This window comes from Pantherophis guttatus, chromosome 1 (assembly GCF_059756535.1).
Source record: "Pantherophis guttatus breed Tessera chromosome 1, ASM5975653v1, whole genome shotgun sequence".
Taxonomy (NCBI): domain Eukaryota; kingdom Metazoa; phylum Chordata; class Lepidosauria; order Squamata; family Colubridae; genus Pantherophis; species Pantherophis guttatus.
Genome location: NC_142063.1, coordinates 307,568,380 through 307,690,866, shown reverse-complemented (window position 1 = coordinate 307,690,866; position 122,487 = coordinate 307,568,380). Strand labels below are relative to the sequence as shown.

The 122,487-nt window shown below is 37.4% G+C and overlaps 4 protein-coding genes and 1 long non-coding RNA gene across 5 annotated transcripts; 1 reads left to right on the top strand and 4 right to left on the bottom strand.

The window, feature by feature from the left end:
- Positions 1-2,195: 2,195 nt before the first annotated feature.
- Positions 2,196-31,489, bottom strand: NPHP1 (nephrocystin 1). Its single transcript, XM_034427518.3, has 20 exons — positions 29,937-31,489; positions 28,269-28,342; positions 27,130-27,190; positions 25,946-26,082; positions 25,042-25,270; positions 24,378-24,479; positions 23,445-23,539; positions 22,960-23,002; positions 22,044-22,128; positions 21,425-21,519; positions 19,629-19,757; positions 18,194-18,268; positions 16,096-16,203; positions 14,929-15,011; positions 10,429-10,505; positions 9,806-9,905; positions 8,463-8,575; positions 5,740-5,813; positions 4,490-4,534; positions 2,196-2,697 (listed from the first exon to the last, which is right to left on the bottom strand). Exons 1-20 carry the CDS (start codon positions 30,300-30,302, stop codon positions 2,419-2,421), a joined length of 2,370 nt encoding a protein of 789 aa, XP_034283409.2. The 5' UTR covers positions 30,303-31,489; the 3' UTR covers positions 2,196-2,418.
- Positions 31,490-32,557: 1,068 nt separating this feature from the next.
- MTLN (mitoregulin) lies at positions 32,558-32,746 on the bottom strand. Its single transcript, XM_060692551.2, has one exon. It carries the CDS (start codon positions 32,744-32,746, stop codon positions 32,558-32,560), a length of 189 nt encoding a protein of 62 aa, XP_060548534.1.
- Positions 32,747-37,363: 4,617 nt separating this feature from the next.
- LOC117671572 (two pore calcium channel protein 1-like) lies at positions 37,364-68,549 on the top strand. Its single transcript, XM_034427520.3, has 19 exons — positions 37,364-41,049; positions 47,542-47,624; positions 49,069-49,183; positions 49,671-49,799; positions 51,619-51,735; positions 53,425-53,543; positions 53,706-53,807; positions 54,609-54,735; positions 55,387-55,588; positions 57,444-57,588; positions 57,769-57,954; positions 58,641-58,705; positions 59,574-59,661; positions 60,082-60,151; positions 61,369-61,588; positions 62,146-62,236; positions 63,929-64,042; positions 66,282-66,406; positions 67,440-68,549. Exons 1-19 carry the CDS (start codon positions 40,909-40,911, stop codon positions 67,583-67,585), a joined length of 2,385 nt encoding a protein of 794 aa, XP_034283411.2. The 5' UTR covers positions 37,364-40,908; the 3' UTR covers positions 67,586-68,549.
- A 1,128-nt stretch (positions 68,550-69,677) lies between these two features.
- On the bottom strand, positions 69,678-108,359 carry BUB1 (BUB1 mitotic checkpoint serine/threonine kinase). The gene is made up of 23 exons (XM_087883267.1): positions 108,190-108,359; positions 101,381-101,440; positions 101,153-101,297; positions 100,105-100,301; positions 97,407-97,450; positions 95,121-95,203; positions 93,558-93,610; positions 92,726-92,922; positions 90,458-90,615; positions 88,277-88,686; positions 87,146-87,198; positions 86,132-86,254; positions 83,469-83,564; positions 81,704-81,785; positions 80,436-80,526; positions 76,559-76,739; positions 74,992-75,129; positions 73,864-73,979; positions 73,165-73,326; positions 72,440-72,594; positions 72,165-72,342; positions 71,687-71,793; positions 69,678-70,309 (listed from the first exon to the last, which is right to left on the bottom strand). Exons 1-23 carry the CDS (start codon positions 108,237-108,239, stop codon positions 70,114-70,116), a joined length of 3,075 nt encoding a protein of 1,024 aa, XP_087739393.1. The 5' UTR covers positions 108,240-108,359; the 3' UTR covers positions 69,678-70,113.
- Positions 108,360-114,476: 6,117 nt separating this feature from the next.
- On the bottom strand, positions 114,477-117,116 carry LOC117671576 (uncharacterized). Its single transcript, XR_004592944.3, has 3 exons — positions 117,072-117,116; positions 115,589-115,655; positions 114,477-114,523 (listed from the first exon to the last, which is right to left on the bottom strand). It is a non-coding gene; the product is annotated as an uncharacterized LOC117671576 (long non-coding RNA).
- Between the last annotated feature and the right edge of the window lie 5,371 nt (positions 117,117-122,487).

Genomic DNA, 122,487 nt, shown 5'->3' with positions numbered 1-122,487 from the left:
GCGGCTTACAATGCATTAAGCAATAGCCTTCATACTTTTATATATTTATACAAAGTCATCTTATTGCCCCCACAATCTGGGTCCTCATTTCACCTACCTTTGAAAGGATGGAAGGCTGAGTCAACCTTGAGCCTGGTGAGATTTGAACTTGCAGTAATTGCAAGCAGCAGATGTTAATAACAGTGCTTTAGTCCACTGTACTACAGGCTCTTTGTACTACTTTGTTGTAACTGTTTACAAGCCTCTGAATTTCCGTATACAAAGATACACCCAGAATGGATGTTTTGCATTAGCACATTAGAAATTATGCTTCTCTTCAATAAATATATACAGACACACCCATACAGAGAAAAAATATGTTCATTTTCTACATGTTCCTGGTCTGAGAGGAAGACATATACACAGTAAAGTGCTTAGCCTAAAGTATGTTTGATTATACACATATTTTAACTTTGTAGTTTGAGGCAAGGAATGTAAGCCTATTAATTTAACAGCAACCTATTTTCTAACTATTTTAAGCGCAGCACCAACATGTTTGGTTGAACTGATTCCATTGTCTTGCTGTTAATTGATTGGGAACACATCCAAAAATATGAGTACTTCTAGCTAGCCTTGTTGAACCAGTTTCTTCTCTACAGCTATATTTCTGCTTCGAGATCATAATGCAAATTAAGAAAGGCAATTATCATTTAATTTTGTGAGATCTGTACCTGGAGTTCAGGGCAAAATCCAAGGGTGAGTTTCTGAAAGAAGTAGTTTATATAGGTAGATAATGAAAATGAAGCCATTTCCCCTCTCTCCTTCAAACCAAGGGTCCCCAACCCCTGGGCCACGGCCCACTACCAGGCAGCATCCTATTCAGAACTGGACTCCACAAGTGGCAGACACTTACACTTGCAGCATCACTTGCATAAATGGAGCTGGGCATGCTCACGCCTGCCCCTGCACAGTTCCATTCCTCTCTTCCACCATCCCACCCCCTGCCCGGCTGCCCAGCCAGAAAGATTGGGGACTGCTGCTCTAAACCTTCAAGATGTGCTTCAAGATGTATTCCATTGGGTCTTTCAAATTCTGACACAGCTTTCAAAAATGCTTGCAAGCCTTCAAGCAAAAACAAGAAGAAAGCCCTATGCACACTGAACTTCCATTTGTGAAAAGTTGAATTCCACACCATGTGGGAGACTTTGTGAGGTGGCCCACACTGCAAACTAGTCTCATTCCATTCTCAAAAGGCTACACCAGTATCTTTGCTTATCATTCTGGAGAATATTGCCTGGCAACAATAAAAAAACAAAAGATGTTGATAAGCCCCACTGAAGTACTAACTTAGCAACATAAATCTCAATCAAGTCTACTTCCATCCTACCAAGCAAAAAGCAATGGGAATATAGGTAGTTCTCATTTACCAGCCACAATTGGGATGGCAAATTGGTCATTAAACAAAGCAGCCACTATATGATCTTACTTCAGTTTTCCTTTGCTTTACATATATATGAAGGTCAAAAATACAAGAATTGGCCACAAAGTTACTTTTTCATCACTACTGTAATGGTCACTATATGAGGCAGTCGTTAAGTTAGAACTTTCTGTGTAAATTGTGGAACTGTAGATCCCAAAGATACAAATCCCAAGAGAACTTTCGGTCACATGTTGGCAAAAATGGAACAAATTACCTTTGGCTCATTATTCAGGATATCAGCACAATATGGATCTGACAAAGCTTTGAATCTGGCATGCATACCTAAATAATTCAAACTTTAGGATAAACTGACATTTCTTTTACAATAGAGACATTCCTACCTATTCTTAACATTCCACAACAGTGATATTAATAAATGCCACACTCTTGCATTTTTCAGACTTTGCCAGTGATTAAACATAATGTTCAATTAAATCCATTTACTAATCATCATAAACATTTATGTTATAGACATGTTCAGTTCATATATGTTCAAAGCAATGTCTGTTCAATTCAGTTCTGATATTTATTTCAATTATCAGATATCAGATTCAATTTTGATATTTATTTAAAGTGATTCTTAAGATTTACTATAATTTCTGACATTACTCATTTGTCTCACATTCAATGTTAGTTAGTTGTTTAGATACCAACATTCATCAAATGAAATTTGCTTAATGTAAAGAAATAAAAAGGAAACAGGAAAATGACTCCATGAAAAAAGATAAAAACACGATTAATCTTTAGGATGCATTTACTTTCGTCATAAATATACAAATCAATAACCAACATGATAGTTATTTTTTTTAAAAAAGTTTATCAATACATTGCATTTATGAATTTGGTATAAAAGTTTTAATCAAATGATAAAAATACAACATTTTGGAACTCATTATCAGTTCTATTTAATTAGTTTGTGTTGGCTTGGCAATTGGTAGATGAATAGCCACAAATGTCTTTCATATTAGAGGACTATTTTTTCTAGCCTCTCCTAAAAAGTCATATGCAGTTTCCATGACATCGAAAGCTTTGTGAGGGCTTTCCAACGATAGTAGAGAAGATAGACTGCCCCCTCTTTCTCGGTTTTTCTTCAGGAATTCAGCTATTATTCGCCAGCGAGTGCCTTCAGATTCTTCTTCTGCCCACTTGTATTCTGGGAGTGACACAGACTGAAGAAGTGGATAGACGGTGTCATGGTACACCAGGATAAACACTGATTTCAGAAATTCACCGTCTCTCTAATTAGGAGGAAGAGGAAGCAGAATATTTAAAATGTACTGTTCCCCAATGGCACCCTAAAACTTTATCTTTTTTGCATTAAAATCATCATTCTTTATCTGATGATACTACATTAGAAATTACCCATTTTTATATTATATATTACATAAATGTTTGAAAACTCAATGAAAAACAGGCCTTGTACTTTTTTCAAGTTTACACCTATAAAAACTGGCTAGTGCTGACAAATGACAAAGGAAAGATAAATTATCCTTAATGACCCAGTTTTTGAAATGTGAATAGGAATGAATTAATTTACTAAATGTAGTAAATTAAATTACAATAAGACAAGAATAACCTTTTTCTCCTCCTTCATTTTTACTGACATTACAACAACTTCAACTATTCAACTCACTTCAACCATTCAACTCACCAAGATAATAGAATATTGTGAATTAAACTAATTACACAAAAGCACACATAGAAATTATTTGATGTTGATATTGTTCTTATAATTGTTCAGCATAGAAACACTTTAACATTGCTGATGTTATAAACAATATGTTCTGTGTCAGGTTATTGGATCAATAAATACTAAATATTAAATTTACTTGGAACATTATACTTAGAATTGATACATTCTACTGTTCGATATTATTCAACTCTTAATTGCTAAAATGAATGCAAATAGTCCTTAACTTATGACAACAACTGGGACCAGAATTTTAGTCACTAAGAGATGCGGTTGTTAAGCGAGTCAGAATGTGACCAAACCTGAGTTTAAAACTATTTTTACTGCAGTCATTAAAGAAATCACACAGTTGTTAAGCAAAGTTGGCCTTCCCAATGGATGATGTTTGTTGTAAACTAGCAGGGAAGATCACAAATTGCAATCATGGGGCCACAGGATGTTGCAATTGGTCATAAATGCAAGCTAGTTGCCAAGTGCCTGAATTGCGATCTCATACTGCAGAGATTGTGCAACAGTCATAACTTCAGGGATAGGTCCTAGATCACTTTCACACTTTTTAAGTAACTTTGAGAAGTGTTTAAATAAATGGTCAAGGACTTTCTGAAATTATTTTTCTAGAAAATGCTAGAAATGTACCCAAGTCTGGATCTCTTTTTATGTTATTGCTGTGTTGTAAAACTGAACAATATGGAAAATACAATTGTAAGGAACAAATTAAAAGATAAAGTCATAATTCAATTGTAACCTGAGATGTTATTATATTTCACTAAACCGTATGTCCCTTTAAAATACACAGAATTAGTATTGTATATGCAAATAGTTAAAAGAAATTTATATGCTTTTTATATGCAAAAGACCTTTGACTTACTCTTCGGAAAAAGGCCTAATTAAATTGTGGAAGTTTGCTTTGAAGCCCAGATTAGCTTCTTACATAAAAAGTAAACCTGATGCAGAATTTAATTCTAATTGGAAATGATTCTTGGATCTGAAATGTGGGTTTTCTATAGAAAACCCACATTTTATTATTCTGATTTATAACTTTCAGTGTTGATCTAATGTACTGTTACTGTTTATAATTTTGTCAGTGATTAATATTGTGCTAACTAAACATGTTCAATTCAAAGTCCAACAGGAATAATAAACCATATTTTATTTCCTGTCTTTCACATACTCAATATTTTTCTTACTTATATTCTTTCTGCTTCAATTTTCTCAAAACATTAAATCAAATTTCAAATTCAAAAAATTGAAAAACTAAACCCTAACCCTAACCCAAAGAGACATAGGATCACAATTTCATTATATCTTTAAAGTATTGGCTTCCTATTGAAAAAGCTTACCTTTTCTGATCTCTTCAGGGTACTTTCTTTCTCTGCCCAGGAACTCTAAAAATAATAAATTTCAAAATTTTATAAACAGTTTTTATTTATTTATTTATTTATTTTTATGTCGCCGTTCTCCGGAGACTCAGGGCGGCTTACAATGTGTTAAGCAATAGCCTTCATACTTTTGTATATTTTATACAAAGTCAGCTTATTGCCCCCACAAACCGGGTCCTCAGTTGTCAAATTTTCAGTGTTTGTATATCAATACAGAGGAATTAAAAGGACTGTGGATATGTAATTCTTTGTGGTTTGTTGTTTTTTGCATTACACCAACAGAAAGTTGGGGGTTATCACAGGAGTTTCAAATCCTGAAAGAAACATGCTATTCCAAAACCTTCTGAAAAGCTCAAAGAAAGAAAAGGCCCTACTTTCTGATTTACTATAACAGATATGAGGTGAGTATAGTTCCTCAAATTATTATTCAAAACTGTTTTTTGAATTCTAATCCACTGATATTTTCCTTTTTTTAAAAAAAGAGAGATCTATAGTTCTTATCAACAAAATTCCATCAATGAGAAATATCTGTTACATACTTCTGTTATATCAAAGTAGAAAGTGATTTCTACCAGTCCTTCTATCTCTCCTGAAAAACTGCATTACAGAACTCTTCAAAAAAAAATTTAAAAATCAATTTCTATTTTAGTGGTAATCTTCGTAGACTGCATTTCTTTTCATCAATAAGTGTACCATTTTGAATGTAACTGAATCACTGAGAATTGGACAGCATATAAATAAATTATTAAATTATTGTTTTCGCATCTAGGATACTCTTTCCAATATTGGAGCGCTATCAAAATACACCCTCTATTCTATTCTTACTCCAGCTAGGCAGATGCATTTTTCCAGATTTTTCTCACTGGAAACAATATTTATATTCATATTCAATTTATATCATTGAGAAGTTATCAGAAATCATTCCTGCTATAATGAAATACTCAAAATTTAAAAATTTCAGAGCTTTCATTTGAACAAGCCATACCCTATTGTTGAATTCCAGCCCCTCTTAAGCCAACCTTTCTAAATTCTTCAGGCATTTTCCTTCAACTTCTATATACTTTACTTCTATAATATTTCTTGAAATTTAATACCATAGGAGTTGTGTCTTAGAAGAACTGTTGATAGAAATATGTAAAGGAACTGAAACCTGTCATGTTGAACGATACATTTAATCTGAATTCTATTTTCAGATTTAGCATTTTACCCACCCTAAGTGCATCCATAATATCAGGTTGTTCCATGAGTTTAGGAAAAGTTGCCAAAATTGGATTGCTGATCAAATCTGCAAGGGGAACCAAAACATATAACATATTCATATGGCTGTTTCAGTGACATTTTACTGCATATATGACAGAAGAAATTTAAAGAAAACTATAAGCATTATCCTTATACAAGCAGTCCTTGCAAACCCAGCACAGGCTATATGTGCACTGAGGAAGACCAGGGAGGGCCTGGGAGGGTCAGCAGAGACTACATACAGGTGGAAAGATATGCTGTAAGGGGGAACGACTTACCAGAGCAACTTGTAACCTTCCCTGCTTAGCTTCCCCATTGACTTTGCTTGTGGGAAGGTTATAATCATTTGTAGCTCCCTGCAATTATATAATGGACATACAAACATCTGCATCGTGATCACATGACCACAAGAGTGCTATGAGAGCTTGAACTTCAGGACCAATTGTATGTCCATTTTTTTCAGTGCCACCATAATTTTGAACAGTTGCTGAACAAATGGACATAAGCCAAAGGCTACTAGTATGTCACTAAGTGGGCTGCCTAATTCTATTGAATGAATGAATTTCATTTGAATAATCTTATTTATAGTTCTTGATTAATAGGAAAACCATTATCCTTTAGCATCTGCACTTTTTCAAATAATTCTTAATTTAAAAAATATATCCAAGCATTTGTAGCCTATATTTTATTAACACAGTTACTTATAAAATTACTGATATTTTTTAAAAAGCTGCATAACACTGAGTATGTTGGGAAATATTATCTAAAAAATTAATAACAGATGGATGGAAATTAGATAGGATTGACCCATAACTGAAGACATATTATATACAAGACACATGAGATCAAAAAGAGAAAGTCACCCCTCCTAATATAAAAAACAAAACAGCAAATATTGACAATTCTTACTAGGCTAAGCAGGTAAATTGAATGAGTGATTTCTATTCATAAGCTGCAGTCACTGGCTGTAATTTGTTGGTGCTGTGGCACAGGTGTCAAACTCACATAACATTGCTGTTACGTGATGTTTCGTGATGTTTTTCCCCTTCACAGAGCTGGGGTGGGTGTGGCCTGAGCGTGACGTATCCAGCCCGCAGGCCACCAGTTTGACACCCCTGTTCTAGAGTAACTTTATGCAACTTTAGGTGACATAAAAAAGTGCATTTTGAAGTTAAAATCAGAAATTTTATTCTAAGCAAAAACAATAAAACATGGGATTAAATCTCAACCTATTCATGGATTTAATTAATTTTCCAGAATTAGCTGTAAAATGCAATATTGGTCATAGTTTTTCTTCCTCACAAGGTGTTAATGCATCCCATCCTCCCATTAAACCCACAGCTGTTAAACTTGATTGCGTCATGTGACATTACGTGACGTATCACGACATTTTTTGCCTTTGCGGAACCAGGGTGGGTGTGGCCTGTCTGTGATGCATCCAGACCATGGGCCAACAGTTTGACTCCCCTGCATTAAGCAAAAGAACCCATCCCATCATTCAAATGCTGACCCTATGTAAAGAATTGGTGGTACATTATAGTTGACTTTATTGCAATATATCTAAGTTTGTTCACCAAAATAACAGCAGCTGGTAAAATAAGAACAATACTGACATATGTAATATTTCATACTTGTAGTTCTGTGAAAAGAAAAGATGATGAAAGAGTTGCTACAGAATTAAAAGAAACTCTCAACTTGCAAAAACAAATCCCTCCCCTGCCAAAAATGGCACCTTGCATAATAAATGCTGAATCCGTGGGCAAGAAAGACAAGTTATACAGTTTAGAAGAAGGGCAGGTATTATTTTTTTTGGTCTCAGTATTTCTAACTACACTTACCTTAATACGGCCATTTTTAAAAAATAAATTCAAGAAAAATAAATTCATTTCATTTTACATTATCATTATCATACCAAAAATGGATTTCAAACAGAAAAAAAAAAGAAGGAAAAGATATTTCTGGACAGAACACCGTAATTATTGGGTGGTCCTCATCCAGACTGTAAGATGCATATTTGGTCCAGGCACCGACTTGAAATACATGTTTGGGTTCAGCACAGACTCAAAACAATCATGTTCTAGAAAAAAAATGTGCTCTGGGATGGGAGACTCTGGGAAAAATGCAACATCATCCATAGCAGCTACAAGGAACAAAGATGCTAAGAAGAGTGAGATGGGATGGAGGAGCCAACCAGGTATGTTGTGCTTGAATTTTAGCAGAGTGGCAAGGCATTGGGCAGATCAAGCAGGTGAGTTGCTGCACAGGTCATGCAGAGGAAAAAGTGGAAATGAGACACAACACCCACACATGACACCACCATCACCCCGGCATTTTTCAAAGGAAACCCAGAACAATTTAAAAGTTCTGGGCTTCAGTTCAGCCAGAGGCCAAGACCCACTTCAAGCAATCCAGCCACAATCTGTATTATGCATAGAACCAAACATAGTATTCAACAAACACAATATATTTGGTAAATTCCTAGCTGAGGTACTGTTACAGTCACAACTGTATAACATTACAGTTACAACATTAAAAAATAAAGGACCCTAACCAACTGAAAGCAAAAGAAACATGTTTTATGAGACTGCATGAAATATCACTGGGACATCTTTTTAACATGGAAGCAACTCCAATCCAAGCCCGAGTACTGAAAGTATTTGCTGTATTTTCTGCTCTTCAAAGCTGCAACTCTTACCTGCATGTTGCACATTTGGTCTGTCTTTCAAGAGTACATCGCCAAGGATCTGACGATAAAACAATATAAGATGCATATAGCACATGCTGCCAATTAATACTTCTGGTAATAGGCTGGTTTAAAAAATGAAAAGAAAATGCAACATTCATTTCAGGTATAATCTCAAGTGACTTTTGGGCATATCATAATATAAATATTTTTTTCTGACTAGATCTGAATTATTGCTATGGCAATCATTTAGTAATTTTGGCATTAAACATAAAAACAACAAATTCAACTTTTAAAAAGTCCTTTTAATTTATAGACAATTCCAAAGCAGTTCTATTAATCAAGATCTAACTATAATATAATACTTTTTTCTAAACTACCTTTTGAAAAATATAAGCATTCTGCTCCCAATAAGGTAGGTAACATTAACATTTCTTTCAAGATGTTTAATTTCTTGTGCATGAGAAAAGCTGTCATCAAACCTCATCAGACTAATATTGTTTATTAAAAGAAATTAGATTTCTATATTTTATTTTGTTTGACATATTTAGGGACCAATCATCTCCCTCAGAGCGACACATGTCATCTAACCTAAGAAGGGCATTTTGTTCTTGTGCATATTTGCTTAGAACTGTAAATATGAAAATCTATTTACTAAGGACACTTTTTATTAAAATGTTTTAATTATTCAATTAAATTGATTAATTAAACACTGTCGCTTTTTCTGTATTATACTAATTTGGCCTAATTTTATCATGGTAGCTTCCTCTATTTTTTCTTCTGGTTCACAATTTGAGATACTTCATTCTTTTTCCACTATTGTTTGATGGCACCATTTATTAGGGCTGTACACACTTTGGAAGAAATTTGGAAGAAGTATTTAATACTTAGTGAAAACATAACCCTTTTCTGTTATTCCTTAAAGGAACATAAATAGCTGATATTGCTTTAAGATATCCCCACTACTAAAAGTTAGTACAACTATTAAAACAACAGCACCATTTTTCAGAGTTAGCAGAAGCTAGGAAAAAAACAGGCTACTTTAAGAAACAGAGAGTGATACTACACTCATGAATCACTATTGAATATTTTAATTGTTTAATTTGCACATTTTAATTGCTTTTGTACATTTAGTAACTTTGAGACAGTTGACATTTGATGACAAGACATTTAGTATTTTATATGTAATAGAGACAATTACATTCACTGTAGAGCTTTATTTCAAGTTATGAGACTTTCAACATGATCTGAAAAAAATCCCAAAACTGATTTTGAAGGTGTGATATTGTAGGCAAAACATAGGTATCCATTTGCACAGTAAAAGGTGAGACACAAAATAACTAGTGCTCACTTACTTCAGTATGCCTTTCGATCTTGTGCTAATAGACCTCAGTTTAACTAGAAGTTGTGGCTGCTTCCTCAGTGTTATCATATGTTGAAAAACATTGCTGCTGGCTTTAGTAAAAGAAATAATACATACAGTCAAACATACTGACCCATAAATAGGTTCTTTTCCCTGTTTTCAGCAATTTCTCAACCTAGTAACATATTTTATTCTGATTTCATTATCTTCAGGCCTGTATTGTTTTTTTAAATTATTCTAGTCACCTGTTTCAGCTCCTTTTATATCTATAGATAGAATACCCTCACAAACATATCATAATGCTATTCTCTTTCAAGAAATAACTTTAAATCATTTTTTTCTTTGTGGTTTTTGCTACTTGACATAACTTTGCATTTTCATCTACTCTTTACAAGTGGTTCTATTTATTTCAATAATAATTTTCTTTTTTTATCACCAATATTTCTTGCTGTTAATGTACAGCATTACATTATGTACAACTGGCAGAGAGTTTTGTACATGCTTACTGCCACATTTAATATTTCCAAAGCTAACAATAAAACACAATAGGATTTCTGACTGTGTAAACTGAGACCTTTCATTTGCTTTTTTATTTTGTTATAAAATAAATTATACCTCTCCTTGAAATTGATGGGTCCACTTCTACCCTTTTTTCGTATGGAGTCCCACCATTCAAAAACAGCTCATATGTTCTGCAAAACATTTAAATAAAGATACATAATACAGGGAAATATTAAGTAATACTTCTGTAACTTACATTTCTTCTGAATTAGCATAGGATTGAAATTACAGGGGGGAAATGATGGTTTTTTTTCTTGCACTAGTAAGACTTAATGAATTATGTTGGCATATACTTGAAGATTCCATAAACACAATTACCCTAATTATAGCAAAGACTTTTAATTTTTAAAATCTCTTTTATGTATCCATATAATATTCTCTTCCAGATACGTTGTATCACACACAAAATTAAACTATCGTATCCTTCCCTTGGCAGACCAGAGCTTCCTTGGGACAATGAGAGAAAAAGGAGATTCCTAAAATCTAGGTAGTGCTCTCACTCACAATAGCTATCTGAACTTGATTTTCAGAAATCTCCCATGCCTCTGTATCCCACTGTCTTCTCTGTTTAGGAAAGGCTCTACCCAAGTGTAATATTTCATTTTTAAAGCCTGTCACAGTCACATTGAACTCAAAAAGGTGGATTTAAGCCACTTTTTCATTTCCAAAGTAATTTTTACACTGACGTTTCTACTTGGCATGCAATACCTGCACAGTTCTCTAAATCATGCCCTGAATCACCAGTTGAATCTTGAAAGGTATCTCTGATATCATATATATACCCTAGGTGCATTTATGAGTGACATTTAAGGCAAAGCTCTTTTGAACTAAATTATTTCTGTTTTTTTAATTCTATTCTAGTCTATTTATTTATGTGCTATTTGAACAGAAATAACTAATCTTATTATCTTCTTTTTTATAAAACATCCGTGGGTTAAAAAAAACTAGGTTTGAAAATATCAGGTTGGTTGTGACAAAGGAAACCTTATAGACCTATGTACTGCTGCATAGTGCTTTTACAGCATTCTCTGAGCTGTTTACAGAGACAGCATATTACACCTAACAATCTGGGTCCTCATTTTATCAACCTTGGAAGGAGGGAAGGCTGAGTCAACCTTGAGCCAGTCAGGTTCAAACTCTTGGCAGTGGACAGAGTTAGCCTGCAATACTGCATTCTAATCACTGCACCACCATGGCTCAGTGGTGTATAAAACTATACATCAACACTTATACAGCAGTGCTTTTCTAGGAAGCACATGATCTAGAGCAAGAAAAATTCATTGATGTCATAGGTATTGGGCATCCACAGGCAGAATCCTGGACTTGTTTTGGGCTAAGACACAAGTGTCAAACTCACGGCATCACGTTGCCATCACATGATGTATTGTGACATTTTTCCCCTTCGGGAGCTGGGGTGGGCATAGCCTGTGCCTGAACATCTGGTCTGCGGGCCGCCAGTTTGACACCCCTAGGCTAGGACTTCAGTTCTTTGTCAAGGGACCACATGGCAAACATTACTTTTAGACTCTAAATGAAAATGACCATCTCATTTTCCTAGAAACTATCAATATGGCATACCACAAATATTATATTTATCTGCATACTGTTCTTTCTCCCAGAGAAGCCCATACTAACTAAATATATATAAATAAAATAATCTAAAATGTTTGATTGTAATATAGGCTTTTTTCACACCAAAATACATAATCAAAATATATAACTTCTATTGTGTGCTACCTGGAAGCAAGATCATAGAACACAGAATTTCTTTTCCCAGCAATGGGAAAATGTAATCCCTGTAGCATAGGAATGTAACTTAGAGATGTCTAAACTGAAGAATGTAATAAAAATTAACAACAATGTTTACAGACTTCAAGGCAGACCTCCATTATTAGAACAATTGATAGGACAGATTGTTCCTGTATATCAAAAAACATTGCGTAATACAAAGGAAAGTTTTATTTATGACTGCAGGCAATAATATTAAAAATTAGGTATAAAACAATAATACAGGAAACTCTAAAAATAAGGAAATTATTATGTATTTCCATTGGCATGTTTTCAAACTGTATTATTTTAACATCTTTCAAGCAAGATTAGCAAGCTTAACACCCTTAGAAACTATTAAAGGGCTGCATGCCTATCACATGACATTAAAACCAGACCATGCAACACTTGTTTAGCACAAGCCTTAGAAAGAATGTCTTTTGCTGCAATAGCCAAGCCTAGCTCAGAGATCTCTGGTATGGCAATTTCCCTGGACTGAGTTCATGGAATGCAGAAACCATCATCATATTTGGGTGGGAAAAGGAAATAATGAAGAAGAATTAGTCAGTTTTGGGGTGTGTGAATGTGTGCTATAATTATATTGAATGTAAAAGAATACTAGATCAATTTGAGTAAAGCTGGTTTAATGAGGTTTGTCAGAAGAAAACATAGGACTGCATTCTGATGTATCAGTCATCTTCATATCTCTTGACAAAGGAAAATTGTATATATAAAGCATCATTAAGTGAGTGACAAAGAGGAGCAAATAGAACTTGGTTAAGAGCTCAGTGGAAAAAGTCAAAGATGATGATGGAGATGGAGGGAACTGGTCTCAAGCTGCAGAGGGATATGAACAGGGGCAATACTACAAAGAAACTATACAGGAGACAGAAAAGGTAAAATGGGGGGGGGGATTGGAGGAACATAACACAAAGCACCAAGCTGCCAAGTAGAACTTTTCTGTGGACCTTCAGAACAGAAGTCAGAGACTTCCCATTGCTGATGATTCTAGAACTCTGGGTGAACAGCAGCTGCTATAAGCAGCAATGTCTAAAGAAAATTACTAAGATCTGCCAGAAATGGATTCCTGTTCTGCAGTGAACAAGAGGAAGTGACAGATGGCAACACAATGGATTGAACCACTTATCTGTTGTCCTGATTTCGTATCAAGACAGAGTGCACTAGAGCTATGCCAACAAAAAATCTGAATGATGTCTTTCTGGACTAGATTATAGATGTTTCAACCAGAAGACACAGTAATAATGGGAAACTTCAACTATCTAGTATAGAGAAGTACGGAAATAGCCTTGAAGAGTATGAAAGGAAACAGGAACTTAGACCAGGAAAACAGGAAAACATGAGAAAAAAACTCAAGATTACCCAACTTTACTTTTTTTTTTGGTATAAGAGGGGGAAAAGGAGAAATGCTGTCAGGTGTGAAGAATCTTTTATTATAACTCATACCAATAGAATTCTATTATTTCTTGTGGCAAATGTTTCCTGATTTGGTTTATCATAAAAGGCTAATGCAGTGGTGGGTTGACCCCGGTTTGGATTGGTTCTATAGAACTGGTAGTAAAACTGGCGGGAGGCTCCGCCCACTGACCCTGACATCATCAGAAGCGATCTGCGCATGCGCAGAAGCAAGGTGTGCGAGTGAAGAGAGTGTGCGCACGTGATCCCGTTGCGAACTGGTAGTAAAAGTAAGTAGAACCCACTCCTGGGCTAATGCCTACGTATTTGCTGAAAAATCATCTCAACGAAAATTCCTCTGTCATCTTGTTCACTTCATTTCCCAAAAGACTGAAACAGAAATAAGGGAACTAGCTGTCCTAGATCTGTTTTTAATGTACAGGGATCAGCTGGCTAAGAGATAAAAGCACTGTGGGCCACAGGGGTAGCAGTCTGCAAGACAGCCAAAAGGCAGAAATGCTGTGGGGGACTGATAGGCAGGTAGCAGGAGTTAAAGCACACACTGTCATAAATGTGGATAGACTTTCAAGCACCCAAATTTCGATCACATGAACATGGAACAAAGCAACAGCCATTACTCCCGGTCATAATAAATGATCATACCTGCCATTTGTTCAGCACCATTATAATATTGAATGATCACTGAACAAATGGTCATTAAACAAGGATTATCTGCACCTCTAATTGAAAGTTCTGTTTAAGTTTTACTAAACCTTTCCCTTATCCTGCCCCTTTTAGTCAGGTTCAAACCTTAGCAAAATCTACCTGCTTTCTTTAACAAGAAATATATAGTGGAAATCTAATTTCAAGTAACAACCCATCCAAAATGAAGTGAGTATACAGTTATCAAGCCTGCCATAATGTCTGTAGCATGATGGCCAGAGACCTTCAGATCAATATGTACTTTGTACACCCAAGATTTTTGCTGCTCATAAATAGCATTTGTTGCATTGATCTCTTTAAAGGAAAAATGCATACCTGCAAATATTTCAGAGTCTAATAGCAGGAAACAATTGAGGATTTTCTTCATTCTTGGGCAAAAGTCTCCCTGTATATAATATTAGTTAGGAGATTCCAGGACACATAAATAAAGCACAATTCAGTTCCTCACTAAGCCTATGAGCAATAAACGTGTGATTTATACCTGTAACATTTGCAGTTCTGAATACTGGAATTTCTGGGTTAACTGATGCAAAAAAAAAAAAAATCACATCTGGCACAGGACTACAAAAAGGAAATCCAACAACATTTATCAACTGAACTGTCTTCTTATTATGGCTCCACCTTTTTCCACTCGTCACAAAGAAAACTTACTTGGAAGGAATTGGAAATCCACTTGAATCAAAAAGTTTTAGAAATGCCCAGCCACAACTTAATTCTCCTCTCTCACCTGTTGACTAGAAAAGAATGATAATGAAGTTAGAAGGTAACTTGATTAGGCACAATTCAATCTTAAATCGGCAGCACTTGCCCTATATTTATTTGCTGATGGCTACAACCACCACCCCATTTAGCAGCCCTTAAAGTGTTTCCAGATTACCCCACTAAAAATAGCAATGCAATTTCCTGATCTTTTTGCCCCCAAAAGATATAAAATATGCCCACCCTGAATATTAGATTCACAATCTCCCTAAATAGAAAGTTTGTAGAAATCAATGACAGGCTTTATTTTCTCTCATCATACATACCAATGCCAGCTTGTTATTCAATACAGTTAACCATGCAAACAAATCATGACTAAAGAGAAAAACTACTCAGGAGACTACTGGCTATTACTGTTAAGAAGGCAATCAAGCCTACATATTCAGACAGACTATTCATTCATCACATTGTGCCACAAAGTGGTTTGTTTGGTTTTTGCATAGTGAGTTTTGTGAAGCAAACCAGTACGGAATGTAGACTGTGATGCTTAAAACAAACCTATTTGTAACCTCACTGCAATCCCAAGTGACTAGTCATTCTAGAAATAACAAAGTATCAGGTAGTTTCACAAAACATTATGAACAATATTTGATATTTCATGATCAACAAGAACAAAGGAGGTAATGAGGGTATCTTGATGGTCATTATCATTGCTTAATTTTTGTTTACATAGCAGCTAGACCAGATGTCAGGGCGTTGATTAATCCCATGTTTGGCTGTGGGACAAATCACCCTGGTTAATTAGAGGATGGATCAAGGCTTATTCCATGTTGCATCATTTTTATTTATTCTGTTAAAAGCACTAATGTCTAATATGTTTAGCCTCAAGACAAAGCACCTAAGAAACAAACTGGTTGACCATTCCATGAAAAAAATGACAAAGAACACATATTAAAATGTATCAGCTCCAAAAGAAGTGGATTTTTAAAAATACTGAAATCTACTCGTTTCATTCCTATGGATTATCATGCCAAACACTTTTCTTGCTAATCCTTTCGCTTCTCCACCCAACATAGTCTGCTAATAGTTTCATACACTGAGTCATCTCCATGGACTTACATTGTGGTAAGTGATTCCAAGTTCAAACAATAGTCCAATATCTGGAGATGGATTATTGGATCTAATGAAACAATCACCATCAAGAATACATGGTAAAATGCCACTGACCTACAAGCAAACAAAACAAAATGATCTTTTTTCTTTTAAATATTTTAAAATTTTTGTATAAATCTGTCTTGTAAACATTTCAAGAAGTTAATGATCAAATTAAATCCTGGCTTTACTCATTTTTTGACATATTGTAATGTAGGTATTAGTGCTAATTGCCCAGCTCAGGGATAAGCTTTCGGCAGCCCATCCTCAAATGTCTATTTTGTAGCTCCCCTTCAGAATTGTGCTGCCAATATTAAAGTAAACCTCTCATTTTGGGAGGACTGTTGTTTTTAACAAAATAAGGTTTAAAATATGCAAGCTATTTAATATATCTGAGTAAAAAAGGCATGTAGCCGTATGCCAAGAAACGGTAAAATATTTTCGCCTGAAAATATTTGACCAAAATGCTTGCAAGGTTATCATCATTACATTCTCTCCAGCTTTTTTGAAGGGACACTCAACCCCTCAGAACAGATTTTTAGAAGGTACAAAGAATATCAAAAGAAAGGAGAAATAACTCAAAACCAGTTCCTCACATCCTCTGTCAGAAGCATCACCTTATAAGAATTCTGGATATAATCTCTCAGAAAAGATGGCCAAGGTCACAGGTTATCTATTGGCTTTGGGAAAACTAAGATATAATGGCAATACAAGGGGAAATTTCTAAAGTCAAAATTCTAAAGTTTTAAAAGTCCTCTTTTGAGCCTCTTAATAAGCATCCCTGCTAATACTAAAATAAGGTCAAATCTCTGTATGGAGGGGCACTTCTGCCACATGAATTATATTTTATTTTAATTTATTCGTGCTTTCGTGACCTTATATGATAACCATAATGCCATTGGAAACAAGTCTTGACTTATATTTAAAACACAACAGCTTGTCAGTCCAACATTTGACCTTGATTGATCATAATAGAGTTTGGTTAATGTCGAAACAATGAGACCTTCACAATGATATTCAGTGTAACCTAAGTACAACCAATCTTGTTCAGAGCAGATTTTTGCTTATTTGTTTTGTTTTGTTCTTAGTTTGTCATAAAGAAAGCCAGTTTGTTTTAAGGTATCAGGCTAGAAACTGGAATAGAGTTCTACCCCAGATTTAGGTAAGAAACTTTGGGTAAGAAACTTTGGGTCAGTCACTTTTTCAGGCCTAGGAAGAAGGCAATGGCAAACATTTTCCAAAAACGTTGCCAATAAAACTGCATGGCATTAACTGCACAGTTGCCCACAGTCAAAACTACTGTAATCTGAAGATGCACAAAAACAGTCTCCCAAAGATGGGCCCCATCAAGCTGTCACAGAATCCTAGGGTTCCATTGTTAAATAACCCTGTTTAAGTATATAATATTTGGTGAAACATAAATGGTTTTTAAAAAATGTTTAAGACAATAAATCAATAAATAAATGTTTAATGATCTGTTCTACTAAGGGCTGTATTGGAGAACCACATTTCTTTTAAAAAAACATTCATTTGAGAAAGGGGAACTCCCTGAGCTGTTTTTCTTAATCAAACCACCCTCCCTTTGATATTGCGCCTGCTCCTCCTTTCCAGTGGTAAATATGGAATAAGAAGACATTTAACCAAGAAAATATTTCAGTTTCCAGTACTGTGAACTCGGACCTATGTTGTTTATTTTTCAAGAATAAAACATTAGAAAAACCAACCATTGTTATCTCAAATCTTATATAATTATATCTCGGATATTAAGGTTTGAATAATATAAGCTATGATATAATTAAATGCCATATATTAATCTATATTATAATAGGCTCAGTCATCTTGGATATTGAAATAAAGTTGTGATTTTTTTATGATTTAGCTTTCCATCTTCTGAATCAGAAATAAAACCTAATCAATATTTTTATAAAGATTTGTGAGGGATTATCATCCGAGAGTAATATGAACATTTATAAAATACAGACTACAATACTACATTATTTGCTTATTCCTCTGAGCAGGTAAAATACACCTTACCACATTCATCTATAGTATACTGCATACTTACCCTTGGAGAAAAGGTCCATGTTTTGGGGTTTTTTGGTTGCCATGTAACTCTTACAGTATGAATGTTGCTCAAAATCTAGAATAAGATAAAGCAAGGGGCAGAACCACTGAATTAATAGTGCATCTAAAAACAATGAAGTGATAAAATCAAGAGAAGAACTGATGGCAAAGGGATATAGCTGTCCCTTATTTAAAGTTATTAGAAAGATTTAAAGTAGACCAGAGTTTTGTACTCAAATGATGAACGTGTAATTGCTAAAATGTATACACTTTCATTGAAATTTGAAAGAGAAGAACAAGTGAAAAAATGTATGATAAAGTAGGCTTAAAATTTTAACTGAATGGATCGATAGGAAAGTATGTGATCAAAAGGACTAAAATTTACATTATGTTACAATTTTAAAGAGAACTTTTACAAAATGATGTACCTTGGTATATGTCAACGGAGAAACTGTCTACAATTTATAAATTTATATTGGAAATGTGAAAAAGAAAGGACATCATGTTTATGTTTGTGGACGTGTAAAAAAGCCAGAAAATTTTGGATTCATACACTAATTTAAAGGATTTTAAAGATTAATATAGAAATTTAATAAAATAAAATAATAAATAAACTGAAATCAAGGCTTTAATTTGGGATTGATAAACAAACAACTGGAAAAAAGTATGGAACTTTGTTTTTCTATTTGATAAGAGCAGCAAGATTATTGTACACATGAGGATGGAAAAGACTCGGCATTAACCACAATGGAGAAATAGTTGAAGTTAATGGAACTTGCCAAGATGGCTAAATTGACTTCTTTGATCAGAGAAAAGACATCTGTGTTTATTGCTGACTAGAAACCCCTTACAAACTTTTTGCATAAAACAGAAAAAAAATAATTTATGATTTATAGTTTTGATGATTAGCCAGGACAGATTATAGAAAGAAGAGAGCTATGTTATAATCATAGAGTAAGAAGTAAATTTATAATTGTATTTATAACTGATGTAAAGAAGTTTGGAAACTACTTAGGATATCCTTTTTCTTTATTTTTATTTTTTTTTACTTTTTTACACTTTTAGTTTGCTGCTTTATTTCTTTTTCTTACTTTATATAGTTTTTAATCTTCCTTTTTTTAAAATCTGTAATAAAAATAAAAATAATGAAGTGGTAGTAAAGAAGACACTCCAATTATTTTTAGTATTCGTTTAGAGTATCAGCTTGCTCTATCAGTTCAGTGAATTAGAAGTATGGATCCTATTTAACATAATGTGGTGAAAGATCCTTTCAATGATTTTTGTAGTCAGGTGAATCGCTTGATGGATACTTAACTGTATAAAGAATGTCAAATCAGTCACTCAAAACTCTAATAGAAGGAAAGACTTAAATCTACTCAATGTAACATTCTAACAGCAGCGTGTATGGGGAAAACTGGTAAACATGTTGAACTTACTTGGTTGCCATCAAAAAGGCAAAGTCGGATATGTCTACTGAGGACCTGTATACTAATGCCAGGAAAAGGAATGCCTTTGCAGTTCCATAAAGTCATAACTAGTGATATCCGAGTCGGCCTTGGCTGAATCTGAAACAGATAAAATAGAACCAAACATTTAAAATAATTGGAAAAATAGAAGTGTTGACTAATTGTATTATTGTGTTTAAAAGATGTACATATAATCTTATAGAATATTCTTATAGAGCCACTCCTTGCTTACCAATTCTATTAGCTCTAATTGTAAATATAATAGTAATTTTATTAATGCAGTTAGCACTTAGGGAACTGGAGCTCAGGAAGAAATTGCTTGTTTAAGGAATCTCTTTGCCCATCTGGTTGCCACTTCTAAAAGACTGAACCACTTTTTCCTTTTGACAAAAAAGACAGATGCAAAATTGGAATTAAGCGGGGCAGCCTTCTCTCTGTTGCCAATCATCATCTTATCATCCTTTCCAACCAGCAGACTATTTCTTTGACTGCCTCCCTCCCTCCTTCCTTCCTTCCTTCCTTCCTTCCTTCCTTTCTTCCTTCCTTCCTTCCTTCCTTCCTTCCTTCCTTCCTTCAATTTCTATAACTGCCCACCTCAGTAAATGACTCTGGGCAGTTTACAATTCAAAGTTTACATACCAAAGAATCCATTTTGTTATTTTTTCATTCATTTCAAGTATTCTTAGTCTTCCTGACCCCATCCTTGGATTCAAATTATTTTTTGATATTGGTTTTGTTACATGCCCTTTTTTATTTTTCTAAACTCATTCTCTGTGTTTATCAGAGCGCTCTTTATGCAAGCAGATTGGTTCATCGGCTATCTCCCATGTTTCTTTCTATCTGATATTGTTTGTATTTGGGCCTTCATTATCTCATTTCAACACTTCCTGAACTGGTTTCCCCTTCAGGATTTTCATGCATGGAACCCTTCATATTTATTCTCTTACTGGAAATTAGCTTTCCTGAATTCTAGAATGCTAATCTGACTACCTTCAGTTCTCCCTGTCTACAGTACGATTAATCATAAGATCACATGGTCACTTTCTCCCAAGTTCCTATAACTTCCACTTCCTCAAGCTTTTCATTCACATTAATAAGTATTAAATCCAATATAACTAATCCCTTAGTTTCTTTTTCCACCCTTTGTATGTCATTTCAAGTCACTTGAAAGAATCTTGGATTTCCTATTTGCCAGAGAGTTGGATTTCCAATTGATGTTAGGTAATTGAAACACATTACCACAGTTGTATGTTTCATAGATGCATTACGGCCATCTGATCTGTGATGATTTCATCTATATCTTTGGCTAATTGGGTGATCTATAGTACACATTTACAACAGTGTCAATGTTTCTTTTTCCTTAATATTCACCCAGACATTTATGGCAGGGTATTCATTCTTGGTATCACAAATTTCCCTACAGATTATTTTTATTTATGCCATCACCTATCCCCCTTTCCATGGGTCTGATTTTTTTAAACAAATTATATCCTTCCGATACTACATTCAAATTATGAGTTCCATTCCACCAGGTTTCCAAAACATCAACATCATATTTCCCTGCTTGTACTAGAACTCCCTCTTTGTTTTCACTCCCTTTATATTCATGTAAAAGCATCTTGAATCCTTTAGTACTGTCTTACAATTTTATTATACACCTCATGACATTCTTCCCAGGCTTTTGCACAGTTACTCCCAATTTCTTCATCATCCGTTATCCTGAAGACACTAGCCTTTATGTGCCTTTTTTAAGAACAAGTACTTACACTGCCTTTTTCAGGGCTCCATACCAGATCTTGGAAAGAAAGGTTGGAAGGTGTAAGCACGGGTTGAAGGAATGAAGATGCCTGAAACTGATTTCCTACAAAAAAATAGATTTACACATTTAAATTTCCCTTCACCTTTTATGCTTACTGGATACATAGTCTTTGATACTTAAAATTTCCAAATCTGAAGCTATGCTTTTTTTAATTTATGAACTAAATAAACATGGCTTGAATCACAGATAATAGTATTTTTATCAATGAAGCTGAGGTCTAGAACCAAATTATGAGCAGAAACTATCTCAATTACTTAACACATTTAGGTAAATGACATATTTTCAAATGTTTTTATTTCATTCATAGTTTATATTGTAAAATATACACTTTAAAAAACCTTATTTTAATAGGAAGGTAGCATTTAAAATTCTTTAACACAGTTTCTATCACTATTATTCTCCAAAATCTAAAAGAAAATACGGTAATAAATCAATTCAAATAGCATTAAAATCAACAATCTGTGATGCCATTTTGTAATGTCACCGTATTATACAATATTTAATGTTGTCCTTAGAAGCGTCACATCTGATTTAGATTTAGTGGAATAATTTTGTAGAAAATCTACCTTCATCCAAGAGCTGTGCAAGTGTTGAAGGCCGAAATCCAGCAGGCACTGCTCCCATAGTTGTCAGGGCATCTAAGGTATTATTCTGTTCATTTAGACAGAGATATTTTATTGATTAAGGAAAGCCCGTCTGAGTCAGTAGAAAAGGAAAGTTAGCAAAAAAGAACTGTATTTTTCGGACTATAAGACACTCCAAAGTATAAGACGCACCTAGCTTTTGGGGAGGAAAACAAGGGGAAAAAATCTGCCTCTGCCTCCCAGCAATTTACCTCCTTGCAGCAAACAGCAAACAGCCTGGTCAGCTTCATCACAGCCTGATTTAGCACAAGCGGCTGATTGGCGGTTGGATCGGCCTCCCGGAATACTGCCTATCAGCTGTTCCAGGCTGCGGGGATCACCACCACCCATCGCTGCTGCCGCCTATCACTGCCTCTGCACGCCTCATTTTTGGCCTCCACATGTCCCATTTTCGGCCTCTGCACACACCATTTTCGGCCTCCGCATGTCCTGTTTTTGGCCTGTTCCAGGTGGTGGGGATCGCTGCCACTGCCTATCCCCACCTCCTCAAATGAGGTGTTTGTTATCCTCTTCTCATTCCCTTTCCCAAGTAATTAAGGAAGTTGTCCCATTTCATTTTTTTAAACATTTAATGAAATATCTGCTGCTGAAAGTTTCAGCAATACTGTTCCAAAGTCATGTTAGAAATTAAGGTGGCAATTGACTCTGAGTAAATGAAGAAAAGATTGTGCTATGAATATTTATTTCAGTGTAAATATTTTCAGCTTGCTCACTGTGCATTCAACAGTAGGAATAAAAACAGATATTTGCTTTTCAATCAAAATCTTTTGACAAAACAAAGGTGATGCTTCAAATCATTACTGACATATAAATGTAACTCTGCAAAATGCAAACTTACCTCTGTGAGGGCCTTTTTGACAGCACTCCAGTGAGAGTCTGTTCTGCAGACAGTACAAACATAAGAAAAAAGTACAATCATATGTTTATGGGAAATATATAGACAAGCAAATTAGCATTCAAATCAGTCTGCTTTATGGGCCCAATTCAAAAGGCTCAATATGGTATCAAAGCCTTAACAGCTTGGACTCAGAGCCCTTGAAGGAGGACCTAATCATATACAGGTTTATTCCACACATTTAGATCTTCAGTAAGACTCTTTATGTAAGTCCCACCATGAATACATTTAAAATCAAGAACTAATTCTTTTTTTAATGGTAGGTCCCATATTATAGGCAACTTTAGGAATAAGATTGAAGCTATGTTTTTGGATGGTTTTGTTTAGTTTCTTACACATTGCATATAAAATTATTTACAAACTGAGTAAGTTGTCATAATTATATCAACTGATGATGCTGTATGTCTGCATTAAAGTTTGCAGTCTACCTTTTCAGGATATCGACTCCACCTGCTGTTTCATCTGCCACCTCAATGTCCTCATCTGTTTCCTCTTCACTTGGCTCTTCTTCCTTGTCTTTTGCCTGTCACAAGAAGTACGCTGATCAGCCAAACTGCATCCTTATTTTTGTAATTAAAGGGATATTCTGACAACATGAGGCAGAGCAATAGCCTCACGAGCCTTATATTCTTCATTGAAAATAATACTCCATCATGAATAGCAGAAGTTTCTAATGGACAAAGTGGGAAGAAGTACTTTTCACAAGTTCCCCACATGTCTAAAGCCCATCACACTACTTTCCAAACTGTTTAGAGAGTTTAGATTTATCTCTGATAAATCAAGAATAGATAACTGGTTGCTGCCTGACAACCTAACTAAAGAAGTTTTTCATCTTCATCATCACTATTTCCTTTTGTATCTAAAGAAGTAAATGAATCACTTGCCCACTCAAAAATTAACATCTAGATGGCAGTACCCTATTATCACTTGTAAAAATCTGCATCTCTCTATTACTGTGTGGTGATAATGGTTGATTTAGAACTGATAAGATGGTGTTTATTTATTTAACCTAGCCTAAGGTTCTTAGAACAGTGCTCAGGCTATAAATATTTGTATAAATAACTACTATAGGTGAACAATCCATGCAATTTTCAGAAAATGTTTGTAAAAGGACTGGTTGCAGAGATACTAGCACTGTCTTTCTTCCATATAGGCATGTACAATCAAACAGGTAAGACTCAAATATAGGCTAGTTTTATTTCTATATAAAAATATAGGCTTTACTGCAGGCTATGGAAAAATATTTCACTTTTACTTTTATACAGTGCAATGCTATCAGTCTGCCATCTTACAAAAGAGCACAGGTATCAACAATAATTAGAACAGTTAAAACTGAGCAGAAAGGGAAAAAGCATACCAACCGTAAGATAGGTTTTAGGCACAAGGCCTTTCTCCCCTTTTGAATTTTTAGCCAACCACCAACCATCAGGCTTTTTCTCAATAATAAGAAGAACTTCTTCTTTCTTCAATAATGAAAACAGAGAAAGTAAAAGTGGGTAAGTATATTAACACTGAAAATGTTTGATTAGTCCAATACAGTGCACAGAATAGATGGTGTATGTTTTAATGTTTGTTTAGCATCAAATGTGATCATTATTCTTATTTTACCAACTGTACAAAATGTTACTGAAGATGCCAGACGGAGGCATAAAAAGAAAGTCAAATGGTTTTGCAGATATTGTAAACAAACAGAAAATCAAAAAGTTAATTTGAAATCTAAAAATGTTCCATTCAGCTTGATACAAATTATTTTTTTTAAAAAATGAACATTTCAAATGAACATTGGTAGATTTATATCACTGTACTTATATAAACCTGTTGTTCCACTTGGCCCCTCTGCTACAATCTAAAACATACTTTAGATAATGCCTACAACTCAGGTCAAAGTTATATAGGTAAAGATGGGTTGGTCTCAATTCTCATGCCACCTTAAATGGTATGCGGCACAGATAACAACAAAGAAGACAGGCAGTAGAGGCAAACAAGTGGAACTAGTAAACTCAAGAAATATTAGATTTTACTTGCTTTAAATGTCAAATCCCCTTCTTGCTGTGCAGCAAAATCACCAAGAGCGATGAATTCTGTATTAAATGAACCGTCTAGTTTACTTTCATCATCATCCTCATCATCCTCATCATTCTCGCTATCTTGCTCTTCTTCATCATCATCATCATTTTGGGTACTTTCTCCTTCCTCATTTTCTGTCTCTTCATTTTTCTGCTGTTCCTCTGGGCTGCCATTCTTTTTTAAATTCCTAACAACAAAGAAATAAAAACAAGAAATAACTGATGTTTTGAAAATCACTTATTTTAATCAGTCCTTGGTTTGACTAATATGTAGCTTGAATTGGCAGTAAACATATATAGGAAATAAACAATGCTTCTCATTTTTTAGAAAAAAACAGGCTATACTTTAAATGTCCTAAGTAAAACTGATTTATTGAACATAATTTTATCTTATTCTTCTTAAAAATACTGAATGCATTATGAAGATCATGAAAAATATAGTTTAAAAATATAACATTTAAACAAGAAATTTAAATGTAATATTCTTAAAGTATATACATCAAAAATAATACAACATTTAGAAAATAAACTAAATGAAGCGAGCAATCCAAAAGAAAATAGGCATATCTTTTCCCTATTCCTGAAAACTATAACATCTGGCATTAACTGAGGTTAGGCAGCTTCCACAAAAGGGAAGCAGATATCAAAAAGAAATGCACAATGCATTTAAATTTCTATATTGTCATATATCTTAATTTTATGTTATAGGAAAGAAGATATCTATATTTGAAATGCATGCTGCATTTGCTTCCAGTCTTGGTAAGAAACATTTATACTGGTTCTGAAACATGTCTATGCTTAAATTTAAGCAAACTTGTGATAGTTCGCTATAACAAAAAATTAAATCTCTTAAATTTACCTACATGCTAGAGTCTTTGACTACATTGTTCTGATTAAGGACTGTAGCAAGTTTTTCCAGTTGCTGAGAAAGCTCAAACAATTGTTTTTCTTCTTCTTCTTTTCTCTGATTATAATTTCCTACTGGTGCAGGCTCATCTGACTGTGAGATAAAAACACAAACACATCAGAATTTTGAGAAAATCCATATGTATTAATATTTACCAAGTTTTATCATCTTAGTTTATATTTATATCTTGTCATTTCTCTGGAAGCTCAAAGTAATATATACATGAAATTTTCCCTTTATTTTAGTCTCAGAGCACCAATCCAATGAGATAGAAGGATCAAAAACATCCATGTGAGTGCCATGGTCAAGAGGGGAATTAAATTTGAGTTTTTCCAGTGTTAACCTCTGCATGATACTGGCTTCCAAGTCACAGATGTGCTGACATGTAATTAGTTATTACATGTAAACATTCACATGGTTGTTTATGCTGAAAAAGAACACATTTGTTCTTGTGTAGATTATTAGTATTATTTCTATTTTAAAAACAGATTTAATTTAGAATAACAGAAATTCAGAAAGCTATATATACTGGAACATGGAAAAAAATAGCTTCTAATTTCGTTATTACTTTAACAAACAATATCTTGGAATCTTCCCTCTCTTATATTTGGATATGTATTTTGCCTCTTTGGAAAAGATAAGGTATTCAATGCTGTGATATCTACAAAGATCAAAATCATGAAAGTCATGGTATTCCCTGTAATACTTTATAGAAGCAAAAGCTGAACATTGAAGGATGGTAGGACGTTTTGAATTTTGGTGCTGAAGAAAACACCTAGAATTCTGTGGACAGCCAAAAAAATCAAACAATTAGATAATTGAACAAATCAACTCAGAGTTCTCACTTGAGGCACAAATGACCAGGCTCAAATTAACCTACTTTGTACACATTATGTGAAGATCTATCTCACTACAAAAGGCTCTAATGCTGAAAAAGATGAAATTAAATAGAAGATGACCAGCAGCAAGATGGATTCATCCATCTAGATTCAGTTACAGTGGCACTGAGTGCATCATTGGGAGACTTAAAGAACAGGTTAGAGATAGATTGCCATGAAGAAAGTATATGTGTGGTTAGCAGGAGTCAAAAATCATTTGTTGTACATAATCAACCAATCAACTATAGCCCTAAATATTTACTTTCTTTAAGTTCTGAAGAGTTAAGGTATTTTCATCCACAGATTTCTTCAGTTCCAAACATCTATAAACAGAAAAAAAAAATCCATATTTTATATGCTGTCTACCAACCATCAAATATGCTGATCCTAAAATATTACAAATAATATTGTGCTTAAATTTAATAAACAACTTAATATACTAAGGTGAGCAGGTATGTTAATAGCATATTGCCACAATCACATTTTTTTTGTATACACATACCCCTGGAGAAGGAATAATATTGATATTAAAGTTTGTTACATTTGTCTGGTTGAAGAATAATTAAATGCTTCAGTTGCTCATTCTCCTATAGGATCTCCTGCAGGTGAACAACAAAAATCTACTTAACCAAAGTACAGTAACCAAAGGTGAAGCAAAGCCACTAGATACATTCTGGGTGCTATCATTTTTGCAAAGAATACTTTTTGGTTTTCATCTTATATAGAAAAAAATCATTCTTAAATAAAAAATATACCTCTGGAAACATGTACTGTAGATAAATACTAACAAGTATAGAGGGGAGAGGGCATTTGCTTTACGGTTTTTATCATTCTGAAATATAAGCCACCTGAATTCTTCGGAGTAACTAGCATACAAATTCATGAACAAATAATCCTGACTATTCTGTAAATTGGCCTTGAATCTACTTTCATAGTGAAAGCAATATAAAATATTTTAAAAATTAATGATAAAATATAGTAGTTAAAGTGAACCAACTCACCGCAGGAGGAATGGCACATACTGAATGCTAACATTCAAATATAATACATTTGAATGTGAAAAATCATGATATTAAACACTGCACGTTAATCCACTGATACTCCATTGAAGAACAGTTCCAAATATTTATATTAATGAACAATTCAATATACAATTAGTTTTTATTTGATTTGATTGTGTGCTGTAATGAGACTAGACAAATAACATTGCAGGACCTCTCATCTTTGAAGTAAAATACATGTAGAAATGAGTCTTATTTTTTATAAATTTTCTTTTAAATAAAGAAGTTTAAGTCTCAACTATTTTTAACTCACCTGTTTAATTTCTTTACATTTTAAGTGCCATATAAAATGTTACATTTGCTTCTATCAGAAGATTACTGTAGTTAAAATGTACATTACCTCTCACTAAGGCTTTTCCTTTTTTCAGAATCCAGAGCCTTCACTGTTTTGCTTTCTTGAAGCAAAGTTTCCACCTGAAATATTTTATAATTAAGACATGATTTGTTGAATAAAAGCAGTTGCACAGCCTTATATATTTAAGACTTGTACCTATATTGTATTTAGGATAAAAATCAATACTCCAAAACAAGTTTCCCATATTCTCTAATATTCACACATATACACACATCATCTGCCCAATATTAATAATATTCACCAGTCCAATTACACTCTTAACTTCCCCTTTATTACAAACAAGTAACTTCAGAGTAGGGAAATTCACTAAATAGAAATCATACATACTTATCTAAATCCCATTAAATTCTGTGCACATGTAAATTTTACTATAGTGCCCTCTGCTGGACCTTGCTACTTTAATCAGTCTGAATCACTTGGTCTAATTTATGTGAGATTCAACTGTTGCACTAAGTTAAAGTTAACTAGGATGTCTATATATGTGTAAGAAATACAATATAGAAAAATGCTTATTCTGATATATCATACATATATATTCATCTCATTGTTTCCATTCAGAAAAGGAGTATAAAATATAAAGTACAGCTCAGAGTTGCCTTGAACTGCAAAATGGACAAGATATAAATTTAACAAATAATAAAATAATAAACAAAAGTAATAAAATGCCAAATCTAATGCCCATCAGTTATACCTTTCAATCCTTGTAAACCATCAAGCCTATTTTGCTAAACAAGTCTCATTTTCTTAATCCTTTCAAAACATTGGAACCTTTACTTGCTGTATTCACTAGGTTTCATTTTGTAAATACAAATGAAGTACTGTATATTTTTAAAGTAAAAGATAAACACAATCCTATTAGCTTCTTTTTACAAAAATCCATTCCTGGCCACAGACTACCAACTACTTTTCTGTCAGCATTTTCATATCTTAACATTTCTCCATTCTTCTATATTTCATGAACATTGTACTAAGACTTGTAGATTAATCTACTCGCTCTAGTTTTCTGGCATACATATATAAAGTATAGAGCCCCTTTTTGAGGGAGATGGGCGGTTTAGAAATATGAAGTATGTGTGTTATCATTTACTCAATTTTCCCTACTGAACACAAATTCAATATAAAATTTATTTCACCTATCAGGTTAGCTTTCTCACTGTTGCTGAGAGTTTTGTTGAGAATGTCATTGGGAGAATTGGTTGTCTTTAACAACTTTTTTTTACCAAATAACTCTTACTAAAATGCTTATTTGCAGAGTAGGATTACAACCTAATGGTTCAATCAAGACCATAATATTCTGGATTCTTACTCACTGGGGCGTGCATATACATTCCCCCCCCCCCGCCACTTTAAGATACACACGTGTATCTTCTACATACTTAAACCATAAACTTCAGACTAGTTTTGTAGGGATTTACATATTCAACAATGAAAACGGAGGCATAACATTTGGGGAGCCACGTCAGGTTTGCACTGAAATAAACCCATACATGAGCTTCACAAACTGAGGTTTTGGGGGGATTTTTTTCAACCAACCGCCATCCTCTAGTACTGGGTCACAACCGTAGTGGGATGCATTGGAAATTTTTCTTTTGCAATCCCAGCTGGCTCTCTCCCACTCTCTCCGAGGAAGATAACGGCAAAAGACACTTTTACCTGTTCCCGCAGTTCTCGGCCTCGACGCAACGCGCTCTGCAGAGGGGCCCTTCGGCTCCGACGGCCGGTCATTTGTATAGACATTGCTGAGGTTGCTTTGCGCAGAGGGGCCACGACGGTCGCTAAGGAGACCAACGCTGCGGCGCTTAACGAAAACGTCATCAATCGGCGTTCCAAAGATTCCAAGCACGATTTAGGAGAGAATCGCGCTAACTGCGCTAGGGGTCTCCGCAGGTAGCCAAGCCGAAGGAGAGGGATGTTCCCGAATAAAGGGAACGTCTGGGGGTGGGGGGGCTCCCAATTTGGCTCTGCTGTAGTAGCAAAAGGAACAGGCGATAAAATACCATTGTTGATTATGTTTCTCATAATTTGATGGTTTTAAGAATTCTTACAGCCCCATCCAATTAGAAGCCAAGAATACGAGAAATACGAATATGAGTTTACGGTCGGTTTTGTTAAATATATGCCTGGTAGTTCACATCCTCCAATTTTATTCTCTAAATCTCCTTCTAGAATCTATTCTAGAGTGAACTTGAACCCGATTCTCTGGAATTCTAGCCCAGTACTTACTCCAAACCCATGTCTTCTACTCTATGAGACGCTCACTTGGGCAGGATAAACAGCAATTACATATCCAATAAATGTATACCCCAGCTTTTTCTTGAATGCTCAAGGTGCCTAACAATAAATTGAAACTGAAGTTTTAACTATTATAAACTTGATAAAATAAACAATATCATTGTTTCATTGAAACAACCATTGTTTCAACAAACATCCCAGAACGAAGGTTCACCAAATCGAATATATGAAGAGTTAGGTTATCTTTTTGCCACCAGATTGAATGAGTACTGTACAGTAAGCATCTATCAGGTTGGATTTTTACCTTACTTATTAAAAAAATACTGGTAATAAGAAAAATTTCAGTATGAGTCCATTGGTACATGGACTCTAATGGCTGTACTAGAAAATCAGTCTGTAAGAATTTATAGTGAAGGATTCATCATGTACTGCATCTCAACCCCCATACATAAATACCATTTCTAGTCCTTTGTTTGTTTATATAGTTGATTAGGCAGATTTCATATATCATACCAAAATAAATAATTCAGATTTAAAATCACATTCAATATAGGTTTTAGTTTACACATTGCTCTAGGCTTAAATATGATTTATAAATAAGTTAAATGTAGCTTGACATAATACAGTAAGACCACAGAAAACAAACTACATTATGGTTCAGCGTGTGAATCAGGCCAGTAAATTTAGGATTAACCTTTAATGTTTATAAGTGGTAATTCACATATTAAGATATAAAATTATGTTTGTCTTCAATTTCACAGCCAAAATAAAGAACTTAAAAAAAAACTAACACAGAATATATTGCATTGCACTTATTTATTTTCTAATTAAACTTTGTTAGGAAGATCCAATTCATAAAACATCCTTAAGTTATTAGTTGTCCAAGTAGGGAATGTTAAGCTGTTCATACAGACAAGTTTCAAGAGACAGATGACTTCTTTCTGCAGATGCTAAACTTTTTTGTAAATATCAGTCCCATGAAATGAGATGGCAATTTCATAGATATCTTCAAACCATGTTTATGCAGTAGGATTTTTAAAAGAAGTCCATTAATATACATCAAATATGGAAACTTGATTGTAGTTCTTTTTGAGGCATTTATATTCAGCTGTTGACAGGTGAAAAAAAATGAAAATCAGTTCCATATAACTTTTAAAGTTTTCTCAAAATGTAAAATATAAAACAAAAAAGAATACAAGTTAAAATATATAGCAAAGGATGTAATTTTAGTAGTTGGGAACAGCATTAAGAAAACCAGGCACAATTCCATCCACTGAGAAGTTTGTTGATTTTGGTACAACTGTCAATTGAAACATTGCGGAAACCCTGACAAAATGTCTATATATACAGTATTTAGAGAAACAAATCCCTGAATTTAAAAATCAGCATATTTTCAATAAAAAACTAACAAAAAATAAGTTTTGTTTAATTAAAAATAGGCCTGCAATATGTTCAGCTGCTCTGAAAGAAACTGTATGACTGTAACCCAGTAAACAAGGTTGAAACTTGTAACCCCAAAATAATTTCAACCACTTGTGAAAAAAACCATGAATTTCCAGACTGTTGTTAAACTTTTGCAAAATGAGTAGTTTGAGGTAACTATTCTCTCTTCCCAAAGCTCTCCCAGAACAAGTAGCATCCAATAAGCAAAAATTATACAGAAACAGGTCTTCTCTGCCTAAATTAATAATAGCCAATAATGGCTCTGCGACTAGTATTAAAACACAAAAACCCATCAAGGAAAAGGATACAAATTGAAACATTAATTAAGGCTTTGTACCTTTATTTAGATACAAAGAATCATAAAAGTTATTTGGTTATTTTTTTAAAAAAGCAAAGTAAAACAGCAAAAATTAAGCGTGTTGGCTATTTGGCCTATTTCTCTTGATAACCAGCTTTGAAACGCAGGGATCACACCGCTTGAACTTTTCATCGCCCCGGCCTAGGGCAAATGAGCATTTTGGCCTAAAAGAGCGCTGCCAGTCACCGTGACCCTCTCCCGGTCACTATTCTTGGGCTATTGCGGCGGCTTCCTCACCGCTTCACGCGAGTTCCAACTTATTCTGCGTGGCTGCTAGCTGGTCCTGCAGCCGCCGCTTCCGCCACTTGAGGTAATACCTCCGCGCTCTGTTCGCCTGCCATCCCACCACCACTCCCGAAGCGAAGGCTAGTAACACCGCTAGCTTGACCGAGCGATCCGACAAGGGCTCCGAGCTCAGCGCCATTGTCATTCGCCTTCAATCTGATATGGCGCCCACTAGAGGACAGTCTGCTTTTATCTCCTCCTGGCGCCGAATGAAAAAAAAGGAGTTAAGAATGTTCTCGGCGCAGCAACTAGCGACTATTAGGCTGCAGTTATCCTATCGAAATCCATGAGGTTTCCCTTTGAGTAAGCAAAACTACTGCATACGGCAACACGTCGCTTTAGATCGGTGTTTTTCAAACTTGGCAATTTAAAGATGTGTGGACTTCAACTCCCAGAGTTCTCCAGTTAGCATGCTGGTTAACGAATTCTGGGAGTTGAAGTCCACACATCCTTAATCTTGTTAAATTTGAAAAGCACCAAGTTAAATATAGCATGATCTTTCAGCATATTGTAGCTTGAAATGTGAAATCAAATAGTGATTTATAAACCACAATTTGATAAAGGATAGGCATTGCTCTTTGGTGCCAACTATAAGTTCTCTGTCTCATCCCTCGTAATTTTTTTTCAAAATAAGTATTACATTATATTAGAAATTAGCCGCTTGTAAAACAAAGTACCAGCCTCCAGCCTATTTATTTATAAAAATACTTTCAAATTCAAACCTATAATAAAAATTCCTCTGTGATGATAGAAAAAAACCTGGAGGCTAGTTGGGGCATTTGGGACTGACTGTGGCAGCTATCTTGTGAATAAACAAATCACAATATATTATATTGCAATTATATTATGAATAAGCCCCTATATACTTTCAAAGCCCCAAATATATCCATAGTTCAAAACAGTTACTGCCTGACTCATTATTTTATGTGAATCCAGTATTTGGGATTCGTCAACAAACCAGAGTTTATTCATCATAGCTTAGCAATGCCTCAAAAAAGGAATTTGAAGATTGATTAAATGGGCCAATTAAGTTTGTTGGAATTTATATCTGAGAAAACATGTAGAAGTTGCATCACTTTGTAGTAAGAATGTATTGGTATAAAAATTGAGGTCAACTTTTCTTGATTTCATGAACATGTTTTTGCAATTTATTTGCAACAATATAGAACTCTTTGCTTTCTTCTGGAATATCTTTTAAACTTTCCAGTGTAACCTATGACTCTATTTTTCTCTGATACTTCCACCACCAAATATTAACCCAAACCTACCCTACTAACAAGATCAACCTGGTGCTGTTATCTTTTAAACTATGAACCTGATCCTGTTTGAGTTGTGTTTAACATAACTGCAGTGAGTGTAAACTATAAAAAAAAATGAATTTTTTTTCTAAAGCAGATCTGAAAAGTATTGAAACTGTTTCAGCCAGATGCAACGTACTTTCAGTGAAAAAACTCTCCAAAAGCATAAGACTTTACTGAAAACTTTTTCATATACTTGTAATCTTCTAGAACAGGGTTATCAAACTCACAGTGTCACAGCGGTGTCATGTGACAGATTGTGACTTTTTCCCCCTTCCACGCCAGCACGTGACACATCCAGCCTGCAGGCTGCAAGTTTGACACCCCTGTTCTAGAAGATGAAGTTTTGTTAATTAGAGATTGGAATTGCTTCTACAGTCAGAGCTGTTTTATACTGCGGACATGTGCACCCTTTTTCTATAAATTGTTATGACTACCAACTTTCCTCAGACTGATAACAGGCAGATGTTTTGGGTCAGTATAACATTCCTAGATAGACCCAAGTTGGCTAGATCATTCAAACTGGCTATGCTCACTATGACTAGATATTTCTTTTGCCCTAAATCTTATTTGCAGTATTATAGATAAATCTAATCCTATACAATTTACTTTAATTTGATAGAAATCCTGAATACACAAATAGACTAAGTCCAGATTTTGAGTCCTCATTGAGCTTAGAGACTAGGCAAACATATTTTGCCTAATGTGTTGTGCAAATCCAATCCATATGGCTAGTTTATGGTTTAATGTGACATGCAAACTCAGAAAATTAGATTTATAATTTATTATGGCTAAATAGGCCCTGTAGCCACAGCTGATCAATTTTTCTAAAAGTTTTGGAGTGCTGAGATACTTGGCCTCATCTTGCAATAATATTGTTTTTCTCTCTACCACAATAGATATAACTTAGCTACATGCATTTTAAAAGTAATTATTATTCATTTTTAGCTTTCAACCCTATAATTCATAGATCAGTTAAATAAGATCAGGAACAATCTACAGTAATCGGAGAGGGGGGGGTCTACTGTTTTTAAATATAACTAAGTAAACAGTTTCATACTATTCCTATGTTCCTACTATATTATATATATTATATATATACTATATTCCTACTCTCCTATGTTCTGACCTCATGTGGATAAAATGCTTCCTCAGCATTCCCAAAGTACTCCATGGAGAATTAACATTAACATACTTTTCAAGTCAAACTTCCTTTTTTGAGAAAGCCAAGTCCCACCAATGGCAAAGAAATAAAACAAGATGGGGAACAGCAGCCAAGCACTAACTACAACCTCCAAAAACTGCTAACTCTGCAGCTATCTTGTCTAGCTATGTCTTTGAGAACACCCAACCACCTATACATGTAAGGAAGCTATAAATGTATATGGGGTTTTTTTTTTTAAAAAAAAAAAGCAAGACAAACATTGCTGTTCTGAAATAATTTCCTGGGATAACCATGTAGATCTCACATTTAAGAAAACTACATATGTGAGGTTAACAAAAGCAAATTCTAATATTTCTGCCCCTGTATACATAACACCAATTTTGCTCACTTGCTGTTAGAGATGGCATAGACATTAATAGGAAAATATTAAATAACAAGTTCCAGAAAATATAAAGGTAAATTCAGTGGTGAAATCCAATTTTTTTTACTACTGGTTTTGTGGGCATGGTTTGGTGGGCGTGGCAAGGGAAGGATACTGCAAAATCTCCATTCCCATCTCACTCCAGGGGAAGGACATTGCAAAATCTCCATTCCCACCCCACTCTGGGGCCAGCCAGAGGTGGTATTTGCTGATTCTCCAAACTACTCAAAATTTCCGCTACTGGTTCTCCGAACTGCTCAAAATTTCCGCTACCAGTTCTCCAGAATCTGTCAGAACCTGCTGGATTTCATCCCTGAGTAAATTCATAGCAGTTTGAGGGAATCTTGAAACCTAAAGATCAGTAGTAAAAACGATTACTTCTCATAATGATGGAATTGTACAGTACTTGCTTATTCTTTGGCATATGAGTAGGTTACTTTGCATTAGATGTCTTTCACGTGCCTTGTTTGCTGGTGTGGCACCACATTTGATCAAATGTTATTGTTTGCAAACAAAATAAATACTGGTTGTTTTTCCTTCTTGTGTCTGGTTAATTGGAGGTGTTGGACAATGAACATTTGGAAATTGTTATTTCTGTGACACTGCACATTAAAATATACCTAGTTGCTTAGTTTAAGATATTTGAAGAAAAGACTGCCTACCTTCTCTTCCCCAAGGTCCTACGCTTGCTCTCTAATGCATGTTCAGTGCAAAGCTGAAACATGTTAACCATATTAATGTAGCTCTACATGCATGGATTTGAACTGCATACAATCTAAGTACCAGAATGAATGAGGAATTGAGAGGCTGAGAGAGGACAGAGTGGCTATTTTTTCTAATAAATGCAAGCATGAGTTTACAAAAATTTGGAGACCAAGTTAGTGCCAGATATTCCTGGCAAAATAATGTCCTTCAGGTAACAAAGAAGTAGAAGCAATTGACCACAAAAAGACTGTCTATATCAGGGTTGTGCATGGGGGGAAGGAGGGATCAAAAAAGTAAAGATGACAGCCTCATCCCCATCATCAAAGCCACACCCCTTTTCCTTTTAAAATAAGGGCAGGAGTTCAGTCAAGAAACACTGATTGCCCTCTTGGTTTTTTTAAACTCCCTGCCAGATATTGCTGCCTTACAGAATTATCTTTGCTTTTCATACTTGTACACAGACATGTAGGACAGAGTGTGTCTCAATTATCTCTTCACATACACAACATAATACACATTCAGGCCTTTTGTTCTGATGCTATCCATGCTTTTCACAGTACTGAATACTATTTTCATTCTTGTGTGTAGATAAAAAGATGTACCTTTTTAAACATGGTGTTTTTCATCTCTACTTTTCATCTCTCTGCCTATCACTTCTTCAAAGAGAATATATTGGTAAATTGCTCTAAGTCTTTGCTGCAGCCTTGGAAAGAGAAATCAGGGTCAGTCCCATCAGCTCTACTGAGAAGGCAGCTCTTTTACCAGAGGAATAGACTAAAGGAGAACCAGCAGCAAAGTGTTCAGCAACTTTTGACTCCTCTTCTTCTTTAAAGTATTCCCATCTGATTATCACAAGGAAATTGTACAAAGCCTTAGCTACTGAGTTTGTTTTATCTCTTGTTGTTTCCAATCCTTTCTCCTTTTCTGTCACATCATTTAGATTAATTATATCAAATGACATAAAAGCAAAGACAGCCTTATTACAGGATTTTGCAAGCCTTTTAAAGAACTTTTTTAATCTGAAGACTGAATTAAAGGTAAAATAACTCATAACATTTTCGCTGAAGCTACCTAGAGTCACTTTTCAGTGTAAAATGGGCAGCATATAAATTTAATAAATAAGTTCTTCCTGATAGCTAGTTCCTAGTAGATGATATTCTCTCTTAATTTTTTTTTGAAAATAACAAAATTGTTTGTTTTCTGACAATTGCCTTTCAATACATACTATTTGTAAGTCGATGCAAGAATATTTTCCTTTAAGTGGTAGGATGCTCAAACTAGGAGATAAATTATTCATATTTGAATAATTAACATTCATTTTTAAAAGATCTCACACTGAGCCTCTGGGCAATGGTACGCACAATTATGTACAGTATTACAGGATACACAAACTGAGAATGTTGCTATAATGCAGCATCTAGCTTGTTAAAAACAAATACATGCATATATTCCCAGTAGCTAGTCGTCATCCCTTTATCCTGCAACCAACTTCTGTAGTTGCTCTCAGGCAATCTTTTATGCCATTAATGGCTCCATATTAAGTAGAAATTCAATAGGTAATGCTAAATCCCTTTCACATCTATGGAAAGAAAAATTGCAAACTCTGCATTTCAATCATGATTGGTTCTTGGATACAAGGGAAATGAAGCAATTTGAAAAGAAATACAGAAAGGCTGCCGTCATTGATTAGCATAATTCATGCTAAATACTACAGTTCCTCTTTCTAGCCCTTTTAAAATAGAAGACATCTGAAATGTAATGTGTGGCCTTTTGCCAAGTATGCCTGTGCTGTATATCCATCTCTTTAAAACACAATATAACTTATTTGTTCTTGGTTTAACTCTAATGCAAAAACACTCATGATGGTTTGTAACTATTTATGGCTGCTTACTACCATGTAAACATAGATTACATTAGTTTATTCAAACAATTCTTTTAAATCCTGGTTTAATGCAATAAGCAAAACAAACAGACTAAATAGCTAAAGTGGGGGATATTGCCTGCAAAATTTGTCTGTTGCTTTTCCAAAGTACAGTGGGGCAAAAAAGTATTTAGTCAGCCACCAATTGTGCAAGTTCTCCCACTTAAAAAGATGAGAGAGGCCTGTAATTGACATCATAGGTAGACCTCAACTATGAGAGACAAAATGAGAAAACAAATCCAACAATCACATTGTCTGATTTGGAAAGAATTTATTTGCAAATTATGGTGGAAAATAAGTATTTGGTCAATATCAAAAATTCATCTCAATACTTTGTTATATATCCTTTGTTGGCAATGACAGAGGTCAGACGTTTTCTGTAAGTCTTCATAAGGTTGGCACACACTGTTGCTGATATGTTGGCCCATTCCTCCATGCAGATCTCTTCTAGAGCAGTGATGTTTTGGGGCTGTCACTGGACAACACGGACTTTCAACTCCTCCCAAAGGTTTTTTATGGGGTTGAGATCCGGAGACTGGCTAGACCACTCCAGGACCTTGAAATGCTTCTTACGAAGCCACTCCTTCATTGCCCGGGCGGTGTGTTTGGGATCATTGTCATGCTGAAAGACCCAGCCACGTTTCATCTTCAATGCCCTTGCTGATGGAAGGAGGTTTGCACTCAAAATCTCACGATACATGGCCCCATTCATTCTTTCCTGTATACAGATCAGTCGTCCTGGTCCCTTTGCAGAGAAACAGCCCCAAAGCATGATGTTGCCACCCCCATGCTTCACAGTAGGTATGGTGTTCTTTGGATGCAACTCAGCATTCTCTCCTCCAAACACGACGAGTTGTGTTTCTACCAAACAGTTCTACTTTGGTTTCATCTGACCATATGACATTCTCCCAATCCTCTTCTGGATCATCCAAATGCTCTCTAGCAAACTTCAGATGGGCCCGGACATGTACTGGCTTAAGCAGGGGGACACGTCTGGCACTGCAGGATCTGAGTCCCTGGCGACGTAGTGTGTTACTGATGGTAGCCTTTGTTATGTTGGTCCCAGCGCTCTGCAAGTCATTCACTAGGTCCCCCCCGTGTGGTTCTGGGATTTTTGCTCACCGTCCTTGTGATCATTTTGACCCCATGGGGTGAGATCTTGCGTGGAGCCCTAGATCTAGGGAGATTATCAGTGGTCTTGTATGTCTTCCATTTTCTAATTATTGCTCCCACAGTTGATTTCTTCACACCAAGCTGCTTGCCTATTGCAGATTCAGTCTTCCCAGCCTGGTGCAGGTCTACAATTTTGTTTCTGGTGTCCTTCAACAGCTCTTTGGTCTTCACCATAGTGGAGTTTGGAGTGTGACTGTTTGAGGTTGTGGACAGGTGTCTTTTATACTGATAACAAGTTCAAACAGGTGCCATTAATACAGGTAATGAGTGGAGGACAGAGGAGCCTCTTAAAGAAGAAGTTACAGGTCTGTGAAAGCCAGAAATCTTGCTTGTTTGTAGGTGACCAAATACTTATTTTCCACCATAATTTGCAAATAAATTCTTTCCAAATCAGACAATGTGATTGTCTGGATTTGTTTTCTCATTTTGTCTCTCATAGTTGATGTCTACCTATGATGTCAATTACAGGCCTCTCTCATCTTTTTAAGTGGGAGAACTTGCACAATTGGTGGCTGACTAAATACTTTTTTGCCCCACTGTATGTCACCTAGGCAAACCACTAACTATCCAGCAGAAGCCACAACATTATCACACAAATGACACAAATTTGTGTGATGACATAACAACAAGTCACTATCTCTACTGAGAGTATTGATGCTGCTCCCACTTTTGAGATCAGAATGCTGATGAATGGATCTCTTGAGCTGATCCAACAGAACTATCCTGCAAAGGAGTTTTACTGTAATGCCATAAAAATAAAAAGCAAGAGCAAAAAGCAAAACTTGACACTTTTTTTCATTTGCATGAAGAACTTCATCCTTTCATATTCTAGGAATGATCTTTAATTTATTTTTAAATTATTTATTTTAATAAGATCTTCTGATCTTAAATAAATTGAGCTTAATATTGGAAACACTGACTGGAAATTAGGAGAATTGATATCCATATAACTGAAAGGCTGCAGCTTGTGGAAAGCTGTCCACTGTTACACATTGAAACCTACAACCACAATTTTTTTTAAAAAAAATGTACATAAAAATCTGTTCAATTGCCTACAGAGATTTGGCACTTCTTTTTTTTTCACTTCCCTTTATCAAATTCCCTTACAGTCCACACTCCCCAAAAGCCGTTCTATGTGATCCGCTCTATTATCTCAACCTCATGATACAATTTCTGGTCCCCTCAGAGACCTTTTAACGATTTTGGTGAAAGGCACATTGGCTTCAGGAGCAGGGGCGCTCCAGTGTGGTTTATAAGACACGAAGTCTGGAATCAGTGGACCCCACTGGCGTTTTTTCAGAGTAGTTGACTACTCGGCAACTTTTATTCTGGAGAAAAGTCACCCACACTCAATGACAGCCATGATACGACGAAAAACTATCTTAATCGGCGCGCGCCAAGGCTCCAGTCGCCTGATACAACGAGTATCTGGTTTGGAGCAGAAACGTTCGCCTTAGGGCTGACTGACACGAGCGTCCGCGAGTTGCACGGAGTACAACACCCCCTCAGCCGCGCTCTCCTTTACCCCCCCATCCCGTTCCCCATCCACAAGCGGCGAGCTGTTTCCGCCGTCCCGAGTCACGTGCGCCCGGGGATTAAAGCGCCTCGGCCAGGCTACTCCGCGATGGAGCCTTCGGGTCGAAGTCGATCAGGGATCCCTCCAACTCAGGCGACGGCGCTGCCGTCCGCTGCCTTGCCGTCGGGGAGGCCGGGCGCGGCCCCGCCTAAAGCAGCCATGGGCGACTCCGCGAAGGAGGAGGAGGAGGTAGCCCCCGTCACGGGGTGGTCGGCCGGGGAGGGGCGCATCTTTGAGGGGCTGCAGCTTCCGCGTTGCTCGGGTACCCCGACTTTAGGCCGAAGGCTCCTGTCGCCCCTTCCTTCCCCACCGCAGGGGTTGTGCTATTTCCCCCTCTCTAAATGCCTTGTAAACTACTTTCCCTCTACTACACGTTAATAGCGTCCCTTTTGCGCGGAGAAACAAACGGGAGGTTGCGTAGCGCAGTTACTTTGGCATCCCCCGGGCGCCTTTGAAGAGGACTCGCACTTGGGATGGGGCTTGCTTGCCGGTTGCCGCCCATCCTCCGTTTCAGATGTCAGGCGAGCAAAACTATCTTTTGTTCGTCGGTGGTGCCTCGAAAAGTTTGTCCTTACGGGCGAATAAACCGAGTGCGTGTGTGTGTGTGTGTGAATGGGAGACGGCATCTGTTTTGGATTGGCGGGCTCCGTTGTTGCTCTGTGTCTCTATACTACTTTTCTGCAACCGCGCTAGAGTTCAACAAGCTGAAGGAGACATTTGCTACGCATTCCTTGGCTCGTTTTGCCTCAAGTTAGAGACACTGCCGGAGCCTTTGGTTGGGTGGGGCGAATATTGTAAAAGAAACGCTGAAAGCGAGGGTCCTGGCCAAGCGGCCTCTTATTTTGTACCGTCCGGTTGTTTTGTCTTTGAGCCCATCTATCTCAGCCAGTTTAGGAATGATGGGAACTGAGGTCTGGCATAGGTAAAGAAAGCTAAATGCCTTAGAACAGTGGTAGGCAAACTTGGCTCTTTCACACCCTGTGGACTTCAACTCCCAGAATTCCTAAGACAGCTTGGCTGTTTTAGGAATTCTGGGAGTTGAAGTCCACAGGGTGTGAAAGAGCCAAGTTTGCCTACCGCTGCCTTAGAAGAGGGAGTGTGAAAAAGCTTGTGCCTTTTCTCACACTCCCCTGTTCTAAAGCATTGTAACAGACCCTGCCCCATCATAGGCTTCCAGGGATGTGTGGGATCCAATCTGGATCAGTTACCAGAACCAGAGGTTTAATCTTCTGAGCTTTCGGACTCATGCTGGAGCGCATCCTCAGGGAACTTCTCTCTCACCAGAATGTGTCTACCAAAATGTATGTGTCCCAGGATGTGTGAGACACATTCTGGAAGAGAGAAATTCCCTGAGGGCTCCAGCATGAGTCCAAAAACTCAGAAGACTAAACTTCTGGTCCCAGTGACCTATCCCGGTTTGATCCTGCAACATTATCCTGGGACACATATATTCGCCTTCATTCCAGGGGTATGTACTGTGGATTGAAGATGGACAAAGAGGAAGGACATCTCTGATCAATTCAAAAACACCCATAGCCTTATGTATTTTGACTGGTTGAAATGAGTTGCTGGCTTTTTCCTCCCCTGTAAGCCAACATAGCTACTATTGATTTTATTTTTTTTTACTTAAAAATACTTGAAATGTCTTTTGTTATTTTGCTGGTTGTTGCAAATGTCCTAATTGAAAGCAGAAGCTGCCCTAAAGGCCAAGAATGCCTTCTCCATCACAGGAATCTTCATTCTGTAATAAACTGGATTTTGTCAAAAGCTTCTTCGGAAATTTGATTTGTTCACATCACAGAAAATAACTTTCTTTTCCAGATTCCCTTTTTTTTAAAGTGTGTGATCTTACTTTTCCAAGCCATAAAATGGCAAATAGGCATTCGACTACACTTAATCACAGGAACAGCTGGATCTCAATCTGCACATGGCCTTTGCTGATGAGACTGGTGTGATTCTTTTGTCCTAGGCATTTGCTTGAGCAAGTGAATGGGATGCACTATTTCATGTTGCAGATGGGATGCTATGATCTGTCATTCACACAGTATTGTAAGCTTTATCCTCTATCTCAAGTTCTCAGATAATTCTTTGTGATAGCCCTTTAGGTATCTCCAGAATGTTATATACCCTCTGGTTGCCCTATCTCAAAACTAACCACGCAGAGTTTTTCTATATCACCTTTCAGGACTTGGTTTTTCAGTCCGTTGCACATTCTCATTGCCTTTCTCTGAACCTTGTGTTTTTATGTCGTTTTAAAGAGTGGAATTCAGATGCAATTCTTAAAGTCTGATTCAACCAACTCATATAAAATTCTGTAATTGGAAACTATACTTTTCTTGATAGAGCCAAAACCCAATTGCATTTGGCTTTTTTCCACATTGTTATACAGGCCATTTGAAGCTCCATACATATGGATATTTACATCACTTTTCAAGACTGTTTAATCAATTGTAACTAGGGGGTATAACTCTTAAGAAAGCGAAGTATACTAGAAACTTTTTTTTAGGTTTTTTGTGGGGATGCTTCTAAGTCTGTGTTGATTTCTAGTGACTGCCTGAACAAGTTCTTGCAGTTTTCTTGGCAAGATTTTTCAGAAGTGATTTTCTATTACCTCTTTCCAAGGGCTGGGAGAGAATGACTGGCCACTGCCTTTTGTGCCTAAGACAGAAATAGAACTCATGGTCTTCAGGTTTCTACCCTGATGCCTTAACTCCCATACAAAACTGACCCTAATAAGAACATAGAATGGACAAATAAATTAGTTTGTTGCTGGCTCACTACTGTCTTGCCTGGTTAGGCAGGGGCCAAAGGTTGGAGCACGTGTTTTGGTCCTGTGGGAGCATGTGTTGTTCCAGTGGATAAAAGCCCACATATACATGGGCATCATTGTGACACCTACCTAGTGAATTACTGGAAATTCGCAAACAAGGCAATATTAGTTCATATGGACAAATGGACTTGATAAGATAATTGCATGGGGTAGTATTTCTGGTTTTTTCCAAATTAAATAGTAACTATTGTAAAGGAGAGGGAGGAAAGACGATGGTGCATGGACAGTATTAATTGTGTCTCCTTGCTTGTGACTATAGTGAAAGTTAACCACCCAAATACTAATGCCTGCAGTTTTCTCAATCTGTAGTACTTCCAAAGGAACAATTGAAATGGTTTGTATTCTGGTAGCTTCAACAAATGAGTTGTTTTAAAAAGTAACTAAAAGGATAATATACATTATATATTATGGTACAATACGTTTCCACAATATAGTAAAGTCTGAAATCTGATCAGGGTGTAAAAAATACATGATGCAACAGTTTCATAGAAACTAAATTAATCTGATCAAGAAATGAATAGAAGACATCCAATTCTGAGTTCCATCACTGATGAAGGATAGCCTTTAAATATAATTTGTTCTTGGCAATGAGGGTGTAAATGAAAAAGGCCAATAAAGCAAAAGTATGAGCAAAAACAAGGAGAGAACCAACCTAGAAACAAAGAGAAATCTCTGGACAGTTAGAAAAAGTAATCAGTGGAATGACTTGCCTCCAGAAGTTGTAGATGCGCCAACACTGTAAGTTTTTAAGAAGAGATTGGACAACCATTTGTCTGAAACAGAGGGTTCCTGCTTGAGCAGAGGATTAGACTATAAGACTTCCCAAGGTCCCTTCCAACTGTGTTATTTTGTTACACAAAATATTTTGTTACTTTGTTTCTTATTTTAACAGGTTTTTGCCAGTGTTTAAATCAGACATACAATTTGAGATTGCTTTGGAGATTAAGACATGAGTTTTATCAATAGTTCTGAGTTTCACAGGTATTCCAGGCACTAGACTGCTGGTGAAACATGCACAGGTACACACTGCTCCCTGTCATCAACTTGAGAAACAGCATAAAATTTTGCTTGTCTTGTTCTTAAGGTGGTACCTGGGTAGCTTCAGGTACACATCCAAATGTGAGAATAATGTCTGAGCTGAAGGTCAGGACAAAAGTTGGGGGAGAATTCAATCTGATGAATTAAACTGCAGGCCTTTGACATTTTACATGACAACCAAAATAGAGTAGAATGAGTGGGTAGGAGTTTTCCAGCTCAGCTCTAAAAGAAAGGTTTTAAAAAATAATAATTTCTGCAATAATAGCTGCCTTTGTAATCTAAAGAAGCCTAATGGGGCACTCATTTGAATTCTTCTTCCCAGTTCTTATTTCTGGACATCTGAAATGGGGCTTTGTTGCAATGGCATTGGAATCTTTCTCTGAGGCTGTAGCTATAGCGGGGTTGACCTCTACAGTATTGCATGCTCATAGAAAGATGCTACATCATTCTGCAGTGACTAGCTCTCATCTTGAAGGGAATCCATATGCTTCCATTAAGGTTGGCAAGTGACTAATGAATGTGATTAGTTAATGAACAAGGTACCTTTATTCCTCTTAAGATGTGTATTCCTCTGGTAAAAAAAAAAAATCAGGGTTGTTACACCCACAGTAGGCAAGAATGTTATCTATGGCTTCTGTTCCACACTTTCTTCACTGCATTCAAGAGAGAACTCTTCAGAAACTAGCAAGTGAAGCTGTAATAGCAATAGCACTTAGATTTATATACTGCTTCATAGTGCTTTACAGAGTCAGCATACTGCCCCCCTGGGTCCTCGTTTTACTGACCTTGGAAGGATGGAAGGCTGAATCAACTTTCAGCCAGTCAAGATCAAACTCCTGACAGGGAGCAGAGTCAGCATGCAGTACTGCATTCTAACCACTGCACCACCACGGCTCTATAATGAACTGGATGTTGGTAGATTCTGATTCCCAGCATTCTTACATTGGTTCATGCTGAGTGAAGCAACAGAGTTAAACTTCAGCTAAATTTGGAGGGCCACAAATTCTCCACTCTTCTCTGGGAGTTGCTGCTTCAAGGAGTTTCTGAGTATGACTATGAGACTGAGTTGAGGCAGCAGCTGGACAAAACCCAATTTCTGGTTTAAAGTCCCCAGGTTGCTGGGTTAAACTAAAACCAGGTGACTAAGATGCTAAGCTTGTTGATCAAAAAGTCAGCAGTTCAGTGATTCGAATCCCTAGTGCCACATAACGGCGTGAGCTCCCGTTATTTGTCCCAGCTTCTGCCAACCTAGCAGTTTGAAAGCACATAAAAAATAGGGAAGGTGGGTGGGGAGGTAACAGCGTTCCATGCATCTTTGGTGTTTAGTCATGCCGGCCACATGACCACGGAGACGTCTTCAGACAGCACTGGCTCATCGGCTTTGAAATGGAAATGAGCACCGCCATATATATATATATATTTGAGAAGACATATGTATGTATGTATGTATGTATGTATGTATGTATGTATGTACTTTTCTCCAACCGGGTATTTCCCTACGTAACCAAGTTTACAGCCATAGCTCAGTGAAATCACATCCACTATATCCTAGGCTTCTTCAGACAGCAAGCAAGCATTTTGCTGCCTATTGGGAAACTAATATAGATCTATTTGGGACTGATTGGTCCTCATCAGTTAGCCACACCCTTACCATATATTCTCTCCCCGTAGAGGCTAAGTATTTGCTTTTATATATATATATATATATATATATATATATATATATATATATATATATATATATATATATATATATATATATATATATAAATAATTGAAAAAGAAACACATAAAATAAATTATGCTATGTTCCATCCTCTTCTTCGTACTCTCATTCTAAATAGGATGACCCCTCTGAACAGTCAGAACTTTTGTGCCAGACTTTTTTCCCCCAAGACCTCTACTTAAGTAATTAAAAAAGTTAACGATTACATTTTAATAACTAAACCATGCAGATAAAGCAATCTCTACTATTTTGTCTTGCATAGTCTTGCTGATATATGGGTCTGTAAATCATCCATCAGTAAATGTTTTGCTGCGAGCCCTCTAAATTAGGACAGGATGTCAGTCTTAAAAGTTCAGACTGATTTCCAAGAGACATCACAAGGTACTCTAAACCCTGTGTATTTTTATGCTGTAAACTTTAGAAGAGATAGTTAAAGCTAGTTTATCGTGCAGTCCTGTGAATGTTGATTTACGAGTCTGATCTGTTGAATTTAATGAAATTCACTACTCGTGGTGTGGACACAACTACCCTGTTTCCCCCAAAATAAGACATCCCCTGATAATAAACCCAATCGGGCTTTTGAGGATGGGCCAAGCGCTTATTTCAGGATTCAAAAAAATATAAAACAGGCTCTTATTTTGAGGGAAACACAGTAATGTTACATATTCAGCAACAGTTTCTTATAGAAAATAAACACTGCCATCGCTCGTACATACTCACCACATTCATTTTATTTTCACATTTATTGTGAATAAATGCTGCCATCACTGATTGATATCATTAACTATATATAGCAAGGCTGGGGCTGAAATGTGCTATGCTGTAATCATACTGCTTTCTAGTAACAAAAGAATGAAATGCTATTGTAGGATAGAGGTGAGGAACTGACAGCTTTACAGAAATTGCTGAACTACAACTTGCATTTCATCGAATAGCCAATGCTAAGCAATGCTTGGAGTGGAGTTTAGCAAGTTCTGAAGGGGCAAAAAATGCACAGAAGATTGTTAAGAAGCTAATCTACCTATTGAGTGCAGCAGTTAAAATTTACCCATATTGAATAAACCTTATTTCTTTGTTTTATCAATAGAGCCTTCTCTTGGCGGCAGCATATGTCTACGATGCCCAATATAATAGGAACATCCCATTTGAGACTTCACCAAAGGCAATCAGGTAAAGCCAGGGTTACAACAATTCTGAAGTGCAGTGTAAAGAGATATGTTATTAAGCATAAGCATTCTAAGACTCAGTCATCACTAAAGATTTTTTTTCAAGCTATGCAGCCAAAGGTTTGGCTCTCCAATAAACAATAAGCATAACTTTTGGTGCTTTAATTGTCTCCAGTTTCCTTCACATATGGATCCAAATGTAGTTAAAAGTAGTTGCTACTCTTTTAAAATAAAGTTGAAATAATAATTATTGAAACTACTTGCTGGCTTTTTTCTGAGTCTGTGTGTTAATATACAATATAGTTTGATTGAGTAATGTGAAGGTCTAAGACTCTGAGATTTTGAAGTCTTTAAGAAATACCAGAAATGAAGTGTGCCCCATGTACTTCTTAGCATAGCTAAGTCACTGTTAAGGGGCTAAGTGCACCCCTCTTTGTAAGTCTAGAGGGATGAATAACCCTTTAGCGGAGCTGCTGCAGCTTTAGATCTTCTCCACAGGGATACTTGCTTAGTGTCTATTTTGTTGTGTGTTGCCAGAGCAAGTTCTCCATACCTTGTCCTATGTTTTAGTGCAAGTTTAGATCTGGTGGGTTTAAGCTACAGTGCAGAAGATATTAATGGATAATTTGGTTCTATTATTTTCATTTTTTTCACCAAGCATTTGCAGAGATCTTAAGCTAAGGCTGGTGCCATATTCTTCTGAAGATACTCTATAATTTGCTGCTATGTGCAGCAAATTATAGAGAAGTCAGAGAAGACTTCCTCCATCCAGACCTTTCCAAACTTTTAAATGTAAAATTTGATTCTGTCTTATCATGGCTTGAGGTATTGTTTTATTCCTTAGTATCAGAATAGTAAATGACAGAATTAAGGTCTTTTATTTGACTTAAGTCAGAAATAGCATATTTCTTAAAAGTATCTTAAGAGCCGCGGTAGTACAGTGGTTAGAATGCACTACTGCAGGTTACTTCTGCTGCCTGCCGGCTGCCTGCAATTTGGCAGTTCAAATCTCACCAGGCTCAAGGTTTACTCAGCCTTCCATCCTTCCTAGGTGGGTAAAATGAGGACCCAGATTGTTGGTGACAATATGCTGACTGTGTAAACCACTTAGAGAGGGCTGTAAAACACTGTAAAGTGGTATATAAGTCTAAGTGCTATTGCTATTATGCAATATGCAATCTTGGCTTTTCTAGTAGTTCTTTTCCCAAGTTCTAAAGGACATGTTTTCATTGACCTAGAAACAACTTCAGAGTAATATCAAGGACTCACTTTTATGAAATGTTGAGAGCAATGTCTCATATTTTGTTGAAAAACAAGTTCATAGTCTTTGCAATATCTACAATTATAGTTTTTTTAAATTGTTAGAACAAGCTAAGGGTTCTTATTTGAACCTACTTGCTTTTTTAAAACCAATGTTCCAATCATTCCCGTATGTTTTCTTTACTCAGGCTTTATTATCTCTATAACCATTGGGCCATGCAAGCAGGTACTTATTTCTTCATTTTTGTAGTCCTGACACTTGCACTATTTGAAGAGCCAGCTGTATACCTACTTCCTTTCTTGGTAAGTATGTGATTAAATATATAACAGGCAACTCTTGGAAGTTAGAAGCTGTAACAGTGTGTGTAGAGATAGAGATAACCCATATTTACGCATTCAAAAGACACGATAACAAATTTAGGAAGCAAACAAAAAATTAGAGTGCCTTCCCTCTAGCAGCCAATATTCAGATACTGTAAGTAGAGATCAGCAGTAGACAAATAAACAGGCAAAAAATAATACTGTAATCAAGGAACCAAAGAGGAAACCACACTCCCACCAAAACTGGCAGGGCAAGCTATCCTGTACAAACACACACTGATGATGTTACCAAGTTGGGTAATGATACATCTGCAAACAAACAACCAAGCTCAAAGAGCATCAGGGGAATTTCAGAGAAGTGTGTGTGTTAAAGCAATCTTAAACCTGGTCATTATGACAAGCAGTTTTCCTCCTTTGACTTGGATTTAGTATTTTTATTTCTGAATTTATCTATTCTTCTTTTCAATAGATTACATCAGTGATTGAAGTCTTGTGCCTTTTTGTCTTCTTTGGAAGACTCATCCATTTTGCACATGTTACACCTCGTAATACATTCTGGAAAGACACAAAGAACATCTGCATCATGATAACAGTCTTGGTGGGTTTTAACTTGTACAGCATTTGCCTTCTGCAAATAGTGGCTTGTCACAGTTTCAGATGAAATCGTTTTTTGAAATCAATAGAAACTAAAGTACTATGTTGGGATTGGAAAGCCTAGAAATGCTATAAAATGAACAAATCATGTTACTGACATAATTTGTTTTAAAGATGCCTAAGTTTGGATCCACCAGTTGACACTGAAAGATCTATATAACACTATATAGTGGTTCTGTCCTTACATGCTGATGCTGCTGCAGTTCAGTTTTGGATGGGTGAAGTCCCCTGTTGATCCATAGTTGTAATTGCTATGAGATTAAAATGAAAGAAGAAACACACATGGTGTTTCTTCTCTCATTTTAATGTGCTGTTTTGAGCTCCTTGAAAAAAAAATGGGATATAAATCTATTCATAACACAGTAGTAGAAAATGGATGAAGATTCATGCTATTCTACGATATTTTGCATCACCATGGTGGGCAGCACATTTTGGTTTGAGATTTTGGGAAGTTAACACATATGAGCTTATCTTGTGTACAATGACACAGATCATGCTGTTGAATTTTGATAGTGCAATTGTAGCAAAGGGATCTGTTGTGACCTGCCTAGAATTTGGTTTTAAGATGGGTGGCCATATAAATGTTCTAAATAAATAAATAAAAATAGATCTAGGACCTGCCTGTAGCAGCTGGGTTGTCTACCACATATTTCGATTGCATTGGCATGTTGCCTATACTAAAGGCATGCTGGAGTCTCTGGTATTATTTATTCATATATTTGTGAATTGATCCATATCAGTTCCAAACAGCGCCTATGGAGGCTTACTGATTGATACTAACTAGACCAACTAGGCAACTGATACTTAAAATTGTTGGATAACAACCATAAAAGAGCTCTTTTACCACAGTTTTTGATACAACGATTGCACACCAGATCTTGTTTGCTTAAACAGCCCCAACTCAGCACGTATAACTACTGTGTATATAGTATATATGTATAGTATTATATTAGCATATTAGGCATGGTAACTACTGTGCTTTGGGATAAGAAAGAATTGTGTTAGTCTAACACAATTAGACTAACAATTAGTTGTACTTGCAAATGTTACATTTCAAAAGAAGTTTCTGTTAATGGCAATGAAAGGAACAAGGATAATTTCAATAGTGAATTGAAGCTGGAATGACCTTGGTTGTATAATCTTTATTCAAAAGTGCTTATCACTTTTCATTGTCTGGAACTCAAATTTCTCTAAAATATCTAGGCTGGATTCATGCATTTTCAAGGAGACTGCTTTATAAGGATTCAAGTAACCCCTCGTGTTTTGTTGTACTGTCCTCTGTATACAAAGCTTTGTTTTAAACGATTGCCTTGGTACAACAATGGTGAAAGGTTTTTAATTTAGTCATGTAGAGAATCATTGGTGCACCCTGCTCATTCTGGATTCGAATCTGCAAGTAAACTAATTTACAGTCCTTATTCTCATTCTATTTCCCCACATTTCTGAAACAGAAGACATGAATAATGACAGTAGAGCTTTTGAGTCTCAATACCCAGCAACTAAACATTGACTCCTTTGTCCTATACTCTGCTCTCTTTGTGGATGCTAGCACAAATCTCTGGTGTATAAGACCCAAATTTACCATTTTATGAGGTCAAATTCTTGACTCTTGCATACCAATATCTTGTGTGTAAAATCTAAATGCACAAGCATAACTTTATTTTCAGCTTATTGGAAAAGGGACTCCTACCTGTTATTAAGTGTTTATTTAAACTTAATTGCTTAAATGTAAATCACTTTTCCCTCTTCCTTTCAAATTGTAGATGACATTGATTGACTTAATTATCTATGGCATTCTTAGAACCTTGAACATTCATGGTGTTCGGTGGTCCAGGCCATTGAGACCCATCTTTTTAATAAACTTTGCAGAGAGCCGTCAGGTAAGAAACTAGAGTGGGTAATTTCCATGTTTGACAGTCTATAATACAGTTATTATTTAACTATACAGTTAGTCGATAATGTTGATGTGGTTGCTATTATGTGTGTGAGCTATAGAGGATATTTTCATCTTCTTTTTGAAATTGTTTTTTTTTCTTCCTCTTTCTCTCTTCTGTGCAAATTGGCAGGCTTAACCTGGCCTACCTTTGGCAAAGCTGAGGCATGAAATAAGGTATTGTTGAGCCCCTGAAAGCCAGGGAACATGATGGGCTGACCTGTGAGGGTTTTGAGAATTCTGCATGTGGTGGTGGGAGCAGCTAATTTGAAGAGGTCTAGAGCACTATTGAGGCGATAGCTACAGAAAGTGCAGGTCCTATTCCCTATGCATCATTCTGTGGTTGTTATTTTTTTTATTTAAAACATAGTTTTTTTTTTTAAATGTACTTTCCCCAGGAAGGACAAGTGGGGGAAAAATTGCATGTCAGCTGTACCTGGCATATAATGGAACAGGAAGTATGGCTTCTCTGTGTTGTTGGTTCCTTTTGTATTTGAAGCTGCTCTGAGCATGAAGCTTAGTTGTTGAAGCACCTGAAATGTGATGCCCAAAATGCCCATCTCCATGGCAACATCATCCTCTCTGGTTTAAAACTGAAGCCTGCCTTAAAAAGCTGCATCCATATTTTCAGTTGACATATGATCAAGCTAGATTTCACAAAATAATCCTGCCTCCTGGTGCCTGTGCAAATGCCTATAGCAGAGAAATCTGTGTGTTTTTAATTGCTGCATGCATGAAGGCTCTCCTCTACAGGCAGAATAATTGTAAGAGAGCAATTTTTGTAGAAAATTTGAAAACTGAATAAGCTTAATTGTTACCTATTACAGAACACTGAAGAGGGTTCTAGTCGTTTGCTGTTTCCCAAAAACAGCATGCATGTGTACAATCAGGATCAAATTAATTAAGCTGCGGGTAATAACCATTACAACAGCTTTGAGTTTCAAGTATGTAAACAAGACATGGATCCAGAATTGCTGTGTCCTCTGCCAGGAGGTAGGGTGGAGATTTGACTTGTACTGAAGGAAGCTTCTCAGTGGTGAAATTCAATTTTTTTTACTACTGGTTCTGTGGGTATGGCTTGGTGGGCATGGTGTGGCTTGGTGGGCGTGGCTTGGGCATGGCAGAGGAAGGATACTGCAAAATCTCTATTCCCACCCCACTCCAGGGGAAGGATACTGCAAAATCTCCATTCCCACCCCACTCGGGGGCCAGCCAGAGGTGGTATTTGCCGGTTCTCCGAACTACTCAAAATTTCCGCTACCGGTTCTCCAGAACCTGTCAGAACCTGCTGGATTTCACCCCTGAAGCTTCTGTTTGTATAGATGGGAGCCTCCTTTGCATTCATGGAGTATGTGACCCACTAAACTAGTCTCGAAGGTTGATTGATTTTTGTGATATGAGTCTAGTAATCCTTTAAGGAAAAAAAAAACATTTCCAAGGATATAGAGAATGGTACTTCATCTCATTCGTTTCCTGGAATATAGAACCTCTGAAATATCTGAAAAATCTCAAGAGATTTTTAGAGATTGGTTCCAAGATTGTTCCCCCCTGATCTGTTACTTGCAGCTGGAACTAATTGTATAGGGAAAGGTAATCATTACAAGTAATAGAAGAACATGGATGCTCTTTTTGGCAGATCCGGCGAGCCTTTCGAAGCATCCGGAACACACTGCCTGAGATCACTTATGTTTTTCTACTGTTCATGTTCAGTGTCCTGATGTTTTCTCTCATGGCTCTGAAGCTGTTTGGAGACAGGTATGGGGGCTCAGGTTAGCATCACTGCCATTGTTTTTGGGCAGGGGTGAGTGGGTGGGAAGTATTGTCTTATAATAAATAACACTCAAGCAGTTTGTTTTAATTTCTCCTGTTTGATTGTGATCCCTCATTTTTTAAATGCATGACTGTTTTTGTTTGAAGGAATTTGAAGACCTTGGAAGGCTTGCCCTATTTTACAAATTATCTTGAAGTTGTATTTGATATGTACGTGCTGGTGACCACCGCAAATAGCCCAGACATCATGTAGGTAATTCTCTTCAGACCAGAAGTAGTTGTTAAGTTGAGATGACATGATGTGCAGGAATTCATTGTCCTTCCCCTGCCATTTTCACAGTGGAACAGTCTAAGATAACCAGTCCTAATCTGAATCCTCATTTTATATTGGAGGATGGGGAAACGAGATAAGTATGTAATAAATGTGAATTGCTGTTTCCAGGCTCCCTGCATTTCATTTGTGAATTAGGCATACAAAGATTTTAGAAGGGGTGGCCATTGGGAAGAAGTAGTAGTTACCTAGGCAACTTTTGGAATGTATTGTAGATATTTATCTCTTGTGGAGAGCAGATATATGACTATTGCTTCAATTTTGTGCAACAATTATGATTATAGGTAGAACTCTATTCAGATCAGAACCATGCATCAAAAACCATAGATACATAAAATTGTTCATCACAGACAACAATGTCTCAGCTATATTTATCAACTACAGATACACAAAATTGTGGATAATGAAATTGTGGAAAAAGACACCCATCTGTATAGAGCTATGTGAATGGGTTGGGTTCAAACATGGTTTACCTCTTATTTTAAATCAGCCAAAATTGCCTGGGTTCATTTATCCCAGTAAGCAATGAATTACAATGGCTAGATGTCATGATATAAAATGAAATAAATCCCATTAAAAAGCCTGAGAATAGGTGATTCTGTTATGGGAAAAGTGTTTTCGACATTCTCATCCATTACCAAATATCTGCTTTTTTCTCTGGAAATCACTAGGACCTTCTCTTTAGTATATTTAATGCAAATTTTCTTTCTTCCTTATAGGATGCCGGCTTATGACTTCAGCTGGTGGTACAGTTTATTTTTCATAATATATGTAATAATCAACACCTACATTTTCATGTCAGTCTTTTTAGCAGTTGTGTACAACAACTACAGGAAACACTTAAAGGTAAACTCTGCATTTGGGTAGCCCTTGCCCTTAACCCTGCTTACTGAGCTCACACTTGAACCTGTCCAGTTTATACCCCTGAAATGTGATTTGGGGGTGGGGCAGGGGAATAAGACACAAAATAGGTATATTAAGGCTGTGATAAATTTAATGCCTCAATTTTAGCCTCCCAAAACTCCACAAAAAGGAACTGAACGTTGTCCCCCTCCACTGCAATTGCTGTACCACAACTATGGACCTTTAAAGCCATTTTTGAGAGCATTATTCCAGCCACAAAAATGTTGTCCACTTCACCTTAGCTGTGGACTTAGAGTGTTGACCTATTTCAGGGCTTTCCCTAATTTAAAAGTAAATGGTATTTTTTACAAATCTTTGGTGTTCCAAGTCTGTTGATATTTCCCTCTTATGTATGGGCGATGTTGTTTAGGAACTGGAGTGAATATTCACAGCTTGCGTATCTGAAATAGAGATAGTTAGTTGCCTTCCATTAGGGACAGACAGAAAACTGTCTTTGTTACAGAGACTTTGAGAGAAGGGGATATAGTGGATTCCCTATAGAATATTGTCCCTGAGTCTCAAAACTGCTTTCTGAGCTTCCCTATAAGCTCATATGATAACTTTTCTTCTTTAACAGTTATTCGTGTTTTTCAGAATGAGATCCGCAAGCTTGCTTACATGAAACGTCACAAAATGATAGAAGCCTTCAACCTCCTAAAGGTCAAAGTAAGAGATGAATTTGTTATCCAGCAAGATCAGTGGAAAAGTCTGGTAAAAATGGTGGCACCTCATATCAGTGCATCCCATCGTGAACTCCTTTTAAGGATATCCGATGAAGAACAGAAAGGTTACGTGGGTGAGTATCAGTTAAAGATGCTTTGGATATATTGATTGCTTCAAATTCTGATGCAAGCTGATCAAATATGCCCCTTGAGTCCATGTGACACTAAAGATTATGGAGCAGGCAAAAGGGATATCAGCATTATTATATGGTCTTCACCTGCCTTGATGATTTTTTTTTTAAAAAAAGGAAGAACCAGTTGTAGATTGCTTTTAATATAAGTCTTTAATTCTACTGAAACAAAGCCCTACTTAACCCATATATTTAAGGGGGGAAAAGACTATCCATACTTGGACAGAACCTTAGTCATCATATGTTTATGATTTGATGAGAATAAATGTAGTCAAGATGTGACTACATCTTGCATCCTAAATTCTCTCTTGCACACTTGTGTCAGAAAATGATTGAATGTATAGATTAAGTCTGATCTACCTATTCTAAGATCACCTTTCCCTGTTGAGTTGTTTCCCACAAAAGAAAAATGGATGATAAGTTGAGAGTCTGTTACAAAGTAAACTAGTGAAAAGTTTACATTATGACACTATCTTCTGCTTTAAAAGTTAAAAATAGAAATAACTAATACAGGTAGTCCTCAGTTTATGATCACAATTGAGCCCAAAATTGATGATAAGTGAGAAACTTGTTAAGTGAGTTTTGCCCCATTTTACGACTTTTCTTCTCACATTTGTTAAGCGAATCACTGAAGTTGTTAAATTAGTAACATGATTGTTAAGTGAATTTGGCTTCCCCCATTGCCTTTGCTTGTCAGAAGGTCACAAAAGGTGGTCACATGACCCCGGGACACTGTAACGGTCATAAATATGAACCAGCTGTCAAGCATCCAAATGTAAATCACATGACCATAGGGATGCTGCAATGGACATAAGTGTGAAAAATGGTCATAAGTCATTTTTTTCAGTGTTGTTCTAACTTCGAATGGTCACTAAGTGAACTGTTGTAAGTCAAGGACTACGTGTACACATTTTTAATACAGATGAGGATTATCTTCACAGAATCTGGTGATTCATTCCATGCACAGTCTGCAAAATACATAACAACAACAACAACAACTTTATTGTCATTGTATGTGTATACACAGTATACCCATACAACGAAATTCACTTAACACCCAAAGACCAGGTCCAACACACATAACAATCCCCAAACACACTCCCACCCACCACAATTCCCCACCCTTAAACTACCCAAGCATCCACACAACAGACCAAGTAATACTGTCCAACAGCTCACTGATGGTGGCCCTTTAGTTCATTGTTGAGTGCAATTATAGCTCTGTGATAAAAACTATTCAGAAAACGTGTGGTCTGAGTTTTAATTGTTCTGTATCTTCTGCCAGAAGGCAACAGTCCAAAAAGATTGTAAGCAGGATGGGAAGAGTCTCTGAGAATGTTATGCAACTTCCTCAAACAGTGAGATTCGAAGATGTCGTCCAGGGCTGGTAGCTGGAGCCTGATGATATTCTGGGCAGTTTTAATGATTAAACTGATTATGAAATGATTAAACTATTGCAAACTATTATTGCCCCTTATAAACATGGCATGCATGCTCATCAGTGTCTCTGTCAAGCTATGATGATGTCAAACTGTGATATCATGGCGCAAATACCACAGGGGTGTATTGGTGCTGTGATATGAGATGCAAATGTGTAGGTTGTGGGGTTGCATGATGATATCATCACACACCGGTTGTCCTTTTCCCTTTGATCCACCTGTGAATGCATATCCTACCATATATAAGCAATGAGCAAAAATTGTTGCTATTCTTTGTATCATGCTGTGATCATTTTAATAAAAAGTTTTGATTAGGGCTGCTTCTTAATTGGATTCTGTCATTCTTTTGTGCATGACAGACAAAAAATCCTTTGTACGTCTGGCTGATCTTTTGAATATAGAGGTGATCACACTGAAGGCCCGCATCCACCCCTTAGACATCTGGTTTCCACAGGTGTATAACTCGACTCCCAGCCTGGTTTTACGCAGTATGGTCCAGCACAGGTACGTCTATGTTCAGGAAATGACTTGCAACAGTCCCAGTATAATATTTCTGCTTGTCCATGTGGGTGGCACATAATGTAGCAGCTGCTTTAGTATTCCAAATGTATTTTATGAAATGTAATCTCCTGTTAGATAAATTGATCACCAAATTGATCTGTATTTCATTTCATTTTTCTGCAGAGCATTCATTTGGATATATGATATTATCATACTAATTAATGCGGTCTTCATTGCACTGGATGAGAAGAATCCTTATATTTCCTATGCAGAGTGGGTGTTTTTATGCTTGTATATCATTGAAATACTCCTGAAATTATATGTCTTTGAACCCAGGACTTTTTTTGCAAGAAACCAATTCTGGAACTGGTAAGTAATCCTTAGTCTTGGTCTTTTTATGATGAGCAAACCAGTTCCACCTACTTTACATCCATTCACTGGGGAACATTTCACATGAAGGCTAACAATTTGGCTGCTTTACATTCAAGATTTGGGTTGTTCTAACAATAAATCACATTTAAGAAATATTAAACGGTTTGGTATTACAGTAGAAAAATATTGAAGAGCCAAAATAAAAGAGGAAAGTCTCCTTTCTATATGTCTATGGATATTCTCAGTCATCCAACTCATGGTTTTCCCAAAGGTGCTTTTTCAAGAGGCAACTGGACTTTTTAGTTTTCTATGAAGATGTTTAGCTTCTCATCCAAGAAGCTTCTTCAGCTCAGCTCAGCTCAGCTCAGAGCTGAAGAAGCTTCTTGGATAAGAAGCGAAACAGCTTCAACGAAAAACCAAAAAGTCCAGTTGCCTCTTGAAAAAGCACCTTTGGATCTCCTATCTATGTGTTCTTGCCCTTGGCAATAACATGTTAAAATGCCTATTAAAAATCAACAACTGCTCTCTTACTGATTAATGGAAGATCTGACTGGTACTTAATGCTTGTCTGACATCAAAGATTTCAAAATATTGGCAGATTTTTTTAAAAAATAGATCAGCACTTGGGAGGTGAAAGAGGAAGAACAGACTGTTTTGATAAGCCACCTTTCCATCTTTCCTAGGTTTGATACTTCTATCATTATTGCTGCTTTGATTGCAACAGTATTGAACACTGCACTTAAATCAGGTATTATATGCATTATATTACCTTTTACTTATAATTTTATATCTTTTATAGAAAAATGAGAGTAATACACTTTCTCCATTTTAATAGAGGCCTGTTAAGATTTTTAGTCAAATAAGAGTCAGATTAAAAAAAAACAGTGCAAAATGAAAAGTTTGGGGGAAACTTACATGGGTTACATTCAGTCACAGTACAGACCAGATTCTGGTATAAAAGGAACAAGTGTAGTTTCCACTGTCTGTACATTAAATGCTGTTCTCTTTCTCTCTGTTCAGACCCTTCCTGGAAACAAAAATGAGGAGGAAATTGGAAAGTCCCTGTTTTGTTGTAAATTCCTCCCATTATGCATGTTTCCAATTTTCTCTGACCATTAGTCTTAACTACCCTTAGCTAGCATTATCTTGTTTCATTAAGATTTATCACAGGTGATTAATTTCAGACAACATTGAAGCTATATTTTAAAAATATTAGTTCAAGCTGTTCACAGCAGAAGAGCAAGAGTAAGGGGCTCTCATTCTTATTTTTATAATTACCTCAACTGTGAGGTAATTATTACATCTAAACTGGCTTGCGGCGAAGTGCCCAGTTCCATAAACCAGTTTAACAGGGTTAGATAGTTTAATTTCTTATGGTTATTTTCTACCAGTCAATTTAAGCAGAGTATCCAGAAATGAATTTCACTGATATTTATCTACAGCCTAATTACAAATAACGTTGAAATTGATGGTTCATTCAGGAAAATACAGAAATTTTAATAGAAGATGAGGGGCTGCTGCTCTATGTGAAGTAAATGGCTACAGCTAGTGATGAGGATCAGGGCACTGTTTTTTTATTACTTGTAAACTACTTGGCACATTTCTTTTTTCCTTAGTGACTGCATACAATAGCCAGCAAATACTGGACATTGTATTTATCTTACGAGTTCTTAGGCTTATAAGAATTATCGACAGCGTCCAAAGGTAAGTGGTTTTTAGAAGAACACAGGTATTGTATGTCTGCAAATTAGAACAGGTAGAGTGCAGTTGAGGATGAGTAATTTGAATTGGCCTTTTCCATCCTGATTATTTTCAGATGTGTTGGATTGTGACTCCAAGCCATCAATAGGCATTATGGCTGAGGATAAGGGAGTTGCAGTCAAATGCAGTTATATGAGGTTGGAGAAGGATAATTCAGTAAGTGACATGTTGATAGTACACAACTGAATACTGAAAGGCAGCAGATGGCATGTAGTAAAGGAATGAAAGCAACTACATGGATTAAAAGGTTGAAAAAGTGATGCCATCTACTGAGTGAAAGTTTTCACTGAATTGGCTAATATTGGTTTTAAAAAAAATCTTACCTCTTCTTCCATGGTGTTTTTATGCAGTATTTCCTTCCAGGTTCCGTGTTATTATGAATACACTAATAAACATTGTGCCTACGATGCTAACCTTTGGAGCATTAATTCTGGTAAGCAGTACATAATTTTGTCCTTTTCTTTGCTTCTCCCATATAAGTAAAGGTAGGTCTTAAATTCAATCTCCAATGTTTCCCATTTAAAGGAAGATCACAGCAAATGATGGAGAAAGATCTTTGACTTCCTGGATAGCACTTGCCAGTCAAAGTACTTGATTAGACAAAGAGATATTCTCAATAACAGGCAATCTCTGTGCATCTTTATTACTTGCTTGATTATGTCAGATGTTGTCAGTTGAAGAACTGTGACAAGTGTTGGCTTATGTATCTGCTTGAATCAACCATAGCTCTATCTGCAGTATGACTCATTTTTAATAATACTGGCTCATGGCCTATAGACTAAAGGTCAAGATTTTTAAGTGACGTGAATTGTCCTTATAACTTTTCAGCATCCTTCTGGCAGTTGCTGTTCTTGGCTCTGTTTAAAGATATGAAGATTAATTCTAATGTCTCCTGCATGCCAGTAGTATCTTCTGCCATGACTGTGTTTGCTTTATAGAAAATTGAGATGAACAACTTTCTTTTTAGAGGTAGAGATAGGGAAGACAAGATGCTCCACTTTTGAGCTAAAATTGAGCAAGTATTTATAATTACCTAGGAATGCTTGATCATGGGGAGATTGATTGCTGAGTAGATATGCATAGGATCATGCTGGAAGAATAGTTCCCCTTTTAAATTAAAGTCAATTATTTTAATTCCATTTTAATATGCCAGAAGAAAATGGTAAAGATTATGATATCTGTTGTACTCAATTTAGGAGTAATTCATAATTATGGCTGAAAATTATATTTTGTTTATCATGGATGTAAAAAAATCATCTGAAAAAAACTTCTGAGACCATTGGTGGAATGGAAGAACTATACTAAACTGAGTTCATAGTCATCATAACCATGGTTTGCTTATAGCTTGCTGAAAAAAAATTGGCTGCGTTCATAAAGCATATATAAGCACTGACAAACCTTTAAAGATCAGGTTTGGACCATAACATGCTACGTCTCTGTGACTATTTATAACCAAGTTCTGGATGTGAATTCTTGTTTTGCAAGAGTGCCCACAGTATGCCCTCTCAAAATTCTAGATGTGTTCATGCCCTAAAATTGTCTAGTGACAGTGATAAAGAACAAACTTTCCTGCTCAATACATTTTGCCTTTAAAATAAACTTATAACCTAGTATAAGAAACAAACAAGCAGATATCTTCTTTTTTGTCAGGTGGTTTATTACGTATTTTCCATTATTGGGATGGAAATCTTCCATGGGAAAATCCAATTCTTTGCTGGAAACACTACCTCACCACAAGCCATGTACTGTGGAAATCCTGTTTTGAGTGGAACTACATTTGCACGAGCCAAATATTGCAGGAATAACTTCAACGACATTGTGTCTTCTTTTGTTGTCCTTATGGAATTAATTATTGTCAACCAGTGGCATGATATCCTTTTTAGACAGCCATTGTGAAATACAGAGATAAAGATACAGCTTTGAGAAGAAGCATCATTATCATCAAGGCTTGAGTTGCCAAACATAGTAGGTACATCTGTGAAGGAAGCTTCCAAAAGAAGCACTTTGAAGATTTCATCAAATCAGTTTATGCAGTCTTTACTCCCTGAGCTAGAATGTTTGGCAGAAAGTGTGTGTGTGTGTGTGTGTGTGTGTGTGGTATATTTGTACATGTAGGTGCACATTTGTCTTTTCTTTTGAGCTCTCCCTGGAATTCCCAGCTTTATTATTATAAGGCAGCTTTTGAAGATAGTGAGCAGAAGCTTGTGATAAAGCTCAGAGGGCTGCTTTCACAGAAGGGGTCTGAAAGTTGTTGTTAGAGAACAGGATAATGAAAGGCGTTCAGAATCATTGTTTGATCATCCCTGGTCCTGTGAGAATGCAGTTTCTCTAGAATTAGGCTTTTGATCAAAAGAAGTCTTGATAGTTTTATATAACTATGAAATGCACATATAGTAGCTACTTTCCTTGTTCTCCTTAATATTGTACTTCTTGCCAATGGGTTTGCCCTTGTGACTCATGAGAGTGCAAAGCTGTTTTTCATCATCTTTCACATTGTTGTGGTGATTATGATTATTAAGTAAGTCTACCTCTTTACAGTCATAACATTGGAAAGTTTTATTTTTGCATGCATATTTTTCAGAAATTTGAAATTGTATTCATTTATGGAATTTATATGCCATCCACATCTATCACAACTATATGCTAAGTGGAGCATATTTATTTATTTATTTGTATTTCGTCAAGCATGTATTTTATGACAGATACAAGTGTAAACATAGTTATAAATACATGAAATGGATACAAATTATATATATATATATATATATATATATATATATATATATATATATATATATATATATATAATTTGTATCCATTTCATGTATTTATAACTATGTTTACACTGTTATACACTGTTATAACTATATATCTGTTATACACTGCTCAAAAAAATAAAGGGAACACAAGCAGAAGACATCCGAGATCTGAATGAATGAAATAGCCTTTGTTCGTTACATACAGTAGTTTTGTGTTCCCTTTAGTTGTTTGAGCAGTGTATAAACTACTGTATGTAAAGAACAAAGTATTTAATAAGGCTATTTCATTCATTCAGATCTCGGATGTCTTCTGCTTGTGTTCCCTTTATTTTTTTGAGCAGTATATATTTAGCATATCTAACTATATGCTAAATGGAAATTACCTGCACTCTCTTAAAGACAGGTTATTATTTCCTTGGGGAGAGTCTTGTTCATTTTCACAGTGTACTTCAAGTATTGAAGTTCTGGGCCTATGTTTATAGTTAGTTGGAAATAAATACATTGTCTGGTTTATTAGCAAGCAGGGATAGGGAGGGTGGTCATGAGAATATTAGCTAGTAGTTTGACATTTGGAGAAGAGTAGTTAGTATTTCTGGGAGGCCACAGAATCTTGATCTGGTTTTTCTGCCTTCCAAATTCAAATAACAAACCATAAGTGAACGTTGCATTGTCTGCTATAGTCATCAACATATTTCCATCCATATTAGGTCATGAACCTTTGATCCAAAAAAATTATTCCCAAACTCTTTTTGATTAGCATAATGGAGGAAACAACATCCTTTTTGTGATACACCATGATGTTAGTACTCAGGAGAATTATTCCTATCCACGTATTATCTGCCAGTTTTATTGTTTGCCAAATTAGGATAAATCTGTATCTAAAATTTTAACCCATTTACATAAATTTTTATTTTTCATATTTTGGCTCTACATTCTTGTAAAGAATTGAGGGATTATATGATGCAGGGAGGCTGCAATACAATGACTAATCCTATATAAAAAAACCCTAACTTAATATAGTAAAACCTCTTACTGAGTAAGCACAGATAAAAGCTTTGCAACCCTATTCTCTCATTCTTATCCATTTTGAGGGCTGTTCAGATTTCAATAGGGCATGCTAATAGCAGATTATAGGAAGCTACCTTTTACCTAATACTATTTTTGCTCATTCTAGTACTAAATTAGGGTTGGTCACACAATCAGCCCGATGTTTACACTGGACTTGGCATTTTACCAGCCTATGCAGTCCTTTTCAAGGGTGTGGGATAGGCGGATATTGCTTGATGGTGTTTCTCATACCTGAAAATAATAGGTTGGAGAATCCTGCCTTTTTGTCCAATGATAATTCATGTCCATGCAAATTGCCTCATAAAGAAATTGTATCAAACCAGGGAGATATTGATTGATGGCATTTGAAATGTGGTGTGTCATGTGACATGTTTGATTTCCAGCATCTTTGTAGCATTCATTTTGGAAGCGTTCTTTGTGGAGTATTCTATTGAGAAGAGTGAAGTGGAAACTGCCATTGAGAAGAAAATTCAAGAACTAGGTATAGGGGTACAAGAGTAAGTAAATCAAAAATACATTTTATTGCCCAAAGCAGATCATTTATAAAGCAGTTTTGGTAGAATTCTTGTGATCAGTAAATGTTTTCTCCGGACCCAACCAGGGGTGAAATCCAGGAGGTTCTGACAGGCTCTGGAGAACCAGTAACGGAAATTTTGAGTAGTTCGGAGAACCAGCAAATACCACCTTTGGCTGGCTCCAGGAGTGGGGTGGGAATGGAGATTTTGCAATATCCTTCCCCCAGGAGTGGAGAGGGAATGGGGATTTTGCAGTATCCTTCCCCCAGGAGTGGAGAGGGAATGGGGATTTTGCAGTATTCTTCACCTGGAATGGAGTGGGAATGGAGATTTTGCAATATCCTTCCCCCAGGAGTGGGGTGGGAATGGAGATTTTGCAATATCCTTCTGCCAGGAGTGGAGAGGGAATGGGGATTTTGCAGTATTCTTCACCTGGAATGGAGTGGGAATGGAGATTTTGCAATATCCTTCCCCCAGGAGTGGGGTGGGAATGGAGATTTTGCAATATCCTTCCCCCAGGAGTGGGGTGAGAATGGAGATTTTGCAGTATTCTTCACCTGGAATGGAGTGGGAATGGAGATTTTGCAATATCCTTCCCCTAGGAGTGGGGTGGGAATGGAGATTTTGCAGAATCCGTCCCCTGCCACGCCCACCAGACCATGCCCACCAAGCCCACCAAGCCACGCGTACAGAACCGGTAATAAAAAAAAATGGATTTCACCACTGGACCCAACCATTTGTCCCATCTCATTATCTAAAATGTTCTGTTATAATCTGTAGTAGTTAAAACAACTTTTTTTAGTGTTATGAAACTAAGACTTTCCTAACTAACATTCTATTCCCACAATAGGAATAGACTAGTTTCCTAAGAGAAGTTCACTAGCTATACATCAATACAATAGCAATATTACTCTGCACTAAAATTACAAGAGCAAGCCTGCTGCAAAATACAGGGCTACCAGATCTTGGCTGCAAAAATTACAAGTGACCACTAGATGGCAAAAGAAGCCACCACAATCCTTGCTGTTTGCTGCCACTTAATGGTTTCTTTGAATTGTAGCTACCAAGCACAGGTAGCCTTAGCAAAATGGCTAGTAGAGACTATGGAAGCTAAATCATGTTATGGAAGCCTATGAGTTTGAGTAATCATCTATCTGTAAGGTGACATGTACTGTAACTGGCTTTGGGCAGAGTAACGGTCCCCCTGCAAAGCCAGGTATACTGCTTGAGTATTCCTGGATAAAGTGCTTTCTGTGAAAATATAGATGTCACTAAATAGTCATAAACCTTTTTAAAAAAAAAAAAAAAACAGCTTCGGGTAGTTTACCAGCTAAGAAAAAGCAGTCCTCAAGCAAATAAAACTTCTTGCTTTGGATTAGTCTAGATGAGTCAATATTATCAATTCTGTTTGGGAACTTTTTTAGACTATGTGGGAACCTAAGTTAGTACAGAATAAGGCAGCAAAATTATTTCTAAGGTCTGCATGTTAACTTCTTAAATGGACCTTGGTTCACATATCATTCTAAAACGTGGTATATTTGGCTATTGTTTTCTGGAATAAACATCAACTATTGTATTCATAACATGTTTGTAACAGTGGTGAAATCCAAATTTTTTTACTACCAGTTCTGTGGGCATGGCTTGGTGGGGGTGGTGTGGCTTGGTGGGCATGACTTGGTGGGCGTGGCAGGGAAAGGATACTGCAAAATTCCCATTCCCTCCCCACTCCTGGGGGAAGGATATTGCAAAGTCTCCATTCCCACCCCACTCTGGGGCCAGCCAGAGGTGGTATTTGCCGGTTCTCCGAACTGCTCAAAATTTCCGCTACCTGCTGGATTTCACCCCTGCCTTGTAATCCTCAACTATTTTTAAAATGACTGGATTTACATAATATTTTAACCAAACCGAAGAAACAATATTATGGCTTAGCACATATTGTGAGCACAGCTTATTTTATGCTGTTTATGTTAGCTGCTAGATGGCTCTTGGCATAAGATTTCAGTAGACGCTGTGATGATGTCACATGCATAACATCAGACAAATTATATCACTTGTGTTATGTCAGCATGACACATAGCTTCTCCTCCCCCCCCTTGTTTGCCTTCTGCAGAGGTATCCATGACACACGAGTAGAAAAAACTTGAAATCAAAGAGACGCTTTTAAAAAGGTCATTTTTTAAAACAATGTATATGTGTATTAAGTGATGGGTTCTGTTTTTAGGGATGACCTTTTTGATGGTAGGTTGATAGACAACCTTGAAACCAGTGAAAATGATCTTGGAAGTGAAGAGGGAATGGCAGTGAAGAAGAAACCTAAGGGGTTGATGTTTAAAATTGCCTCCAGAAGTAAGTGCACTGTCAGAGAACTTGTGTTTATTGTTGGGCATGGAGAAATAATAACTACTGTTAGGAGCAAATCATCATGCTGTGTATATTTTAAGATATTATGGGTTTTTCCCTTAAGGGGGGACATAAATCTAGTTCCTTAATTGCATTCCTCCAGACAAGTTGGAAAATTCCCATAATTCTTAGTTTAGCTAAGAGTCTTGATTGTTGAAAACTCAGGGAATTTCTAGACAAGAGTAAACTGGAAAAGACTATGTAAGTGATATCAATTTTTCTCTATGGCTTTTAGTTTGTTGCTTTTCAAAATATAGGAAAAGATGGTATTGTTGTTATGTTGACCTACAACTCTCTCTTCCTTGCTTCATGGTAAATTTTTTAGAGCATGAACAACTTTGATTCTACCCATACTACCTAAAAAGAGCAATTTCATTTACATATAGATTGATGGGGTGGGTGGGTGTTGTGGCTTTGGCCTTTTGCACTTTCTATACTGTTGCTCTTCCTTTTTTTACCCCAGTATCCCCTTTGGTTATTTGATGTACTTTATTAATACTAAGGATTCAAACTTTAAAACCTAGGTTTAGTGTAAGTGGGAATGTAGGTTGCAGTGTCCAACCTCTTTACAAAAGGAAGAAAGGCTGATCCAGCCAAAACCAAATGGTAGATAATCCCCTATCCCAGGGGTGCCAAACTCGCGCCCCGCAGGTCAGATGCACTGGCCACGCCCATCCCCAGTTTAGCAAAGGGGAAAGTCACGATACGGCACGTGACATGACGCCGTGCGTTTGACACCCCTGCCCTATCCTCTCCAATACTGTACTGCATGGTTATATCTAAGGCTTCTAGTGTTGGGTACAAAGAACAGTCATGATATTGACAGCATAGGCTGTTCCAGTCCACAACGTAGCTTTGCACAATCAACCAAACAAAAATGCATTGCCCGCTCATTTCTGTGGACCAAGTTAAGTGGGATGAGTTTTCATGTACACTGTACTTGGAGAGGTTCCGCTAATTGATTTGTTTTTGGCCCCAGGATATAGGACTGTGGATGCCTTACTCCAACGCATGTTTGAAGCAGAGATAGCTCCAGAAGAAGAAGGTCCTTCCCTTGATGAGATCTTAAATCTGTCCCCAGATGAGACCTACCCAGGGAACCCAGCTTTTGACCGGGCTGTGTAATGTGGAGAATGAGTGGAAATAACTGGAATTTTTTTGAAGCAAGTCTCCTATTTTAATCGTTCTCTAGCTCACTAGGTACCAGCTTTAAGCTATTACTGGTCCCTTCTGTTACTTGCAACTGAAAGATTATTGGTGCTGTGTTCAAGTTCTTCCCTCTAATGAATCAAGCACTCAAAAGCTTTAATATGTACAGTATATAATAGATGAAATGCAGTATTTTTTATAAATGGAAAGCATATTGGATATGTTTGAAATACTTTGAATTCTCCTACATGCTTAACGTATTACTTGGATACCTAATATTGAAAGTTATATTACTCAATGCAGCTCTGTCCACTACAATCCAGAGATTTTTTTTGGGTCACATTATCAATAAATATCAGGGAGATATCAAGTAATAAAGGCAGGGGATCCAACACTACTTACTATTGTTCTTCATTCATCCACCCATCCACCCACCCACTTTGTCTTTACTTACACTCTAGATCCCATCACGTCTCTGAAAACAGAGTGCATGGATGCACTTGACTGATGGAAGTAGATCCATGTCTGAATTACTTTACCATGGTCAGTTTAAATAAAGATAGTAGTATCTGAGTCCTAAATATCAAGCACTCATTCGCATAGTTAAGAGGCTGACACTGCCTCACTGGTCCTGCTTCTCTCATTGTCTGGTGTAAAGTGCGGTTTTCTACATTCCATTCATCCAGAGATGGAAATCAAGAAGCGGGAAAACACTTGACCCTGGCTTTTTTCCCCCAAACAGATAAGCCTTGAACTTTCCACAGTATCAGAATGTTACGGTTGTAATTCCTGATTCAAATTGTGTACAGTATCAAAATTCAAATATATGAAAACGTATTTAATGTTAGGTTGAAAAATAAGTTATTTGTATGCTTGACTTTAAAAGAATTGGACTGAGGTGGAAATCAAATGGAGATGTTTAATACACACATATTCAAATGAACCAAAATGAGTCATTCATTTTTTGCCTAGGGTTGAAGTGCAAGCCATCTTGAGAACGATTCAGTTGAAGTTGGATATAATATCTTATTGTCAGGAATGTTTTTGACATTCTGCATCTTAAGTTTCTGGGGTAGTACTTACTAGAAAGTAGTTCATCACATTACTGTATGTGTTATACTGTATGTACTGGGAGAGGGAAAGGAAATTGGCCATTTAAGGGCTGGGAAACATATTTCCAATATATTTTAGAAAGAAATTCTTTGTACAAGAAGCTCAGGACTCATCAGAATGGAACCAAATTTGGCCCTCTTCAAAATCCAGATCTGTTGTTCTTCAAAAAATGACTTCAAGAAAAAAGAATCCACCAGTGAGTCTGTATGGGAGAGAGACAGACAGGGATCCGTTGGCTTAAACCCACTTCTCTCTTTTCACCTAGGTGGAACAGCTATTAAGAGGTTGGAAAGAATTATAGAAGCCATGCTTTGCATGCTTTCCCTAGAATAAAGCTCATTTCCATTCTGGAAAATCCCTGCCAATTAAAACAACTTTAATCTGAATTGTCACTGATTTGAGCAAATCAAGTCCTCCTTCCCCATCACTAGTTTGGGGGTTTGCCTTCAACTGATGTATTCTATACCCCTCCATGTAGCACTGCAGTATCTGTCAGATGTTTTAGATGAACGACTTTCACCTGAAGTCATTGTTTGATTGCTGATGAAAGTTTTCCAAAGTATGTAGTGGATAAGTTTTTCCCCTGCTATACTTATTCTCAAAATCTTAATTTTTTTTCCCTTTCAACTTATAGGTATACAGGTATTAGTCACTTACTGACTGCAGTTGGGGCCATTAACTATCACTAAACAGCATGAGATTTTAAATATCATGTGACCATGCCTGTCTTATATGTCAGTTTCAGCTGTGGTTAAATAAATCTTCCAGTCAATAAAATCAATGTCACATTGGTATTTAATGGCTAAGTAATAGCTTTAATACAATATAATTGTACTTTTAACTCAAGATATGTTGTCAGTATTACACTTATTTATTACACTTGATGCCTTCCGTTATTTACTATTATTCAACTCGTTTATCTGGAAAATTAAAATGAATGGACTTGACTAGACAATTTTCCTTTGAAAGCACGTTTTATTGTTTATAAAGTACCCACAGGAAAAAAAAAAGACACTGGAGCATTTAGATATTTACATTTGAGTTTCCCAAGTGCTGACTTCTTCAACCATCTCAATTTTCATTCTCAAGCTTTGGGTCTCTCCATATTAATTTTTTTTCCAACACTCCACTCCCTGTTCCCTATTTTTCTGCTGTCCAGTTCCAAAAAGAGGGTTCATCTCCAATGTTAACATTTTTGACAAGTGTTAGCAAATGGACGCCAACACTTGTCAAACCATTAACAGTGCACCATTTAAGCATCAGAAATGCAGTGCCAACCTTTGCGAGTTAAACCAAAGTTAAACTGCTGCTTGACGAAACAAGATGAAACCTCATGAAAACTTGATCAAACAATCTCCAAACTTTTTCGTTGTTTCACAAGAGTTCAGCATTTACTTCCGTGATCGTTTGTTTTCAACAAGCAACACCGCAAGCCTGTTACGGAGAACTATTATTTTATTGGAGTACGTTTTTAAAAATAAGTCTCTCAAGGTTGCCCGTAAAGCTCCCAAAGAAGGCAAGTGGTTGCAGTCTTGTATGTTCAGCAAAGTGACGAAGAAATTAACCCAGACTTCTCCATTGGGAATCCTAAGGGGGAAAAAAGAGAAGTAAAAACTTAAATCAACCTTCCCCAGAGGTGGCCAGATATTTCTCAGAACCAGCATCACAAGTGGAAAGCTGTGTCAACTATTTTGGAAGATGGACTAGAGCTTTATCCAAAACAGGCTGTACAGCAAATCTCAAATTATATTTCCTACTGGTCAATACCAACTCTGGGCTGTTGGATCAACAATAAAACATTTCAGTTTTGTCTTCAGATTTTTTTTTCTAGGTTTCAGAAATACATTCTATTCTTTCAGACTTCCATCCCTTTTTGTATTTTCAATGACATTCCTAATTGAATGGGTATAGAAAATGGTAAAAAAAAATTAAAATCATTGTATTTCTAACCTTGAGGGCCCTTTACATGAAAAATAAATGTGCTAATCACCATTTTTGCATTTATTCTATTAGCTGTCATAAGCTGAGCTATAATGCAACTAAAAATCCTAATGTTACTTTATATTTTACAAGCATAATCAGATTTTATTAAAAGTGCCTTAAGATCACTCTGTAGAACAGTTTTTAATGTAACACAGAAATAATTATGTATCTGGGGAATATAATGCTAGTGGTATCCGAGGGACATATTTATGTTTTGCACTGGTTCTTTCTATTTCTTGGAGAATACCCTTAGAGCAAATTAATTCTTTATTTCAAAAATAAATTGCATATTCTTGTGCAGGATTTGAAGAATATAAATAGGAATTGTCCACAAATCCTGTGTTTCCCAACTTCGATTATGACAAAGGTTGATAGCATCTTCTGTAACAGGGGTGTCAAACTCGATTTCATTGACGGCCGCATCAAGGTTGTTTGACCTTGGGGGTGGGGCGTGGTGTGGCCAGGGGACGTGGCCAGCTCGACGTCATTCATGTCAGGGGCATCTGAGGTGGCCAAGTGCTAAGGCAGGACTTCCCTGAGACCCTCACTCACTCATTATAATCTACCTACCTACCTACCTACCTTCCTTCTTCCCTCCCTCTTCTTTTTCTCCTTCCCTCTTCCCCTTTCTTCTTCCTTCCCCTTCTTCCTTCTTTCCTTCTTTTCCCATCTTTCCTTCTTTTTCTTTGTCTTTCCTCTTTACATTTCACCTTTTGTTGTTTTTAGTTTGTTTTGCTAGCCCTCTGCCAGCGAAAATGGAGGTCCATTTTTGCCGGCAGAGGGTTGCAGGAGGCTGTCATGGGCCCACCAGGGCTGCGTACGGTCCCCCCCCCCCAAGCTCTGTTTTCGCTGGCAGAGGCACCTTTGCTGTTTCTAGGGCAGCCTCGCGGGTCAGATCTAACATGCAAGGAGCAATTCTACAGGAGAGAAAATATATGACTCTGGAAAATTATTATTGAAATAAAGTAATTATAGACCAACCTCCTAAAGATAGCATCAGGTTTCCAGATTCCTTGCTCATTTTTTACTTTCATATATGTGCCAAATAACATGCAGTACACTGTTGCAGCAATTCCGAAATAATCAGTCTAAGGAATAAAAACATAAAAACATTTAGCTTCAGTTGTTTAAAAATATCTACTTTTAATCCCATCCTCCCATGAATATGATCCAATTGCAAACAGCCTCCTTTTCCCTGGTTTATTCTTGGTGCTCTTCTGGAATAGATTAGATTGAGCAGTGTTTCTGGGCCTGAACATGATCGGAATGCAGAACCTTAGATACACCGATAATTAAATTATTACTGCTGTGTAATAGGTGTTCTAAAGAAAAACTAGTAACATCTGAATCAAAACTTACATCTCTGAATTGAATTTTCCTCCATGATCAGCAAAATCTGTAATTACTAGTGACATGGGCTACATAGCATAGTATGAAAATCATACATGTAAGTCCATACCTGGTAATTCCATGGCCTGCCTGTAATCATTTCAATACACTGAAACCCAGATGTCTCACACTTTCCCTTGAAAGTGGTTCCTTCAGGAAACAGGTTCATATCTATGCTTTGGCCAAAGTCAATAATTGTCAGACCATGAGATGTGCCATCAATATCACATGTGTCGTTGTCCAAAAACCTTGTTTAAAAGCAATTAACAATGATTACTATTAAGCAATGCAACAAGTCAGATTGACAAGAAAAGATCTCACAACGTTCAAAAGTGAGATACTTGCCTTTCGCCAAATATAAAGTTGTCAGGTTTAATGTCACCATGAATTATTCCACACTTGTGAAGCTCTTCTACCATGTGCAGGATTTTTATGGCGAAGTAGATAACCAGAGCTTGGGGCATCACCTCTTTTAGTTTTTTGTATATATTTATGGTGTTCTACAGAGGAGAAGCAGATGATCATATGGACAAATGAATATGCCTGAAATCCTGTATATAGTGGATATAGAAAGTTTACACCCCACCCCACACCCTGTTAAAATGCCAGATTTTTGAGATGTAAAGAAACAACATCAGCTGTATAGTTATCAGACAGCAAATTCCACTTAGACCTTGGAGAAAAAAAGCATCTGGCTGGTTTACAAAATTATACCCTACTAGAAAGATTTTATACATAAATTTGGCAAAACAATGCTTTCTAAACAGCTAAGCTATTTTAATTTGGCCAAATATTTTCTGTCAAGGGCAACTAATTCTACTTGCAAGTCATAACACATTCATCACCTGGGGGGGTGGGGGAAGAGATAGAAAAGGTGAACATGGTTGTAATGCAGGTAAAAAAAGGGGTACATCTTTAATTGTGTGTTCATGACTCCCTTCTTGACTTTTTATTAACCCCCCCCCACACACACACACACAAAAGGACATCTATAACTCCTCCCTTTCTGGTCCTTCAGACTGTGATGACATTTGTACAAGAATATACACACGGATCAAAGCCATATTTACCAGTAAAGTTCCATAACTGTAAAGCTCCCCTATTAGAACACTTCCATTCTGAAAGAAGTGAGCACCGTAGAATTGGATGCAAAGGTGATGCATACTGGGCTTCAGCCTTTCAGTCAGCTGAGCTGCTATATAGAATTCCCAGGGACTTGCAGGTTTCTGTACCTATAAAGACAATAAACAGTTCTGCTTTGCTTCAATGCAAGGGAGCCAGTAACCACATAGAAAGATTTTTTAATGCTATTAATTTAAACCAAAACCTGACATTTTCTATTGTTTCAAATGACAATGGTCAATTGGCCATAACACTACCTGGAGTTTGAGGGGCACTACAAAATATCAAGAGGATATACTGATCACCTCTCCCAAACCATGCTAGAACATTTTAAAAATCTATTTCATTGTTGATCCTGGCCAGAAATACACCAATTTCCACACTGCATAAAAAGCAGTGTGTGTCAATGCTATAGAATGTTTCTAAGGTACTTCTAAGGTACATCCCTGGCTCTTCAGATTAGATACAGTCTGCAGAGTCTTACCTATCCAGCTTGTCCAGGCACCCATTTCTCTTCACTAAATTCTAATCTGACATTAATTTAGCAATGGACAGGAGAGATTATGGGGATCAGAGTTTTTACTGGTAAAGCAGGTGGATTAATTGATTTTAAACAAGATTCTGGAAGTTAGAGTCAAATATAATACCTTCAGTATCACTCTCTGATTATTCTTAGAGTTTTCCATATCAAGGACAGAAGCTTGATACACATGGGCAAAAGCTCCTTCTCCAAGTAAGCAATCAATGTGGAAGGATGTGGATGCTGAATGAGGATAAGGAAGAGATAAGCATGTAGAACAGGTCTTGAGATTATAGCCCAAATTATCCATTTCCAGCTAAATAGGGTTTGTCTCAAATCCATCCGTGATCGCCTCTCTAAAATTTCAGTGAAAAAGAAATGCCAAAGCACACCAGACAGAAGTGCAGGAAATGCAGAAGCAGGATCTATGCACTGGGGAAGGATGGTCCTTCTTTTTCAAGATCAACGAGTGTTGACCAATGTGTTGCCTCTAATTCTGGAAATGCAGCCAAATACATCTAAGAGTTTATACTATGAGAACAGAATGAGTGGGTTATCAATAGTTATCCTTTCCAACAAGCAGAACAATAGAATTTAATTCCTATTATTTCTTTAAGTGTGTCACTTGCCCTACAAACAACTATATGTACTGAAGTTGCATGTAATCAGAAATCATGTAAGGATCATGTAATAAGGTTAGGCCCTTTCTTGTCTCACTTTTCCTCCCTCAAGTGGAAAAATGAATTGGAACATATTTCCATTTTAGCAGAGTCTTCCCTTAGAGTGATAGTTTAAATAATTTCCAATCAATTTTTAAGAGTCAGCTGAAACTCTGGACTACTTTTGTAGTTTTATCAGTTTACTAGTGTAACCTGCTGCCTTTTGCCTTCTATAATTCCAAGCCACTACATCAATGTAGTCTGCTCTATTAAAAAAAGAAAAAGTATCAACTTCAATTACACAATTGCCTTCCTTATAGTTTACAATTTTAATTCTTTTGCTTTGGCAAGAATTTTTACCATTATTAAAACAAATCTTGTCTTAGAATTATGGATGAACACAATCAAAACAGTTGGCATGTTGGCTTCATGGCAATAAATTCTTCCATAAAGCTGTATTGCTTTAATGGACACAAATACAATGCAGTGTCCCAATTTCCCTTTTATACTGAAATATGCCCAATAAAACCACAAGAACATTTTTAAAAGTTTCATAGCTCTGAAAAGAATAACACTAAACATGTAATGGGCCTTACCTAATGTGACAACAGTTTTTGGTCTGACAACCGGAAGATTCGATGTCCATTGGAAAGTATTGGGATAAGCACTTATTGGTTTTGGCAGCTTGGACAGAAGCTGGAAGATTAAACTCTCATCCCAAGGGTTCTCGATGACTTTGTAAGAGAATAATAATAGTCAAGTTACTGACAATAATCAAGACAGTACAAGAAACCCTTAATGATAGGCATTATTAAAATCTGGAGAGTTAAACCCAAATGAGAGAAAACAGAGACGAGCACCACCCTTTAGATGTCTGGGTTTCAACTTTGGAGTTGTCCACATATCTGGAGAGAGACCAGACGGGAGACAACCAACATAAAGTTCCAGAGCCAATGAAACACATATTCCCAGGCACTGGGATGCAAGAAGGCCGACTCCCTGTTAAGAAGCAAGAAGTAATGATTTATCGGAGTATTTTCTACTTCGATCTTTCCTCTCTAAAATATTTGAGATGGCTTGCAAATACAATACAGAAAGTCCTCAGTTAATAACCACATTCAGCAACTGTTCTAAGTTACAGTGGCATAGAACAAGTGGTTCTTAATGACCAGACTTCAAAGTTCGGGCCATCCCAGCACCCCAATAGTCACATGATCGTGGCACTTGGCAACTGGCCTGCACTTAGAATGGTTACAATCTCCCACAGTTACATGATCACCATTTGCAACCTTCCCTACCACCTTCCCCCAAGCCAAGGCAACGGGGAAGCCAGCAGGGAAGATTGCAAGTCGCTCTTGCAAATCACTCCCATTCCTGCCACTTTTTGTCCTTAGGAGCTGGGTTATGGAGTATCGGAGCCCGAGAATCTCATACTTCGTAGCATGTGCCTGCCTGGTTGCATTTATGCAGTGGCACAATAGCCACCTGCATACCCTCTCACCATTAGCAACAACCACTTGCAGGTCCTCCCGCACCTAGACATTGTGCTTTATGACCACATTGTTTAGCGATGAAAAATCCAGTCCCACTTAATGTTCTTAACCGAGGATTACTTGTACAAAACAATAATCTAACAATTAAAAAACAAAACCTGACTGTTGGCATATTTAAAAACAAGTCAAACCGTACTATAATTACTAGTAGAGATAGAGATCTTCCATTACTAAGTGGTCATTAAGTGAGTCAGATCTGATTTTGCCTTTTTGTTCATTAAGCAAATTCCATGGCCATTAAGTGGATCCAGCTCTCCCCATTGACTGTGCTTGTCAAAAGCCAGCTGGAAAAGTAGCAAATCACCATGTGACCTCGGGACGCTCAACTGGGGTAAATACATGCCAATTGCCATGTGCCCCAATTTTAATCACATGACTTCAAGGAAGCCATGACACTCATAAGTGCAAGGATTGGTCACAAATCACCGTTTTCAGCATCGTTGTGACTTCAAACAATTGCTAAATGAATGGTTGTAAGTCAAGGACTACCCATAAACTATTCTCGGACGCTATGTGGATTACCTCTTCATCCACTTTAGTCTAAGAAAAGCATGACAATTATGTATTGTCCCACATTACAGCAAAAGTACTTCCCGATGCAACATTTTACCTTTAGCTTGCATCTCTTGGGCTAAAGGCATTGAAATGGTATTGAACGGTGTAGAGGAGGCAAGGTGAGCAGCTTCAATGAAACCTTCTGGGCTTTTCAGACATGGAGCAAAAGTTTGGTTACATGGGTTAGCCCATACTGTATAGTCATTTGTCAGGCCCTCTGCTGGCTGGCTTTCATCCTAAAAGGGAAAACCAAAATCATCATCAACAACTTTTTTCTTTTCTAAACACGCAAGATGGCTAAATTTAGTGTGTGTGTGTGTGTGTGTGTGTGTGTGTGTGTGTGTGTGTGTGTGAGTGATAACTGCAACAAGGCTCTCTCTCTCTATATATATATATATGGTCAGAAGTGGAAAAAAAGATGGAACTTGCAGAGATGGCTAAATTAATTTCTTTGCTCAGAGAACAAACAATATCTCCATTTATGGATGACCTCATTGACTTTTTGCATTAACTAGAAAATATTTATTTATTTATTTATTTATTTTATTATACTTATATGTCGCCCTTCTCCCAGAGGACTTGGGGTGGCTCACAGAATTAAATGATAAGAACAATAAAAATAAAGTACTAAAAACAATCAATTTAAAATCTCCCAATTAAAAATCACCCATCAGATCAGCAAATTTGTTGGAAAAGCCATGTCTTCAGGTCACAGCGGAAAGAGTGGAGGTCAGGGGCCATCCGGAGCCCCGTGGGTAACCCATTCCAGAGGGTCAGTGCGCCCACAGAGAACGTTCTCATCCTGGGCGCCACCAGCCGACATTGTCTGGCCGATGGCACCCGGAGGAGGGCTGTCCTATGTGAGTGCACAGGGCGGTGGGAGGCCGGCAGAAGGTGGTCCTGTAAATACCTCGGGCCTGTAAATCATAAATATGATTTATGATTTGCAGTTTTGATGATTAGTAAAAAGCTGGATAGCATAAAACAATGTGCTTTCTTTTGTAATCACAGAGTAAAAGATAATTTTGTAAGTGTGTTTATATTTGCTTCAAAAGAAACCACAAGCATCTATTTCTTTTTCTTCTTGAATTTTTGTCATTCTTCTGTCTTGTTCTTTTCTCTCTTTTCTCTCTTTTTATCAAGTTGTGTCAGTTTCTATGTTCTTTGTAAAACTTTTAATAAAAAGCACTTTAAAAGATGGCTAATATTGGAGTCCCCTCTAATTTTATCCCCGCAATGACTCCAACAGTTGGATTGTGCTGAAAAAGAGCATTTGGCTTGCAACCCTCCGGCGAGCACGAGACAAGTGAAGGTGTGAATCTAAGTCTCCCTGATCAAATTCAACACTGTGATAATCTTAATTATTCCATAAGGTGCATCCTTTTTCCTACATGGAAGGGGAAATGTGTGCTTTTTGAAATTTCATTCAAAAGAGATTTAAAAAGACGAAAAGACATTCCTTTATCAAGGTCCCAAAGAGCTACGAGAACAACCAATTTTGTCTCTATAGTATGCCCTCATCTATGCAGCATATATGTAGTAAATTAATCAATTACATAGGTATTCTTATATCAAGCAGTATTTTTCAAATACCTACCCTGAATTAATTTTTTTTTTAATTTGATTTATATGCCGCCCTTCTCCGGAGACTCAGGGCGGCTTACAATGCGCTAAGCAATAGCCTTCATCCTTTTGTATATTTATACAAAGTCAGCTTATTGCCCCCACAACTAGGTCCTCAATTTATCTACCTTAGAAAGGATGGAAGGCTGAGTCAACCTTGAGCCTTGGCGAGATTCGAACCTGCAGTAATTGCAGGCAGCTGTTCTTAATAACAGGGTGCTTTAGACCACTGTACTACCAAGGCTCTTTTTTTAATTAAGATATATCTCAAGTAAAGAGTTCTGGATATTGTTATGTGGGAATCATTTAATCTTACTCTAGGGTAAGAGAAGCATTCTTCACTTGAATGTAATTCCCATAATAATTTATAATGTGTGTGAAATTCCTATACATATATTTCAAAATATGTTCAAAAATTCAGTACAGTGTTTTGTAAATTTTTATGGGGTTCTTTAATTCTAACGTTATCTTTAAAAATGATGCAATTGTCAGTTAAATAGCAATAGCACTTAGACTTATATACCACTTCACAGTGTTTTACAGCCCTCTCTAGGCGGTTTACAGAGTCAGCATATTGCCCCCAACAATCTGGGTCCTCATTTTACCCACCTCAGAAGGATGGAAGGCTGAGTCAACCTTGAGCCTGGTGAGATTCAAACTGCCAAATTGCAAGCAACCAGCAGTCAGCAGAAGTAGCCTGCAGTACTGCATTCTAACCACTGCGCCACCGCGGCTCAAAGAGGTATTTGGATTTTCTGAATCTTGAATTATTGCATAATGCATACTATTTGCATAGTCTGTCTTCACAGTCTATGTCTTCACTTAGTGCAAATTTTCTTTCCTGGCCCTTTAGGAGTGCTTGAATATAAATCTTATTCATTTGGTTGTTTTGGGTTCAAAATGGAATAGATTTGCTATGTCTTTCATTCCTCTTTATGTTGATTCAAAACTGTAGCATATTATTTTTTGGAAAAATATGTTTTTATCCTTTTTCTCATGGTAAATTGATGCTATGGAATAACTCAGTCCTCAAATATGATTTAAAAGTAGTTTTATGAAAGAACTGGATGGATGATAGTATTTTTATAGATTGGATCAACCTGTGGATGATATGTTTTTATCGTTTTCTGTGTTAAAAGATACATTATGTTTCTCAGTTGCCACTCGCTGACAATATTTACAATTGCAATTTTTATTATTATCTCAGTTTGGATCAGCAATATTTTCAGTTTCAAAGACATATAAGTTATTAGAAGAGATCACTAAAACTTATGAGACCAAAAAGCTCACAATTTTTATAAATATCTGTTATTAGTAAGACAAACTGATACTTAAATTTTATTTAAGACAGAATGGAATACGGCAGTGTTTCTCAACCTTAGCCATGTTAAGATGGGTGGACTTCAATTCCTAGAATTCCCCAGCCAGCACTGAAGTTGAAGTCCACCCATCTTAACATGGCTAAGGTTGAGAAACACTGGAATAAGAAATTGGAGACCTCAATTCTGTCTGACCCATGGAATAGTATTTTCACCAAGTATTAATATTACCTTAATGCCAAAAATCTTGCTAAATCTCAGATTATGGTTTATACGATATAGGATAATATTGCCGTACTTCAAAACATCTGAGAAACAACTAACAGACCATTATAACCACATGGCATCGCTGTAGCACACAAACCAACTAAAGCCCCTCAAAACTTCCTAAGTAAACCAAGAGTCAACTTGGTTGAGTTGGGTGGCTATAGAAATTGAATGAATGAATAAATAATTACTGGACATGGAAATAGACTCCATGCTTTTGCTATTGCCACAGGATTAGTTCTTCAAACTGAAAAGACAAAATTATGACCGTAATTACCTCATGGCCAGATGATTACAATTCAGCCACTTGGCAACTCACATTTAGAACTGGTTGCACCATCCCAGTCATGTGACTATTATCTGTGACATTCTCTGCTGGTTCTGGTATTTCTTGCTGGTTTCCAGAAAAGACAACCATTCAAGAGAATGGACTTGGAATACAAACAGTGATTTGCTTAACAACCACTGTAAAATAAGTGGGCCCAATCATGTGGGTATCTCAACTTGCGACTATCATGACCATTGTATCAATCCCAATTATGGTTGTAAATTGAAGACTACCAGGACGTGTGTTTGTGTTTATATGTGTATAAACACACATACACACAAATTTATTTTTTGCATTTTTTCTTTTTTGTTATTCTTTTCAATATTTTATTTTTCTAATTCTGATTTACTTGATTAAATATATATAAACAAAAATAATAAAGGCAATTTGCTTACTCTTGGTTTAGAAACAGTCAAAGTGTCTCTGGGACGTTCACCAAATACTTTGATAGATGTTGACTTTGGGACTGACGCTGACTGCAGGACCCTAAAAATCAAAGGAGGAACATTCAGAGTCATTTTTCAAATGAAACATTTTACTTACAGTAGATTTAACTGTCCATGAGAGCAATTATTTTCCAGAAATCAGATCCACTATAACAGAATATAATAGATCAAGAATAGGTAACCTATAAGTCCTCAAGACTTACAGATCTATCTATCTATCTATCTATCTATCTATCTATCTATCTATCTATCTATCTATCTAGGGACGCGGTGGCTCAGTGGCTAATACACTGAGCTTGTCGATCAAAAGTTTGGTAGTTCAGTGGTTCGAATCCCTAGTGCACGTAATGGGGTGAGCTCCCGTTACTTATCCCAGCTTCTGCCAACTTAGCAGTTCGAAATCACGTAAAAAAATGAAAGTAGAAAAATAGGGACCACCTTTGGTGGGAAAGTAACAGCATTCCGTGCACCTTTGGTCATGCCAGCCACATGACCGCGGAGACGTCTTTGGACAGCGCTGGCTCTTCAGCTTTGAAACGGAGATGAGCACCGCCCCCTAGAGTTGGGAACGACTAGCACATATGTGCGAGGGGAACCTTTACCTTTTTTAAGTCCTCAAGATGTTTTGGACTCTCATGTACCAACACAAACCAATGATAAGAGATTACAAGAGCTGCCCAAAACATCTGGAGGGATCCCAGGTCACCTAAAATTCCTGTGCAAATAACTGTTGATTACAGGGAAATTGTAATCAACATTCTTGAGTACAAGAATATTGTTTTCTTCACAATAAGCATAGTGAGTCACCACTGCCTTCTTTCAAGATTTTCTTTTTTAGCTTCTCAGTCTAGTCTACATTCTACTACTTAAGAGTTAGGTAGGATTTTCCATTCAATCACTGTTTGTCCTTTCATAGCTTTTTCAAGATGAGCCAAAATCAGCTACCTGTAACAATACATAGTATAGGAGAAGTACAGTACACATTCGTTCTTTCAAGAATCAAAGCGTGACTTTTTCCATAGTTTGTGATGCAAGAAAGTGAAGAAAAGGGAGACTGATAAAAATGATTAATGAGAAACTGAAATCTTCAATTCAACAGCATAGATACTAGATGAGCTAGTAACAGTTTTCATTGCAGAATGTACAAATAGGCTTACAGTACAATCTAATACAAACTAATCTCAATTGCAAAGATGATCTGACGATTTTCAACTTACTCCATGTTCTCATCTTCAAAAATTGTAAAAGCAGATAATGCAGCAGGAACACTAGGCTTAATGCTGACAGCCTCACCTGGATCTAAAAGGAGAACCGAAAAGGAAAGATAGGCTTACATTTTCCCTGCCTCTGACTGAAGTCTCACATAGACAGAATGTATATATCTTGTAACTGCTTGAGCCATTGCCTCCTCAACCCTCTGAAGCACTTCCAAGAGGTCTACAAGCTGTAAACCAAGCTGCAGTTGAAGTCACATAGGTAATTGTGAGAATCTCCTGATACAAGAATTATCCGAACTGGTACACAGATCTGTGTAAAACTCTCCCTGATCTCGGCAGCTCCCTGATAGTCAAACAATAGCAGTGGATCCAAGAGGATGCTGAAACTGCAAACCAGTTCAGTATGGGGCAGCATGACCTATCTATAACTAAAATTGGACCGTGTTTACAATTGGCTTTTGTGGGCGATGGAAAAGGCTTGTTGTGATCTTTAAAACCCTACATTAAGCATGTCCAACCTGCAGCCGAAAGACTGCCTGGATCCTAGACAGCTAGTAATACAACTCCACAAGATATAATAAAAAATGTAAAAATAAAGGAAGTTTATAATTCATATACATTAACTGTATTATATACTTTATATGCGGCCCAAGATAACTCCTCTTCACTCAGTGCAACCCAGGCAAGCAAAAACGTTGAATGATGCCCCACATGATTCAGGGCCTGGTATATTCCAGACCACCTTCTCCCATTAGTACTTGCATGCTCCCTAAGATCTGGCATGGAGGACGTCCACCAGAACTCTACTCTTAAGAACTGCTTCTATCAGGTACCATGAAGGATGACCTTCCCTGTTGCTGTTCCCTCCTCTACAATAGCATCTCCTCGTGTTCAGGTTGTCCCTCTCGTCCAATTAAAATTCTATAAAGCCATTAAGATCAGAACTTTAGAGCCTGATTAGAATTTTTTCCTTCAGTGGAAATATTTGGTTGTTTGATTGTTGTCCTTATCTTTTTGTCCAATTCTTTTTTTTTCATTGCTTTTAATTTTGGTAGAGCATGAATATTAGCTAATCCATTGCATATGATTGGAATGGCATATAAGCACAAGTCAGCAACTAAATAAGTATCCTTCACTTCAAAATATAAACATAAATAGATATTCTGATTAAGTTATTTAATTTTCTCATCCTAGGCATTTATGTTTAATTCTCTCTAAAAAGCCAGCAGTAGTCATGTATATATCCCAAAGGTCTGTCTCTACAAGAAACTAAACAGACAAAAACATACCCTTGCTAATATTATGATATCTGACTCCTACTTATTAAAAATCCTCAGCTATATCTAAAATTAATCCTCACTTTTGTTAATATAAAGATTATGAGATGTATCTTTATTGGATTTGTTCTGTAGCTCACAAGGGAGCTCCTCACACTGCTCAGAATAAATTTATATTTTAACAATAAAGAGGCAGGGAAGAGAAAAACTTCCATCTATTGTTTTAGGTCCTTCAGCTGTAGCATCATGAAATCACTTTGGCAGAGATTCTTCCAATTATGTCTGCCTAACAAATTTTATAATCCAAGACAAATTCTTGAGCATTTGCAGAACTTGGGGCTCCAAATTTATGATGAGGTCTCTCCAGCTTCACTTAGCAGCTATGGTGCCAGCATAATGGAAGCTATAGTCCCAACCCATCTGGAGATTCCCAAACTGAGGAAGACCAATACGAAGATAATTTATCATTTGTACATAATGACATTTACCTTTGTTTCTGAAGAAAGCCTCACCATCTTCATCATCTTCTGAAAGTATAGTTGTATCTTTTAGAGAAGTCACTTGAAACATGTCCATGATGAATCCTCGGTAAGTCAAAAAAAAAAAATTCAAAGTAAAGGACAGGTAAAGTAAAAAATAAAATAAAAATCCAAGAACATTTAGGAAGGCAAAACCATTGGAAGTATTTAAACCTTTTGGTTTCAATTCATGAAGACCAAAGTCCAAAGTTGTCTTTTAATCCTAATAGTTCTCAGTAGGTTTATATGCAAGCTGAGCGCATGTGTTGCCCTAAACCAGGGGTATCAAACTCAAGGCCCGGAGGCCAAATCCGGTCCACGGGGTGCTTAGATCTGGCCCGCAGGGCCATCCTGGAAACAGCGAAGGATCGCCCCACGGTGTCTCTGCTAGAAAAAACGGGCTCCTGAGCTCCATTTTCAACTGTGACAGCCTTCTGCAACCCTCTGCCAGCGAAAACCGAGCTCCGTTTTCGCTGGCAGAGGGTTGCAGGAGGCCGTCACAGGGAGCCAGCAGAGCACTCATACCACAAGCAACCCCAACTTGAGTGATGTCAAGCTGGCCACACCCACCCGCCACACCCATCTCACCCCAAGGTCAAACACAACCCTGATATGGCCCTCAATCAGGGGCGAAATCCAAATTTTTCCCCTACCGGTTATGTGGGCGTGGCTTGGTGGGTGTGGCAGGGGAAGAATACTGCAAAATCTCCATTCCCACCCCACTGGGGTCAGCCAGAGGTGGCATTTGCCGATTCTCCGAACTACTCAAAATTTCCGCTACCGGTTCTCTGAACTGCTCAAAATTTCTGCTACCAATTCTCCAGAACCTGTCAGAACCTGCTGGATTTCACCCCTACCCTCAATGAAATCGAGTCTGACACCTCTGCCCTAAGTGACTGTGATCACATAATTCTGGAGCGCTTGGCAACCTGTTGTAAGTGTGAACAGGTTGCCAAACACCTGGATTGCAATCACATTGGGGTGTTGGTACAATGTTTTCTGACAGTCCGAGGCCATTTTTAATTCTGCACAATTGTTAAATAAATAGTTTTAAGTTAAGGATCGCCAGTACTAAAATAAGGTGCAGTCAGAGATAGAAGAAATGAAGAGACAAATAGTTACATATAAACCATTTAACTCCAGGTTTTCCTGCATAATATAGGTTATTATTGTGATTCAAGGAGTTAACATAAAATTGTAATTAATTGCTTCTACTAGATCAGGAGTGTCAAACTGACGGCCTGAGGGCCAGATGCGTCACACGCAGGCCACGCCTACGCCAACTCCATGAAGGGAAAAACACTGCAATACATCACATGATGGCAACGTGACTCAGCGAGTTTGACACCCGTGTACTAGATGGAATGTAGTCTTATCAGCCTCTCTTTTCACTTTCAGGAAATAAGGTCTTCCTCGTTAGCCACACCGTTGCAGCTTAAAGTTACTTTATAGTGACATTTGCAATTTTAGGATATTTTAATTGTCTTAATTGCAATCTACATGGAAGTAATGTGCAAGGTAAAAATAGCTTACCAGCTAAACCTACTTTTCCAGCTGAAAAATATAGACCATATTTTTCATGTGGTAAATATATGGCTTTTTTCAAAAATAAAAACTGGTTAATTAACCGACATTTTTATCAGGTTTTGTCATGCTTATTTAAATGTATTTATGGATTATAAATTTGCTTTTTATTAGTTGGATAATCAGTTTCCTTATTAGTTCAATTGAGATATATTTTGAAACTACATGTATATACATTAATATTGTCATCTTTAGTAAATTTACTTAGTATGTTAGCTGTGGAACACTAACAAAGTGCACATAAAATTATCACTTCCAATCTACCCTTTCTTTTGCAACTCAGTACTGGCTAACAGATGTTAGCAAATATGGAGAAGAAAAAAATGTTTAGCTACATTTTCTGATAAGATCTACTAAGGAAGAAAGAACGAGAAGAACTTTATAGCTTTTTTGAGCAAAGAAGTTGCTTGTTCTGATTTATTTTTAATGTTTTGCTTTTAATTAAACAGAAAAAAGTAAAACAAACGTATATTCTAACATTGTTGTATTCTGTGAAGAATTATTTACATTAGACTTTGAGACAGGGTTTAATGCTTTTGGATGTTCCTATTCTTTTGAAATATATACATTAGATGGACATACTAGTAATATTAGGAAACTGCTAGATAGCAGAAGTGGATTCTCCATGTCCTTTTATTGCTATGAGTCTAGTGAGACTAGACCTTCAACACTGGAAAAATAAATTTATGGCCCAATTATTCTGTAAATTGAAGACTTGATATTACTCGTGAATTATGAATGAGTTGCTTACAGGCACAAATTGTATTTATGGATATTGCAATGAAGTACGGCCATCATTTATTGAAACTATTGCATAAAACTTTATAAACATATGTGTCCTTTCTAATCTATCTAATTACCACTTCCAGAATTCTTTCCCTGAATGTCCCATTATGTGCATTGTAAGGCAGCTACTTATTCACCTGAAAGGGTTTCTTCAAGCATACTTATCAATGTTAAGCGTCTATAAAACTAAAACTAAGAGTCTATAAAAATATCCCCCAGGGTATTGTTGTTGTTTTTTTTAAAAAAACAGGCTTTATACTTACCCAAGGCTTCTTTTGTGTGAACAGTAGGAGAAGGCTGCACTTTAGATGGGGTTGCCTGTATTATGCTTGATGCATTTAGAGTCATATGACGTTGATCAAAAAAGCCTGACATATTTCTGTTATCTGGTACCAAAAAGTGCAATATGAGAATTTGACAGAAGCACACAAGAGAAGAGGTTTACATTTATAGGAAGTACTACAGATTATTATTATTATTTCTAATGTACATTTGATACAACAATAACAATGGAAGAAAGAGTATTTAAAAAAAGGAAATTTCTTTGAATTTTAGCTTGATATGCCCCCCCTTTTAAAAAAACAGATAGCTCCCAAAATTGATGAAGTATTTAAGTTGGACAGATAGTCCTCAACTTACAACCATAATGGTGACCAGAATCTCCATTATAATTCAACATGCTGGTTATCATCTTTAAAGATCTACATGCCATATGCCTGAGTTTTTCACCTTTCCTTCCCACTAGGTCAGATAGGGTAGGTGGACTTTAAGCCCTTTCCCTTAAATGCTATGACCTTAAAGATATGCCTTTTCTGTAACTGCCTCAGCTCTTTAGAATAGACTCTCAGCTGAGATTCATGGGGTCCCTACCCTTTTAGCTTTCCAGACCTGGCTTTTCTCCTTCTAGTATTGAGTTAGAATGGGGACTGAGTCAGGAGACTATTGGTTGCTTTAAGTTGCTTAGGATATGAGATATGTTTCTTAAATAAATAAACAGTGAAATAGCCTGCCTCCTGGAATCCTTGATGTGCATCCCCAGAGAAAGGTTGGGCAAGGTTTTTTTTTGCTTAGGATGTTATAAAGATTTCTGCTTTGGGCAGAGATTTGGACTGTATGTTCTGTGAGATCCCTTCCGACCCCATGACACTGCGCTTCAAAGATCTCAGACTACAGGCTGCAAAAGACTAACACAGAGACAATTATACCTTGTACAATCTCCTTAAAGTATGGATTAGTAACCCATTAGAGCACTCACAGAAAGCAAGAAAATATATTACCGTCTCTCATTTCCATAGAATGCTGCTCTTTCCGATTTGAAGGCTCTACGTGCCTGCCCAGAAAAATCATCACATAAATTTTCCCATATTAATCTGCTTCTAATTATTACAAAAACAAAATTGTACTGAAATGTCTTACACACACACACTCACACATATGGAGGGGGGGAGGGGGAGATGGAGAGGCAGAGAGAGAAAGCGTGCTTCAAAAACGTGGCATGGTTGTCCACAAAGAAGATCTTACTGTAAGTGCTGGGAGTGGTTGTCCTTCTGCATTAAATAAAATGTAGAAGTATTCAATCCCACTATACAGACTGACTTTTATCAAGAATGGGATACGAGTTCTAAAAGACCCTTTTAATCATCTGTTGTCACTAAAAGTATCTTTCGCTTTGGGGACGAGGCGATTGTGGTGCCCCCTTTTTGTTTTGCTTGTTTTATTTTGACCCGCTTGGTTTTTGGGTTTTGTTGTTTGGTATTGTACTCTTCTAGTTGGCTGTTTCTCTTTTAGTTGTTTTAGTTGTGAGCTACCCAGAATTGTTTAGAAGTCAGGTAGCCTATAGATTAAACAAATAAACAAATGTCTACATGTCAGCTCGGATGTCTTAAATTTAATATTTCAATATTTTAACAATGTGTTTAATATTGGATTTCAAATATCCTCAAATATAGTAAATCTTATTCATACAGATCTCCTAGCACATATAGTGGCATATAATGCAGAACAGGTTCACATGTATCAAGTTGATTGTTGCTAATACTAATTTTGATAAATTAAGATCTTAGGAATACAAATGTCAGAGATCAATAGTCCATTCCTATCCCAGCTTATTAAGATATGGTTATCTAAACATCCCCAGCTGCAACACTGCACATATTTAATTATGGATTGTTTAACCAGGGTTTATTGAACAAGTTATGGTGATCTGGTTCACCAGTAACCTAGGTTATAAACTACAAATACCAAGTTAGATTTATATATAACAAAAATTAATCAAACCATATGAATTCTTCATATGATATATAATCCAACCACAAGATGTAACAAATCTAATTCCCATCTATCCGCAGAACGTTAATTCTTGGATTTAAAAAAAGCAACTGAACCTGAGAAACCTAACTTTTACTTACATCTCTCCATCATGGCAATTATGGAAGGTAGTATACTTCTGAGGTGGTTGGACAGAATCATTACTGCTGACTTGAAGTCTACGCAGACTATTTGCACATTCTTCAAAATCAGGGCGAGTTTCAAATGCAGCTTTCTCACTTAGAGCTGTCATCGGAGGATCAAATACTAACTGTTGTCCAAAAATTTCATTGGTATTGGCCACATTGCTCATCGTTGACAAAGAAGTTGAAGACGCTCCAATCTCCTTGAAAGCAGATCTTCGTGGGTGATTTCCAATAGGCTGGGAAGTTAAAGCATCTCCTGATAAACTCTGATGTTCTGTCCTCAAGTTCGGAGCACTCTGAGTTACAGAAGACGCTATCCACTCTGGCCAACATTGTGCTGTTGTCATTTGTACACATTGATCACCCTTATTAAATTAAGAACAAAATACAAATTTGTATACTTGTATTTTTAAGTGACTTCTTGCCATTTGTATACTTAATTGTTTACTGATTTCCATGCTCTAATGCAGGGGTCCCCAACCTTTTTGATTCCGTGGGCCAATGGCAGCAGTGGTGGCAGCAGCAGGGGAAATGGTTTCGCAATTGCAGCCTAACTTCCTCACATACACAAATGAAGCTTCATGTGCTAGCCTGTCTCTTCAGCAATCCGGTTCCCAACGGTCCATAGCCCAGAGGTTGGGGATCCCTACTCTAATGTACTCATAGAACAATTTTGGTAACTTTATCTGGAACACTTTATTTTTTAGAAACACTAACCGTACTTACATGCAAAACATACTTGATCAATATTTTACAACTTACTTGCTATGTTGTACTATAACTCCAGCCAATTCTAGTTTCATAATAGTCAAACATCTATAGGCCACCAGATCAAGAAAAGTTGCATTAAAATTGAAACAGATTGAAAAAGGTTTTACTAATTCAAATGTGAATTCCTTCCTATATTGAAGGCATAGATTGGAAAAGTATTTCATTATATTATAAAAATAATAAATTTAAAGTTACATTAGAAATATGGGCACATATTATAATTAAGAAGGAGTCTATTCAAATAGTAATCCCTACTGATTTTTATTGAAATAAAAGAACAGCCATATTTCACTCATAAAAATAACTATTTGATAAAGAAGATTCAAGATTCTAACTTAGCTTTTTTACTTAAACAGCTAGGAAAACCCTGGGAAGCTAGTATTATTCAGTAAAAGAGAATCTTATCTAGAGGAACTACTGTAGTTGCCTATGTTCACTAAATGGCAGGAAAATTACTTTGCACAGGTAAAGTACGTATATAGATTTGGAGTAAGATACTGTATTTTTCGGAGTATAAGATGCTCTGGACTATAAGATGCACCTACCTTTTTTGGTGATGAAAACAAGAAAAAGAAATCTGTCTCTGTCTTCCAGCAACTTTGCCTCCTTGCAGCAAATAGCAAACAGCCTGCTTTACTTTCATTTTCGTTTTCAGCATAGCTTGATTAGCACAAGAAAAAAAAATCTGCTCCCAGCAATTTACCTCCTTGCAGCAAGCAGCAGAGGCCCGCAGCAATAGGCAATGGCAATCCCTGCAGCCTGAAACAGCTGAGTCAGGAGGCCAATGCCACGGACAATCAACTTGTGCTAATTAGGTTGTGCTGAAGCTGAAATGGTCTGTTTCTTCTTGCTGCTTGCTGCAAGGAGGTAAATTGCTGGGAGGCAAAGGGTGGGGGCCAGCGGGTGGGCGGGGCTACATTCAGGGTATAATACACACCTAAATTTTCACCCCCTTTTAGGGGGGAAGAAGGTGCGTCTTATACTCTGAAAAATACGGTAGTTCTAGAAGAGCTCCTGAAAATGTTTTTAAGTCCTTTATAGTTAAAATTCTGCTTATGAATGGACATTATGAAGTAGACGTTCTTGATCATCCTTCATAGAGGGATATAGGTAGATACTAGGACAAGGGCTTTTTTCAATCAAAGTATTCCAAGAGCAATATGTCCAGATGTTGCTGGACAGCATCTCCTAGCAGCTGTAGCCACTACGGCCAATGATGAGAAGTGCTGGGAGCTGTAGTTCATCCTACAATTCTTATCTATGGATGATAAGAACTGTAGTTCAAAACTGGGAAGTACCAACTGGAGAATATGGATTTATAACCCCCCCCCCCATGCATACTAATAAATCACATTGCAAATATACCCCTGTCGAGCTTAGCAAGGACTGGTGAGCAATTGGCTGTAACACATCTTTCTGGCATGAAGATGAAGATTGGGAGAGCTGGTCCAACTTCTGCTGCAGTTTCTGTAGCTCAAGGAGGTCACTTTCTTTCTTTTTCATTAACTCGTTGTCTTCATTCTCTGAAAGTATCAATACCCATACGTTAACTATATTGTTAAAATAATTCTTTCCCTCTCCTTTAACATTAAAGGCTGATATATTTTGAGTAACTCTGACCCTTACTACCCCAACATGGCAGGAAAATAAAACAGAATGTCAAATAACACTTGTTATCGATACCCTGAAATCTATCAGTCTATTAATTTTACATCCATCCATCCACTCATTCATCCACCTGCAGCAACAATGGGTAAAACAATGCAAATAGGCATTTAGGAATCAAAGAATTCATGACCAATGCCTTCAACATGATAAATCTATACACAGCACTGCATTTAGAACAGTAATCCTGATTGTTATGTTACTGTAACAGGACAGAACATTCTCCTATAGAAAGAAAAGATTTCAACAAGGAAAAATATAGGATACAGATTCTCTGAGAAAAATAGTTGATAGTTTAGCTAAAAACTAGAATTTTTCTTAATTAGAAAAGGAAATAGTTCCACTTCCATTTTGTGTACAAGAATAGGGCAAGATATTGTTTAACTTTACTAGGAAATTCAGTAAAAATTCCATTGCACTATGCCCGTGACGGCGAACCTATGGCACACGTGCCACAGGTGGCACATGGAGCCATATCTGTGGGCACGCGAGCATTGCCCTAACTCAGCTCCAGCGCACATGCGCACGCCAGCCAGCTGATTTTCAGGCCTTCCGGGCCCACCGGAAGTTGGGAAATGGGCCATTTCCAAACTCCGGAGAGTCTCCGGGGGGGGAGGGGGGGAGGCTGTTTTCACCCTCCCCAGGCTCCTAGAAAGGCTGGAGCCTGGGGAGGGTGAAAAATGGGCCTTCCAGTCCCACCATGCCATCGTGTGCTAATAGTGTGGGGGGGGACAGGGGGGCACATGCACATGCACAGGGGGGCGCAACCCCCACTTTTGGCAGGTGATGGCAAAAAGGTTAGCCATCACTGCACTATGCTGACCAAGCTGCCTCCAACTATAACGTTCAGATGCAGTTTTTGCATGTGCGTTTGTTCTAATAAAGTTGAATGCAGAAGACATTCAAGCATTGATAATTGGCACTGCCAAATTCAGGAACGTAGCAGACTATAAGGTACCGGTAGTTGTTGCAGACTGGCATACCTGGCATATTTGGGGGGACAAGTATATATGATCTTACATCTTTGCTACCTTTCACAGACAAGAATGTCTTCTCCCTTGCTTGTGGCATGAGATCTTAGCCTATCACTGTTAAAAGGGTGTAAATGTATGTATGTATTTACACCCTACTGAAATCAATGGGTAATTATTGATGACTTTATTCTCTCTGAAATCGGTAAGACTTATCTGCAGATAACCTAAGTTATAATGTTATTTATGAGTGTCTTGAGTAAGTGAGAAATGAACAGTCTAAGAAATTTCCATGGCTTGTTTTTAGGAACAAAACTATGGTGCATTACTCTACCGATTTCGTTGCTTGTTTTCCAATGCATCTTCACTTATTCCTGGTCTCTTTTTGTACCTTAAGTTGCTAACCAATCAAGACATGAAAAACAAGAGCAGTGAAAAAGGAAACCAAACCGGGAAATACTTTGCTCATCCACTGGTAGTCCTCGATTTACAACTGCAATTGAAATTGTAGTTGCTAAGCAAGAAATTTGTTCAGTGAGTTTGCTCCATTTTACAACCTCTTTTGCCACACTTGTTAAGCGAATTGCTGCAGTTGTTAAGTGAATCATGCGATCATTAAGCAAATCTGGCTTCCACCCTTTGACTTTGCTTCTTGGAAGCTGGCTGGGAAGGTTACAAATGGTAATCACATGACCCCAAGACAATGCAACTACCATAAAAACATGTGGCTAATTTTGATCATGTGATCATGGAGATTGCAGCAACAATCATAAGTGTGAAAAACAGTTAAAAGTCACTTTTTTGATGCTGTTGTAACTTCAAACGGTTACTAAACAAATGGCTGTAAGTCAAGGACTACCTACTATACAGCACTGACTGAAACCTTATTTCCACAAAACCCATTTAAATCCCATCTCGGCTTAACACATGTGGAAGCATTAAAGTATTATGTTCCATGTTTCAAACTCATGAAACTGAGTTAAACTGTAGTAATTACCCAATTCCTTTTGCCTTTTCAAACATTCTGCCTTCTTCAAATATGCTTTGGCTCTCACTTCTTCAAAGCACAGTTCAGAACCTTCACAAACAAGTAGTGCCTTGACATACATCGCCTTCTGCTCAAGGGCAGCATGACTTGATGGCACCGGTACAACTTCTGACTTGGAAATGGTGGTGATGTACTTGGGTTTTTCTCTAGGGAGAAAAATGGAATTTAGGGCCCTTTATAGCAGAGCCAGAAACAACACAACAAGCAATTAGGCTTAAGCACATGCAATGTTCTATCCAATCAATAAAGTAATATAAATATTTTGAGAAATGCTATTAAAACAAAATTCAGTAGCTAAATCACAGGACATAAGCCATGGGAAATCAAGGCCCCAAACCTCATTCATACACTAAACCTATTGATTTGGACCAGTAATTTTCTCATGATTAAAAATGGGACAGGCAATATGCTTAGTTTGCTGCTTAGGAAAGATTAAAAACTTGAGCATGTATGAGATTTGGGGAGGGGGGGTATAATTCAAAATGGGTGCAATAAAGAGTAAAATAACTCTTATTCAGAAGTATCTATAGGAGGAGTAAGAGTTAAAAAAGAATCTTGATTTCTTTGCACCCCTCCTAATACATGCTTTTATTGTTTTCCTCAGCTAAAAGTCAATTAAAGCATTGGGACTGCTCCCCCAGATTCAAAGAATAAATAAGTACATATGGGCATATGTCCCCTCACACATACCAGATCTGGATTATACAAATGAACTAATGGTGAAATTATAAATCTACCTATAATTACTGAACACCGTATTCCTAAAACACTGATTACTTACATATTCTCTTGTCCCCCGCAAGTCATAGGATATAATTCAGAACTGTTTGAATTCTAAAAAAAAAATAAGATAAAAGTTCAAAATGAGGACTAGTCTAGCAAAGACTTCAAGTTTTGTTTTTTTTAAAAAATAGAGGCAGAGAGAATGAAGACAAACTTTGGATACTTTTTCTAAATCTAAGTGAATGAAGCATCTACTGTACTATATATATTATTGTTATACAGGTGTTCATTTAAACAAGAGTTGGGGAGGTGTAGAATTTCTTTAAAAAATCAAGAAGGGAAGTGCTGCCAAAAGGTTTGCTCTAAATCAGTGATGGTGAACCTTTTCGGCACCGAGTGCCCAAACTGGAACGTGTGTGCATGAGTGTGCATGTGCGAGTGTATGCACCAGAGCATAGGAAACCCGAAGATCAGCTGGCTGGCGCATGCATGCCTGTTTTTTGGTCACTTTTGGCCATTTTTCAGGCCGTTTTTTGGGACATTTTCAGACCATTTTTTGGGCCATTTTCCAGGCCAAAAACAGCCTGAAAATGGCCCAAAAATGGCCTGAAAACAGCCTGTTTTTCGGCCATTTTTCGGGCCTTTTTCAGGCCATTTTCCAGAGCTCTGACACCTGTGAAGACCAGCTGGCCAGCACGCTGGAAACCAGAAGAGCAACTGGCGATGGCGTGCGTGCCCACAGAGAGGGCTCTGCGTGCCACCTCCGGCACGTGTGCCACAGGTTCGCCATCACGGCTCTAAATGGTAGGGAAATGTGGCAGGCAAGTAGAATTTATTGAAAGAAGATCTCGGTATGTTGAAACAGCAATGTATTTGTAAGTGTTTCATCACACACGAAAAACCCACATTAGTCATATTCAGGCATCACACAAGGAGTCGGAGTCCCTGTGGCCCTCCTGAATTTTTAAGCCCCAGCATTCTTTAGCCTTGTTTTACTGTCTGGCAGGGCAGTCGAGAATGTAGCTCAGAAAAGGATTTCCATCTGTGTTAAAATGAAGTCTAAAGGAATCTAGCTGAAGTCTTTTGACTTGCAATTCTTTTCCCTTCCTCTTAAAAGGCTGCAGTTTCTTTTGAAGAGCCACGGTTTTTCAGGATATCCAAACTTAGAAAAAACTTCGATAATGATGTTTTAGGCCAAGGGTGGGCAACTGCTACTTGGGTGGGGCCAAAACATAGCATCCCAACCTGCCTGCAGGCTTCAAAGAGCCATCTGGTGATGTGGTGAGAACACTGGATAGGGCAGAGCTATAAATGTTCAGCCAATTTTTTTTTCCCTTGATGTGGACATTTTTAAACATGCAAATGGGAAAGGTTATATTTGGTAATGCTTTGGAAAGCTGAGTCTTAACACCGTCTAAGAATTCCAAACAGTAATTATTTGAATAATGGCATATTTTAATGCCATTAAAATGTAAAAGGAAAACATTACAATCATAACTGCTTAAACATAAAATGTATGATTGTCATCTGTAGCTGTACAATTAACAAAGAAAAATAAATGTGTAAATGGGATTTTTTAAATATCATGGTATATTTAATAATAGATTCTATTTTTAGTTACCTGACTCTGGTAGGGACAGTCTGAATCATTTTTAGAAGCCAACTGATTAGACAGCTGAGGATTACGTTGCTGCAAAACACCACCTAAAGAAAAATATACTGTTAGACGTGTAAAGGTGGCTACCAATTATTTATTATTATTTATTTATTTATTTATTAAATTTGTATACCGCCCTTCTCCCGAAGGACTCAGGGCGTTGAACAGCCAAATAAAATACATATAATACAAATGCTTAAAAACCATTAAAATACAATTAAATAATTGGCCCGGAAAACGAAATTTAAAACACCCCAAATTCATAAGACAAATTTAAAATTTAGAAATTTTAAAAAAGTTTAAAAGAGAGGTTAGGCCAGGCCGGCCTTGCCAATTATCAGAAGTAATACTGTACCAAAACACTGGACATTTCAAAACCAATTTTACCCTATGCAAGGCCTTCCAGATGTTCTAACTACAACTCTATCATTTACACTTGACACACCTGCTTGCTATTTTGGTTGAGGATGTTGGCAGTTCTTATCCAATGCATCCGGAGAGCCAGGTAAGGCCTGTTCCCCAAGGAAGATTACAGAGAGCTAAACTAGATTTTAGAGAAGAATCTGTTTCTTTATGTTCACATTTTCAAGTTAGGCCAACACAAAAGAGAAAATTTTAAACCTTATAAACAAGGAGAGATTTAGATTGCAATCTCATTATTTTGAGACATTTGTTAACGTGATGTTTGCCCTATTTTACAACTTTCCTTGCCACAATTGTTAAATGAATCACTGCACTCGATAAGTTAGTAATGCGGTTAAGTGAATCTGGCTTCCCCCCACCCCTTGATTTTGCTCATCAAAAGGTTGAAAAAAGTGATCGAATGACCTTGGGACACAGCAATGGTCGCAAGTATGAACCAAAAGGGGAAGGCGAAAAACGGGCCTACCGGGCCAACTGTGCCATTGCGTGCCAAAAGCGTGGCAAGTGCGGGAGGGGGTCACACATGCATGGGGGGGTAGGGCGCATAGAATTATGGGTGTGGGCACACACATGTGCGACCCTCCCACGCTCCCCACGCTTTTGGCACATGATGGCAAAAAGGTTAGCCATCACTGCCCTAAATCCTTCTTAAACGCTCTCCCGCTTTCCAGACAGCCTGCTCTGCACTGCAATATTGAAGGAAGAATTACCTTCTATGAATGCAATGCATCTTATACGTTAAATCTCATCTCTATTCTCATACATTAAGCTTCCACAAAGTTATTTTTTTTCCTTTCTTTTCCAACTCCCACTTGTTCCCCTCTTTTGGCATACCCTTATTTAGATATGCTTTCCTCTCTGCTCAAAATATCTGGTCCTGTCCAGTTCTCACATCTACCGGTAGTTTTAATCCCCAATATCAGAGTGGTGACGTTGCAGACAATTTAGCTCACTTAGCTCAATGTTTGAAATCCATAGTAAAGCATCTTGAAGTATTATCTGGCTTCTTCATTTATAAATCTCAACAACAGAGCAAAATAAATAATTACCAAGACTTTTTTTTCCCCTGACATTGAGCTGAAATATCTTATTCTGTTAATATCATGCTATTAGATCAAGCTTTGCCTTCTTGGACACAGAAACAAATCTTTCTTTGTTCTTTATGACAATCCTTCAGGTATCTGGCCAGTGCATCCCCCCCCCTCCCGCTCACTACCATGCTAATCCCCGGTCTAATGCTCATAAATTCCTTCCACCTTTTCTCTTAGTACTTGTTTTCTATAATCCTTCTTGGCTTTCAAAGCCTATCAGCAATAATGTGTGTAGCCCTACCTACTTCACACACAGCAGTCTCACTTTACCCATACAAATATTGGATTCAATCAACATGCTAACATAAGGCTTTAATGTTCACTTGCCAATTAAAAGCTAATGAACTTCTATAGTTTCTGAGTGCACACACAATACACATGAAAGCAAATGCATTTGATAATATTTTTCAAATGTAGACTTTAAAAACAGAGTTGAACTGTTATAGTCAGAATATATTTTGGAGAAGGAAGCAGCCATGTTGCTGAAGTATTTGTACACATCAAGTTTTTGATACCATTATACAAACATTTTCTTCCCTAACAAGAGGTCACACAAGTTCTCTAAATCTGACACTCCATTTTGAGAAATTTCAAAGTCCAAAGAAAGTTGGTGAACATCACGTCCCTCAGTTTTTAAAATAACACAATGTGATAGCAGTCTTGAGAAATAGCAAGTATTTTTTTTTTAAATCAAATTATTACATGACATGGCATACATTTATGGAATCAGACCCACCTGGAGTTGAAATTTCATTTTCTGGCAAACTATTTTGTAACAACCTAAAATTAATGTGAAAATGTATTAACCAATGCTAGAAATCTGACAGAAGAAACTCAATTTTTCTCCAGTAATTAAGATTTAATTTAAGAACTAGAAGAGAAATAAACACTTTATTTTAGGAATGTTAAAAGGCAGTTTACAAGTACAGGTAACCTGCCTTATGACCACAATTGGGACCCATATTTTGGTTATAAGTTATTGTGGTCATAAGTCTAGGGATCAACTTGACCAGACCTGATTTTTTTTTACTGCTTTTATGATGGTTCTCAAGCAAATTACAGAGATGTTAAGCAAATACTTTAAAAAGCCCCCAAGTAGTCTTTTTTTCCTCAGAAACCACGAAAAAATATCACACATTGCAGTTTTGTATCTATGGGACACTGCAACAAGTCATAAATCCAACCAGTTGCCAAGTGCCTGACAAATAGTCATGTGACTTCAGGGAGAAGAGAGCACAACGTATTATGATGGTCAGAAGTGCTTTCCAAGTTATCATAATTTTGGACAGTTGTTAAACAACCAGTCATACCGTGTGTCCCCAAAAATAAGACTTTGCCTGATTTCTAATATAAGCCCTACCCAAAAATAAGCCCTAGTGAAGGGGTGGGCATGGTTAGCACAGGAGTCGGCAAATGCCTGGGCCAACAGCAGCCGCAACCCACATAGGGCAGGTGAGTTGATTACCTGACCAAGCAGCAGGCAGAGGCAGGGGAGGCATGCAATCTGGACGCGCTGTGCAGGCCGTGGCAAAGTCGAGAGTCAGTGGACTGGAGTGGTGGCCGATTGTGGGAGGTTTGTCTTCATGCGGTGGCACTGGCAGCAGATGGAGACAGAGGCACGGGGAGTGGGGGGGGGAGGCAGGCAATCCAGACGCACCACACAGGCTGAGGGAAAGCTGACAGCCGATAGGCCGGAGCAGGTGGGTGGTTTGCCTGTGGCCTGCATGGCACGTCAGGATCGCATTTCTGTCCTGCGCCTCTGCTGAGACGAACTCCCACAGCTGCCCACCTGCTCCAGCTCACTGACTCTTGGCTTTCCCACGGCCTGCTTGGCGCATCCAGATCGTCTGCCTCCCCCCTGCGCTTCTGCCTCCATCTGTTGTTTGGACAGGAAATCAATTCAACTGCGCTGCTACACAGGTTGTGCAGCCCAGTGGGCTGACCAAGGGATCAGTGGACTGCAGCTACTGCCGGATACCGTCAGTCCCTATGTGCTTGCCGGGGGGGGGGGGGGGGGCAGGGAACCCAGCTGGGCTGATCATCCTGAAATTCCTGAAAATAAGCCCTACTGCTTATTTTGGCGCCCCCAAAAACATAAGACCGTGTCTTATTTTCAGGGAAACATGGTAGCTTCCGACACTATTTACACTGAAAATGTTTGAATTGAATTCTTATTTTAAGCCTTCCCATCATAAGATAAACAGTAAAAGAACAGTATCTAAGCTCCTATTTGTAATTTTGTTTTGTAGCATGCTTACCAGGTAACACAGTACAAAGATACTTACTGTATATAGATTGGCATCAGCAAGCCAATCATTTTCTCTCCTTTCTAGTCTAAAATTTCTATTTAACTTCCCAACCCCTGGATCCTACCGACGGGATCTGCTGGCATGAATGGGACAGGTGTGGGGCGCACAAATCAAAGCTGTGCAAAGGCTCTTCTAGCTATGACCACTTGTTCTTCAACAAGTGCAACTCCTGGATTTGCAATTCCTTCAACAAGTGCAACTCCTGAAATTGCAACTCCTGGACTTGCAATTCCTACTCAAAAAGCAAGCGGTGGTTGTGCCTAGGAGATTACTGTACTCTCTTGAAATCTCTTTCTCTCCATTCTCTTTGTGTGGGAGTGAGGTAAAGGGTGTCAGGCAAAGTAGAGATTGCCTATTGAAATTGCTTGTTTTTTTTCAGAGCAGAATGACTGGAGGGAAAGAAATTTCAAGAGAGTATGATAAGCTGTTTGCATAGTGCACATAAACCCCCCAGCTCTGGCCTGAGGCATAATCCACAGTACATTTGATATGTAGGAGAAGAGTTTACTTTCTTCAATACATCTCTCTAATCTCTCTCCTCTGCAAGGGGGAAAAGGGGAAAAAAAACTCACAAATCAAGCGCAGTACAAGTATTGACTGTAATGGCAATCACGATTGAGGGACAATGTGAAGGTTGTAAATGGACCTGGACCTGAAAAAAGTTATTTTTTCAGCAGTGTCGTGCTGAATGGTGGCTGAGCAAATGGTTGATAAACAAGGATTTCCTTTACCTCTAAGCAGCTACATGCCTTTGCCTCCTATTTTATCTAAGACAGTGTCATTCAGTTTGGAGTTCTCTAAATATATTGGCTAGGAACTCTGGCTCTAGCTAACTGCAATTACATGACAATAATATTTGCTAACATCTCTAAGATATGTTCTAAATAGATTTAGCAAAGACAGTTTGTCAGCTGGCTATAACACACTTATTTCCTCATTGGATCACCTACTTTTTGTCTTCAATTTTATGGACCAAGAAATCATAGCTCAGTAGGAAATTTAAAAAAGTAATTGCAAGTCAGTTTTTTTAAAAAATGCAGAATTTGATTAGATAAAATAGTCATTATGCTCAACTTGCTTAACAGACATAAGCTATCAAACACAGGCCATACAACAGAAACATACCGATAATGCTGATGTAATTTCTCAATTGGCTGGGCTTCATTTTGGATACCTCTCTGAATAACAATGCATGCCTGAGGCACATTTCCTTGTCCTCCAAGTTGTTGTGCCCAAGAAATATACAGAATGGATGATTTGTTACCAACTCCTTGACTGTACATGTAATCAAAAAACTGACTTGGATTATCAATGAAGTCAGCCTAGGGGGAAAAAACAAGGCAAGCTCATTAACATACTATTTTTTTAAGGGGGTTATCTCAACTATGATTAACTCACATTATAAAACAGAAGAAAAAATAGTCATCAGTTTACAAAATATCATTCCATAAATGTTATGAAGTATTTTTTTTTTCAAAACTGGACTTTGGAGCCAGAATTAGTTATTTCCACAAATTCAGTAGTGTTTAATTTAATCATAAGTAAAGTCCTATGGATTTCAGTCCATCTATGTGGAGTAGAACAGACTGAAAATTCAGTAATGTTGATTATGTTTAGATATCACCCTAAGTTAGTTTCCTGAAATTTTCCTAATGAGAAAGAAACATATTCTTATGCCACTGCCTCATCTGGTTTATTTTTTGCCTACCGGAGTGGATTAACCAATATTCCTTCATAGAATGAGACCCGTCCCCAATTTAACAGACTAGATTTGGAAAATATCTTCATAAATGGTCAAATAAATATTCTCCTGTATCTCAGTTCACACAAGAGAAGGCGGCAGCATAAATACATAAAAGGGATGCATGAGCTTGAGAAGCTAAGATAGAAGTTCGTAGAGATTAACAAGAGTTTCATATGAAATTCCATTTTGACCCGATTTAAATATAAAATACTTACATTGGATTAACTATATTGTCATATCAACGTATATAAAAGACATTTCACAAGATCAAAATCAACCATGATCAAAACAAAAACTGGGTAACATTCTTTAGTGAAGAAAGCTTAATTCCAGAATTGTAAAAATCTACTTCTAACATCAACAATACCACTACTTATTTATTGCCCTATAGTAAAGTCTTAGAACTTAGTTTACATCCTATATACCTACAAATTTGACACAGCAGTTGATGAATCTCATGTCGTCATGATACCTCTTATCACTTAGAAATGTTTTCACAAGCCGCTCTAGTAAAGACAACAGGCAATTTTGCTTTCCTTCTGCTTCTGACATTCCTTCTATCCACTGAAAATACCTAAAACCAAAAAGAGTTAACGTAACTACTATCTTATAGTAATTTAAGGATCTATATTAGAGTAAAGACAAAAAAAGACCAACCTGTACCAGGGATCAAGTGGATCATTGCCACTGTAATTCTGTATATGAGCTTCAAACATTCTGTGAAAAAAACAAAGACCTATCAGCTTTTGTAAATGTGATGTAAATGTGTCATATGATAAATACAAATACATAACTATACCACCAAAGATTCCTGATTGTTTACTATCACAAAATTACAACAATATTAACAAATGCAAGATAAAAATAATAATAAAAATCACACTCAGAAAAGAAATGAAAAGTCAACTCTGTAAAACTCCTGTTGAATTACATTCTGAAAATATGACTGTATGAACTAGTCCCATGATGGCGAACCTATGGCACGGGTGCCACAGGTGGCATGCGGAGCCATATTGGTGGGCACGTGAGTGTTGCCCTAGCTCAGCTCCAGAGCGCATGCGCGCACCAGCCAACTGATTTTCAGGCCTTCCAGTCCCACCGGAAGTCGGGAAACTGGCTGTTTTTGGCCTCCGGAAGGCTTCCGGGGGGACAGAGAAGGCTGTTTTTGCCCTCCCCAGGCTCCTAGAAAGCCTCTGGAGCCCGGGGAGGGGGAAAAACGGGCCTACTGGGTCTACCATGCCATCGCGTGCCAAAAGCAGGGGAAAGTGTGGGGAGGTCACGTGCGCATGCGCAGGAGGGCAGGGCGCATTGAATTATGGATGTGGGCACCCGTACCCGCGGCTCCGCACGCTTTTGGCACGCGACGGCAAAAAGATTAGCCATCACTGATCTAGTCATTGCAGGCACATCATGGCATCTGAATATCTTTTCAAAGATCTTTATTGCTACTCTACCCAGTACTCTCTGTTGTATGTAGGGGAAACCAAATGTATTGGGGCCCTTTCCCTTTTTCCTAAGAAATCCCAATTGGCCTGAAATAAGTTGAAACACAAATAAATGGCATCCACCATTTTTATCACATAGTCCATAGAGCAGATACTTTGCTTTTGAAGTGTGATTTAAAATATTCATCTAAATAATAAAATAAATTAGAACAGCATGGTCATAATTATAAATATTATCTGAACATTTTAATGTTTTGAAGCAAATATTGCAATCGAGCTTTCTATAGCTCTGCATAAGCATCCTCAACTAGCAGTTTGTTCTGCTCTAGTTGGTTAAACTGCTTCAGATGTTTTAGATTTAACAGGTTCTTCTCTCAATGATGATTTCAGCTCTTTCCACTGTAGTTCCATTGGATTCAGAGTGAAGAAAGGTAGCACCCACTCCTCTTAGAAGAATGAAATACTTTAGGAAATATTTAAAAAGGCAGAACATTATATTTTCCCTAAAGAAGAAACATGTTTCCAAAGACAGAAACTCAGTCCCAGATCCCTGTCCCCAGCAGATATTTTGGTGGCAGCTTATCTACAAGACAAAAGACCTCAGATCCAGGATGTTGGGTTTATCCTTCAGGTCAAAGCCATTCAGCCACAATAGGAAATTGCCCTTCATTGCATCACCCAGCAAGATTCAACCAAGCCTGGGACACAGACAACCTCAGCTATGACTGCATAGCCCCATGGGAGTCTGACAGCAGCCAATAAGATACCTGCCCTTGCCACAGAAACAGGAAGTTCAAAGGCAAGGCCCAAGAGAGGGTATAAATATATATCTTTCTCCACTCCATGTGTTCAACTGCACCAGGACCATGTGCTTAATGGTACTGCTCAATTAAACCATCCTTCCAAGTAGCCTTTTTTTTTTCAGTGCTTTTTTTTTCCTTCCCACTTGGAACTGAACCCAGATGGACAAGAGCTAAACTCATAGCAGGCCACTTGAGAACAGTACAATGTTTGCTTTTAATCATTCTTGGATTTCCTTAGATATTTCAACTCTTTATCGTGCTAGAATGGACTATGACTTGCAACCAGACAAAGCTTCACTCAAAATGTCTTGGCGTGCTGTGATTCAAGACCCCCATAACATTATGGAATCGCCTCCGTGTTTCACAGTAGAGATGGTGTTCTTTTCTTTAAAAGCATCATTTTTCTTTGGTGAACATAGAGCTATGATTTACCCCAAAACTCTAATTTCGTTTCATCTATCCTCTTCTTTCTTCCCAACTCATCTCTATTTAAATCCTAGTCTAGCCTCTCTAGGCACCTGATGAAGTGAACTGCAACTCACAAAAGCTTATTTTTAACAAAATTTGATAATTGGAAAAGGTGCTACACAGTGATCCCCAACCATTCCGTCGCTAAAGAGTGGCAAAGATGGCGACGAGGATGGCTTTGTATGTGCAACCTAATCCCACACATCCGCAAATAAAACTTTGCGTGTTTGCCTGCTACTAACACAGCCCAGTTCCCAACGGGCCACAGACTAGGAGTTGGAGACCCCTGACTACAAGACTCCTGATTATCTGCCTGTTGCATTCTTTAGTATCCAAATTGAAGTTGGGACCTCCTTCAGAATTCTGAGATTATTTTCTGGTTTTCCCATATCTGTTTTCATCCCTGATTTCTTTTCAGGTGCTATCATAATACTGATTCTTGTGTCTTCCAAAGGCTCTTTAAATTGTTTGTTAAATTTCTTTGTAGATCTTTGTCTTCACTGGCTTTGCCTTCTCTTTTCTTGATTTCCAGCTTTTGTTCTGACATCCATTTTACTTTCTTCTGTTTATTTCACACACTTTAGCAGCCTCTTTCCACAATCATCCTTAACAACTTCTTTAAGTTCAGACCAGTTCCCCTGATGACCTATCAATGAGGTTCAGGACTTTAAAGCAAAAATGGTGGAGAATTTATGTGCGTGTGTGTATTCGTTATATTTTATTGATTTGATGGTAATTAGTTTGATTGCTATGAGCCTCTCAGAGTTATTCAGTCAGGAAACATGCATATATTATTATGGTTGGCTGCACAATCAACCCGAGGTTTAGACTGAATTTGGCATTCTTGTCCACCTATCAAGTCTCCCAGGACCTGGGATAAACATATGTCATTGTTTAATACTCTCAAAGGTTGCAGGACGTAAGCTGTTCCAAATTAAGCTGCCTTTTGCAATTGACTGATGATTTTTGCCATTGTCGAATTTCAGATTTATTACTCTTCTCAGCATCACATCATGGAAACTGGTTGGCTTTTTTTTCTGCTTTAGCTTGATTTGAAACTTGCACGTGAGCAGTTTGTGATGTTCCATAGTTAGCCCTCCTGGGCACGACTTTGCTATTATAACTGAGCTGTACTATCACCTTGTAGACTCTCACCCAAGTACTGTCCTTGCTATATCCTTCCCAACTATAAAAGCATTCTTGTTTTTCATGTCCTGAATGATAAACAGTAAGATATTCTGCCTGAAAATTCATTTCAGTTCATTGATGCCTAAGGTGTCAACGTGTAGTTGATTCATCATTCACTGTGCTGAGTTTTCCCACATTAATGCCCCTTGCATTCCATGTCCCCGTTGTAATTCTGTCTTTGCAACTTCAATTTTCTTTTCCTACACAGCAACGTCAGCAATTGAACTCCCCAAAGGCTTTTATGTAGCTGTATTGTAAACACCATTAGTATTCCAAAAGAACCTCAGTAACATGTCAATATGATCCAACTTAGAGGTCCATCATCCAGTACAACATCAATCACTTTATCTTATCTATCTATATGGTTTTCTTGATAAAATATAAAAGTGGTTTACCACTCTTCCAGGCAGTATGAAGTGACCCCTTTGCCCTTGCCACCAAAATGATCACCTCTTCTAGAATTTCCCCATGTCCCTGGAATGATCTTCATATTTTTGAGTGACCTTGCTACATTTTCCCAACATACCTGACGTTCTTCCCAGTCATTCCCCCCAGGACAACTCTACAGTAAAGCAAATCTTTATTTATGTAGTCCAGGACCAATATACAGACAAAAATAAAGACAAAATTAAAACTGCAATACAGCAGGACCAATGCGGAGGGAGTACACACTTTTAAGTACTAAAAGTGCAAATAGAAAAGTATAAAGCAATCACAAACCGCTAAAAACAAGAACATAAAATCCTTAATTAATTAATTAATTAATTAAGGGAAGTGGGTAACTAATAAACACTATAAGCTATTGAATTTGAAAATAAGATAACAGGATTTGAGAGGGTTGGATTTTTGCACCACTGTATATATTTCTTATATATATGGTATTAATTTCCTTTTGTTTGTAGGTGTGTGCTTTTCTTTAGTAATTTCTATTTTTTTACACATATGCTTATTGATGATTGTACCTGCTTATTGTTTTCCTTTTTCCTTTTATTATCAATTAACAAACAATAAAATACATATAAAACCCCTAAAACATGAAAGACATGTTTTAAGATGAATGACTGCATATATGAAAATTTAAGAGTGGTCTCCATAAAGCACTTTTTAAAGCCTTCTCTATCCCACTGGTTTCATAAGATTTACTTCCAATTTAAGTAAACTTAAGATTGTTTCCATCACCAAGTCTTTTCACAGAATAATTAAACCTAATTATTTTCACCCTTCTACAAAAACAGAGGAAACTACAATGGTAGTAAGCTAATCTGCAGTGAGTGTCTCTACTAAAACAAGTTTCCTATAGAGAGGGGTGTTGCATGTATTATCAGGGCCAATTTCAGAATGTACCAGCCCAAATCTAATAGTCTTTCTGTACTGTACAATATGCTGCAGAGTGCACAGCTGACTTGAGCTATAGATAAGATTGCAACCCCTTAAATTTGTTTTAGATTGTAACTGCTATACAGGTAGTCTTCAACTTACAACCACAATTGAGCCCAAAATTTATGTTGCTAAATTTGAGAAATTTGTTACGTGAGTCTTGCCCCATTTTACGACTTTTCTTGCCATGCTTGTTAAGTGAATTACTGAAGTTGTTAAATTAGTAACATGGTTGTTAAGTGAACCTGGTTTCCTCATTGACTTTGCTTGTCAGAAGGTTGCAAAAGGTGATCACATGACCCAGGACACAGCAACTGTCAGAAATGTGAGGCAGTTGTTAAGCCTCCGAATGTAAATCACATGACCATGGAGATGCTGCAATCGTCATAAGTGTAAAAAAGGTCAGAAGTCACTTTTTCAGTGCCGTTGTAACTTCGGGGAGACACTAAGTGAACTGTTCTAAGTCAAGGACTATCTACAGTATATTAAAGAAACTCTGCATGGCAGGTTGTTAAATATAAAAGAAAAAAAAAGTCACAATCCTGGTCAATGATAACAATAAATAGCTTTGTAAATAACAGACACCTCCCTTCAATTATGATTTCCTAAAAGATTCCTGACTACAAAACAGTACACTTCCTCTGAAAGTAATGAAGACCAAAGCAAAAGAACCTCAAATGATGGAGTTGAAAAGTAAAAGAAGCTGATCACAATGTGGACCAATTTCCACATCAGAATCCTCCTATAAAATCAAATGGCAACTATATAGCCAAGGTTGCTATTGAAGTGAAATTACATACAGTAGTGGCCAAAATTGTGGAAACCTTTTGGGAAAAGTGTATTTTCTAAAACTAGCTAATAACACCACTTTTTTTTGGAGTAGCACCATAAAATTATATATCAATGGAAAGATAATTTAATCGAGAATGTAATGCAATAATTTCTATGAAGGATTTGCTATTAAAATAGCAGTTACAGTATAAAGAAAAGTGACACACGTAGAAAAAACGAGATATACAAAAATTATCACCATAGAAAAAATGAGATATACAAAAATTATCACGTCAGTTAATACTTAGTTGGATAACCTTTAGCATGAATTAAGGCCTTACAACATCTTCCCATGGAGTGAACCAAGTCTTGTAGTTCTGCAGCTGTTATAATGTGAAACCAAGATTGAATGATTGCTTTTATTAACTGGGTTTTATTGCTGGGTTGCTTCTGACTAACAAGTTTCTTTAGTCGGCTCCATAGATTTTCAATTGGGTTAAGGTCTGGGCTATTCCCAGGCCATTCCAACAGTGGAATTTGATCATCTTGAAACTCCAAAAAAAGTGGTGTTATTAGCCATCAAACCTCAAAAATACACTTTTCCTAAAAGGTTTCCACAATTTTGGCCACTACTGTATATTATATTCTTAAAACACTTTTGACTCAGCAGGACAATATTAACCTATAATGTTAACAAGCAAACTTTATATACCATAATGTGTGTGTAAATTGCAAGAAAATAAACTGTTAACAGATAACAGTATGAAAAAAAATACCCAGCCAAAGCCCAGGTAAACAAAACCCAAACTATTACTGACTTCCTTCCCCACCCCCCAAAAAAACCAAACTAACTCCAGTTATCTGACAACTAAGAGCAATGGCAAAGCACTACTATCCCCAGGGATGATCACAGACTTGGTACTACAGCTAAAAAAGTGTCCAAGAGTTGCTCTCCCAGCACTGCTCATCAACAGAAAGAAAAGAAGGGAGATATTTAACAGGTTTGTGTGGTATTTATATAGATCCATAGATATTGTAGCCTGAAATTGCTGTGCTTCAGTACTCCCTTTCACTTGCCTGCTGCATGTAGGAACCTGTTAGAGCAATGTTTCTCAACCTTGGTAGCTTGAAGATGGGTGGACTTCAACTCAGCAGAGCTGGCTGGGGGATTCTGGGAGTTGAAGTCCACCCATCTTCAAGCTTCCAAGGTTGAGAAACACTGCAGTAGAGGGTAATTCCCATGCAAAAGATAACTCCCTCGCCGCCATCACAATTATAATCCGCCTCTTGAGTCTGAGTCAGATACCAGGGAGGCAAAATGTTGCTAGCCTGGCTGACCGTCGCAGTACGGAAGAGATTTGTCCGGCCAAAAATCCGCGGGAGGCGAGATCGCTTCGCCCTTCCAGTTACTCACTGTGCGCGAACTGAGAGGTCCATGGTGGCCTCCGAGCAGACGGCCTCCATCGGTAACTGGCAGGAAGCATACAGAAAAATTCAAATCCTCCCGCGCAGACGCACAGGCGCTCTGGTCTTATGATGATTGGCCCATGTCCCAGGAAGAGCAACCAATCAGGAGGCCAGCTTGATCCTTTGGTTTATTAAAAGCTCCAAGTACCTTCATAGAGAGGAGGAAAAAGAAAAATCCGGCGGCGCTGGATTTTCACACTTCCAGTTGTAATTTGAACGCCGCCATGTACGTGGCAGGAAAGCAAAAGGGAATCCGTCTTTCTAACGCCCAGTCCCGCAGAACTGTGTTCAGGCTTTGGCTCCCCCGCTCATCTGAAGTCGGAAATATAACTAATGTTTTCACTGAATTCTTAACGAAATATTTATAGTAGATCGTTAAAAAAGGAACTCCACCACTCTGCAGTCGATGTCTGATCCTTGCAAATGTTTACATTGCATCTGTACGCACGTTTGTGGAGACGTATGACGGCTTTGTTAAATCTTGCACCTTTTTCCAATCCTTTCCTTAGTTCCTGTGCGAATGTCTGTATTTGTGTGTGGATGTGTTATGTAAACGTTCCTTTCTTTGATCTCTCAATAGAAAGTCATCCTCCTTGTCATTACTACTTGCAGATTTGCACTAAATGAACTCTAGCTTTTAAGCTATGCCAAGGGATATATTTCTTTGTTGCTAAGGTCCCCTGATATTGTTTTACTATTGTTTCATTGTTATTGTTATTTTCTGAAATTTCACTTTATTAAACCATTCCAGAAGAGGGTAGCAAATAATAATTTTTTTCTACAAAAGACACCCACCCACACACACAGAGAGAGAGACAAAATGCAATGCCTGCTTCTTAACAAATTTTAAAAGCTTGACCCTCTGGATGAATTAGCCTGTTTAAAATTAGAAATAGTTCTTCCATTAGCAACAGAAAATCAATCCTTTGCAGTAAATATAAGATGCTGACATTTTACAATGCACTTTTTTTTTCTCTTTCCAATCATGTCCAATCCTTGAGGGCCTGGCCAAATCCTTGCAGCTTTCTTGACAAGGTTTTTCAGAAGTGGTTTGCCCTTGTCTCCTTCCTAGGTCTAAGAGAAGACTAGTCAGAGGTCACCCAGTTGGCTTTGTACTTAAGGCAGGACTAGAAGTCACAGTCTCCCAGTTTCTAGTCTGATGCCTTAACTGCTACACCAAACTGGCGCTCATTGTGATTCTACACAGGTTCATACTAAGTCCATTTATTTCAGAGGAAATTGTTTCCAGATAAATGTTTATGATTTTTTATTTGTGTATGTAGTTGATGGGGAAAACAGGCCATAAATAGGCAATATGAAAATAACAAGAAAATGAATGTTATCAGGTTTCAGGCTTAAAATCAACGTATTTATTACTGCAGAATGACATCCATCCAAAAATACAGTATGCAGCTTGTATTCCAATGCTTTACCTGTCTGTTCAAAGAAACTGTGTGTGGTGAATTTACTGTCAAGAAAGGACTTTAAAACATAGCTACATATTTTTTGTAAATTATGCAGATAGTTCTTGTTTAGTGGCCACAATTTGGACCACAGCAACTCAATGGTTAAGTGAAGTTGTTGCTTAATGAAATTTTGACTATGCATAAGCATAGCATATCATAAGATATTACTTCAGTTTTTCTTTGTTTTACAGATCTATAAAGGTCAGAAATATGAAGACTGGTCATAAAGTTATGTTTTCATCAGCACTGTAACTGAATGGTTGCTAAATGAGACAGTCACAAAACAAGGACTACTTCTAATAGCAATTTTGTGTGAGAGGTGCCTCAGGACTGATTCCTAGTGACTGCCTGGGCAAATCCGTGCAGTTTCCTTGGTAAGATTTCAGTATAATTTGCCATTGTCAACTTCCTAGGGCTAAGAAAGAGTGTTTGGCCCGAGATTACCGAACTGGCTTCGTGCCTATGCTTTGACAGAACTCAGGGTCTCCTGATTTCTAACTTACTACCTTAACCAATATATCAACTGATCGTCATAGTAACAATAGGTTTTTTTTTTAATTAAGGATGCAATACCGTAATTCCTAGTGGGCATCACAAGGCCCACAGGTATTTTTAGATCTTCTTAAGGGGAAAGTCAACTCTCTGCTTTAAAAAAGCCCACGGTCCTAAATTACAGAGACACACGCTTCTCTAATACCAGAATTCAGTGGTATAAAAGAGACCAGAAAGGCAATCTGGGAGCATTTCATGGAGGAGAGGTTATGGATCTACAGATTTGCTATGTTCAGAGTCATTATGGGAACAGGGAGGAAATGGTGCTAGTTCTGAATCAGGCATAGTTTTTTTTTTCCCCCTTCTCATTAGAATCAGTGAGGAGAAAAGGTAAAATAAGAGAAAGTTAGATGTCTAATAAAAGCAGGGGAGAATCTCATGTCCTGATTGCCTGCTTCATTTTGGTCCCTCTCTCTTTGCCTGGTCTGTGTCTTTGGTATAGTTTGAATTCTTGCTTTTTTCCTTTCCAGGTGTCCCCAATTTCCAGTCCGTGGACTAGTACCAGGTATGCCAGAAATTGGTTCTCACAAACAAAGCCCTGTCCGCAGGATGCAGACAGCATGTGAAACCATGACCTCTCTGGTCCCTGGAAAAATCTCTTCACAGAACCGGTCCCTGGTACCCAAAAGGTTGGGGGCCACTGTCCTAGAATATATTTCTCTATAGCTCAAAAAATTATAAAGCATTTAGAAAGGCACAAGTTGATAGATTTCAATAAATATTACTATGTTTTACCTTTTTTATATTGAAGTAACATTTTTTTAAATAAAGCTGTGTGATTTACAGAAGTTGTTAAGTGCCTTTGGTGTTTTTCCAGACATTATCAGGCCAATTAATCTCAGTTGGTCTTTAATGCAGTCAGGTGTGTATGGTTGTAGCCTAGGATTTTGTTTTGTATAAATGTTTTTTCAGATTTAATAAGAAACATCTGGGTGTCAAGTGAGCCATGCCAAAATTGACTGTAAATCTGATTGGCTAAAAGATACCTTCTTTGTAGCTGGCAAAAATATACCATGTTTTTCCAAAAATAAGACCCTATCTTATATTTTTTTGAACCCTGAAATAAGCGCTTGGACTTACTGCCATGCACTCAAAAGCCCGATTGGGCTTATTATCAGGGGATGTCTTATTTTGGGGGAAACAGTTTTTTGTTTTTTTTTTTTTGCATACGTTATTCTCATCTTCATCTGACCAAGGCCCTTGCAAGCATGGGTCAATTCCCATATCATAAAATTATGTGTTGGATCTTGAGCTTTTGTTTGGCTTTGGCCTAGGCAAGTATATGAATAATAAATATATGTTACATACATATAAATACATATAAGAAATATGAATATAAGGGAAAACTTCCTGATGGTAAAATCTGTGAAACAGTAGAACACTCTACTTCTGGTTTTTAAGAAAAGGCTAGAAAGCTACTTCTCAAGGATGGTTTAATTGATCTTCCTGAGCATTGTAGAGAATTGAGCTACCCAACTCTTGTGGTCCCTCCCAGCTCCACAATTCCATTATTTCATAAGCTGGGTCATTGTGGTTACTAAAATGTGGTTTATATCTTAATGGATATGTGAAATGTATTCAATAAACTGTGGTTGGGAAAACCAATAGTCAGCCCAATGAATGAGCATGTCATTCTCTTTGGTCATATTCTACCTGATAGGATATCTGGCTGAGGAGGCATCATGTTTATCAAACTGAGCTTTTTGGGGAAAATCTGGGCTGAAACAGTGTGAGCCAAAATGATTATCAACAAACTCTTCAATTTTTATATAACCAAAGTAGCACTACAGGTTACAAGGGTAATTATAAGTAAATGTGAAGCGTCTCCAGTGTTTACAAACATGAGATGTTTTTAGGAGGCTTCCCTGGAAATAGCTGGATGCGGCCTATTTCAAGGAGGAATGGAATGGAGTACTTTGGGAAAAGGCATGGCCAGCTGGTTCTACATGTGTACTTTTCATCTTAAAAGTAAGCAAGTCTAAGCTGATGCAGAGGCCTGCCTGGGAACCTTATGGCAGCTAATAAAAGTTGGGGGTTCTGAGTTTAATAAATAAATTCCTGGTGCTGTAGCTCTTTGTCTGCAAGTGATCATGCAGAAATAAAGGATGGATGTCTTCTGGAGCTTGCTTTATGATTTACATTTTCCTGTGTGAACATTCATCATTGTACAGGAAAAGACACGTGATGTATGAGTGGTGGCCCAAGTGTACTTTTCACTACAAGTACACGCATCAGACAGATTGAAAAAGCTGCTAGCTGGGAAGATGTGGCTTTATTATGTCCCACAGGGCTTTGAACTAGTCTGACTCGATTAAGTTGTAAACAAAACCAAACATATGGCAAAGTGTCCAAACATTTCAAATACATTTTTTAAAAATACAACAAGAACAGGTGATGAATGATAAAATATTACTGACTAGAACAAAAGTTCTGTTTGGTCTTTGGCTTGCACTGGAAACATGAATTGATCATTTGGTCTGCTTTGGTTAACCAATCCACTTTCAATCTAAGAGCTTGGAAGAGCAGGTAATCCTTTCCTTTTTCTTTAAAACAAGGGATTCTAAAGGCTTGAAGCAACCTTAGCAATTGTCTCTGCTGAAATTCTATTCCCTTCTTTTGTTGTTATCTTCATGATAAAAGGTATCCCCGGAACCGCCCTTTAGAGAAAACTCATTTCAGAACTTCCACCTACACAGCAAAGATTTCTTAAAAGTGTAGGTGGTACCTTTCTCTCTCGCAAGTTTCCAAATCATCTTTCTCTCTCTCCCTCTCCCCCCTCCACCTTTCTCCCTCACAAATATACACCACTGCTCTTGTATCATGTATTTGTCACGTGTTTTTAACCTCAACAACTTTATTAAGTGTGGGCCTCAACTTCCAGAATTCGCCAACCAGTATGTTGGATGGGGAATCCTAGGAAGTGAAGTCCACATACCTTAAACTTAAGGTTGAGAAACACTGATGTGTCCTAATGAAGTTACTTTTCAGCATTAAATTTCAAAACAGGTCTTGCCTTCTGTCTTTGTTTAAATCAGTTAAGTGCTCTCTAAGTACATTAGACTATAAGTTTCATCATCTTCTGATAGGGTGAAAGGGCAGGTACATGCTATTTGGTCTCCTGATCATATGAGATATGATTCACTAGACAACAAATATTTTGCTTCCTGAACGCTTTTGGGTGTATTGTACATATTTTTCACCATCAAAGCTTCCCCCATCAGAGCATACAACAACTCAAATAAGTATTGCTCCATCTATTCTAAACAACCAGTTGTGCCTCAGTGTTCAGTTGAAAGTGATTTGAGCATGGCAATTTTCCAGGGCTGTAAATATGTTTGTCAGTAAATGAAAGCGAATATACATGTCCCAGGACCATGAGTGACCATATGCTGAACCTGGGAGCATGTGTGTATCATTGGAAGATTAATGCATAACAGGAAAATACAAGAAATTAAGAGTATAACCCATAGAAAATATATGGAAGCAAAAGTTGGACTTTATGAAGCAGGACAGGAAGAATATTGACACTTTTGAATTTTGGTGTTGGAAAAGACTTCCAAAAGTATTGTGAACAGCCAAGAAAACTAATTAATACATCATCAAACAAATCAGCCCAGCATTGTCATTAAAGGCACAAATGACCAGGCTCAAATTATCTTACTTTGGACATATGCAAAGACCCAGGTGTCTGGAAAAGACTCTAATGCTGGGAAAAGTAGAGGGAAACAGAAGAAGTCGATGACTAGCAACAAGGTGGATGGGTTTAGTTATAGTGACAATGAGTGTACTATTGGGAGATTTGAAAGAACAGATTAGGGACAATCATTTGGAACAAAATCTGTGGTCACTAGATGTTAAAAACAACTTGATAGCACATAGTCAAATCAATGATTACTTGAGAGAATACAGTTTTATTTGCCGGCTAAAACAATTGCTGACCATCCATCTTTCCAATAATTTCAAAAAGGGATTTTATTAATATATTCCTCTTGGTGAGCTTTAAAACTTCTATTTCATATAATGAAGTGAAATTGACATAGCTCACTGGTAGTAGCTGGACATGCAATACTCCATTACACACATGATAGGGCCCTCAAAGTTTACACCACCAGTCCTTTTCAAAGTGCCAGTCTCTCCTACACATTTCTTCTTTCAGTATCACTGAAGCATTTGGGCAAACCTTCATGGCCATGGGAGCGTGTGGTACACCAACGTTTCCTAATTCCTAATGGTTGTCTTCAATGTTCATTCACCTTGTTTGCACTATAATTGACAGTACCACAGGAATGCAAAAATGTTGCTTAAAAACATTTTAAGTACTGTTTTAAGAATAGTTTAAAATTTAGTATCATATATTCCAATTTCAGTGAACTTCCAGAGTTTGGTAAAATGCAGCATTTGTTTTTGTTTTGTTTTTTTAATAAAAAATGGGCATCATTTCCAATCACAGGAAAGAATCACTCCACTTTATAGGGGCATTCATTAGATCCCACCACAAATATTGTGCCTGGTTTGGGCACTCCTTTTAAGGAAGGTTCAGAACAATGGAACTTTTGATACTGAGGATGATCAGGAGACCGGAACCCTAGTTCTATCAAGGAAGATTGAAGGAGCTGGGTATATTCAGCTTTGAAAAAAGAGAATGAAGGACATGGTAGGGCATTTCAGCACTTAGACCACAGAAGAAAGCCAAGACCTGTTTTTATTGTTTCAGAGTGCAAACCATGGATAAAGGGACTTCAATTACAAGAAGAGAGCCTTGGTAGTACAGTGGTCTAAAGCACCCTGTCATTAAGACCAGCTGCCTGCAATTACTGCAGGTTCGAATCTCGCCAGGCTCAAGGTTGACTCAGCCTTCCATCCTTTCTAAGGTAGGTAAATTGAGGACCCAGTTGTGGGGGCAATAAGCTGACTTTGTATAAATATACAAAAGGATGAAGGCTATTGCTTAGCGCATTGTAAGCCGCCCTGAGTCTCCGGAGAAGGGCGGCATATAAATCAAATTTTAAAAAAAAAAGAAGACAGGTTCCAATTTAACATGGGGGGGGATCCCTCCTATTAAGAGTCAGTGACCAAAAGAAGTGATAGTGCTATGTCCAAGTGTGTCCTCTGAAATTTTAAATGATTAAAAAAAGCAATACAAACAATAACATCAAAACTAAAAGCCCTGAGTAAAGAAAAAAAAAAGGTAACGGAATTCGGCAGCAGGTGAGCTTCCTTGGAAGAGCAGCTAGCAAAGAGAGCAATGCAATCAATAAGGCCTTTTCTTTGGTCAGCAGCCAAAAGATCTCTGATGGCAGCCCTAGCAGGATCACTAATCAAACTTACTTTGAAGTATCAACACGTAGTCCACTTTTGAATCAAATGATTGAAGTAACTCAGAATAACTTAAAAGCTTGCAGATTGAAAGAAAACAAACAGACTGGTCAGAGATTCAGTACACATATACACATATACATACAGAGAAGCCACCAGTCTTTAAACTTATGTCTGCCAAAAGATCTTAACAGATTAACAGAGTTGGAAGGGCCTTATAGGTCATCTAGTCCAACCCCCTATCCAAGCAGGAGACCCTACACCATTTCTGATAAATGGCAGTCCAATCTTTTCCACTAAGTCTCAAGTGATGAAGCTCCCACAACTTCTGAAGGAAAGCTGTTCCATTGGTTGATTGTTCTCACTGTCAGAAAGTTCCTTCTCATTTCTAGGTTGAATCTCTCCTTGGTCAGTTTCCATCCATTATTCCTTGTCTGCCCTTCAGGTGCTTTGGAAAACAGCTTGACCTCCTCCTCTCTGTGGAAGCCCCTCAAGTATTGGAAGACAGCTATCATGTCTCCCCTGGTCCTTCTCTTCACTAGACTAGCCATGCCCAGTTCATGTAACCATTCTTCATATGTTTTAGTCTCCAGTCCCCTAATCATCTTGGTTGCTCTCCTCTGCACTTTTTCTAGAATCTCAACATCTTTTTTATAGTGTGGTGACCAAAACCAGATGCAGTACTCTAGGTGTGGTCTTACTAGGGCTTTATAGAGTGGTATTAGATCCAAAATGTGCTTTCAGAATAATAGAATAAAAGAGTTGGAAGAGACCTTGGGGATCTTCTAGTCCAACCCCCTACTCAGGCAGGAGACCCTCTACCATTTCAAACAAGTGGTTGTCCAATCCCTTCTTAAAAACCTTCAGTGATGGAGCACCTACAACTTCTGAAGGCAAGCCAGTCCATTGATTACATGTTCTGTCCGGAAATTTCTCCTTAATTCTAAGTTGGTTCTCTCCTTAATTAGTTTTCATCCATTGCTTCTTGTTCTGCCTTCAGGTGCTTTGGAGAATAGATTGATGCCCTCTTCTTTCTGGCAGCCCCTTATATATATTGGAACACTGCTGTCATGTCACCTCTAGTCCTTCTTTTCATTAAACTAGATATACCCAATTCCAGCAACTGTTCTTCTGAACACGAAGCGCATGCTCAGTGAACCAGTTGTTATACCAGTTGAATCCCACCACTGCTACAGTCCCCTAATCATCTTTGTTGCTCTTCTCTGCACTCTTTCTAGAGTCTAAACTTGTTCTTTATATCATGGCGACCAAAACTGGATGCAATATTCCAAGTGTGGTCTTACCCAAGGCATTATAAAGTAGTACCAACATTTCACATGTTCTTGTTCTATCCCTCTGTTAATACAGCCTAGAATTGCATTAGCTTTTGGCAGCTATAGCACATTGCTGGCTCATACTTAAGTGATTGTCCAGTAGGACTCCAAGATCCTTATCACAGTTACTATTATTGACCCAGGTACCATCTATTCTATACCTGTGCTTTTGGTTTTTCTTGCCTAAATTTCTTCAATTCTCTAGTCCCAGAGATACTGGTAGTTACATATTCTTTCAAATAGCAATGAAGCAAGGCAAATGTCCTGCAAATGCCTCTTCTTTGTCCAGTTGATCTTCCTCTTCTTATTGTGTTCTTCCTGGCAAAAAGGGCAGTTCTTCAGAGGCTCTTCATTTCAGGTTGGTCACAATGGCCAGAATGTGCCTCACTTCATTTCTGCAGTCCAAGAGTGATGATGATCTCAGAAGTTCATGTGGTGAAACCTCTTAGAACCGAGGCTCAAGTTATGAGTCACTGTAATCCTTTTTTGATCCATCTGTGGAATTCCCATTGGACTCTGAAATCATGGAAGATCAGTAAGTGAGCATGAAAATCTGCAAATAAACGAATTTCCAAAAGCCCAAAGACTAAAATATGAAATGTTAGGGGGATAAAAACAAATCTGAGCCCTTTTTAATTCATAAATTTTTCTTCCTAACTGTAATGGAATTTGATTTTTCTTTCTTTTTCTTATTAAACTATCAGACTTTCCGGTGATGAAAACTGCAGGCAGCATGCCAATCTGCCTTACAATAACACAGCAGTAGCCTGTATGAAATCATTTTTCTATACTGATAACACCTTGTCAATTCAACCAGCAGTAGCATTAAATTATTGCAGACATAAACCCTCACCAACAGTAGCATGAAACGATCATGCAAATGAACTGAGCCAGCTAAAGAATCAAAGCAACAGGGAAAACCCATCCACCCACTCCATGCACACCAGCCGTTCTTCCTCAAAACACTGTATTTGCAGTGCCAAAAGGCCCCCTCACTGGAAACAGTGGTTGTCTTTATTATGATGGATGGGCTAACTCCTAGACTGCAAGTGTCAAAGCAATCATACAAAAGTATGAAGGCTATTGCTTAACGCATTGTAAGCCGCCCTGAGTCTCCAGAGAAGGGCAGCATATAAATCAAATTAAATTAAAAAAAAAATCCTATCTTTGCAGCAAGTCCAGATAGTGCATTTTCACGGAGCTGCAAGTGGTAAGGGAGCAATCTGTCTTTACAGTCTGTACCCGTGATGGCGAACCTATGGCACGCGTGCCACAGGTGGCATGTGGAGCCATATAGGTGGGCATGCAAGCATTGCCCTACCTTAGCTCCAGCACGCATGTGCGTGCCAGCCAGCTAATTTTCAGGCCTTCCGGGCCTACTGGAAGTCGGGAAACAGGCTGTTTCTGGCCTCGGGGGTGGGGGGGAGGCTATTTTTGCCCTCCCCAGGCTCCTAGAAAGCCTCTGGAACCTGGGGAGGGCGAAAAACGGGCCTTTTGGTCTCACTGGAAGTTGGGAAACAGGTTGTTTCCGGCCTTTAGAGGGCCTCTGGGGGGGGAGGCCATTTTCACCCTCTCCAGGCTCCAAGAAAGATATGGGTGTGGGCGCGTGCTTGTGTGACCCCACCCCCCCGCGCTCCCCCTGCTTTTGGCACGCAATGGCAAAAAGGTTAGCCATCACTGGTCTATACATTTTTTGTTTCCTACACAGTTCCAAGTGGGATAACTTTTGCAATCCCCTAGCATCATTTAAGTTGCATTGTAGAAAAGCCACGATAAATCCAATCCTACACAGAAATAAAACCAGTGTGATTTATTGAGAAGTCTACCCTCCTGGATATTGCTAACCCATCGTTGGCCATGCTGTTTGGAGCTGCAGAGAACTGTAGTTCAACAGCTTTAGCCGGGCTTACTATTCTGCTTTTCACGATTTTAAGAGAAGAAATCTAATAACACCCATTTCAAGAACATCCTTGACCTTATCCAGAAGAGAGTGAGTCACTGTTTCATAATTCATAAATCCTCTGCTAGTCTGGGTGGATTGGTGAGAATTTATACTTTCAATTCATAGACCTGTCAACAGAAATTGCTCAAAGGATTACCACATTTTGCCCATCTGCTATTACTGCAATGAGACTAGCAGTTTAGTTCCAATTTGTTAACAATAGATATTTTGTTGTTGTTGTTGTTGTTGTTGTTGTTGTTGTTGGGTCTTAGTTTTTCATAGCCTACCACATTGTTAGAGTAATCCATTTTAGTAATACTTTTCCTTTTTATCTTGAGTGAACTGTGCCTGATACAATTGGTCCTTGATCATAAATAAAATAAAAATAATAAAGAAATAGTATCTGGAAAACTGCCAATTCCCCACTTGTGACTATAGGTCAGTGCAAGAGAAAAACATGGTTTGTCCATTATTCCTGCTTTTAGAATATTCCTTTTCCAAGTTGTTGTTTTAAACAGTTTTTCAATATCAGAGAGGAGGCACTGCCTTTTTTGCCTTGTTTCAGGCTCTGAGAAGCCACACTGGTTTGCGAATTCTGAGAGCTGGAGTCCCCTAAATGCTAAATAAAGGAAGGCTGCTGTAAAACCACCACTATGAAATGCTTTCTTTGTCCTTTTTTTTCTTTTTTCATACAGATTAAGGCTATTTCTAAGATAATCATCATCTTCTGTCTATACAACTGTACAGGTAAAGCAGCTAATGCTATATTATGGCTAGTGCAGTGAAGAGGAAGTTACTCCCAAAGTTCACAGAAAGGACTCATAGAGCATTACAATCTTACATATCAAATCCCAATACAAAGAGATCCTTGGTTTACCTTCTACTTAGTTCCTTCAGTCTGAATTTGATTGAATAGGTGCCATCCAGTTGTTGTTGATTCTTAGTGACCACATAGATGTATTTTCTCCATAAAGTTCCTTCAGAGTGGGACAGTAATTCATTAGTAAATCATTAATGATCCAAGGAAAATCAAGGAATCAAGCAATGTCCCCTTTTGTTTCTCATCACTCTGTTTCTCATATCTTAATAGTATTTTTATTTTTGTTGAAATAGAATTTGAAGTAAATTATATTAAATGCAAGCAATTTCAGATACGACTGATGTTGACATCCATTCGGGTTTATTTTATTTATTTATTTATTTATTTAATTTGTATACCACCCTTCTCCAACCGGACTCAGGGCTGTGAACAGCCACGGTAAAACATAACATATAAAATTTAAAAGCAGTTTAAAAGACATTAAATAATTTTGGCCATCAATTTAAAACAACCCAGTTAAAACCAATTATAAATTAAAACCGAAAGGATGGGATCAAGCCAGCCAGGTTCATGGGGAGTTATTAGAAATGGCAAACTAAAATGCCCATGGTACAATATAAAGAAATATAAAGCAATAAAATTACTGCAGTAGAAAATATAAAACAATACAATATTCATAGTACGCAACACAAACAGTAAAGTATCCATGTCTTGATAGTAAAGCTCAAAACAGATTTTGATGCCAGCCAGTCCTAAAACAATTGACAGGATGCCATTAACTTTGGAACATCTGCAAACTTTCATCACACATGGCTAGATAAATACTGCATTTTATACTGCATTATTATACCAACTATAGCAACATTTCTATCAGTGATACCATAGAGAATAAACTCTTCATTTTTCTAGGGAAATCTTTTTTTAAAAAAAATGTTATGACTAAGATCCAAATAAAAACTATTATTGTGATTTTTTTTAAGGATTCATCCCTAAGGGGAATGTGGATTCATCATGCACTAAATTGATCATATCAAACAGGTTTTACAGCTGCGGTAATCCTTACAATTGAAGGCTGGTGAGAAGATGCTGATCAGCCTATGCCCAAGTGCTGGAGAGGAACGTGGCAGGATGCTCAGTGGCAGCAGTGTAAAGATACTATGAAAATAGGATGGCACTTGCAAATTGGGTAGCCTCCCTGCCAAGCTACCCCACAAGGATGCTGTTGCAGGAAAATATTAGATGAGATGGTCATCTGTAAAAGCATGGAGTTCCTGGGAAAAGTGAGATGTAAGTGTAATAAATAAGCAAATAAATAAGAACGAGGAAGTCTAATTTTGCTGTCAAAGGAGTTATTTCCTCCTATTGTCATTTCTGAGTTGGGGGGGGCGATGGGGACAGTGCTGATCAGGAACATAGCAGAGGTGATGGATTAAATCTATAATCCCACTCTGAGTCAAAAAAATCCAATTTAAAACCTCAATACCACAAGTCATATAGGGCAAACCAAGTGACTAACACCACATCAAGCTTCACTTGCTATTTTTTTTTTAAGCAATGCAGGTGTTTCTGTGTTTTTAAAACGTTTGCTGTTGAAAAAGATGGCATTTCTCATATAGTGCTTTGTCTAGAGCTGCTGCAATATTTTAAAGGTCAAACGGCACAAACAGGATCAGCCTAGGCTTGCCTTTGGCACATGTGGCTTAAACTGATTCCTATCTGCAAAGACAAGCTTGAGAGAACTTTGAGTGATGGCACCAGAAGGAGAAGCGACGTTCTTTTCAGCCTGTTGCTATGGCTCAGAATGAAATCTCTGTCGAAAAATCCCAAGGCTGACTTCTCACTTGAGTAGTCGATAGCTGAGCATTGGTGTCCAGTGATGGCAGTTGAAAAACTAACTATAAACTACCATTTATAAACCTGGGATTGCATTCAGACTGGGAAAAACTCTAGTCTTGTGAAAGAAAACATCTCCCACACAGAGCTGAAACTGAGGGCAGAAAAGTTCAATCAAGGGGAAAAGTCCAACAGATTCTGTGGTTTCAAAAGATGTAGAGATACATTAGCAGTTGTTATACCTGCTGCTATACGCGACTTAAGCATTCAAATCCTCCTTACTTTATGTAATCAGCAAAGGGGATAGTAAAACTCTTCTCATCGTTTCCCCCACCCATCTTCTTCCACTTATGATATTATATTGATATTGTTCCCCAATTGCTTATTTGTACCCTATGGCTATCATTAAGTGTTATACCTTATGATTCTTGACAAATTTATCTTTTCTTTTTATGTACACTGAGAGCGTATGCACCAAGACAAATTCCTTGTGTGTCCAATCACACTTGGCCAATAAAAAAATCTATTCTGTTCTGTTGTTCTGTTCTGTTCTGTTCTATTCCTCACCTGTTCTTTTTGGGAACACAATTTAATACAGGCAGTCCTCAACTTATAACCACAATTGAGCCCAGAATTTATATTGGTCAAATGAGCAGTTTGAAGACCATGAAGTGATAATTAGCCAGAATGGAAGCTAGAATGGTTGAAAATGTTGGAAAGATTTGGAGGGAGTAAGTGGCAGGATAATAGACAAAAAGGCAAGTATGTAAGAGCTTCTTGCTGACAAATAAAAAATGGGGGGGGGGGAAATAGGCTTGTACTTGACCTCCTGGTGAGCACTCCTATGCTGTAACTGCATCTTTTTTCTGGTCAGAGATTGTTAATGAGAGGGAAATGATTTATATATAGCCATTAGTGCAATCCAGTGAATAACAATTAGCAAAGTAACAATTAACTGTTTTCATCACCCTGGGAGAAATGG

Bases quoted from the DNA above. Each gene is read 5' to 3' on its own strand.
- MTLN (XM_060692551.2), bottom strand. From the start codon at position 32,746: ATGACAATGGCGCTGAGCTCGGAGCCCTTGTCGGATCGCTCGGTCAAG.
- LOC117671572 (XM_034427520.3), top strand. From the start codon at position 40,909: ATGGAGCCTTCGGGTCGAAGTCGATCAGGGATCCCTCCAACTCAGGCG. The intron at 41,050-47,541 runs GTAGCCCCCGTC...TTTTATCAATAG, and splicing joins CCGCGAAGGAGGAGGAGGAG to AGCCTTCTCTTGGCGGCAGC. The intron at 61,589-62,145 runs ATATCCTTTTTA...TTAATATTGTAC, and splicing joins TATTGTCAACCAGTGGCATG to TTCTTGCCAATGGGTTTGCC.
- BUB1 (XM_087883267.1), bottom strand. From the start codon at position 108,239: ATGGAGGCCGTCTGCTCGGAGGCCACCATGGACCTCTCAGTTCGCGCA. The intron at 81,786-83,468 runs GTAAATGTCATT...TTCTCCTTTTAG, and splicing joins GGCTTTCTTCAGAAACAAAG to ATCCAGGTGAGGCTGTCAGC. The intron at 71,794-72,164 runs GTATGGACTTAC...TTTATTCCTTAG, and splicing joins GCAGGCCATGGAATTACCAG to ACTGATTATTTCGGAATTGC.
- NPHP1 (XM_034427518.3), bottom strand. From the start codon at position 30,302: ATGAGAAACATAATCAACAATGGTATTTTATCGCCTGTTCCTTTTGCT. The intron at 16,204-18,193 runs GTAAGTATGCAG...GTTTGCTTGTAG, and splicing joins CATGGACCTTTTCTCCAAGG to GTCAGTGGCATTTTACCATG. The intron at 5,814-8,462 runs GTAAGAGTTGCA...TTCCCCTTGCAG, and splicing joins ACCAAATGTGCAACATGCAG to ATTTGATCAGCAATCCAATT.